The following is a 144,179-nucleotide window of genomic DNA, read 5'->3' as shown; positions in this document are numbered from 1 at the left end:
CCGAGAGTTTTGGGCGTGGGTTTTAACAACACAAGTCATCTCTGTATGGGGTGCTTGTATGTTGTATACTGCCCGTATGTTGGCCTGTATGCGTGCAACAAGTAGAAAATGTATCCATAAAATATAGTTTTGACGTTTACGTTTATAAGCCCCGTTTCACAGTCGCGATTTTGAAAGCGCAAGTGGGCCTCCTCAGTGAGGGGCTTCTTAATAACTAGAGACCTGAAAAATTCGCAGATTAATTTCGTGACATGCTACAATTCAAATAATTATACCGTAGTGCTGCTCCTGCCATTGGTTCCCGGTTAATCTGGAGTAATGAGGGCCAATTAGAGGCCCTCACTCGTGGAAGTGTCGAATCACAGGCTACCCGGTAGAGACGACTCACAAGTCAACAGCCAATGAACAGTTTGCATTTGCCCGAGTGTGTAGAGGATAGTGGAGTCTATCCTAGAGGTCATTGAACCCGCGAATTTTTCCGGTCTCTATTAATAACAGGTGGAAACGGGGTTTTTGACGGGAAAGACGGGGGGGGGGGGGGAGGGGGGGGGTTTCCGCCCATGAATTCTAAGCTGTGCTTCTGGGAAACCACGGAAAACCAAAACGCAGGAGAGGCCGAGAATGCGAGCCCATTGCGGCCCCCACGCTCCACGACCAAAGCGTCGGAGGCCCTCGGAGTCCCTGAGTGTCGATGACTGACGGACAGTCCTTCCGTGCAGGGGCGGGAATCTCGACGCTGCTGCAGCAGCGCCTCTGATTGGCCACGTGGCTGGCGAAATGTTAAAGTGTATTTTGGTGCCGGGGCCATTAGAGGAGTTCTGGGTCGGCAGAAATGCTAATTGATCCGTGACCCCCCCCCCTGCCCGTCCCGGCAGAGGAGGGGGGGAATTGCATGAAGTCGGGGGTAAGGGGGACGGCGTACCAGAAGCTAGGCGAAATGGGCTAAATATAGAAGGCTGTATTGATTCCCCCTTTGCCGTGTCCGTGGAGTGGGGTTGAATGAGGGAAGGGGGGAGGGCGGGAGCGACGTGGCCGCCACTAATAAAATATTAACCAAAACGGCGCGGCGGGTCAATGCGAACTCCCCTTCGGTCCGTCCCAACCTATGCCACAGCCCTCGTTTCGAGCTTCCTGCTGAATCGTTCGTGGCCGGTCTTGGATGACTCTTGGAGCTTCGTGGACACAGGATACCGCAGGAAACCCCCTGTGAATTTAAGAAAAAAATTGTGACTACAAACACAGAAAACAAAATCTCTCAAAGCATCCCACAGAGGAAACCAAACACATCACAATAAAAAATGCACTGGACCTGGCCCAAGTTGAAACAGTTGGAGTCGCGTTTGGGTGGTCAAGCTACCCTGATGTATCGTGTCCCAATGGTACACGTAACTCTCCCAAGGCAAATGCTTGCACTGGGAAAAAATCTTTCCTTTTGCAAAAGATCCTTTGGAAACCAGATTGTGTGTATTACTGCAAAAAGATATTGTAATTTTGTACAACACATGGCTAAAGCTATTTTTGCATACATGAAATACGTTTTTCGAGACCATACTGAGTACTTGTTACTAAAATTGGCGAATGATTTAATATTTTAATTGACGTTTCATTCAAGCATAATTTTTTTTCAACCATGAATAAGATAATCGAATGTTCAATAACTGGACTATATTTTGTTGTATCAAGCTTATTATGTGCGCAGTTAATATTGGAAAGTGATTAATATAAACGCTTTACAAATTACTTTAACTATTGGAGGTATGGAGGTACTGGGACAATACAAGGCAAAAATTCCCGGGTAAGAATCCGAACATAATATAAGTGCGAATACTACTTTTCAGTGATATATTTGTTTTCATTTAATTTAAAATTTACAAATCTGTAATTTAAGATAAATATTTATGTTTGATTTACAAAACAAAATTTATAGTGTAATGGTCTTGTTATAAACGAAACACAATTTATTTATATGAAAAAAATCGGAACGAAGAACAAACAGAAAAATAAATGAGAAAATATTTGGGTTCATGCAAACGCTTCTAAGAAACACATCCGGTAGTACACAGTGGTAAACAGAGAAAGACAAGCGCAGATTCTCGATGTCTCAACAAGAAATACACTAGGGATCATGAACTCTTATATGCTCACATTTAGGCCATTCCAGACAGATAGAAACAACACACTGCCTAACAGGTTGAAGATGTATTTTATGAAATCACGACGCACTAAGAAAGTAAAATTATAAACATAGGCATACTTTACTTCATTTGAATATATCTCGACTCTTTAATTTTTCCTTGGTTAATTAGAGTACGTTTATTGTAACAATAATATTTTACCAATTTATTAACGGCACTGGTAATATTTTCCATTTCTCCTAAGTGGTTGTAAAATTGTTTTCTGATTATGATGATCAGCACCATATAGTTCATAGATGGTATTTATAATGAACCACATTATAGTGCATTTATGAACAGAAAAAAAGATTTTAAAAACCCAGAGCTTGGGGCTATAGTGCATTTTTAATTGTTTCTAAATGTTTTTTCTTTTACATTCAAGAAGGTTATCAAATATGAATTATCTCGCCATAGTGTGATACAGGCGTGCAAATATGTGAGATAGGCTATGTTTAAGTATAACCGTGTGCGTTTGTTGACCGGAATGGTAGCAATAACTGGACTCCAAAAGGTCCAGATTAGCTGGACTGCATTATACATACCCATACGTTGTTTGGTATTCTTGAAAACATCTCGAAGGATAATCATTACTCGTTGCATAACGCCACAGTGTTGCTTGGTGTGGTTTCTCTTACACACTTCTCCCAATAAACTGGTTCTTACTGTCATCTTTCAAAGGCCCCTGCTTTTTTTGAGAATCGCTTCGGGCTACTGGGAACGTGTTATTTCTCAACACATTACCTTGAAAGTATAGCATTCCTCCATACATTACCTTGTAAGTAGCGATAAATTAAATGTTGGTAACATCATATATTCGTCGTTTTAAGTAAAAACGAAATGGAGATAAGGAGGGAATTTTCTAAGTTTTACTATTCGAGTTGAATTCAAAAATAAAATAAAAAAATGTCGTAGACAAAATATTATCAGTTTCAAAATGCAGAGGGAATGAAATATAGCTATTTCTTATTTTACAATAAGAATTAACTTACCTATGTTTCTCACGATGGTTTATAATCATTAGTTATTAAAAATTGTATAAGTATAGTTACTGTCTGCTTTAAAGTGAAATGCGTTGGTACATATAGGTAGTAAACTTCGAATAAACTTGACACATAAAGCATTAAACTTATGTTTTGAAACTTACCTAGATTCAAATACTGAATTACATTTGGATCTAAAATTAAAAATATTAAATTAATTATACTTTAAATCATATCAGAGAATTATTTCTTTCAAACAAAGTAATTACAAATAGTTATTTGTCTCATATTGTTTCCGTAGCATTTCGTCAAAGATAAAAAAATTATATTTCTGAGGAACTAAACATTAAAAAAGGCCTAACTAAGTATCATAAAAAACTGAACGTGGAAATAAATTAATTTTGTTATTCTTTGAAAAAAGCTCTAGGCATTTAATATATGTACTAATATTTAAATGCCAATCAGGCTAAATAATGATTTTGGAAGCTTAAACAATACGTTCAGGAAAAAATGAAAACTTAAGGAAGAAAAGGAAAAGAAAACACAAAGAGAACTCCTTCCTCTTCACTGTAGTGGTTGTAAAATAAACTCTAAAAATGGTCATATAAAATTAGATTTATTTTATATCATAGTTGACAATGAACGAAAACAAGTACCTAAATAAAGTGTATGTTTGAAGATTTGTATAGCATTGTAAATTCTCAGATGCTATATTTATAAATGTTTATACTAACGATGCGGAAGTTATTTGAGGACCTAATTAAATATTGTATTATTATCAAGCGGTTTATTTTGCTTTACATCAAAAACTTCTTGTCGAACAAAAATCTTAAAATACTGTTCCCTAGTATAATCAAAAAATATATACTTTTTATTACCATCCCAATTTTTCGTACGTAATACAGTGACGGAAAACGCTCTTCAAACAAGGCCAATCCTTTTTTCCCCTATTAGTTATCTTTCTACTGTAGTTTTATTCGCCGATCAGTGTTATCTCTATATTTACCCAACACCTGGGCTTCCAAGATTGGAAGCTGTAAAAAATTTCCTTTCGGCACAGCCTACAGGCGTAGGGAAAATTTAAAATTAGGCTACCTATTTCTTCTGGAAATGTTTTGGAAACTTCTATAAACTTCTGGAATATTTCAAGAACTTAATGTACATAACCTTCTATATCTTCTCCAATATTCCAAAATGTTCGGTGAAACATGTTCTCATACACCATGCAGCGAAAACATTTTGAATGTTTTTAACTCAATGCATCCCGCATTGGATAACTTAGAATAAATTTCATATTACGCCTACTAAGGTAGTTGTGCTATATGTTTTTGAATTTAAAGCAGTATTTTTCATCCCTTGCACTAATTGGTGGTAGTAGGTAAACAATCTTTTCTTTGGACCAAGGTTTGAGATTGTTTAAAATTAATTCGAACAATTTGATACAAAAGAAGTTAAGGATTTTTTGTTTAAATATCAACCCCTGTTTTTACGGTAATAGTTCGTTTTATTAAAAATTGATTCAGCCAAAGGTTTTAGTTGAAAAGAATTTGATAGTATATCTATTAATAAATATAATTTTTTTTCTTTCAAACCTTGATATTTCTGCCCCATGTAGTAATGGTTCTTTACATACAAATTTACTTTAAACAAAAGTTTTAGACAATATTTAGAAAGTATAACAAAAATAAGAATGGACTAGACAGTGTGCATGTAGGGAAGTTTCATTTATTTTCTTATTCCAACACCAAGTTTATTTTCAAACCTTGGCAGTAATGGTTTTTATTATCATAAATTGTTTCAAACAAAAGTTTTGGATAAAAATTATAAGATTTACAAACAATTTGAACGGATTTGATAGTGTGCCTACGCGGGAGTTACGTATTTTAGGTCCTTAGTGATTGGCCCAATCAAAAATGTATTGAGTAAAAAGATTTTGGTATTACTCCCACAAGTTATAATATGTTTAAACGAATGTAATATTTGTCTTACTATGGGAGTTATAGCGTTGTTGTGTTTTTAAAAAAAAAATTTTCCCTATTTCTACCCTTTGGATCGGATATTACACATTAACAAAATTCGACTGAGAGTTTCCATGTTTATATTATATGTATCAGGTCGGAAGTGATTTGTGAAAAATTACTGCAGTTATCGTGTCCATAAAAATGGGATACACATAATATATAAACTGTTGAGTTTTGGGGTCTATGGACCATGAAACGAAAAACTATATACAATTTTTCTGGAAGTCGCACCATTTTAACGGCTACAATAGGTAGTATTTCTTCGAAATATACCTAAAACCTGCACGATTTAAATTTTTACCTTGCCCTCTGGGATTGAAAAAATGTTTATAACTTCTTGTAATATAGCAGTAATATTCAATTATATGTCTCAATAAACCACACGTCTTATGATAGTGTAACTTTGACATAATAAACGACCAACCACGCAAAAAAAAAAGTTCTTTATTACCGGTGGTTACAGAATGAAACCAGTTCCTTTATACCGAAAGAAACTAGCGTCAAAGAAAGGTTGTAAGTTTATTGTATAGGATAATTCCAAATGAATTTTTGCCATTTACAGGGATTATTTATTACATAATTTGGAGCAAAATGTATGTCAAAAATTTGAGTCATGTTTCTAACACTTACGTAGTAATTCTGCACTCTGGAAATTCCCTACAATGAACAACCAGATCGTTATGAATGGGTGTGTATGAAGGACATTACCGAAGGACTGCACAAACGCGAATAATTGCATGCCGCTACAGTAATCAGAGTGTGCAGAGCTATACGTAGAGAAACACGAGCGGTACATGATCATGCGGCCAAGTGCGTGTAAGTAGTCGGAAGCATTTTTGAAGATCTTTTGTAACATTTTACACGCAATTGTATCACTCAATTGTGAACAGTGCGGTCAGATAATATATCACTATATCTTACTTTTATTATTATGATATTGGCCATTTCAATAATGTTTCATCAAATTATGTCCTGTAAACTGGACATTTTATTTGTAAATGGAACAGAAATAGTGGTGCAAAACTATATATATTTGTATATTTGTACATTAACACGAAAAAAAAAAAAAATAGTTCTGTTTTTGGATTCTTACCCAAGCAATTTTTTTTTCGCTTTGTGCTCTCACAGTACCTTCATTAGTTAAAGTTATTTTGGAAACCGTTTCCTGAATAGCTTGTCAGTATTAATTGCGCTCTATTAAGCAAGATACAACAAAATATAGTAAATTAGTTGAATATTCAATTATCTTTCGAATGGTTTGAAAAAATTATGCTTGAAACATAAAATAAATATAAAATAATGTACCTATTTTTCGCAAGAAATGATCAGTATTAACAAAATTACGATATATTTCTTGAAACTGGTTACCAAAGGACTATTTTGTAAAAAAAAAAAAAAATTGGTTGCCTGTAAAGTTGGTTTACGGACGATAGTTTAACGTGACGTCATAAAAAAACATTGATGAAATGATTGCATACTTTTATGAATAAAATTGAATCATTTTTATTGAATTATCACTATTTTGTATGGATACAGAGGAGTGAAATGAAATCTACAATTTAACTGATAAATTTACTTTTTTTGCACTCATTAATTCAAATATGTTTATTACTTTAACGAAGAGATTATTTTAACTATAACTTTTATACATATTTGCTATTTAACTTCTTCCAATCTGTGTTATTCTGTTAAGGATAGGACGATGATAGGAAAAGTAGGAAACGAATGTGAGTGTTTCAAGTTTAATGTGCCTCGAAAAAATCAAGATCGATGGTTGTTCCAATCGAGTGGAAGAGAGATAGATGCGGCGCAATCGTACAATGAGGCGTAACGGGATAATGTGCGTTACGGGACACTTTTTCGTGCGTGCAGCCGGAGTTCATCGATTTATTAGACGTTGTCACGTCAAAAAAAATAACCTTTTTTTTTCTGTGTAGTCGTTAGCCCGTCGAGGAGTGAGAACCTCCAGCCAGAACACCTCTCCCCTCGTCGCAGGCCGGGGAAGCTGCAATTAGCCGGCCTTCGTGACCAGGAAGTCGAGCCTACGGCGACAATGACTCTCCCCCCAAGGTGTCCGCAGAGAGAGATAGAGAGAGAGAGAGAGACGGGCCATTGTCCCGACGCGACGGCGAGCTGCAGCGACGACGGCCGAGCCCGTGTCAGCTGCCGGCAGGAACGACTTGATATCGTTACGCCAGCCCGACGCCGGTTATACCCTCTGGAGACGTCTCCCGTCGGGCGCTTACTTTCCCGTGACAGCGCGCTCTTCCCTCGCTGCCGAGGCCTGGCGGAGGAGGAGTAGAGGAAGGGGTGGGGAGGGGAGAGTCTTCAACACCCATGGGCGTCGCAACCGAGGGGGGGGGCACACGTCCCCCCCCCCAATAATATGTCTTCAATTTCGCCCCTCCAATAATATATTTAGTTTCGTAGTTATATTAAAAATATGATATCTGTGACATAACCTATATGTTGCGCATGGTGCATTTAGTCCAATCGTGGTAATATGAGCACTGTGTTTTTACAAATTTGTTCTCTGAAAATATTTTTTATAAAAAATAAATTATATATTGCAACCAACTATATTTAGAATATTTAGGAAAGAAAATGCCTAAAAACCACCTTTTTGCACCTTCAAACCCCAAATTTTCCCGGGGGAGGACCCCCGGACCACCCACTTTTTTCCCAGGGGATGGATATTCCTCAACAACTAAATCAATTGCAGTCCCCCCCCCAAAAAAATATATCCTTGCGACGCCCATGAGCACCCACCAGTGCAGTGTTGCTTGGCAACTGATCTCGGTAACGAGCGCATTCACGTGTTCTCGTGTTGCGAATACACTTTAAATTACGATATACTGGACACGTGACTTGACGTTGCGTTGTTTTAAAATAAACCCGAGAGCGATAATTATACGCGAATCACGCGTAGTTTCCGCACCCGCCGCCACTTCCGGAGCAGCTACGTCGACTATAGAATCCTTTCAATTTGCAGACTAAATTTTAAACTGTATAATGAAACGGCTTACATAAAAGCGGAAAAGACTTGAAAAAAGTACTCTACCCTTGCTTTTGGACCTGATTTTCGACAATGAATTATAATGAATTAAATTACAGACCATTTTGTAAAAAAAAAAAAATCACTAGACAGGTAACACTACAATGTTTCTCTTTATGTTTGTGAACTTCTATTCGCCTTATCTGCCATATATGGCAGCACCGTGGTTACACATTTCCGTTCCATGCGACTTCCCGTACACTCTCGAAATTACTCCCACCAAATGCCGTATACCGAGAGCTAAGACGTTACACATCAAAAATACACTTGTAGCTGCAATGAGAAAAAGAAAAATTCCATAGACAGTCCTGTAATAGACTCACAAGCGAACTGTTACAAAACTCAAGAACCAGCAACACGATCCCCATACGTAGCATTCTAAACCATAGGTGGAGGTAGCACCTCGATTATTTCGTGGATTCATTTCGCGCCAGGTTAGACTCAAATTGTGTTTACATAATCAAGCGCTTTTAGTGCTTATTGGTCGACAAACAGGTCTCATCCTTTGTGTGGGTCACACGTAACTGAGCAACAACTTCTCCTTGTTTGTTACTGGCTCAAGGTCGAGAGCGCTGCAGTCCAATCAACGTGAAGCAGTTGTACTTGTTTTTCAAGGCTACTTTTTCTTGCCAACGAACCCAAGAAATAATCGTGACTCTGGTTAATTTTTTTTTCTTTCGCCGGGGGTATGCGTTTATTTTTTGGGAAAATAATTTTTTATCTGTCTACAGTGAAAAATTCTTTGGTAAAAATATTAAAAAAAAAAAAAAAAAAACACTTCAACGAATTTGTTCTGTTTTGGCAGGAAAAAATAGTTGTTACATTACGCGGTTAAATTGAAACGAATCATAGATTTTCCCATAACGCAACATATATGTTCTAAATAGCACATTTACGAGTCATGTAAGGTTGTTTTTCTAAATAAGAGAAAACGTGATGCGTGTGATAAAAATAAATCGGATCCTTCTATTCACATAACGTCTACATTTATAAAATGCTTTCTTAACACTTCTCTGCGAGTACAGAATGTGCAAAAGCAAGCTAAAACGCAAGAAGTTAAAACATTGTTGATGATGGTGATGCCTTTTTGCGTCTTGTGTAATTTATAAACCTGTATTTAAAAAATTGTTAATTGAAAATTTTGGCGTTTTGTGCTTCTTGAGCTTTTGTGTTTCTTGCGTTGTTTATGAGCCCGGCCAGAGCCACATTCATTAAATTTAACAAGATTGTTTACTTTCACTCTCAATTCAAAATATATTGTAATTCGAATAGTATCATAGCTACATATGAGAGCATAAAATAAAGCCTAGGTAAGTTTGCAGTTCATATAATCATGCCTAAACGTTTGCCTCATACTGGGCCAATACAGGTAATGATCGTATGGGGTTAAGAATAAGATTTCCTACGACCTAAAATACTGTTACTCGTAGTTTATTTAAAAAAAACATAGGATACATTTATGCTATTAGGAATAAAACTACAAGGGAATAAGCTGGAAACAAAATTAAATGACTATGTACACTGCGTCAGTTAAGTCTTACAGCACTTTGGAAGTCGAGAAAAGGTATGTATGGATTTGTTTTCATTACTTTGTGATTAATTGTGCAATGTAACTTTAATACCTACATCGAAAACAAATTTCGCCTCACTCAATGTAGGTACTTACTCCCCCAAAGCTCAAAAATTAAATTAAAGGTAGAAAAATCTTACAATTGATTTGTTGAAACGTGAATTAAAACCTATTAATATATTTTTTTCTCTTAAAAACATAATTTGAGATATAACTGAAGATTAAATGGAAACATTTACCGTGCATGCACATAGCACGAAACTTCACCGTAAACGATAAATTTGTTGTCAGAAAATTTATAAATATAATCAGTGCATGCGTAGAATGCTAATGTGATATATACTCTGTACAAAAAATGTTGTACATTTACAAGGCAAATCATTGGAAACTCAGTGGCCATAGATATCAATTGTAAAACTGCAAGGCAGAGATTTGTAACACTGTAAATGATACAAGAACTGCCTTGCAGTTTTGCAAGTGTTTTCGTTCGCAAATGAGTTTCCAAGTACTATCTTTGTACAGGTCCGATTTTTTTACAGTGTACGTATGTGCTGGTCGTAACAGATTCGAGACAAGTTTTTAAGTGCACAAATTTTTTGTACCAAAAATAACTTAATATTCAGGTTCTTTCTACGATTTTAGCTTTCACTCTTATTACATGGCAAACATAATGTAGTGTAGTACGTAAGCCACGTTCGTCTGACGTAAAGCCTGGCTGGAGGTGGGTTATCATATTGTGTGGGAGATTGCCTGGAGGAGGCATCCAGAAATAACGAGAGAAGATCTATGTAGCCATTAGTTCCACGTTGCCAAAATAAATTACTACTTCTCTTCGTTGCTTGAAGCATCCCGGAAAAAAGAAAGGCAATCATGGCTTACATACGCATTCTCACGAACAATGAGAGTGATAAAGGAAGAGAACGTAGAAACTCTTGACCATTAGAAATAGGAAATTACGGATTACGCATGCGGAAAACTAGTTAACAAATTTAAAATTTCATAAACGAAGACTTTAATTTTCTGTCAAAAATCACCAGATTAATATAATATAACTTTCCATTTTGCTTATCTTAAATTTAACAAACTATCGAAACGCAAATTACAATTTTTTCAACTAATAAAAATAAGTAAATAATAAATATTAAATTTAGCACAGCGGAAATCTACATACACAAATGAAGAAAATAATAATGCTGCTGTGACTATTATGGCCATTATGTAAAAACAAATCGCATACACGTGATACTTACTCACACTACTTTATGGTGTGCACAAAAATTATATATATATATATATATATATATATATATGATGGTCACCTGAGTATAGTTCAATTTAAGGTAGCCATACTATGTGTCCACAGGTACCTTATTTAATGGTTTATTTTTCACGATGTATTTAACTATGCTGCAAACACACCAATTGCTTGCATTTATTAATAGCTGAATTTGTATAATCTACACATTACATACTTAAACAAATAAACATGATTATATAATTTTATATTTTAGAAATTCAAGCCTGAATGGTTCAGTGATGAAAGAAATCATTTAGAGACCTGGCAATTTATTGCAATTATTGCTTTCCTTAAATGTTGTTTGGAATTTATACATACTTTTCTTACAAAGTTACAATATTTGCGCAAGAAAAACCACGTAAATGAAGGACATTAACATTCAAATCTAAATGTCAAACAGGTTAAGTTGCATAACTGATTTTGATTAATCTCTGCGCAGTGACAATCGTTAAGTCGTGGCATTCGGAGTCGTCAAAGACGTATTTTTAACGATGCCTACAAGTAGGGCTCTAAGAAGCCACTCGCAGGTTTAGGTGAGTAAAACCCAAGCAAAAATTTGTCAGGTCAATCAAATGGAGAAAATACTTTCAATTGCATATGTCTCGATGGCACGTGCAGGCATAAGGTTTTACGAAATGATCTTGTGTCTACGACGTGACTTAATGTCACAATATTTTTTAGAAGAAGATTTGAAAAAAAAAAATTAAATTTTGAACACGTGTATTTAAAAAAAAAATTCCTATTAACACTAACACATTGACATATGGACCAATAGAAGAATTCGTAGTCAACGCGGCTACTCACTGTTGAATTTACAGGTTGTGTAAAAACCCACCTTACATAACTCGAAATAACATACTGATTTCCTTGATAATTTGCAAAATTATTTCCCAACTTGTGGGGTTGGTGTTCAGGGGGGGGGGGGGGGGTAATAATTCATTCCTTTCCCTCCCCCTTGTTACGGCCACTGGTCGTAGAGACCGGGGCTGTTAGGTTGCGATGACCGCAACTTCTGGTACGCACGACAGCTGAAGAGCGAAAAACCTTGTAGTTGGTGTAAGATGCTTCGAGGAGGCGAGGAGAAACTCGAGGAAGAGGAGAGGAGGGTGTGAAGAACAACAAGCCGGTGGTCCCCCGTCGACTTTGGGAGACCTTTTTTTTATTATTATCATTATTATTTATTTGTTTGTTTTGCCCGACGTTTATTGACACATCGCGCGACGGTCGAAACCCCCCCATGCAGGCGAGGACATTCTCCTCTCGTCTGGCGAGCAAAGTGTTTGTCTTTGGACGTCGTTGAGGATTTTGTGGAAAAGGGGGGGGGGGGGGGGGGGGGGGACGTACTTCGGCCCATGACGTGGGCTCATCGGATTGGTCCGTGTCCGTCCGAGGACGAGCTCTCTTCAGCTCTCGGCGAGGCCGTCTTCCCTCTGACGACGACCGTGGCCCACCAATCGCGAGAGGGCGTCTCCCATTGCCTCTCAGGATGCGTTTGATTCCGCGCTGAATGGCTGTGATCAATATGCAACTGAAAACACACACACACATATATATATATATATATATATATATTAAGTCTATTACAGTGGCAGATCTAGGATTTTGGTTTGGGAGGGGCTTGAACCAGCTGAGGCTAGGCTTTATCAAGGCAAACACTAAAACAATAGTGGACCCAGATGCTTTTGGAGGGGGCTTGATCCCCTTAGCCCCCCCCCCCTTCTGGATCCGCTACTGGTCTATTACCAAACACGGAGGATTCATAACAACCATTAATTTATCTTTCATCAATTTTACAATTTTTCTTTCCCACTCCTTAGCAAACTTTACTTGTATTTTTACACATAGTTTTTCAAAACGTAGGTCCTCCTTTCTGGGTCGTTGAAACAGAATTATATTTTTACGCAAATACACTAGAAGACGTAAGTAATTTGACATGTAACTGGAAGCAGTAAGTGTGTTTAGTTGTTATGTGTAGGGAGGGACTTGAAAAATTCTCAGTTTTCAATTACCTCTAGGATTGACTCCAAAATCATATACATACTCGGGAAAGTGCCATGTGCTCATTGACTACCCTCTTGTGAGACTTGTTATCCTAGTTGCTTGTGATTCTATAATTCTTTTTTATAAATGTTTTTCATTGGCTCGGAGCTCTTAAGGTATACTGTTGTCCAGCCACCGAAGCAGCAAATAGGTAAACGAGTTTGAATTCCAACCTGTCACAATGGGAACCAGCGAATTTTCCAGGTCTCTAGCAATGTGTCCTGAAATTTACAAATTAATAATTCGTAAACGTTAAAGAATATTTTTACTGCCGTGTATGTTTTTTTTTCCACTGTGCAAAATTAACACGAAGGGATTTTTAACGATATAATTTAATAATGGTGTTATCTAATCCAATGAATTATCGTCTCAGGCGTGACGGTCACGGTATACGCTGTGCGAAATCGATTACGCGCGTGGTAATTAAAAATAATCTTCATAATTATATCGGTGGCGGTGGCGGGCGGGAGATGGTATGCGCTATTACTTTCTCCACCAAGGCAGGAACCACGTTGAACTCGAGGGTTAGAAATGTACGGTAAGAGGGGAGGGGGAAGGGGAAGGCAGGCACGGCGACACGCGCGACCTTCGGCCTTAACCACTGCTCGTCTCCGGAGTTTCTTCTCCCCCTCACGCGATTGGTCACGTCCGGCGGCGCAGGCGATGCCTACGACAACGACGCCATTGGTGCTTCGGGTTGGGATTCGCTCTCGGCTTTCCACGAGAGAGAGAGAGAGAGAGAGAGAGATAACGCACGGAAGTACGCAGAGGACTTGGGTCTCAGCTGCAAAAATCATGTAAAAAAAATTTGTAATATGTATTTGAAGATCACATTTCTGCTTGTTTTCTGAGTGTTTTGTGCATTCAATTATGTGCCCATTTTTGAGGTTTTTCCATGACATAACTGTGTACACTGACAATGGCTTGTGCACAAAAAAGTGTAAAAATTAATCTTTCCCAATGTAAGAACCATTAAAAAAAATTGGTTGCCTGTAAAGTCAGTTTACGGACGATAGTTTAACGTGACAACGTCATAACAAAACATTGATGAAATGATTGATCCAGAAGAAAAGGAAATATCATATTCGGCCTGAGACTGAGCCGTAATAGGTTTTTGCAACCAAACCAGTTAGGCATTAAAAATATTATATTCTTTGAGGAAGAAATTTTTTTTTAATTTTTCTATATTTTGTATGATAAAATCTACCTCTGCATACTTTTATGATTAAATTTTAATCATTTTTATTGAATTATCACTATCTTGTATGGATACAAAGGAGTGAAATGAAATGTACGATTTAATTAATAAATTTACTTTTATTTACATTCATTAATTCAAATATATTTATTACTTTTGAAATGTTGCGTGCGCCATATTTATTTTTACAAGTACAAAAAATTTTTTTGCAGCTGCCGGGATTCGTACCGACAACCTTTTTATTGGGAGTTAGCGATGCTGACCGTACGGCCACAAGGCCATACTTACTATAATAGATTTAGATGTTATATATATATATATATATATATATATATATATATATATATATATATATATACATATTTATAAACATTTTGTTCACGGTAGGGGAATAATATTATTTCGCTTTTATAACACGATTTTATAAAAAAAATACGCATCCCAAATACACCAAACTTATTTATAATGTGTTACAATATTTTTTAAAATATTGTGCAAAAATCCCGGGTGTAATTTGAATTATTATGTGTAACTGTAAAACACCATTGTTGGTTCAAAACGTATTTGAATATTCAACATTACTTTTAAATAACTGTACCGATTGTGCTGAAAATCGGTGGAAGATCGTTAAATTATATAATATTAATAATTCAAATGACGAAAATATGATTGAAAAGTCAAATTGATGGTTGTTCCAATCGAGTGGAAGAGAGATGCCTTGCATACGTACAATGAGCAAACAGGACACATCCGTAGTGGGACATCCGTAGTGGGACATCCGTAGTGGGACATCCGTAGTGGGACACTTTTTCGTGCGTGCAGCCGGCGTTCATCGATTTATTAGACGTTGTCACGTCAAAAACTTGATGGTGATATATTTAGTTGAACAAAAAATTATGTTAATCATGAAAACATGCCTAACTCTTTAAAAACATCGAATATCATGTTGCAACTAAACATACTATGCAATGCTTACACGATGAAAACTTTGGGACTGTAACCGTGCCTCACACCATTGAATATATATTCAATGCTCACACAGAAAAAATTTTTTTCCTGTACTTTTACAAAAGATTCCTTATAAACCAGTTGACAATAATTAGTCTGTAAAGCTACAATAGAGATGTTGCTAATTTGTACAACACATTAGTAAGGTTATTTTTACATATACGAAATACGATGTATGCACACTGAATTTCACGAAAGTAAAATTTCACTTAGTTGCGCAACCAAGGTCAATGAAATTTGAAATTATTTTTAATGCAACATTTATTCGTCAGTTTGCACATAAATCTCAAGTACCAGATTTTTTTTTACAAATATGTTTTCAATTGGTGAGGTTTTTAATTATTTCTTAATTTGATGACGATGCCAAATTAAATCGTTATTTGAGACGTTCGTTAAACACTTTGGAAATTTTCCTCACTGGCACCTAACTAATTAATTTACGACTATGCAACTACTATGCTGTCTTAGCACGAAACGTTTTTTTTTTATATTCCAAAGCTACAAATAGGGCAATAGCACTCTCTGTTCTTTGTAGGACGACATTGTCGGGAAAAAAAAATATTTTAATTGGTGTGTGATAAATATGAACTAAAATTCACGAAACTTGCTTCACGAAATAAGTTTTGTTCAGGTGCGACCACACAGAAAGCTAGGCAATCTATTTTCACGATATTCGCTATGTTCGCTACGTATGCTACTTTCGCTGCGCCAGGTGGCGCGACAGATTAGTCTTGTTCACGATGTCGGTGATTCGAGTAATTGTTCCAACTTTTACGATTTCCTGCTGGCTCTCACAGTATGTTAACGTAAACAGAAATGTGTTCATAAAGTGAATCTATAAAGAAAAAATTAAGAATTTGTTCATTTGATGAAGCAGTTGCGTGTGAGGAAGAAGCCGAATTTATAGATTATTTCAGAATCAATACAACTCTGTTTGACAGCACTACCTTGGAATAAAATCCCAGGCACTTTCCTTCATATCCTGCCTTCTATATACTTCCATCGATTTATTCCACAAACGTGGATATTTTTGTACTTCTTCAATAAACTGTTTCGTCAACATGACATTTTAAAGCACAATAATGAGAGAATAAAAACTTCATCAAAAGAAAACGCAAAAATACAGTCAATTCTTTGCACAAAAATAATTATGGCTTTATTATCTTCGCATGCGCGGAGTCAGAGACGTTTAGAAAAACAACTGAGAACCGAACACCCGGCGACGTCGCCAGGATCGCCAACGTAGCGAACATAGCGAGGATAGCGAGCATAGCGAACATAGCGAGCGTAGCCAGTATAGCGAACATAGCGAAAATAGCGAGCATAGCGCACGATCTTCACGAATAACAACTTGCACAGAGGAGCCTATACCAAGTCGTAATATTGTCGTAGTGAGCGACGAAAGTGAAATAGGTCTCTATTTCCCCCCAATGTTTTTGCAATATCAATCAATGGCTCCGGACGATAACTGGACGTAAGTTCATCAGTTGTCCTCAACAAAATTATATATCCTGTTGACATTGATGGGATCGTGACAGATTTAACGTTTCCCTAAATGAATCGCATGCATTGGTTCTTAAATTGAAGACAGCTTCCAGAATGGAAAACACTGTTAAATAAAAAAAATAATGGGTGCGTGTACATAGGTAAGCGCGTTAGAAGTTATATTCACTTCTCGTAAAAAAAACTTTAATTTTGCATGCAAATAATTTTTAGAAATAATATAATAATATGAATTGATTAGTATTATATATACGGTTAGTAAAGTATAAATTAAACAAATTAAAAAAAACTTTATATTCAATATAAATATGAACAAGTGTGTCAAATTAATTATTTAATTTAGTAAATCAATCGAGATAAATTTTAATTAATAATGAAAAAAAATAAAGTCGATGAATTTTTCTTAATTTAATAATGTATAATTAATAATTTATAATGCAAATAAATTATACATACGTGAACATAACCTCGCAAAGACTACCATGAAAACGGCCAGGAGACTCCTAAACCTTTCACAAACACGCCCTGCCAGCGTTAATGGAAATAAAAACAGACTTGAAAATACAGTTCAAAAAATTCATAAACTCAATTTATATCATAATATTCGCAATCAAAATATATGATTTAAAAGTAGTATATATATATATATATATTTTATTTGTATGTAGCCTTTTTTCATACTGTCAGTTTTTGTTCTATGCTGCACGTGAATCGTAAATATTTATTTTCATAATTGGTTCTCTTTATAACTCACCTAAATAAGTATAACCTAACAGCACTTATATAAATACACTTGAAAATTCATTATTTTTTTGTAATCAATTTCTATCACTAATATTCCAAATTAATAATCTTTTTTTAATAATGTGAACCAGTATTCAATATGAATCATACATTAAAATATTTAAAAGCATATAGGTATATAATTTTTATTTGCATGTAACCATTTTATGTATGTACCTTAGACTTTTATTTATCCGGTACAAATTTCGTTGCATGGTGCGCGTGGATCGTACAATTTCATCTTTTTTTTTTTTTTTTTTTTCATAACGCGCCTATAGCAGTATAATTAAGAAAGTCAAGATTTTTCAGAAAAATACTCTTAAAATAAGCAATAACTACTAGTGACTTGGTAGACCCTAGAATATTTTAACAATCGGAAACAATATTTAAGAAAAAAAAAATGCGTGTCAAAATAACAAAAAAAAAAAGAATTAACAAAATTAGTATTAAAATAAGAAAATTTTCTTGTTTACATAAAAAACCACGATGACCTGGAATTTCTAAACAAAAAAAATAAAAAATAAAAATATTAAACATAATTTATTGTTATAGTAATAGAAAACCGAAAGTGAAAATTAATAACATTTTATTAATAATAATTTCGCCAGTGGGATACTGTCTTCAAATATGATGGTTCTTTAAAAAAAAAAAAAAAACTGGTTTGTAGCGCTCAATGTCTCGACGCGCGCGCGGGTTTACGGGCCGGCGGCTGACTTCACACGGTAATGCGAAACTTCCGGCTAGCGGATCTCGCAACGGTTTGTAAGCACACACTGGCTCGGCGAGGATCTTTGTTGTTGCCGCAGGAGCGCCTCTGGGAAGCACTCGCACCGCACCTAGCCCCCGGCTCTCACGGAACATTGCCGGCGTTTTGTGAAACACCAATCCCGCACTACTATTACTGTTCCTTCTCTTCCGATGCACGTTTCGTTATGCGCCCAGGCTTAGTGGCTGTTTGTCCGCGGGAGACCTTCCATCACTTCCGCGTTAACACACAGCGATAAAGAAAACTGGGTGAAGAAATAAAAATTCTCTACACTTTTTTTTTTTGGAAACCGAACAAAAAAATACACGCAAAATTTCAGATATTTGTAAATTTTCTACATTTACATATAACTACTGTATCATTACAAATTATAGTCCGCAGTAATAGCCGGACACTCCTGTTTTTTGTTGCCCTAGTACCTCCAATAGTTTCCAAAATAAGCATGTTTGTTAATTTTCGGTTATCTTTTCCATAGTTAAAAAATAATTATGCTTCAATGTAAAAAGCAATTAAATTACAAAATTATGCTGCAAAATTCCGTAATAAATATTCAGTATTATCCCGATGAACGTATTTCATACATGCCATGTGTCGTGCAAAGTTACAGTATCTTTCTTGTGGTGTTACAAAACCATTTCTTGGCAAACTGCTTTTCAGAGGAATTCTTTTGTGACAGCACAGGAAATGATTTTTCCTTGTGTATCCGCAGACCTGCAAGACACGATTATTTACTAGAATTCATAGCGTAGCATTATACACTTGAAGAGCGTAGCCATCTGTCCCAAGTTGATGATTGGAATAACGTGTGCTCTTGGCAGGCCCTTGACGACTTCGCGCCAGTCGCAAACAAGCAGGTGCATGGTTGCCCAATCACGTGTAACCCGCCAGAGTATGATATCGACCAATCACCGCTCTAAAAAGGCTTTATCACACGTGGGCGAGTTGAGTCCAGCCTGGAGTGAAATGAACCTGGCACGTAATCATGGCTCCACCTATTCCAAAACTTTTCAGTTGTCCGTTCGCTGCTTTTTTTTTTTTTTTTTTTTTTTCCTTTTCTTTCAGGACAACTTGTCAAGTTGAAAATAGTGATGTTACTGTGTTTAGATAAATTTTAACTATGTGGTTTGTGTCAAATATTTGCAGTTCATGCAAATAATAAGAGTAAACTTATTTTATCTACAATGTTTGGAATTAGGCAACTTATTTTAATTTATGTTATGAACACAAGGTACGTGAGTCGAGCTGTGGTTGTCTCTTTTTTATAATTTTTATTATAACATTTATATATAATTTTGTACTGCAATTTTTTAATTTTTTTGTATTAATAGTTATAAAATATGGTATCTAGTAAAACGTTAAAGATCATTACTTATATTTTCCAAACGTGTATAGTGAATGTATGTAATAATATTATATTATTTTTACAGTTAAGGTCTTTTTTAGTTAGGTTTGACAAAAACGTTTCATGTTCGTCCAATTCTCGACGGATAGGTATGTGGGAAATATTTTTGAACTGACTTGACATTTCTCCTCATTAAATTGGGTCACTTGTTATAATAGTTATTATTATTATTTTGTAAATCGTAACCAAACTAACTTTCCACATTTGATGGGACAGTACCGGAAAATTTTGCGATATTTCAGTCAGACGAACGTTGGGGGTAAAAAAAAAAACCTCGTGAAAGTCAGAACGGTGCCACACCAGAAGCAATATGCTATCAGCGGCGCGTAAGTTGGAGTAATTGAGCAGGAACTAAAACCTTAGGTCGAGGAAGTAATGTTCTTTCCGGCAAATTAGCCAGCTTGAGGTAATAACGCACCGAGAAAACTCGCCGCTGTTAACGTGTTCTCTCGGTGTTACGTCTGCTCCGGCGGCTGTTAATTAACACATCCTGCACGTGTGGGCGAATGTGCGTGCGCCGCGGAAGATTCATCACCCAGTCACGAACAAACGTTGATGCTACGTAAGAGATTTACGCACTTTTTTACAACAACAACAACATCAGCAGCAGCATACATGTATCTGAATACACCAGCTTTCTCTATGCCGCCGACACTGTGTCATTTGAAGTCGACATCAAACAGCTGAGAGAAAGAAGAGGATGTAAACTGTGCCATCGACTTAAGTAATCCTATGTAAACTTTTGTGGAATCCATCTTGGAGCAAAAAAAATAATGCCAATCTCGTCACTCGTGATGATTAGGGTTTAGAAAAATTTGCGGATTCATTTTGCTATAGGCTAAAATTGAAATATATACACGTACGTTTGAGCTGCTTTTGCTAATGACTCGCTGTTCATCTGGACGACTCTGAGCCAATGAGAAACCCCTTAACCAAAGAAGTATCGAATCACAGACAAAATCAGTTATGAAGACTCGCAAGTCTGCACCCAATGAACTGGCATTAGAACTGGCATTATTGTCTCGAAGTAGTATGTAAATGGGGCTCCGAGATCAGGGTTCAGGGTGTGGAGCCGGGAGCCGACTCCGCCATCTTGGTTTGTGACATCACGGCGGCAAAAATTCCTCAAAATTCCTCAAAAATGACTCAAAATGACTCAAAATTTCCCGTTTTCGAGGGAAAAATTCCCGTTTCGAGGAAAAATTAGGATTTCAAAAAACCACAAATGTCTTTTGCCTTAGAAATAACACCAATTCCTAAAATAGGCTTAAGCATCCTTAACTCAAGCCTCAGTTAAGCCATTTCTAGGAATAAGGATACCTTGACCTTTGACCTTGACCCCGACGGCCATCTTGGATCCACCATCTTAGATCCGCCATTGTGTTCTCGAACATTCCGTCGATGTGTTATCCGCCATTTTGAATTATGACGTCACCGTTGCAATTTTCGTTACGCTCGCCATCTTTAACTTTTTTATTATCCGATTTTAATGAAATTTTTTTTAAAAATTATAAAAAAAATCACTTAATAAAATTTTAATCAAAAATATCGAAAAAACATATATTTACGACACGGAGCTCGGAGTCCTCGGTTCGAACCCGGTGAGGGCAAAAAAAAATAAAAATGGTGACCGATCCTTCCCCTGTGGCGGGGTGCTGGCAGACTGACCCCCACCACTTATGTCAATGCACATATACCATCAGGTAGTATGACGTCATGTCCGCCATCTTGAAATTTGGACGCCATCTTGAAAATCTTTATTTATTATCCGATTTTAATGAAAAAAATTCCAAAATTCATCAAAAAATTAACGTATTTAAATTCTGTTTGATTATATCGATGTACGTCCTTGGTTCGATTCCCGACGAGAGTAAACAGTCGATCCTTCCTCCATGAAAGCTACCTAGACTGATCTATCACCACCAATACCAAGGTATATATCGTCAACTGGTATGACATCATGTCCGCCATCTTGTCTTCATCCACTGGAGACCACCATCTTGTTTTCGTGTGCTAGAGTGTGCCGATATCATGTAGTATAATTATCTGGTCACCACACCTTTGACCTTGACCTTGAACTTTGACCTTGACCTTGAAATTTGACCTTGAACTTTGACCTTGACCTTGAAATTTGACCTTGACCTTGAAATTTGACCTTGGCCTTGAAATTAACCTTGACCTTGAACTTTGACCTTGACCTTGAAATTTGACCTTGACATTGAAATTTGACCTTGACCTTGAACTTTGACCTTGACCTTGAACTTTGACCTTGACCTTGAAATTTGACCTTGACCTTGAAATTTGACCTTGACCTAGAAATTTGACCTTGACCTTGAAATTTGACTTCGACCTTGAAATTTTACTTTGTCCTTGAAATTTGACTTTGTCCTTGATGTCCATCACGGATCCGTCATTTTATGTTCAGTACATGCTACCAGGAGCGACCACCTGCTGGAGTACACCATCTTGTGCGTGTACTCGTATTACCATCATGCTAGTTTTATTCTAACATGCTACAGTGCAGTAATCATTTATAACTGAGGTACCCACCATCTTAAAATTTGACCGCCATCTTGAAATCATGTAATTATTTAGCTAGAAATGCGGGAAAAATTCCAATAGTCTCCGAAAAAATCATTTATTAATTTACAAATCGAATTGATGGATCCCTGTCCACGGTTAGATTCTTGACCAAAGACAGTTGTAACTAATTATTAAATAAATGTTAGGTTCTGTTTTCCAATACCTTTCGCGGAGTTTATTAATCATTCACTCTACGAAAATCAACTCAAGTCAATATACCGGACCAACGAATTAAATCAGTGCCGATTAGCCTATTATGAAAGTCTAATTTTTCAATAATCTGAATAACATATAAGCCGTTCATGTACAAAGCCACACATATAGATCAATTGCCTTCAGTCCATGAGACCGAGTCATGTCATTATCAGACGTATAGGCTAGTCATTTCAGGACCACATGACCTTCGTAATCCATCGTGACATTTTTATACATTCTAAAGGACCAAGTAACCTTGTAAAATATTTTAGTAACACCAAGAGGTGATAAACTAGTAAATATTCAATCACTACATTTTGTACTACGCGCAGTCAACAAAAAAGGAAGCACCAACAACGAAAGACAGCACCACCAACGAAAAGACAGCACATTTGGAAGCACCGACTACGAAAAGGCAGCACATTTGGAAATACCGACAACGAAAAGGCAGCACATTTGGAAGCACCGATAACGAAAAGGCAGCACATTTGGAAGCACCGACAACGAAAAGACAGCACATTTGGAAGCACCGACAACGAAAAGGCAGCACATTTGGAAGCACCGACTACGAAAAGGCAGCACATTTGGAAGCACCGACTACGAAAAGGCAGCACATTTGGAAGCACCGGCAACGAAAAGGCAGCACATTTGAAAGCACCGACAACGAAAAGGCAGCACATTTGGAAGCACCGACAACGAAAAGGCAGCACATTTGGAAGCACCGACAACGAAAAGGCAGCACATTTGGAAGCACCGACAACGAAAAGGCAGCACATTGGAAGCACCGACAACGAAAAGGCAGCACATTTGGAAGCGCCGACAACGAAAAGGCAGCACATTTGGAAGCACCGACTACGAAAAGGCAGCACATTTGGAAGCGCCGACTACGAAAAGGCCGCACATTTGGAAGCACCGACAACGAAAAGGCAGCACATTTGGAAGCACCGACTACGAAAAGGCAGCACATTTGGAAGCACCGACTACGAAAAGGCAGCACATTTGGAAGCACTGACAACGAAAAGGAAGCACATTTGGAAGCACCGACAACGAAAACGCAGCACATTGGAAGCACCGACAACGAAAAGGCAGCACATTTGAAAGCACCGCCAACGAAAAGGCAGCACATTTTGGATGCATCATCGAATAAGGAAGCACATTTGGAAGCTCCATCAACTAAAAAAAGCAAAAAGGAAGCACAAGTTACGAGATCTAAGTCTTAGTAAGAAATCATAATACAAGAAATAAAAACATTACATTCTTATAATTTAAATTATTTATTTTATTGCTTTACATTATACAAATGCAAGTAAAACAAGTCAATATTGTATGTAGCCAGCATTCCTCAGTTCCTTGAGTATGAAGGATATTTCTTTGATGCACGAATAGTTTCCTGCACAAAGCGAACCATGTAGAAGTCTTAGCCGGTCAACCAATATGTTTGGATCTTTCCATGATGTGTAATCATTCTCTTCTACCACCATCTTCCTTGCACCTTTATAATAAATATTATGATCTCTGGTGTCTTCCGTTTTACCACCAACCTCAGGGTAACTTTCATGTTTGAGACGGTGATCATCACAAGCTTGATCAGATTTATTTAATATATCACGTCGTTTCCATCGTTTCGGTCTCAGGACACCGCCACATTCTTCGATCTTGGCAGCTTTAGGTGCTTCATCATAGTCTATGTCTTTGTCAACAGCCTCAGAGTCACTGTAACAATCACCGTAGAAGGAATCGTCTTCACCCAATTTACCATAATAATTCGATGTTGATGATGTTGAAGTGTCTTCATCGTCTTCGTGCTTCCTTTTTAGGAGTCCATCATTTTTACAAAGTAGGAAAGATCTACTTGAATTCGGCTGGAATATATTCTCACTTTTCACGTTAAGGATTCTTCCATTGTCTTCATTCTTCCGTAAATCATCAACCTTCTTCAATTTAAGTTCTTTGTCGAGATCGGAAGAGCCAAGAAAATTATTGTCGTAATGCAGATCACTCTTCCTTAGGCTAGTAGATTCATCGTTGTCCTCTAGCTTGTACGCAGGCTTGGCGCTACAAGTTCTGCCATGTCTTTTTAGGCTCTCTCTCCGCGTAAACGACTTGCTACATCGAACACAACTTATCATATTGCGCAGTGGATTTTTAACACAGTCATTCTTCTCGTGTTGTCTTTTATTCTTTCTCAAGATAAACTCTTTACTGCAAAACTTACACCTATGTTCTTTCGATACAGCGTCAGATCCCAAATCGGAATTCATATTAGTTACTGAGACTAATGCCAGATACCAATTGAGTGTTTTAAATTATATTCAATACTTAAATAGAAATTTTTTCATATTTCATCAGCGAGAATTAATATATCTCATGCAAAAGTACTTTATGCATGTAGTTCTGCTTTTCAACAACAGATGTCGCCACATGTTGCTTGCAGGTAAATAATATTTAGTTATTTTATGCAGGATGCGGGATGCTCACTAACGATCGCAAAAGAAGGATGGCTTCGTTAGACTCCAAGGAAAAGGAAGTTCGTCTTGCATGTTGGTGCTCCACAGATGTCTCATGGCGTAATATTAATTTGACTGAGTAATGATATTTGTTAATTCCACCTGATAAAAATATTGCAAGTTTTGATTTAGTAGCAGAAATTATCGAATTAAATTTAACTCCAAATAAAATGACATGTCTCATTAGAACAAAAAAAAATTCCATGCAGAGAGCGGTTTCTCAGAATAGTCAGAAACACTTGAAGAAACCACAGGAATGATTGCAAGAACACGGGAAAAAACCATCAAAATATTGTCAAGAATAATCAGGAGCACACTGAGAAAACCACTATAATATTAACAATAATAATCGGAAGCACACGGAGAAAACCATCATAATATTAACCAGATTAATCGGAAGCACACAGAGAAAACCGCCACATGTTTTCTTTGATATCATAAAATTACAAGAAAAAATATTTAAAAATAAAAATAAATTAATAAAAAATTTAAAATTGCATAAATTTCTGGCTTGTACAAGAACTCTATCTTTGCTCAACAATGATAAGTTTACAAGCTAGCAGAAACTGTTTATGCATTTTTTTTTATTTTTTTTATTTTTTATTAATTTATTTTTATTTTTAAATATTTTTTCTTGTAATTTTATGATATCAAAGAAAACATGTGGCGGTTTTCTCTGTGTGCTTCCGATTAATCTGGTTAATATTATGATGGTTTTCTCCGTGTGCTTCCGATTATTATTGTTAATATTATAGAGGTTTTCTCAGTGTGCTCCTGATTATTCTTGACAATATTTTGATGGTTTTTTCCCGTGTTCTTGCAATCATTCCTGTGGTTTCTTCAAGTGTTTCTGACTATTCTGAGAAACCGCTCTCTGCATGGAATTTTTTTTGTTCTAATGAGACATGTCATTTTATTTGGAGTTACATTTAATTCGATAATTTCTGCTACTAAATCAAAACTTGCAATATTTTTATCAGGTGGAATTAACAAATATCATTACTCAGTCAAATTAATATTACGCCATGAGACATCTGTGGAGCACCAACATGCAAGACGAACTTCCTTTTCCTTGGAGTCTAACGAAGCCATCCTTCTTTTGCGATCGTTAGTGAGCATCCCGCATCCTGCATAAAATAACTAAATATTATTTACCTGCAAGCAACATGTGGCGACATCTGTTGTTGAAAAGCAGAACTACATGCATAAAGTACTTTTGCATGAGATATATTAATTCTCGCTGATGAAATATGAAAAAATTTCTATTTAAGTATTGAATATAATTTAAAACACTCAATTGGTATCTGGCATTAGTCTCAGTAACTAATATGAATTCCGATTTGGGATCTGACGCTGTATCGAAAGAACATAGGTGTAAGTTTTGCAGTAAAGAGTTTATCTTGAGAAAGAGTAAAAGACAACACGAGAAGAATGACTGTGTTAAAAATCCACTGCGCAATAGGATAAGTTGTGTTCGATGTGACAAGTCGTTTACGCGGAGAGAGAGCCTAAAAAGACATGGCAGAACTTGTAGCGCCAAGCCTGCGTACAAGCTAGAGGACAACGATGAATCTACTAGCCTAAGGAAGAGTGATCTGCATTACGACAATAATTTTCTTGGCTCTTCCGATCTCGACAAAGAACTTAAATTGAAGAAGGTTGATGATTTACGGAAGAATGAAGACAATGGAAGAATCCTTAACGTGAAAAGTGAGAATATATTCCAGCCGAATTCAAGTAGATCTTTCCTACTTTGTAAAAATGATGGACTCCTAAAAAGGAAGCACGAAGACGATGAAGACACTTCAACATCATCAACATCGAATTATTATGGTAAATTGGGTGAAGACGATTCCTTCTACGGTGATTGTTACAGTGACTCTGAGGCTGTTGACAAAGACATAGACTATGATGAAGCACCTAAAGCTGCCAAGATCGAAGAATGTGGCGGTGTCCTGAGACCGAAACGATGGAAACGACGTGATATATTAAATAAATCTGATCAAGCTTGTGATGATCACCGTCTCAAACATGAAAGTTACCCTGAGGTTGGTGGTAAAACGGAAGACACCAGAGATCATAATATTTATTATAAAGGTGCAAGGAAGATGGTGGTAGAAGAGAATGATTACACATCATGGAAAGATCCAAACATATTGGTTGACCGGCTAAGACTTCTACATGGTTCGCTTTGTGCAGGAAACTATTCGTGCATCAAAGAAATATCCTTCATACTCAAGGAACTGAGGAATGCTGGCTACATACAATATTGACTTGTTTTACTTGCATTTGTATGATGTAAAGCAATAAAATAAATAATTTAAATTATAAGAATGTAATGTTTTTATTTCTTGTATTATGATTTCTTACTAAGACTTAGATCTCGTAACTTGTGCTTCCTTTTTGCCTTTTTTAGTTGATGGAGCTTCCAAATGTGCTTCCTTATTCGATGATGCATCCAAAATGTGCTGCCTTTTCGTTGGCGGTGCTTTCAAATGTGCTGCCTTTTCGTTGTCGGTGCTTCCAATGTGCTGCCTTTTCGTTGTCGGTGCTTCCAAATGTGCTGCCTTTTCGTTGTCGGTGCTTCCAATGTGCTGCCTTTTCGTTGTCGGTGCTTCCAAATGTGCTGCCTTTTCGTTGTCGGTGCTTCCAAATGTGCTGCCTTTTCGTTGTCGGTGCTTCCAAAGTGCTGCCTTTTCGTTGTCGGTGCTTCCAAATGTGCTGCCTTTTCGTAGTCGGTGCTTCCAAATGTGCTGCCTTTTCGTAGTCGGTTCTTCCAAATGTGCTGCCTTTTCGTAGTCGGTGCTTCCAAATGTGCTGCCTTTTCGTTGTCGGTGCTTCCAAATGTGCTGTCTTTTCGTTGTCGGTGCTTCCAAATGTGCTGCCTTTTCGTTGTCGGTGCTTCCAAATGTGCTGCCTTTTCGTTGTCGGTGCTTCCAAATGTGCTGCCTTTTCGATGACGGTGCTTCCAAATGTGCTGCCTTTTCGTTGTCGGTGCTTCCAAATGTGCTGCCTTTTCGTAGTCGGTGCTTCCAAATGTGCTGTCTTTTCGTTGGTGGTGCTGTCTTTCGTTGTTGGTGCTTCCTTTTTTGTTGACTGCGCGTAGTACAAAATGTAGTGATTGAATATTTACTAGTTAATCACCTCTTGGTGTTACTAAAATATTTTACAAGGTTACTTGGTCCTTTAGAATGTATAAAAATGTCACGATGGATTACGAAGGTCATGTGGTCCTGAAATGACTAGCCTATACGTCTGATAATGACATGACTTGGTCTCATGGACTGAAGGCAATTGATCTATATGTGTGGCTTTGTACATGAACGGCTTATATGTTATTCAGATTATTGAAAAATTAGACTTTCATAATAGGCTAATCGGCACTGATTTAATTCGTTGGTCCGGTATATTGACTTGAGTTGATTTTCGTAGAGTGAATGATTAATAAACTCCGCGAAGGTAATGGAAAACAGAACCTAACATTTATTTAATAATTAGTTACAACTGTCTTTGGTCAAGAATCTAACCGTGGACAGGGATCCATCGATTCGATTTGTAAATTAATAAATGATTTTTTCGGAGACTATTGGAATTTTTCCCGCATTTCTAGCTAAATAATTACATGATTTCAAGATGGCGGTCAAATTTTAAGATGGTGGGTACCTCAGTTATAAATGATTACTGCACTGTAGCATGTTAGAATAAAACTAGCATGATGGTAATACGAGTACACGCACAAGATGGTGTACTCCAGCAGGTGGTCGCTCCTGGTAGCATGTACTGAACATAAAATGACGGATCCGTGATGGACATCAAGGACAAAGTCAAATTTCAAGGACAAAGTAAAATTTCAAGGTCAAAGTCAAATTTCAAGGTCAAGGTCAAATTTCTAGGTCAAGGTCAAATTTCAAGGTCAAGGTCAAATTTCAAGGTCAAGGTCAAAGTTCAAGGTCAAGGTCAAAGTTCAAGGTCAAGGTCAAATTTCAAGGTCAAGGTCAAAGTTCAAGGTCAAGGTCAAATTTCAAGGCCAAGGTCAAATTTCAAGGTCAAGGTCAAAGTTCAAGGTCAAATTTCAATGTCAAGGTCAAAGTTCAAGGTCAAGGTCAAAGGTGTGGTGACCAGATAATTATACTACATGATATCGGCACACTCTAGCACACGAAAACAAGATGGTGGTCTCCAGTGGATGAAGACAAGATGGCGGACATGATGTCATACCAGTTGACGATATATACCTTGGTATTGGTGGTGATAGATCAGTCTAGGTAGCTTTCATGGAGGAAGGATCGACTGTTTACTCTCGTCGGGAATCGAACCAAGGACGTACATCGATATAATCAAACAGAATTTAAATACGTTAATTTTTTGATGAATTTTGGAATTTTTTTCATTAAAATCGGATAATAAATAAAGATTTTCAAGATGGCGTCCAAATTTCAAGATGGCGGACATGACGTCATACTACCTGATGGTATATGTGCATTGACATAAGTGGTGGGGGTCAGTCTGCCAGCACCCCGCCACAGGGGAAGGATCGGTCACCATTTTTATTTTTTTTTGCCCTCACCGGGTTCGAACCGAGGACTCCGAGCTCCGTGTCGTAAATATATGTTTTTTCGATATTTTTGATTAAAATTTTATTAAGTGATTTTTTTTATAATTTTTAAAAAAATTTTCATTAAAATTGGATAATAAAAAAGTTAAAGATCGCGAGCGTAACGAAAATTGCAACGGTGACGTCATAATTCAAAATGGCGGATAACACATCGACGGAATGTTCGAGAACACAATGGCGGATCTAAGATGGTGGATCCAAGATGGCCGTCGGGGTCAAGGTCAAAGGTCAAGGTATCCTTATTCCTAGAAATGGCTTAACTGAGGCTTGAGTTAAGGATGCTTAAGCCTATTTTAGGAATTGGTGTTCTTTCTAAGGCAAAAGACATTTGTGGTTTTTTGAAATCCTAATTTTTCCTCGAAACGGGAATTTTTCCCTCGAAAACGGGAAATTTTGAGTCATTTTGAGTCATTTTTGAGGAATTTTGAGGAATTTTTGCCGCCGTGACGTCACAAACCAAGATGGCGGAGTCGGCTCTCGGCTCTACACCCTGAACCCTGATCTCGGAGCCCCATTTACATACTACTTCTCGAGTATGCAGAGGACTGTGTAAGCTGTCCTGAAGGTAATCTAAACCGCGAATTGTGCCTAGTGATCAGACACAGCATACAGTTATGGCGTCTCACCTATCGGCCACGTTAAGATTTAGTCTCACACGACCTGTTTCCAATGTGTAACATCTTAGCTCTCGGTATACAGTGAATGGAACGGAAGTCGCGTGGAACGGAAACGTCTTAACTCCGGTTCTGCCATCTGTGGTGGATGGCAAGAACAAAATTTCATGAAACCAAAGAGAAACTTTATAGTATTACCTGTTCAATGAATTTTAAAAATATGGGCAGTATTTTAATAAAATTCCTTGTCGAAAATCGGCCAGTACCCTGAGTTTAGATTTTTTTTCAAGGTAATTTTTTGTGCTTTTATCGGATTCGTTTTATTATATAACTTTCGCTCTGCATATCGAATGATTCAATAGTCGACATAGCTGCTCCGGCAACGAATTCTAGCGAAATAAATGTAGTTAAAAACACAACTGTCGTACATTTATCACGTTTGGCATTATTTTTTAAGAATTCTACGCTTTATTTCGTGACCGATTTTCGTATAGATAGCGTATTTACAACATGAGAACATACGAATTTCTCGTTACTGAGGTTTCATGTTACACATCTCTGGAGAGTATTGCAATTAATCTCATTTGAGTGCTTTTCGCGCAAAATCACGACGTTGGCTCCCTCACATTTCTTGTTGGGTGACACATTTTTTTCACCAGATACTTTTTAAACGCTATTTTTGAGCTGTAAAAGACACTCAAGTGATCATAATTAAGAACCCTTTAGTGAATTTTTACCGATATGAGATAATATGTGGACAATGCCTGTTGAAAAGTTTCAGACGAAACGTGGAATTCAAAATATTTATCGTATTAAAATTGCAGGAGATGCCCTCGGAATACAGAAGCGACAAGAAAAATAAAAAAATAAATCAAACTAGATGAATGATACCGATTCTTAAGCCTGTTTCAAACTTCTAACCAGGCAAGCAAGTTATAGAACCGAAAGGTAACATTCATACTCTGAATATTACGTCACGTTTATCGATCCTGTGGCTTATTTTAATCCCCATCCATCACCATAGGTAGACGACCATGGCGTAACCAAGGGATATTGGGCGAGATGATTCCGCCGTGGTACTTCCACAGTATAGCGGTATAGGGACAACACAAGACTGTGGAAGGACCAAAATATGTTTTATGAAAACAGGAAAGTGAATAATACGAAATGTATAAATACAAGATAGTGTGTGAATACAAGAAAGTGTATAATACAATATGGTGTATGAATACAAGATGGTCTATGAAAAAAGATGAAGGATGAAAACAATGTGATGGAAGGATTGCAAACAAGATGGCCGATTAAAAAATCCTGGCCGAATGGAAATAACACGCAGCATACTTTCACTCAAATTATAAAATCACCGACCGTACTGCGAACCCAACACGGGACCCTTGCCTCATTAGCCAGAAGTTTTAACTACTGAGAAGACAGGTCGGGCGGAAGTGTGTCTTTTAATTCTCCCTTCTGAAACATCACCCTGAAAGTAGATGTTTAGAATAGATTTCATTCAACATAAACTTAGACAAGTTTCCTTGAGCCAACGTGTAAGATCCGCTAATGTTGAAAAGCCACGAATGATACTAAGAAAGGATTGAACCTTTTTCTTAAGCTGTAATTGTTGATTGCACTCATATTTTCTTGGCCAAATATTTGCTCATTTACATGACCTGGGCCATTCTGTTGTAGCACATGTTGACATACGATTTTCTCTGCGCACAATTGCTGCGCGCGGAATCTGTTCTTACGTTGGAACTATACGGGTATCTTCCAAGCCATCGCTGTGCGGCTCCGTGTGACGTACACACATCGATGCTATCTCTTGGGCTTCAAGTACACCTCGTGTGAGACAGAGCCATGTCGTTGTTGATTAATAGTCTGCGCCGTGACATGCCATTCTAGACTCTTAAAGGACCGAGGTTCGTTCCATCGTTAGAAGAACATGACACATCTTGAAGTTCCAAACTCCTTCGACTACAATAGCTAGAGTTTTCTCGAGTCGGACGAAAAGTTAAACGTCTTATGACTTATTGCGGATAGCCCGTGCATTACAATTGCGCACAAATTAAATTATAATTGGCATTTTGCTTACACGTAAAAACATGCAAAATGAGTACCACACATATTAAAGTCGATTATTTTCACTCCAGGCTAGACTCAACTCGGCTGTACATAATAAATCCTTTATATAGTGCCCACTGGTCAATAACTAGGTCAAATCCTTCGCTAGGATACTCGAGATCGGGCGACCTCGGTACCTTATTTATAAGGACCCACAAATTTCGCGGATTATTTTGGTTTTAAGGTATAGATTGCAAATATTTATGCAGTTGCATTGTTTTATGATTGGATCACAGATATTTCAAATACATAATCGAAAGACTGTGAGCAACTGAAACACCAGCTAGCAATGGAGAGGCCGAATATTGACGTCCATAATACACAAAAAAAAATTTTTTTTCACAGTAAAGCAAGCAAATATGGGTAGATAATACACACACACGACTGTGAATTTCAGCCTATACTTATTTACAACACTCATGGTATAAATGGCATGTCAAGAACACTGTATTTAATCATTAAAGTAAAACCAGATTAATATTTGCTTCAAGTCTGATTTTTTGCTACCCAATCAATTTGCAATATCATATTCGTTCTAAACACACAACGTTTTGGAACTAGAAACTCCTTTAACTACAGCAGCCAGATTATGTTCGGGTGAGAAGAAAGATGTTTAGAACTAGATTTCATTCAACATAAACTTATTTATAAGGACCCACAAATTTCGCGGATTATTTTGGTTTTAAGGTATAGATTGCAAATATTTATGCAGTTGCATTGTTTTATGATTGGATCACAGATATTTCAAATACATAATCGAAAGACTGTGAGCAACTGAAACACCAGCTAGCAATGGAGAGGCCGAATATTGACGACCATAATACACAAAAAAAAATTTTTTTTTCACAGTAAAGCAAGCAAATATGGGTAGATAATACACACACACGACTGTGAATTTCAGCCTATACTTATTTACAACACTCATGGTATAAATGGCATGTCAAGAACACTGTATTTAATCATTAAAGTAAAACCAGATTAATATTTGCTTCAAGTCTGATTTTTTGCTACCCAATCAATTTGCAATATCATATTCGTTCTAAACACACAACGTTTTGGAACTAGAAACTCCTTTAACTACAGCAGCCAGATTATGTTCGGGTGAGAAGAAAGATGTTTAGAACTAGATTTCATTCAACATAAACTTAGACAAGTTTCCTTGAGCCAACGTGTAAGATCCGCTAATGTTGAAAAGCCACGAATGATACTAAGAAAGAATTGAACCTTTTTCTTAAGCTGTAATTGTTGATTGCACTCATATTTTCTTGGCCAAATATTTGCTCATTTACATGACCTGGGCCATTCTGTTGTAGCACATGTTGACATACGATTTTCTCTGCGCACAATTGCTGCGCGCGGAATCTGTTCTTACGTTGGAACCATACGGGTATCTTCCAAGCCATCGCTGTGCGGCTCCGTGTGACGTACACACATCGATGCTATCTTCTTGGGCGTCTTATGCCTTCATATTCATACTCCGTACATCATATTTATACACATATTTGCTGTTTTGTTTTGCATGTTGCAAGGACTACATAAATGCAAAAGCTCACGTGGGAATGACGTGCATATTTACGGACGCTTATTCCGGGTGGTATGTGAGAATGATGCGTGTGCATGTAAATGTAGTTAATTTATTTTAAACTAATTATTAGATTTTAACCAATTATTTTTATTAAATTTGACCTTGGCTGGGTTTTTGAACTCCGAACTCGATGACATAAGAAAATGTTTATTAAAATTTAAATAAGTTTTTCATGATAGTTACTTTTTGCTCTTTTCGGGTTCGAACTGGGGTATCCGAATTCGAAAATGGGGGTCAAGATGGCGGTCGGCTTGATATGTCCCCAAAGCTGAATATTGGTGGCGATATACGGAGAGTAAATCTAAGTTTCAGATTCAGTTTCAGATTCAGACTTCAGATTTGACGCACTTTTGCGATAAGGAACCTACACACACAAAAAAAAATCCTGGTCTATTGGCAGATAACTTACAAGAGCATGATTTGGCACCATTAGGATTGCATTTCTGATGTATTTTTGTGTTTCGCCTTAAACAGGATAAAGAAGCACGGAAAAGTAAGAACAGATTGTTTTATGTAGACTTAACCCACTTTTTTAGTTTAATTAGTATAATGAAATAATTTTTTCAAGCTAATGTTCAACTTGAGTACACTCAGTACCTGTAAAATTAATAAAATCATGGGATAAACGGGATTCTGTACTTTTGTTAAATTTACGCTGAGAATTTGTAATAGTTAAAAAAATCACGTTAACTTCCTTGCAATGTCTTCACCAGTCTCCCTGAATTGGTTTATTGTGTGTATTTGTCTGAAATAACAGTGCAGTCAATGGCACATAAATAAACAAAACTACGATTTATAGTATGCTGGAAATTCGTATGACAGTAAACTTGGCCAATTTTTTTTTAAAATTAATAATAATTTGTTGCAAGTCAAGAGCCTTTCGATCTAGTGCCTGATACCGGAGTTAAGGCATGTTCCCAGCGAGATACAATTTTCAAGTTTTCGTTCTAATGCCTGACGGTATAGTGGTTTGTCGGTTAAATGACTTTCGGCTAAACGATTTTCGGTCTAGTGCTTATCGGCCCACTACCGCATCCCCCCCCCCACCCTTTTCCTTTTCTGCGGGATCCATCCCAGAGGCTTATACTTTTTCTCTACTAAACTGTGATTTCGAAAGAAAGAAAAAAAGTGCACAAAACGCGAACGGGAACACAGGCACCACCAAGCTCTCCGCTTCGCCGTCGCAGTTAAATGTCAAACTTCGAGAGGAGGTTCTAAAGAAAGGAGTACGCGCGAACACGAAGAGCTTTAAATTCCGATTGACGCTGAAAAGGAGGGGGGGGGGGGTGTTGGGGGGGGTGACACGTCCCCTCCACCCACTAATTCCGAAGCGTTGGAAAGACTGAAAAAAGACCTTTCTCTTCCCCTCTGCTTGGCCCCGTCGCACGGCGAAAATAACCGCTGCTTAGCGAGGTCCTCGGGCGGGTGACGGCGAGCAGAGAAAGTGTCGTGCGCCCGGCCGCTAGGAGTCCCCGACAGACCGTCACCCGCGCGACCCGTGAGGCCTGTCTTTGTCCGCGCGTCCTGCTGTTCCCGCTGTCGTTTGTGCTCAGACTGCTTGCTTGATCAGACAACACTGTGACACAGTGTGCCGCAAACTGTACTGCCGTCACAGCTACTGGCGGGCCTCGTGGTCCGGATGCCAGAACCCAGCATCGAACCAAGGGCCCGCGAAGAGTTCCAGGCTGCGGAGTGCCGCCCGCCACCTCTTGTTGTGAAATAAGAGTTTATGTGCGGATGTCTGTCGAAAGGATGATACTGGGTTACTTATAAGGCGGTGTTAAAATTTGTTTCTCTAGCGGCATCGTGGTAGGGACTCGAACCCATATGCTGCGGGGGAAGGGGAGACGGCTGGCCACCTCTACCCTTCCTCGGGTACCTGGCTGGTCCTTCGGGCGCGGAGCTCGTGGAAAAACCGACCTGCTAGCCCGAGTGCTAGCCAGGAACTACCCGCTGTCGTCTGGCGACGGGACATTCCCGTTCAAGCTCTATCATTGACACTCGCGCGGGCCGTGGGCGGTCCGCGAGTTGACAGAGTGCCAGGTCCAGATGATGGGCTCTGGATCTATGCAGAACTGTAGGCTGGCTCGTGATCTACCCTGAAAGGGTGCAGATTTCTGAGAAGGGAGGAGGAGGGTGAGCCGGCCTTCGGCCCGGAATACAGTGGTGACAGGACACAGGATATAATTTTGCTCTAAACTTTCACAAAACATTCCTTTGGAAACCAGTCGTCAATAAACTGTTTGTAATACTACCAAGTTGTAATTTTGTACAAAACACGAAAATTTTTGCGTATATGGAATATGTTTTTTTTTCTCCAGATAATACTGAGCATTTATTACGATGATTGGCGCATAATTTAATATTTTAACTGCTGTTCATATTCAAGCGTATTTTTTTTAAGCTACGGAAAAAGGTTATCAAACATTAAACACCTTGACTTTATTTTGTTGTGCCATGCTTATTATGTCCGCAGTTAGTACTGGAAAGCTATTCAGGGAACGGTTTACAAATATTTTTTTAACTAGTGGAGATCCAACACAAAGCATAAATGCCCGGGTAAGAATCCAAAACCAGTATCACTGCGAACACTATTTTGTAGTGATACAGTTGTGTTCATGTAAATGTACAAATTAAAAATATATATGTAGTTTTAAATGACTATTTCACTTCCAGTTACACACACATATGTATTTATATATATAATATAGCTATATATAAACGAGCCTTGTCATCGGGTAATGAGTTATTTTACACGCTCTAATGGACTAGAAACTAACGATAAACACCAGAAAAAAGTTGACCTAATAAAATGTGACCAGGAAAGGAGGTGAAAACGCGATTACAAAAAATGTTTTGAGTCTTAACATGAAGTCAGAAAATAACTTGAATTTTCCGGTCTCAAATGATTTTTTTTAAACAGATATGTAGGGTCACGGTCATTTTGTGTTATTGCTTGTATACATAATTACTTTTTATCTAGAATAATTTCTACGAATGAGAATATGAGAATCGCATTTTGGATTTGCAGAAATTTTTTTTCACCAGATACTTCGGACACCGTATGTTTGCACATATGCACAATTAAAATTTTTGATTAACTTATTTCGTTTGTTATCACTGACTAAATATCAACTACTGAGTTTCCATATCTGGGAAATGCCTATAGATTTACTTGTACTGTCAAATTACTTGACCATTTCTTCATAAATCTCTCAAAAATTGTTCCATTCTCATTTCATCATCACCGATGCGACATGTAAACAACCTCCAAGATGATGCACCTTGGACAAAGGACTACAGAGAATGGATATGTAAAGACCACACAATGTCCTGGCATGACTCTCATACGTGGGGCCACGTTATTTCGCGTCCATTGTTTGATGACCAAGACACATCTTTCGGATGATTAAACGTGATCGGGAACCACTTCTCGTTGTTTGTAACTAGCTCAGGGCCGTGAAGGGCGTGTTAATAACACTGTAGTCCAATCATAAACTTGGAACATATGTGTTTCAAGTCTACTTTTATATCCATGAATACGCAAAATAATCGTGAAATTATATATACTGGTGTTAACGTTAATTTGACTGCAATAATATTTGTCTTCGCCAGCAGTGTTTTCAAGTGAAAACCTTTTAAAAAAGACTTCCATACTTAGGTCCCGCCAGAGTAAAACGTTTCATTACTAGAGCCATGACATTTTCGTGAAAAAATTTTCAAACCAGCTGTGTGTGAAAACTTTGTAGCATTCTCTGTGTTTAGTAGTTGGCTAGGTTTTATTCAGGTGCATGCCAGCACACCAATCACAGCCATCCAGTGCGTAAGCAAACGCGTCCTGAATGCCCCAACCAATTAGGGCAATGGCTTCTCTTGCAGACGCCTACATATTACAAGGTAAAAACCTTTAGACTGGTGGGCATACCTTACGGCTGTCTAATGAGCGATAAAATTATTTCAGAAAAATACATGCTCATATTCATGACACTAATATTCTCGAAAACTTCATGCGAAAAAAACCCGTGGCCCTACTCTGAAAGGATAGAAGCCTGTAAAAATCTTCTAATAAACACGTGGCCCAGTCATGTGCAACCAGAAAGCACCCTATCAGCAACTGCAGTCCTGTTATGCACTGTATATTCTACCCTTGTACTATAAAAAAAAGAGAATGTGACAGGTTTCCATCAGTGACCTTCTGGACAGACTCACAGTCTTTACTAGCGTACTCTGTCAGATGTCTTTAGTTCAATGGCTATAAAATTTGCTTCAACTGGGCCATCTATAATTCGGGACATCTTTAGTGACAGGTATATTTTTGACACAGTGGTCTATACATGAACGTGGCTTGGCGTATTAAGGGGAATTTAGGCCTCTCCATCTTGCAATTTCAAAGGTTTTTATACCACCTGCAATAAAGCTTCCGAGTAAAATATTTCTGTTTGACATGGCATAGGATATAGCTCTGGCTACTTGTTGAGTTTAAGTTAGCACTAGTAAACTGGTGTGATTATCACGACACTTGTAGTGAAATAGTAAGTTGATTTTTGCCCTTGGCGCTTACAGATAAGATCCTTTTAGTAAAGACGAAGTTGTTACAAGGTAAAGAAGGTCTGGAGAAAACGATTTATTCCTTGAAATGCAAAAAAAAAAAAAAAATGATAAATAGTTCAAAATTATCATTATAGCAAAAAAAGTGAAAAAAAAATTGGATGGCAGGGTCTGATCCTGCTTAACTTCGTGTTAGTTTGTCAAGTGCTATTAGCATCAGAGTTGAAATGTACTGACGTATGTATTTTGACCACAGGTCGCTATTGGGGAGCCCAGAAAGTGAAGGGGAAGGGGGGGGAGGGACAGTTCATCAGTGGAATCACGAGGACAAGGAAAACAACCCAACGAGGCTTACGTAAACGGAGAAATCCCCGTGCTTGTGAGATGTGCCTCTTGGGCCCGGGACGCCCCACTGCTGTCGCGCCTGTCGCGCCTGTCGCGCCTGTCGCGTGCAAACACTCGAGTCGCACCACAAGCGTCACTCCCGGCGACGCTGAAGAGGGGGGGGGGGAGGCTGGGGCGATATCCTCCCCCGGCGACAACCTTGTATCCACGGAGGCGGTCGCAACAGCTCTTGGAGCCATGGACTAATGGTCACAGAACCTACACTATCATATTTTGTTTTAGTAAATGGAACATAAATATTCATAAATAAATCACAGATAATTGTAAATTTATACATTTACATGAAAACAACAAACTGTATCACTACAAAATAGTGTTCGCAGTTATACTGGGTGTCGGATTCTCACCCATGCATTTGTGCTTTGTGCATAATAATAGGTACAAAATGTAGTCCAATTGGTGCATATTCGATTATATTTTTCATGGTTTGAACTGTTATGTCTGAATGAAACATCAACTAAATTATAAAATTAAACACCAATTTTCTTAAGAAATAGTATTATCTTAAAACGCATTTCATATATTCAATAATAACCATAGCCATTTGTTGTACAAAGATACAATTATTATTTTTTTTGTATTTTTCCAAAAATATTTCTTGGCAACTGGTTTCCAAAGGAATCTTTTGTGAAAGTAGAGTTTTTTTTCTGTGTGTCTCTATAAAAGTAAAAAAAATGCACTGCTGAAAACTTTTTTTCGCAACCTCAATTTATATTTTGGTCGATATTGATCACGCAAAATATTTAATGTTGATAAATAATTCAGTATTGTCCACAAAGTGGAATATTAGTAGGGTGTGTATTTTGCGCGAAAAAATTTAAACTAGCTGAGAGTTAAAAATACTGCAGCATCGTCTGTTATTTTTTTTTTGTGATTGGATTGAGTTCTTTCAGGTTCATGCTTACTGTTGGTTCATAAATCACAGCCTTCAGTGTGGACGCAAACGCGTCCTGAATGGACCGGTGCGGTTACACCTTACTGCAGCCTCACGAGCGTTCCGATTTGTTTCGTTAATGCAACAAATTATCGTCGATAGTAAATTATGATGCTGGTGGCCACAATATTTTTTGTAGAAATTATTTTGGCATAAGTCAAAACCTTTGGTTCCGACGCAATGTTTAAAAAAAAAAACATTTTGCAGTCAAAGGCGCACTAGTCGTTTAAGCAAAAACAAATATGCGAACATATACTTAGTGTTATAATATGCGTTTTGAAACGTTTCATGTTAATATTTTATTAATGTATTGGAAGTATAACTTATAACGTATGCGGAAGCTATAGTATTAACTGTTTAGCGTATTTATATAAAATTTCTTGTCAAAAATCGGTTTCAAACCCGGGGTTTCATCGGAGCCGTTTCTAATAGTTTGATTTTCGGTTGTTTCGTGCTTCTAATTGCTATCTGCGTTTGATGTTAGCAAGCAAAGTTTACGATTCAGGCAGCGAATTATAGCGGCAGGTGCAGAAAGTATGTTTGTTATTCGCATCCAGAAGTTATGGTATTTGAAAAGTGACTATTTTATTCATCAGTTTATTTATCACGCTCGGTATTAATTAAATAATTCTACTTTCGCAGTTCGTGTCCGAGTTACTTATTATAAGTTTATTTGCACAATGAACAACATTACAACACATGAATTTGCTCCTTAACTAGATTGGACGGTTACACATCACTGGCAAGTACTTAAAGACTCGCTAACATTGTTTTTCTAGTAGTTCTCACTCTACGAATAAACATTTAATAACACCCCCTCACCACGTAAGAATAATAGTGTTGTGGCACTATTTCTTGCATACTTGCTGAATTGCACGTCGCTAAAGGTTTTAATGTCCATTTAGTCGCAAAATATTCTGTTAAACTCACTCCAATTTGCGTTACTTCATGTTATGAGCTGTTCATTTCGCACGAACCTTCACGTTACCTGAGTAAGTGGATTACACTTAGTTGGCTTATTTTCTATTCAAGAGGCCTTTTTCTCGATAACAGCAAGAGATGTATTAAAGTAAAAAAAAAATTGTAAAAAAAATGTAATTTAGAACTCTAAAAGTTTTATCCGAATTATAATTCACCATCGGGTTTTCCGGAGTAATGCTAAATGTAGTTAATGTTCATAATCGGGTTGGTGCCACAAACTATTAAATCTTCATCCATTATCTTGAATCAATAGAACATATCTTAAAGGCTGTCATTTTTTCCCGGGTATTAAAAGTACGTTTTTTTGAAATTTTAATGCTATTTTTTTGAGATTTCTTTTTCGTAAAATTGTCAGAGACCACTAAATTTTTATATTAATATTCAGACGGTAGTGTGGCTATTATTAGTCTTTAAGTGGTATGGATATTTGATGGCATTTCTATTGGAATTAATTTCCTATTTAACAAAAGTTTACCCACCCATTTTGTGTTGGCGTACAACGCATGTGCAAGTTTCCGCGGCAATGGCAGAACGACATGAAGTAGGCAATACTTCCTACACGCTGAGGTAAGCAAAGAATTTTTGGTGGGTTTTCTCACACTGACTGATTGTCGGCAGGTAAAATAAATAGCACAGAAAATACGTTATTCTTGTAGCTCGTTTATTTAACGTACGTGAGGACACCCGTGGTTTTTATTCTGTTATTAATGTGGCGAGCCTTCAGGCTCATACGAACGGCAACGGCAACGAGGCTACAAAATTGTTGGGGGAGGGGGGAAGTTTTGTTAGTTACGTCATAAATTCTAATAAAAAGACCAAAAAATATCTAAACAATTGTATCTATATATCTAATTATATAACAATACAATGACGTATGTTACTTTCACGCAAAAATAAAAATCAACTCCAAATTATCGAATTTAAGTTTTGCAAGAACGTACTTTTAATACCTGAAAAGAAAATAGGAAAATAGCTGTTTCGAAATTAATCATCCGTTTCTCCCAAGTGAACTTCCAGATTCTCTTTGCTCCAGTGTTGCATGAAACACGCGTGACTTAGCGAACACCAACTGTGGGGACGTCTTGTAGTTGAAGCTGACGAGAGAAGTTCCCACTGTTACAAATTTTCATCTTAAATAAAAGAAGATAACTAGTTACAAATTATCCAGTGGCATTCACAAAGTTACCTACATCTTCATGAATGTTTGGAGGATGAGCTTACTTTAGTTATTACGCACTTACAAGAATATTCATTGCCTATTAACGAAACCTACCAAACATTCTTAAGTCCACTGCGAACAATGTAATTTCATTTCCACGTTTCTGTTTACAACGGAAAAAATAACTCACATGTCGAAATACGGCGTGGTTTCTTTAAAGACATAGCTATATGTAGCAACTTTGTTTTTTTAGGAGCATTCTTCGTGGAAAATTCCGTAAATTTACAGTAATTCCTTACAGTGTAGACAAATGTTGGTGGCTTTGACTGTGATTACCTCTGCCTGGGCGAATAATTTCCTAAATACAGGCGTCGTTTCACTGCCACTGACATTCTGCCTGTGTCGTGCGCCTAAATGGTTTAGGAAGGATTTTTTTGTGAATTTATTATTAATATCCAATAAATGAAATCGAATATTTATAGTATCGGAGGGAAAATAAACTATTTTAAATAGGAGGTTTGACAACCCTATTTTATTCGATGCAGTAATAATAAATTGTATTATTTTGGCGAATAAATCCGTAATGTTAGCACTAAACCTTGCATGGTAGTTAAATTCAAAATATTCGTTATTCTATACAACTATCATTCCTTAAATTAATTTTCAATGTGGCAATGTACTCTCGGTAACTAGGATATAATGCTAGTGCCTCATATGAACACTACCGCAAACATACTAAGAAATTAAATTAGAGATATTTTGGGTGATTTAATTAACAATTAGTATAAAAAATATATACTAAACTACTGTGGGAAATTTTGGTACCAAAGTATGGTATTTTTGAATAGTCAAAATCTTATTTATAATAATGAATGCTTTTTATTTAGCTAATTGCATATTTGTTACTCATGAAAAATTAAATTTTCTGTGTTTCTACAGCGAGATGAAGCACAAAATATCTTATCTAGTCATTGTTTAAAAATTCTTCATAATATATAATCTATAATCAGATTACAAATCACCAATCCTTAAGGGGACTGCCTACCTGAACATTCAGTGTTTTCATTTGGACAGAAATCAAGAAGTGCTATTGACAACACTATAATGCTGCTAATGTGCCTAGTGGCCTTAACGTATAATCAGTAAGCACTCAGCAGATTTTTTGTCATAATGCGTGTACTAATGAGGCTCTAAGTAGTAACCCTATAATTTTATCGTTGGAAAGTTTATAAAAATAGTAGTGCCTTAAGTGGTTTCGTAAACATCCAGTAACAAAGTTTTGAGATATATCAGTATGAAAATGTCAATTTGGCCGTGTTTCAAATATTTATCGAACACTTAAAGCGTTGCAAGTAAGCTACCTACCTAGTTAAATATATTCTTCTTTTTGAGCTAAAAATAATTGCGAACACGTTTATAAATTTCCTATAAAACATGTATTTCGAACACCATACTGCGCAGCGCAGATTCGCGCCAGGTAGTGTTAAATTCTTTTCAACGTCAAAATTGCCAAAGAGAACTAACTGGCTACGAAATTATCCAGGGACCTTCGTACATTTTTGATATATTCAGAAATGTGTGGTTAGTTGGTCCGCCTTATTTAAACATGAACTTTACAGGGTCATTTGTAGTGTTAAAAATAAATGTGAGCAAGTCTTTCAGAACTTTCTATTGATGTGTAACATCTATCCTCGGTAACGAGCAAATTTGTATGTTCTCGTGTTTTAATACGAAAATCGGTCACGATATTTAAAGTAAAATTCTTTAAAATAATGCCGAACGTGATAAACACAAGTAAATTCAACATGAAGCACATGCAGTTTCCACGCCCACCGCTAGAATTCGCTGCCGGAGCAGCTACGTTGATTATCGAATCATTCGATTTGTAGAGCGAAAATTTTAAATTATGTAAACAAAAGTCTCCAAAAAAAATCGAAAAAAAGACTTGGAAAAATACTAAGCCCCCGGCTTTGGACCTGATTTAGACAAGGAAGCTTTTATTGTTAAAATTTATTAAATAGTTGATACTATAAAGTTACCCTTTGCATTTGTGAAATTTGGTTCGCGCCATCCACCACGGATGGCAGTGTCGTGGTTGTTACACATTAATGTTCCTTGACTTCCGTCGCATTCACAGAATTACTCCCACCAAATGCCGTGTACCGAGGGTAAGATGTTACACATCAGAAAACCATGAAAAATATGTCAAGTTTACAAAAAAATACACTGTTTTTGAAGTGACAACGTATAATAAATCGCTGAACGCCGGATGCACGCACGAAAAAGTGTCCCGTTACGCACATTGTCCCGTTACACTGTGTCCCGGTACGCTCATTGTTCGCTTGCGCCGCATCTATCTCTCTTCCACTCGATTGGAACAACCATCGATTTGACTTTTTCGAGGCACATTAAACTATTAACACCCCCATTCGTTTCCTACTTTTCCTATCAGCGTCCTATCCGTAACAGAATAACACAGATTGGAAGAAGTTAAATAACAAACAATTATAAAAGTTATAGTTAAAATAATCTCTTCGTTAAATTAATAAACATATTTGAATTAATGAGTGCAAATAAAAGTAAATTTATCAATTAAATTGTAGATTTCATTTCACTCCTTCTTTGTATCATACAAAATAGTGATAATTCAATAAAAATGATACAATTTTATTCATGAAAGTATGCAATCATTTCATCAATGTTTTTTTATGACGTCACGTTAAACAATCGTCCGCAAACCGACTTTACAGACAACCAATTTTTTTTCTTCGAACTTGTCTGTTTACAATATTTATAACGGGGGAAAAAAAATATTTAGGAAAATGGGACTCTACGTAGTTTCTATTAAAATGTTTTTTGGAACAATGAAAAAAAAAGTTATTTCGTTATGTGTATTCTTCGTTGAAAAAAAAAATAAACGTTAGTAGACTCTGATGACGGTTCGTGAGGGCCCCTTGAAGCAGGTCACGTGTCCCCAGCGCTCCCACGCCTGACGCACCCTCGGCGAGCCCCGAAAACGCCTGCTTCCTGTTGCCCCACGACGACTCCCGGGGCGTCGCGGCGCGGCGCGCGTGCGAGGATCCCAGCGGCACGCGCGCCGCGGCGCCCCGTGACGTCACATTCCTCCCCACCCTTCACCACCCCTTGGTCGTTCACTTGCACTTTCTCCGTGTGCGCGCACTGCGAGCTGCCTCTCCCCCCACCCCCCTCTCTCTCTCACTATTACTGCTCGTCTATAAAACGGTGTGTGGCGTAGCGGCCCCCGCAGCGCAGCACGGCACACAGCCGCCACTCCGCCAGTCTTCGGAGCGACGGACTAGCGCCCCCCCGTCGACGCGAGGATGGGCGCAGCTACGGTGGTGAGTCAGTCCCTCGCGGCGTCTCTGCCAGAACCTGGCCGATCGAGCTCATCACACTTTCCTAAAAAAATTTTTTTTTTTTTTAGAAGAACGTTGCTCACAAAACATTCAAGAATGTCCGTTTGTTGGAAAGAAGAAGAAATATATATACATATATATATTTTTATGCGAGTCTTTCGGTACTCACCGGCGACGTGCAGCATCCAAATACTCGGTAACGAAGTAAAATTTCTCGCTCGTCCTCACGTAGCGGAATACGCTTACTTGTGAAGCGTAGCTCGCGAAAATTGAAATTCTTCAAAATAATGCCGAGCGTGATAAGTAGTTGTACGCAATTTGTGTTTTTTTTCAACTGCATTTCGCGATACACGGATAACGACGCATAGTTTGCATACCTGCCGCTAGAATTCGCTTGCCGGAGCAGCTACGTCGGACTAACGGATTATTCTATTTGCAGACTGAAAATTTTCATTTTATAATGAATCGACTCAGATGAAAGCGAAAAAAAATTACAAAACTACGGTTAGGAATTTTACATACTAAAATACTGTTCATATCAATGAAATTAAAAATATAAAAGGTTATACTATAATTATTTACTTCGTTTTTGTGAACTTTAGTCACCGCCACTGTGGTTATACATTTACGTTGCACGCGACTTCCGTTCCAATCACGAAACTACTCCAACCAAATGCTGTATACCGGGCGCTAAGTTGTTACAACAAAAAAATATTCGCCTTAATTAGTTGATGCAGGTATGTTCGGTTTGTCGACAGGAGCAAAACTCCGCTGTCGGTTATGCATTTGTCGTAGTTCGCCCTGGCCCTGGTCATTCAAAGGACGCAGTCTCGCGTGCGTGAAAGAGTTTACACGCTCGCGACCAGCCAATGAAACTCGAAGGCAAAAACACCGCCCTGTTATTGGCAAACACGTGGGTGTGGCGGCTGGGAAACAGTTTACCTTCCACCGCCGGCGTGAGTATTAAACCGTCTCTGTGACTGCCGTCTGCTTCGGCCGTCAAAAAAAGTGCTGGGCTTCGGTAAGAAAGAGAGACAAAAAACTTGTTCATCCGGAGGTTGAGGCCATGTCCATGTAAAAATAAGTGGCCGACGTTTCGGCACATGGCTTTTTGCAGCCATCCTAAAGAGCGAGTAACAACTGAAGGTCTGGTGTTCTTGCTCCAGAACCCTTTGGTCGTTACTTGTTCTTGAGGATGACTGCTAATACATGCCGAATTTTCGGAGACGTCTTTTTCATGGAAGTGGCCTCAACACAGAATTAAAGAAGTAATTCCTGAAAGGATGAAAAAAACTCAAGATTTCTGAACGCCTTTTAACTACAGAATGAATTTAATTTTGAGTTGGCGAAGGTTTTGGGGTCTAGGGATCGTGATACGAAAAACAAATGAATAAATTTTGTGCAAGTCACACCATGCTAGTAAATAACTTCGAAACCTACCTAAAATTGCGTTTGTTTTATGAATTTTTGTGTTTCGTCTATGTGGTGGCAACTCCTGTATTTTGAAAAAGCCTAATTTGTTCGTCTGTGTTGTCTTGGCTGTGTTGTCAGAACATTTGTTTCATCGTTTGGTTTGCATGTGCGTTGCTGTATTGTCGTTGTGGTTTCCATATTATCTGTTTTCAATCATTGTTGGATTACTGTGTTTGTCGCTGTATTATCCAAAGTTTTTGTTTGTACTCACTGTTTTTGTAGGAACTGTCTCGTCGTTGTCAGCCCACTGGGTCCAACTGTGCTGTAATAAATATTTTTTACTAATTTCTTCCACGGAATTTTCTGTATTTTCTATATATATTTTTTTGACATCGGTATATTTTGGCTTGTTTTCTGTGTGTTTTCATATTTATCATGTTGTACGTTATTTAGGTTCCTTATGAAATACAGTGTAACCAGTAATGGCGTTTGTAAAAAAAAGCATATTTGAATATTACAATTTAGTTGGCATTTCTTGAATTGTACCTCCTAGATGTGATTCCTGTTAAGGGTATATATACTAGTTTTTTTAATTTGCTAGTTTTTTTATCTGTGTTTCTATAATTATTAAGTATTATTGATCTTTAATTTACTTGGTTTTCATACGGGTGGCTGAGTGGGCCGCATCTTATATTACAATTCTGTGATATTACATTGATTTTTGTTTACTGGATTATTTTTATCATCCATATACATGATTTATTCTAAATACCCGTATATGATTATTTCTTCTTCCGTTGTCCTTTTCTTTGTTTACATATATCCTGAATAAATTCTTCAATCTGCATTTCCAGATCTCGTATCATCATCTTCTAAGACTAATTTCTTGCCTATCTTCTTAGCTTCTTTCCTTGCATCTTCCGCGTTTTGTCTGCAAGCACCCTCTGTTTTTCTTGACTTCTTTCAGGATTATTTTACTCTTCACGTCTTCGCGTCGAATCCCTGATCCATTCACCCACTAAACCCTCGTTCTTTGGCCTTGATTTTTCTTTACATTCAACTGTATTCCTCCCTTCCTCTTAACTTATTTCAGCATTGTTTTATATGCACTTCTTCGCGTCATATCCCTGATCCACTCATCCACTTAACCCCCTCATTCTTTGGCCTTGATTTTTCTTTACAGGCAACTGTTTTCCTCCCTTCTTCTTAACTTATTTCATGATTGTTTTATCTTCACTTCTTCGCGTCAAATCCCTGTTCCACTCACCCACTTAACCATCGTTCTTTGACCATGTTTTGTTTCAGGCTACTGTATTCCTTCCTTCTTCTTAACATATTTCAGGATTGTTTTATCTTCGCGTCAAAAACCCTGGTCCACTCACCCACTTAACCCTGGTTGTTTGTCCTTGTTGTTGTTCCAGGCTACTGTCTTCCTCCTGGCCGTGGGGTCGCCGATGGTCGCGTCCCGGGCCGGAGCGCCGTCGTACAGGCGGCAGATCCTCAGGCGAGAAGGTGAGTGCTCCGTGCTTCCTGTCCAGCGAAGGTCCTCCGGGCCAGTGATGAAACCCTCAACCAAAGAAATATCGAATCACGGGCAAACCAGTTGAGAGGACTGACAAGTCTGTAGCCCAATCAACTGGCATTATTTACGAGTTTAACAGAGGAATGCGTAGTCCATTCCCGAAGTTCATCGAAACTGAGAATTTACCAATTCACTACGTACGATCGTCAAAGGTTAGAAAAGCGAGCATCATTCCCGTCGCGTTGAAACGCGTCGCGCCCTTCGTGCGATTATGCTTCCAGGATTGTGGTAACTCGTATTTAGTGACTGAGAAAATATTCGCAAAAATTAATTTTCATGTGACGAACGTCAGCGATGAAACTGAGCAGAAAAAGTAAATTTTGGCAGTTGTGTGACAGAGATGCAGTTAGCAAGCTTCAGAACCTGAAAACACAAATATATATATGTTTAATTATGTAGCATTGTTAATAACAGTTAAAAGTCCTGGAGGAATAAATCATGAGATAACAGTGAGGCGGTATGTAAGTGCAACGCTCGCTGGCGTTTCTAGTGCGGCATCACATCTAAGCACAAGGCTGGGGACAGTCTTCTCGTCGTGCATAGAGAAACTATGATATTTCAACGGTAAAAACGTCATGCATGGCAAATAAATGAAGATAAATGTGCAATGCAAGTCCTTTTGAGTGCTTTCTAGAATCTGTACAGGTTGTTTAATGTCTAAAAAATTATCTGGAAACATGCGCGTTTTAGCCATTTTCACTATTCTTAAAAGGCAGTTTAAGAAGGAAATCCGGAAACAGAACTAAGTTACTCATCTGACATGAGCGTATTATTAAAAGCATTTCGTAAACGGACATCAATCACGTATCTTTTAACAGTTTTATAAAAGTGCGTGTTATTTACTGAAGTCTTGCACACCTTATGTGTGCCCGGGTAGGCGCGGGCCGTAACAGTTTATAGTGGTTTTTGGGTACCGAAATTTGGTTTGTGCAACCACATTTTATTCACAGGATAAATACTTTTAGACCAGCTGACTATTTTAATGTGATTGAGAACTTCAGACTCATGCATACCTTTAAAAATCGCAGGCTTTCGCGGCCATTGTCTGAAGTTGCTTGGCTTCTGGGTTGTAGCCGCGTCCAATATTCGCCTTGGACGTGGCTACAATCCAGAAGCCAAGCAACTTCATAGGTACCTTACCTGGAAGTGACCCATAATTGGCACGTCAACCAATTGCGTGCTACGAAGGGTGGTTAACTGGAGTTAGGGCTCGGCTTAACTTGCAGTGCTTAATTTCGAGCGAGTATTTCACATATTTTTGACGGTTATGAATATACCAAAAACGAGGCTTTAGAAGTTAAGTTGTTCGTATAACTCAGCAGTTGATAACCCAGAAAATAAACTTATAATGAATTCCCGCGATTTAATTAGTCAGACGAAGAGATTTTGACGGAATGTTTGTCTAGCATTTTTTATTACGAATAGCAGATAGCTTCAAGTATATATTTGAACTTAACATTTTTCTACAATCAACAGTATGAAAAGTATTTATTTATTATCATATATAAGACGTATGTCATTGTTAAAATATTTTAGTTTTCATCGTGTAATATGTGTATTAATAACACTAAATTACAATTATTATTGCAATAACTTAAAATGGCTTGTAATACCTAGCTTAAAACACACCAGTATAATTGCGTAAATAAGTATGTGAGCGAAGATGAAAGTTGTTATAAAATAAAGAATGAATCACATTTCTCGTGGCAACTAATATCATATTCTGTTGATCAAACATATTTCTTGTCTTCATGGGTAACTGAACCTATGACATTTTTTTTATAAATTATAGGGTTCTTTTTTAAAGAAGCCAATAGAAATTTTTTTTTTCTTAATTTCTCTTACATCACATTTTTATGGTCACAAATTAATTTGTGCTATAAATTGAGACATTAAACCAATAATACTTTATCTATACGACAATTTCTGTAGCTCTGCCGTAGATTAGATCCCAGAAACTTTCCATGATAACATTGACGAGCATTGTGTCAGTACCTAATTGATTTTTATCCTTTTGTATTCATGGAAATACCTTCGCTTTTAACATCCGTGCATAACCAAGGACTAAAATAAAAAAAAACATATCTTGGGTACACATATAAAATTTAAATAATTTGAACATTCTTCAAATCGGGGTTATTTGGTCCAGAAACTATCTCAATTTCTTGTATTGACTCTTAATACATTTCGTAACTGTATAACTGTGTATAGTTACTGCAGCTTAATTATTCATCGCAAATAGAATCAAACTGATTCACCAATCAGCGATAACAAGTTAGCAGAAATTTCTCAGTTACCCACCATCATTTCACTGTTCCGATAACGTTATTTAATATTTTGAGTGTTTCTTAAGATGTAATCCTGCTGCATCGAATCATCCTAAGCCCGTCATGTAACTTGTATAAATTTTGACATTTCTCAAAAGCGGCATCCATTTTCCAACTGTCACTTGAAAAGAATCACATTATGTTTGTTTAGGAAAACTGACAAGCACTGTTTACAGTACAACAGTGGCAGAAGAGAACTGTCAAATCTGAGACAAGTTACATGAGAGAGTTTTTGCGTGACTGCGCCTTCCGGGGTAGCTCTTTTGGCTGCAAGTGCTTTAGTTTTCATGCCTCATTTCTCTCTCTCTCCTTTATTATTATTTTCTTCACACTCTAACTTGGGCCCTATATGTAGGGAAAATAATTAGAGTGGACTAAAGAAGGGAAGTCAATATTTGGATAGGGGAAGAAGTATTTAATTAAGCATTGTTATTCAAGTAACGGTTGTTTTGGCTTCAGTAACACCGTTGTATTGCGGGATTGACGACGAAAGAAAATAAAAATTTGATTTAGTCTGCAACTTACTTAACTTTTTCTAATGTTAAAACATTAATGATTAAATACATTAAGTTATTTATCACACAGAGTATTTATTTTAAGGTTAATCATGGTGGTTCTACATTTCAGTATGCGTTTCTTTAGTGTTCAGGTGTAAGAGCAGAACTAGTCAATAAGTAGTGATAATGGAAATAATTTCATTTCGCGATTTTCTGTAATTAGTCCATTGATAGGTTTTTCAGCGCTAATTTAGAAACACTCTGCTAAATGTTATTTAATCATGACAAACTAAGCCAACAGCCAATGAAATAGTGATATTTTTAGTCCCTACCAGTTTGAAAGTAAATTGACAAATTGTATCGAAAACGTTTACCAAAATTTGCCGCAGTAAATTACCATCCATATCAATCTGTACGCTTCCTCAAACTCTGTCTTGCTTTCTTCCGTCCTCTCTCTCTGCTTTTATTTTCTTGCCACACTAGCTCGGGCCTACGTTCACAGCTCGCGGCGCTCGACGGGAAGAGTCGCGAGTCTTTTGTTCGCCGCGTAGGTTTTTTGGCGGAACAGTTGGTATCCCCGGAGCGGTCTTTTCACCGCGTCGCGTCTTGGAACTGACGACTTCTCCCATGGCTCGCGCGGGCCTGCAAGGTGGAAAGTGGTCGTTCGCACAAGGAAATACCGAGGAAGGTGAAAAGCGTGTGTGTTTATTTTTTTTTTCGTTGGCTTTCTCGCTGGCATTGTTTATATCATGTCGTCGTCCCGTTAATCTTAGTGGAAACTGATCTATTATCACTTGTTTTAATTGCGACATTCTTTCTTTTCTTGCGCGAGCTGTTTTAATATATATATATATATATATGTATTCGTAGAAAGCTTCAAATTTCTCCGTTGTTTGTTTTTTGAAATAAACGCAGTAGTTGAATAATACAGTAACAAAGAGACCTTAGGACTTATTTAGTGTGTAGTCTTTCCTTAGATTGTTTACAAATTAAAACTTACAAATCAAAACAAAACAAAATACCTTGGGTTCAATCTTGTGTTTTCTCTTATTGCCTCTATTAAGTATAATTAGTGATCAGCAAAATACACATAATTTTCTAGCTTTAGGCTGAGTCCATAAGTCTGCATAATCAAGGCGACGTCGTGAGTTTTCGGTGATAAGTTTTTCTACAACATATGAAGTGAGTTATTTTAAAGAAAGGGATAGAAACTTTTAACTTCTGCCTTGGTGTTTTAATTCATCCAGTGACCTTGGTCGAGACGTGTAGACCCGAATCTTGAGGTAGTCCACAAGAAAAAATCACAAACCGATAAATCAAATTCATAATTTGGATTATTGTTCCTTAAGAGGCAAGGTGTAATGGTTCAATTGGCCGTTGTTTCATGTGTTCTATTTTTTTTTTTTACCAAATGTTCCCGTTTTTCTGTGTCACTTTTTATATGAATTTAAATTTTAGTCTATCACGAAATGAATCCACGAATTTTTCCGGTTTCCTGCAGTAAAGAATCTTTAACAACCTGTATTGAAGTTAAAGTTTCTCGTATTTTTTTCAAGGTATTTTCATTGTCAAAGATTTGAGCGGTAAAATTCTTAGTAGAGGATATTTAACGTGTCATAAGGGGGGCCGCAAGTCAAACGCGCAAATTACACTCATTTCATTGAAGTCTAAATAGAATCCTCGGTGGCGGTGCGCGCCTAACAGGTTGTCTCGCTGGTACAGTCACCTCTATGATAGCCTCCACGGTCCTGCACTTACCCAGGTTGGTATTGCCTGCTTATTAGCTGCACAATGGCGAGATATAGGTGATTCCATACTTCTATGGCTCGGAGACCTCCTCATTCTAAGATAGAGGCCAATAGCAAAAAAACCAACTCTCTCCACTCATCGCAATAGCTTCAACCCATACTTTGTCGGTAGCCAGACGGTTCGGAGGCGACTAAACTATTCGAAGTCCCGATACCTCCAGCCATTCTACGTGTTATATTGCGATGTAATAACCCATGCAGCTTACTTCTACGAGGTATCCGAACAGGCAATGCAAGTGAGTTGTGAAAATTTTCGATTCGTATTTAATTCTTAAAAGACCTCTAACGTGAAGGTTGCAGACTGCGAGCTGCAGTACAGATTTATTAAAGGATTTTAGGAGGCGGGCCTACGTACAACGTAGTTTAACTGCTACTTCATCTCGTCTAACTGACATTGCAATTTTTATGGTTAGGGTCAGGTGTTTTTCACGAAAAATATATTCTAAATGCTCATTTCAGCACATTCTAGGGTGACCTTATGCATGATAAGTCACTGCCTTGTTTTGCTTGGCCATTTAGGATGCGTTTGTTTCTGCACAGATGGCTGTTATTTGCTGACGGTAAACATTTATCTGAAAGAAACTTAAGAAATCACGTAATACAGCCGATGTTGCGTTGTTGTAACACATATCTATTTTTGAAATATTTTGTCGAAAAATTCATAGCCACAAGACAAGCACTATTCTTCCAACGGAGTTACAAAAGCTCTTTCAATTAGAAACACCGAGAAATTTTAATGCTTGGTGCTTCAAAAAACACGCCATAATCCTGAAATCAAAATAACCTCGAGTATAGATACACTGCACTTCATGATCAAATTTTGCACAACGTAGCTTGGTGTACTGTCTGGTTCTGGTGTTATACTTTAAATATGCACAGGAATTCTTCCCTGCAATGAGCACATCATTTTGTCACTGGCGTTGTTACACATTAATTTACGTGGGTGATTCAGCTGTTCTCAAGTTATGGTGAGAACTCATTAAGCAGTTTTACATGATTGTGCACTGCACAATGCTACTAGCTGGGTCATCTCTTTAAACGCTTTATGGAAGATGAAAGTGCCTGTTTCACCATTGTTTTAAAGCATGGTTGTTCGTTGTAGGTTCGGAGGTCAAGGCCGGTCAATGACCAAAAAAGTTATGCCCATGTAACTTTATTCAAGTATAAAAGTCCTAGAAAAAATTATAAAACTCATACATAACGATAAACGTATATGTAGTTAAAGTACACTGCAGTGACGTAACTAGACTAGTTTCCACCTGGGGAAAGAACTCATCTTGCCCCACCCCTTCTTTTTTTCAAACCAATCAAACCAAAACCTTTCCCGAGAATAATTTATATCACCACCACCTATTTATTACCGTTTTTACAAATATTTTTACTCAACTTAGAGAATAAATATATATTTATTTGTAGTCATTTAATTATTAATACAGTGTAAGTTGGATAGTACGCGAAAAATCCAGTTGTTAAATATTGGTATCTTTCAAAACGAATAATTTAGTTCATTTGCTGTCTAGCATTTTTTTTGGTGTTCTATCACTACTATATTTAAGTAAATATCTATAGTGTAAATCACTCCGCCAGTTTAGCCTCCCCCCCCCCCCCCAAATGAGGTGTTCGGGGCACAAGCCCCGTCTGCCCCCCCTATTGTTACGTCCCTGAGTAGTATACGTAATGAAGATTACGGAACTTGAAAAGTATACAAGAAGAACTAAGCAGTTTCCGAATACACATCCTTGAAGGGCCCTTTAGCCTGATAAAAACTTGTAAAGTGCACCTTTAAAAGGATGCCAGCCATTTTTGTTTAACTTTCCGAATAGTTGAAAATATCGTTATAGAATCTTTGAAGCAGTCTATCTTTGAAATTATTCACTGGACGAAACTTTTGCGTTTTCATGCATCCTTAAAGCCTTAATGATGATATATTTGAGAGAAAAAAAATAGTGAAAGGCGCAGTTCGGTTCCGAGCTGTTGATTTTTCATGAAAACTTCGGGATGAAATCATATCAAGTGTTTCGTGTTTATATTTTATTTAATTATCAATTAATTCAAACAATGCTTACATGATCCGCTGACGTTTGGACTGTCGCTGGTCTCTGTATGCCCAATGAGCCAAATACGTAACTGCTTTACGGCGTTGTTAGTTTTTTTTATTTCCTTTTCGACTCTGCCGTAAATCTCGCATTCGCATGGTACTGGCCATTTTAGACTTTTTGTATTCCTTTTGACACGAGCTTTCCTCAATAATTCCGAGCATTTTTACGAGTCATATGAGACGACATTTTGAATTATTTTGTAATTTTCAATTTAATACCGATTTTTCACTTATATTCCGGCAATTTTTATTTTTATTTTCTGACTTTGGGTCCTAGCAGGGCCCCGCGAGCTATTCACCCGAATCAGTGTCCAGCTAAACACGCCTCAACGCTACACCAATTTATAACTTTACACTAACCTAATTCAATACAATCACGCGCATGCGCCTGCATTGGTACTATGACGTCACAGGCAGAACAAATACCTCGCGACGAACACGTGCATACATGATTAATCCGCTGTGGGCTCAGCATTGGTGACGCATTGTTAGTCTCATTGTTAGGTAGCCATTCAAATCCGAAGGTATTTTGTCACACAAACAGTTCAACCAACTATCACTGTAACGAGCGAATAGACGTTTTCACGTCAAAATGTGATAAAAATAAATTTGCTTAGCCAGCCAACTGCTGTCTACGCCATTAAAGTTCATCTTGTTTTGTCAATCAAATTGCTAGCTTAAGGTGATGAAATTTAATATGGTCTGAAATCGAGTGAAATAATTGCAAACGCAAACAAATGACAGCCGAAAAGTATTTGTTCGTGATTACACCAGGTTGCTGTTAGCTTCGAAAGAATTCGTATGTCCTTCCACGGCCAGTTTCTCACCGATTTTGCTTTGTAGTTGAAAGGATCCTTTGGTTAAGGGTGCATCGGTAACGGAAACAACATCCTCACTATTCGAGGACATCAAGTGTTTCACTAGAATATTAAATACCGAGCTGATGTGTGCAGACCAAGTTTGAACTCGGTGCAGATGAGCAGCTCGTATTTAGCGATCGCCAGATGTGTCTTCGATCAGTCGATAGCCCGCTCGTGTTTCTGTGTAGTCGAGTGTAGTCTAGTGTAGTTTAGTGCTATACTAAATTGACGTTGTGTACAGCTGCTCTATGTTCAGATGAAGATTTGCACAATATTTTTTTTTTTTTTTTTTTGCGGGGACACGTAAATAACTGGCTGTAACAAAAGGTTACAGGTACAAAAGTCTGTATTATATGGAGATGACTTTGTTTAAAGACACAAACCAGGGACGCAAATCTGTAGGATCAGGAAGGGGGATTGAGGCGACCCGAGAGTTTTGGGTGTAGGTTTAAACCAACACAAGTCATCCCTGGATGGGGAGCTTGTATGGTGTTTGCTGCCCATATGTCGGCCTGTATGCGTGCCATAAGCAGGAAACTTGAAAAATATACAGAAAATTTTCCATGAAACATAGTTTTGACTTTTACTTTTATCAGCCCCGTTTCACAGTCAAGATTTTGCAAGCGCAAGCGAGCATACTTATTGAGGGGCTTCTTAGATACGAAAGGGGGGGGAGGGGGAAGGGGAATGGCACGAACCATTATCAGGTGTGATAAAGCACCAGTACCGTAATTTTTTTTTGTGTGTGTTGCAATATGGCGATGGCGAGGTTAAGAAAAAAAAAAAGTAACTTCAACTATGACAGTGCCCGAACTCCCGTGGGCGCGACGTACTACCTCTTCAAAGCTCGCTGACTCCGCGAATGAAACCATTGCCCGTCTGCTCCACCCCCCTTCTCTTCTTTCGAGCGCGGTGTTCCCACGGACTCTTGTCCTTCACCTCCCCCTTTTCCCCCCTTCCTGGTCCAGGGACAACGGCAGGAACACTGTTGTCTCGTCGGCGGCGTGGGACACGCACGGCGCATGCGCTTTCACCGGGCGCGCTCTTGTAGTGTGCTCGTGCGGTGTGGTGTTGTGGAGAAGGGGGGAAGGGGGGGCTGGTTGTCTTATCTCCACCCGAGGCCTCTTCCTCCCTTCTAGGGATAACTTTCTCCGTCCCTCCCCCATGCAATTAAGCTACCCGGCCAATTTGGACTCCCCCCCTCCAGCGTAGCCAGGGTTCTTGCCTGCGCGCGTCTCCTCATACACACTCTCCTCTTCATCTCACGGTTACTCAATGGCAGTGGTCATTAGAAATTTAAGTAGGCTGTGATTTACCCTATTTGTATAAACTTTCCCGTTACTTCCAAAAAAAAAAAAAAAAAGAACCACCTCTTTCGCTGCGGCTGCTGGTTTGAAGCTAATTCGTAGGCACGCGGTTTCAAGTGAACTCTTAAGGCAGTCGCCACAATCCTCTGAACACTCCTCTGCAAACGGCACCTTGCTCTTGTAGACGTGTCGACCGGGATGCATGTGATACTGTGGTCAAGCCACCGAAGCTGAATAGAGGTAAACGAATTTTGACTCTCGCATATCTTGAAGTAAAACCGAGAAATTTTTTCCCCCTACAAATTCTTGTTTCGATATTTATTTTATAATGAGGTTGAACTCTCTGATGAATTTGCTTAACGTCAGTTGATAGCTAGTTTCGGTGTACCTATGTCGATGGACTAAGTTGAATAACAATTTTTTTAAATCTTAAATTGCACAATGCTTATGTGGCGAAGGCCGTGGATTCGAGCAGAAACCGTTGGCATAATTCAAATGTACTAGCACCGATTCGGTAGCCTAGTTTTTCGGGGACTATATTGCACTTAGAGGTCCCGTCGCATTAAGTTTCAGTGACGACTGATTGAACGACGTTGAACTCGGATCAAATACAAGAATAGTTAATTTCATCATTTAATTGGTTGGGGGAGGAAGTGCATTATTTTGTGGGATGTGGGATCTATAAGGGGCCCGCCTAGTCAGGGGCATCACCTCTGAACTGGCGTGCTATCTTCTCGTCGTTCATATAGAGGAATGTGAGATTTTAGAGGTAACCACAGCATGACATGGCAGAGAAATGAAGAAAAATGTGTAATGCAAGTCCATCGAGATCTTTAAAGAACCCTGCGACACAAACTCAAGGTCGTATCAGTGAGCTGACTATATGGGTTAAATAACGACAACGCACTTACGTCTCTAAAACTAATAGTTAGGGAATTATTTAGGAAACATTTACATTACAAATTTCTGTTCCGTTACCCGTATTATTATGTGTGATTTAAACCGTTTCATGCAAACAATTATAGAACCAGTAGTAAAAAAATATCAAACTAATGAAATTCCAGTTTTAAAATGTTTTCTTAATGCAAAAAAAATGGTACAAAAGTAAAAAGTACAATTTTTTTACTGCTCTTTAATTATTCTGTCCTCATTTGAGGACATTTTTCTTTACTGCCACAAACAACAAATATTATAACGTCCCGCATGAAGACAGTTTGTGTAAAAAAATAATAGCTCTACGAAAATACACTAGTATCGTTGATCGCTATAATGTTCCACGTTGTTATTATCGGAGTATCCGAAATGTCAGTAAAACTCAGAAGTAAAATTTATAATGTTAACAATGCGTTTAAAGTTTAGAACTATTTAACTACCCCCCCCCCCCCCAAAAAAAAAAGTGGTGTGGCTGTGTCATGGACACGGCCGTGTGTTGTACGTGAATACGCTTTTTGACGCGTATAGGCCGACATTATATATTTCTGATTATATATATTTTTTATTTTAACACCACGTATATTCACTGTAACTATTTTACACTAATGTTTTATATATGCTATCGATATATTTGGAAACTCAAACGAACGTCGTAGCTTCTCCGAGTCAAAAGTTAGGTATACTAAATGGAAATCTCGAAACGCAGCAAAATGACCTCAAAATGGCGGCGGCGCTTCCCCCCCCCCCCTCCACCGCGCGCGATGCGTTACAGTCCTCACTTAGCGTAACGAATTCTTTGATGCTGTAGCCATCCAGTGGTGTAATTAAAATTTTGGGATGGAGATGATAGATATTATGTAGTTGCAACGCGAAACTGTATCTCCCCGATTTTGCTATTACTCGTAATTTTGAATTGCGTCCACCGTATGGAAGCAATTTTAAAGACGTGTTCACGTCACAAAATAAAAGCTGTGACGGGGCTTCCGGCGGAGTGAAGACGCTACCGTGCGCGCATACCAATCAGGGAGTAGCGGAGAGAGAGCGGTGAGGATGGGTGGTGTTTGTTGGGGTGGGGGGGGGGGGGGGGTAGAATAGAATGTGTTAAACGCGACGCATGGTTCGTTATCGAGCGTTACCCAACGCTCTGGCGGGACGTAGGCCATCAGGAGTCGCGCCGCGTCGGGGCAGGCGACGCCGGTGGAAAGCGACCGCCTTGTCCCAGTGGCGCAACTGCGGGTCCTCACCTCGGACCAAGGGCATGCCTGGGGGGGGGGGGGGGAGACTAGCGGGACCGGACCAACCACCCCCCCCCCCCCCCAGGGCTAAAATTATTTTAATATTAAATTCATAAAATGAAAAAAATAAATACTTAGTATGATATTAAAAAAAAATTCAATGACACAAGCATAAATGTTTAATTAAACTTAGTTCACTTTCCATTTTTAGCGTAATTAAACTACTGTAAACGGATATATTATACGAAGCATCCCCTCCCGACAAACTGACTTTTATGAAGTTACGGTCAGTATTTTTAGATAGCCTAAATCAGCAATATTGAACACGTATTTTTTAAAAAAAATTTCCGGGGAAGGACCCCCGGACCCCCCGCCTAGCTGGGGGGTATTCCATACCCTCCAGACCCCCCGGAAAGTCCCTAGCCTTCTGCCTGACATCCCCCCCCCCAGAGCAAAATCCTGGGCACGCCACTGCCTGGGACCGCCGCAGGCCCGAGCAGGTCAGGGGTCGACTCGTCGGCGAGGCGGGATGAAGAGCGCGTGCATGGGGACAACTATGACTAGAGACCGGAAAAATTCGCAAATTCATTAGGTGATAGGCTAAAATACAAATAGCTATACCTGCGTGCTGCCTCTGCCATCGGCTCACAACTCACCTGGATGACTCTTGTGCCGATGAGAAACACCCGACCAAAAGCATTATCGAATCACAGGCTGCTGCTACGTTGGGACGTCTCACAAGACAGCAGCCAATGAGTGGGTGGCATTTGACCGGGTGTACGTTAGAACTATGGAGTTCATCCTATCGAGGTCATTGAACCCGCGGTTTTTTTCCTGTCCGTAACTATGAGACCCGAGTGGTCATCCGAACACATCAGATGGAGGAAAAATGAAGATAAAGGATTAACGCAAGGCCTTTTAAGTCTTTCAAGACTCTTTACCGGGCATTCCGTGCCTAAAAGGTAGTCTGGAAAAAAGAAACGCTTTTCAGCCATTTTTACATTCCTTACAATAACAGTTAAAAAAAAACCGAAACATCCACCCTCAGAGTATTATTAAATGCTTTTTTTTTCAGTGATAGTAAGTCTTTTCTCAGAAGTCAAAGATTTCTGTTTAAGAAAACACAGGCCGTTGTCAAGGGACCGTCTATCTGGGCGCACATACAGTGTGGAAAGCTTCAGAAAAAACAACGCGATTTGAAAACTGCTCAACATATCCTGGTGGGGCCTGTTTACGAAATGAATCCAGGCGTTTTCTGGAATGGTTTCCTAGTATACGACAAGGTCGATTTCTTTTCCATTCGGAAAATAGTTTTCTCGAATATAGGTTTAAAAATAAAAATAAAAATTATAGTAAACCTTTATTTTTAAGGCATCTCAAGCCGAATTCATACTATAAACGTATCCAAGCGAACATACTTATCTTATAACCCCCCCCCCCCAAAAATAAAAATATTAACTTCCACTGTAAAGCAATTTTTATTTTGAAGAAAACTTTACCAAAATAGTAACACAACTATTTGTAACTTTTTTCGTGGATTGGTTAGTTACCGTTGTGCTCCCTACCGCATAAAATATTACATATTATGAATATTATTATTTTTTCACTTAAAGTTTCAAGTCAGCGAAGATATATTTATTAAAATAAAGATTAAATTCTGTGAAAATCATTAACAACCTTTCAGAGTTTCACGTCATAAAATTATCATTGTGATGTTCTTGGATTATTCACTCACAAATTATATTTTTCGATACAAAGAAAAACCCCAAAAGAAACTCCAATAATCAATATATAACGCGAACCACTGACTTTATTATATCGTTATTATTATAGACCGGAAAAATTTGCGGGTTCGATGACCTGCAGGATGAACTCCACAGTTCTACGTACACTCGGTCAAATGCCACCCACTCATTGGCTGCTGTCTTGTGAGACTTTCCAGCGTAGCAGCCTGTGATTAGATTAAGCTTTGGTTCGGTGTTTCTCATTGGCCCAGAGTCATCCAGGTGAGTTGTGAATCAATAGCAGCCTATTTAGCCTATCGCCAAATGAATTCGCGAATTTTTCCGGTCTCTAGTTATTAGTAATAATTTTCCTCTCCACTGTCTTGAAAAAAATAAGTGCTTAAAATAAATACTATTTTCATTCATATGATGTAAGAACTTTTACCGCGGTGAACATAATATACTGTGAACGTTTTATTTTACATAAAAACTTTCTTTATGAATGTAATATACATTTTATTTTATTAACTATAAAAATTATTTTAATAATATTTCAAATTAATCAATTAATAAAATATTTCCTATATTTAGCTAATTGCATGTGTTTACATTAACTTTGTAAAGTAGTTTATCATGGGACAAAACATATCACAAATTTAACACTTATTAAGTAAGTTGGTTTATGCTTGTGACTACTCTTTACACAGACACACAAAATCCAAATAAACGATTTTAGATGAAGGTTTGTACGTTTTGTTTATCAAATATCACCTTTAAGGTAAAAAATATATACGTATTTTAACGGAGTAACATGGTAATCTCTTAGGAATGGACTAAAAAAATTAATTTATTAAATTATAAATACAACAAATTTGTGAACTTAGAGGTATTATATTAAATTATCTTCTAATAGTTATTTTTTACAGATCTTTGAAATTATAAAACAATTTATCATATCAATATATTTTTCTACCTCAGAAAAATTATTTCTTGTTCATTTTTTGTCACATTTTGTTTAAAAAACCAACATCTCTACCTGTGTAAAGTTTGTTTCTGTTTTGACTTATACTTATATCTCCAAACTATGTTTGCAAAAATAATGCCCATCAATAAAGTGCACGTATCTAAAGGCAGGTAATCAGAGCCTGTATTATTTCCCACACCTTACACAACTATGTTCTTTAGTTGCAAGCACATAAAATAACTAAAATCTAGTTCAACCATACATGACCAGTCTTTAAATTAAAATTAAACAAGAGTTCATAATGTTAATATTCATAAATCTTAGAGTTGGTCAAACAGTTATAGCAAAAATAAATGAACACGTCTATCATCATGACCTAGTACAAATATTTTAAGAAGCTAATTAACCATGCATCTAAGTATCCCGATGGTCAACACCATTCGCAATAATGATCTCGACCAGTGCAACAATCTTGATAACTTTAGACGTATTTGACAGTCGTTAACTGCCATTTTGAAGTATCTGAAAATCACGTATGCCTTTTATAAATATTTTTAAGTAGCTAAGTTGCAGCTCAAGTGAAGCTAACTTCAAGATAGGTATAAATAAGACAAAGTTTCTAGTGAACAGATGAAAATTTTTTTAAATACACATAAACAGAAAAAAAATTACTTTTTAAAAAAAGATCCCTTTAGAAACCAGTTACCATGAAATGGTTTGTAATAATACAATAAAAAATTATCGTAAATTTGTAAAATATTTTGGTATGGTTATTTTGGCGTACATGGAAACCATACTAAATATGTCTTAACGCGCTTATGGAAACTTCCCCATAATTTTAAAATTTCTAATGATGTTTTATTCAAACATAATTTTTTAAACCATGGAAAAAATAGGTTGTTAAACAATTGTACCTTATTTGGTTTTATTATGCTTATTAATATGCTCAGTAATTACTGGAAAACTATTGAGGAAAATACAAATTACTTTAATGTAGGTACTGGGACAACACGAGGCATAAAAGACAGGGTTAGAATCTGAATACTGTTGCTTTCATGTAATTAACAAATTAAAAAATATCTGTAATTCTAGTTTATTTCATTTAAATAAAAACTGTGTAGACTGTTTATTTATTTTAATTGAAACCACGCAGCTCCACTAGGAGGAGGTGGCAGCCTCTCGGGAAGCTACTCGGCGCCGCCGTCGTCTCCATCCTCCAGCTACTCAGCGCCGTCGTTCGGCGGCGGGGGCAGTGGCGGCTACCCGGCTCCCTCCGGCAGCTACGGCGCACCCCAGCCCCCGGCGCCTCCGCCCGACAGCTACGGCCCGCCGCCGTCCGGTCCGGTGACCAGCTACGGCGCGCCGAGCGGCGGCGCGTCGTCCAGCTACACGCCGCCCCGGCCGTTCGCACCGCCGCCGCCGCCTTCGTCCAGCTACGGAGCGCCCTCCGCAGCACCGGCGCCGCCGTCCTCCAGCTATGGGGCTCCGTCTGGAGGAGGTGGCGGAGGAGGCTATCCATCCCCGTCTGCACCATCGTCGAGCTATGGTGCACCATCCGGAGGAGGTGGAGGAAGCTATTCAGCACCTGCTGCACCGTCATCAAGTTATAGTGCCCCTTCTGGAGGCGGCGGTGGAGGCTATCCAGCAGCCGCTCCACCATCTTCTAGTTACGGAGCCCCATCTGGTGGAAGCGGGGGTGGAGGAGGTTATCCAGCACCAGCAGCACCATCGTCTAGCTATGGCGCTCCATCTGGAGGAGGAGGTGGTGGTAGCTATTCTGCACCAGCTGCACCATCGTCTAGTTACGGAGCCCCATCTGGTGGAGGTGGGGGTGGAGGAGGTTATCCAGCTCCATCGGTGCCATCGTCTAGCTATGGAGCACCGTCTAGTGGTGGAGGAGGTAGTGGTAGCTATTCTGCACCAGCTGCACCATCGTCTAGTTACGGAGCCCCATATGGAGGAGGCGGGGGTGGAGGAGGTTATCCAGCTCCATCTGTGCCATCGTCTAGCTATGGAGCACCGTCTAGTGGTGGAGGAGGTGGTGGTAGCTATTCTGCACCAGCTGCACCATCGTCTAGTTACGGAGCCCCATCTGGTGGAGGCGGAGGTGGTGGAGGTTATCCAGCTCCATCGGTGCCATCGTCTAGCTATGGAGCACCGTCTAGTGGTGGAGGAGGTGGTGGTAGCTATTCTGCACCAGATCCACCATCGTCTAGTTACGGAGCCCCATCTGGTGGAGGCGGAGGTGGTGGAGGTTATCCAGCTCCATCTGTGCCATCGTCTAGCTATGGAGCACCGTCTAGTGGTGGAGGAGGTGGTGGTGGTAGCTATTCTGCACCAGCTGCACCATCGTCTAGTTACGGAGCCCCATCTGGTGGAGGTGGGGGTGGAGGAGGTTATCCAGCTCCATCGGTGCCATCGTCTAGCTATGGAGCACCGTCTAGTGGTGGAGGAGGTGGTGGTAGCTATTCTGCACCAGCTCCACCATCGTCAAGTTACGGAGCCCCATCTGGTGGAGGCGGAGGTGGTGGAGGTTATCCAGCTCCATCTGTGCCATCGTCTAGCTATGGAGCACCGTCTAGTGGTGGAGGAGGTGGTGGTGGTAGCTATTCTGCACCAGCTGCACCATCGTCTAGTTACGGAGCCCCATCTGGTGGAGGTGGGGGTGGAGGAGGTTATCCATCTCCATCTGTGCCATCGTCTAGCTATGGAGCACCATCTAGTGGTGGAGGAGGTGGTGGTAGCTATTCTGCACCAGCTCCACCATCGTCTAGTTACGGAGCCCCATCTGGAGGAGGCGGAGGTGGTGGAGGTTATCCAGCTCCATCTGTGCCATCGTCTAGCTATGGAGCACCGTCTAGTGGTGGAGGAGGTGGTGGTGGTAGCTATTCTGCACCAGCTGCACCATCGTCTAGCTATGGAGCACCATCTGGAGGAGGAGGAGGTGGAGGAGGTTATCCAGCTCCATCTGTACCGTCGTCTAGCTATGGAGCACCGTCTAGTGGTGGAGGAGATGGTGGTAGCTATTCTGCACCAGCTCCACCATCCTCTAGTTACGGAGCCCCATCTGGTGGAGGTGGAGGTGGTGGAGGTTATCCAGCTCCATCTGTGCCATCATCTAGTTATGGAGCACCATCTGGAGGAGGTGGTGGTGGTAGCTATTCTGCACCAGCTGCACCATCGTCTAATTATGGAGCCCCATCTGATGGTGGCGGGGGTGGAGGAGGTTATCCATCTCCATCTGTGCCATCGTCTAGCTATGGAGCACCATCTGGTGGAGGAGGTGGTGGTGGTAGCTATTCTGCACCAGCTCCACCATCGTCTAGTTACGGTGCTCCATCTGGAGGAGGTGGTGGAAGCTACTCACCACCTCCTGCACCATCATCTAGTTACGGAGCCCCATCTGGAGGTGGTGGAGGTGGAGGAGGTTATCCAGCTCCAGCTGCACCATCGTCTAGTTACGGTGCACCATCTGGAGGAGGTGGTGGAGGAGGCTACCCAGCACCAGCCGCACCATCTTCCAGTTACGGAGCGCCATCTGGTGGAGGCGGAGGTGGAGGAGGTTATCCAGCTCCATCTGTGCCATCGTCTAGCTATGGAGCACCGTCTAGTGGTGGAGGAGGTGGAGGTTATTCAGCACCAGCCGCACCATCTTCGAGTTATGGAGCCCCATCTGGCGGCAGTGGAAGTTACTCAGCCCCGTCTGTCCCGTCATCTAGTTACGGTGCTCCAAGTGGCGGAGGAGGTGGTGGGTACTCTACTATCTCGTCGCGGTATAGTGCAGCAGGCCGGGGTGGCGGTGGTGGCTTTGGGGCTCTTTCTACCAAGTTCAGAGCGCCTCCTCGCAGGGGAGGTGGCTACTCGTTGGGTAGTTCTTTGAGCTCTAAGTATTCTGTACCAGCGACGATACCCCAGAAGTATTCAAGTAATGGCGGGTACGCTTATTAAATTTTTGTGCCAGCAGTTCATTATGTACCTACAACATTAAAAAAATTCTAAACTTAAATAGTCATGATATTGAACCATTTAATTGAGGAATAATGTGTGGACTGGTTTTTATTTTTATCAAAAGTGTTTAATAGTAGCAAAAACGTATATGATATTTACTGCATTGGCTACTTTTAAGTTACAAAAACATTATTTAAGTAACATATGAAAAATTATTGTCTTTATTTTATAAAACTATTAAATATATTATTTTAATATATATCTATAGTGATAAAGATAAATAATACAGTAAACTATTTATTTCAAATGGTACTTAGAATTTTTTACTTTCAAAATTTTTCATATTGTCTTATAAAACAACTTTACTTTGATTTTTATGACTACAATATTTAAATTTTCTTATGTATGTTTGCAATAAAATATTGGTTTTTTACATCTGTTAAAGTAAGCTATTACTGCAAGAATTTTTATACTGTCTTTAATTTTGAATTAAATTCATTATAAAATAAAATTAATTCCCCAGTTTGGTATTAAATAATAAATACTTATTTTTTAGTTTTTTCAATCCACATAACATTATTCCGTGACGTTATGTGTAAATCGTCCTGTATTGATGGAAATACTATAACTTTTATAACCTGCTACAAATAGTGTTATTTTAAGTTAAAACAAAATGAAGCAGAGTAACTTAATGTTTATATTAATCTTTTATACACAATTTAAATTGTTTTCTGGGACTATTGTTGCTATTCTTGATATTGAATTATGGATCAAAAGTTGATATTATCGTCTAGATGGTTTCTCTCGAAAAGAATAGCAAAATCCTCCTTTTTTACGCATATGTAAATTGAATACATCTGTGTTGGTAATAATGTGTCTGCAAAATTTATAGCGTGAAAGGGATGCCTAATGTAATATTGCTGCCCGTTTAATGTGCCAGTAAATTTTTAAGAGTTATTGTGTAATACCGAAAACATATTATGTAATTCAGAATCACACATAGTTTATAGATGTACACTATATTTACATTAAATTAATTTTTTTAATAATCTATGGTGAAATTATATTGCAATATAATTTTTAAATGATCAATAGTTACCACGTAATGTTTTTATAAAACATTATTTTTATAAAAGATTTTTAAAATGTTTTGTGTATTTAGTACGTATGTTAGAGTAGCATGTTTTCAATGACAATTTTTGTACTTGTGTTACATAGAATAAATTTCTTTAAAAACGATAATTTTATTCAATACTTTCTGTTTTGATTTTCTAAGATAATATATTCCTTTCACAATATAAACTATTCTATACACTCCTAAATTTATATGATTACATTTTTTACTGCTAGAGCAATAACCAAATTAAAAGTTTGATTTATAAACATGCTGCACGATTTAACGTACATTAAACACTTTGGTTGTCAAATTTTATATACAGTTTTGTGTAAACAATTTTTTATCAACATTTATATATTCTTGCAGGCAATGGACCGTTAATTTAACGTTTTTTCTACACGTTTATATTTTTTTAAATATATATTATGGGTGATTATTTTGAAAATTATATTGTGGATGAATTATGTTTCTAAGAAAAAATCTGCGTATTATGTTGAATCTCATCCGATTACGATAGTACATTGTACCGAAAACTTAATGTTATAATTATTTGTTTGTTTTATCTTTAAATATAAGTTCGTGTTCACACAAATTTTTCAATGAACGACAACGTTATTTTTACAATGAGAGAGAAGTAATTTTTAACGATATGAAAAAAATCATGAATATTTTTATTTATTGCATAAATTAATGTATTTAATTTTGTCTGAAATTGTGTTTCCTGAAGTTTTTTTCCCTATTCTTTCCTACGGATTGAAAAAGTTTGATAAGTATAAAAAAGAAATATTCTCTTTTAAGTTCGCCAGAGAGTGTACACAGAGCCAGTTCAGGGCTTAACCAGAAGAGTTGTTTGCTAGTAATTTTATCATTAAGGATGCGCGTACATTTTGGGTCATGAATTTAATATTTGCGTTAAACACGGTTTAACTGAATTATACACTTTTTTTCAATAATCAACTGTCAAACTTACATTTGTAACGTTTTTGCGCAGTACTAATTTGAAGATTTAAATAGGTATAATTCAAAACTGAAACTTCTAATGTTTGAAGGCAATGCTATTGACAATTTCATGATATGATTTTGATTTCGTCCAGAAAAAGTTAATCATTAAATTTTTTAAAACATTTGGTAGGATTTTGACTGCCAAGAAATATTAGACAGCTCTTAATGAAATTAATTAAAACCGTATAATGAGGTCGTCAGTAGCATTGCTTTCTACCTAAAAAAATTTAATTCTGTTATTAATTTAATTCAAGTTATATTTAAAAGTTTATAATGTAACTTTGGCAGCTAACTATGCAAAACCTTTCCATACTTTTTTATTTTGCGAAAGTTAAACAATTAAAAATGTCTACAAGTTTAAATGTGTTTAACATAAAAATATAAATTGTGACCTGAATCAGAATGCATCCCCTTTAAAGTATCAAACATACTGCTCATGCTCACTTCTATCATTGAATATATATAACTTATAGAAGTCGCGAGGGGATACGATTTATTCTGCCAGTTTTGGAATCAAAACTGAGGTAGTTGCAAGCTCCCCCGCCAGACAGCTCTGCTTTCGAAAAGAAGGCACTCGTGGTTAGTGTCTCCCACGCTAGAGCGCTATAGTATCGCTTGTCTCAAGGTCGCGCGCGTATTATCTCTCTCTTTCTCTCTCTCTCTCTCTCTCTCTCTCTCTCTCTCTCTCTCTCTATCTCTCTATCTTTTGTATTTTGTTTCCGTTGCTGTGTGGAGGGCCAGCGCATTGACAAGGCGGGAGGTTATGCTCGTCAAAACGATACGTAAATATATTGAACACAAATGTATTTTGTTTAAAGAACCGAAAGCAAAAAAAATATTCCTTGAAATATTACACAATTATTTAAAAAGAGCCGCATATATCAGTACTTCATTGGTGTTGGATTCCAGATGGTGTAATAAATATTGTATTTGAATAAAAATCGGTCCAATTGGAAATAAAATAAATATTTTATTCACCAAATTAATTAAAGTACCTCATAGAATCCACTTTAATATAATTCAACCAAATGTACGCAAAGAGGAAATTATAAAATACCAGACACTGTTATATAAATAGTTGATCAGTGTAAATCTGTGCACGAACTTAGTCATGCATTAATAAAAACTTTAGTAAGCTCTAACACAAGAAACTCGTTTTTATCGGGGAAAAATATTGTATGTCAAAGAAATAACTAAACAGTAAACATGTACATACATAATATTTATGTTCGCATACGTGCAGTGAATATTATTTTGCAGTGATAAATTAATATTTTATTAACATGGCTAGATCTAAAAAAAGTTTATACAAAATTTTAAAAATATTTACTACCTATACTTTTCAGAAGTAAAGTTGGTTTGTAAATTCTCCTTCAGGAGCATTATACAACACAGTGCATTAAATTGCGTTTCAAGTCAAATAAAAAAAAAATTAAAAATGGGTGGAAGTAAAATAAAAATACCACAAACAAATGATTATACGTACTATTTTATCATCTTTATAATTTACAAATAATGAGGGCCCAGTAACTTTGAGTTAAGTTGGTGTATAAAACTCTAGCGAAAAACAGTTCTCTGTATTCTAGAGTTGTTTGAAGAGTTTATTTACATGCACAAAAACTTTCAATGTAAAAAAAGCCACATAATTATCCTACCATAGTAGGTGACATTTTTGACAGTTCGTACAACGAAATTTGTGACTTTGACATATGAATTATATGAAGCATTAAGAATTTGTGAAGCAATAAACAAAACTAACACATATTCATGTAGTGCAAGACTAGCTAATCATGTATTAATAACTTTTGTTTATTTTACAGTAAAATATTCAGCGGCCAAAGACTTAATCCGTTGCAATAAATGTAATCTAAAGCCATCTTAAGTGAAACAAACTGTGGCTAAATGAGGCCCAGTAATTTTGAGCGAAATTGTAATCGTGCAAGTTCCCATGTACCACAGCTGTATTTACCTTATATTATATGTATATGCATAATAAATTTAAATATCACTTAACAACTTAAAAAAAACAAAAACAGAGTACAATATAAATTTCAAAGAATTATTTCATTCTAAATATCAGTATATAAAACTCTTCCATTGCGTATAAAAATTTTTACCTTTTACTTCCGTACATTCTTAACGATACGAAACATGCACAATGCCATCTAATGACATTTAACAAAACTATTGTGTTATTGTCCCTATTCGTTACGTATACGTTTTATACGTTAAGTAAAATATTTCATTGTCGAGCTTTAGCAAACGACTTACACACGTGCAATCACTGACCCGTATAGAGGAAAGTTTATAAATCAATGACTCGTTAGAAAATGTACGTGTTTGTTTCATCATCTGTGAAATATGTAAAAATATGATCGTGTAAAACGCAGAGGAATAATCAACTGTCATATGTCAGGACTGAGATTATTTGTCAGAAACGTTTGTTGAAAGCTTTCAAACTAGCAATAGTTCTAATGAAGGAATAAATAGCCCAGTCAAAATATGCTAACATTTCGCTTGTACTCGGATTAAATCCGATATTTTTGTTACACTTTGCACGTATTCAGTAGTGTCCAGGGGAATTAAAATCAAAAGTCATGATGAATAGGAAGTGAGGTAGTCAGAAACTAGAAAGGATTATAAAAAAAGGCATTTGTTTTTGATTTTTAAAACAATATCTCGTAAATGAGTAACCTTAAAAGAAAAAAGGTTTTAATAAAAAATGAAAGAGTATTAAAAATCCTATAAAAATTATTTTCACTTTTTCATTTTTCTAATATTGTTTGAGATAGTTTCACTTAAAAAATGAGTTTTTTTTATTTATCTCAAACCTTTTTCCTATAGCAACTGACCTATATATTTGTGAACCGTGCCTCTTGTATGCCAAATGCTGTCACTTGACTTTACAAGACATGTTTAAACTAGAGTCCATGATGACCCCAGAATTAAACATGTTTACATGTCAGGGTTACTTCTCAAAGAAAAGAACTGATAGCGTTTGGTCAGACAGACCACAGAACAGACTTAAATGCGTAACATGAAAATTGTTGGAAGCCTCACACGAGGACGAGGATTCACTGACAAGTTCTTGAGCGAGTGGACCTTGGGAATGACTGCATTTGCATCTGCTCATCATTGAAGAGTTATGCGCTACTCATTTTATATCTTTGAACAACTAGATTTCTGACAATATCGAAGAAGTAGGGATGCCACAGATTAATATAAGATCTCTGCTTAGCTAAATAATCACCCACCATTTCCTGGAACACAGCAAATCATCTATATAGCAACTGGACTAGTAGGGGATGCCACAGTTACCTTTTTCAATCTATAGTAATCGGCGAGCAATCAATACAGAGTAATGTTGGAAAAATTCTAATCAAGCATTGTCACGAAAAGATCAAGCTCTCCCTCGGGCGAATATTAGCTTCACTATTACATTCAATTGTAATAGCTCATTTATCATTTGTTAGTTTTCCAGAGGATAACGATAAGTGAAGAAAAATAGGATGACTTGATCATGTATATGCAGTATGAGTTGGCTCCATTTCATTTAGCTCTCTTTGACGAAGCTGGGATACGCAAAACCAAGAAAGCAACCCTGTACATGTTTTATGTGACGAGGGAGAATTTGGACTTGGAGAACCCTGACTTTGTTCTTAATGGTGGATTCTTACTACACAGTCATATAGCCGATAAGAGGTACTGATTCCTCTATTTGCCCAAAATATGTCAATTACATTATCATTTCCTATTTATCATGACTGTTGATGTGACGTTCCGTGCAGACCACTGAACAATTGAAACACAAAATCATAAACATCGGATTGAAATATACTTTGACTGGGCTAGAAGTCTATAACACCTCGTGTTTAAATGAGTACCTAATTTTTAGAATCTCAATATAAGTGTCTTCCAGGTGAATTTTTTTTCTGGATACATAATAAAATATTTTTGAATTTAAATTGTTCATAACTTAAGTAATAACGGTAGAATTCAAAGTATTTTAAACAGTTTTATCTACTTAAAAAAAGTACGGAGGTGGTTGTGTGGATCAATGTTTACCACGTTTTTGTTTTTATTTTTGTATAAAACAAAAGTTCGAACTTATGTTTTTCTTACACTAATCCACTTAAAAAGTATGTTCTCTGGTAAATAAACGCAAAATTTTTCACATGACGTTTTTTGACAGCGATCATTAAGCTACTAACATCTTAATATTGTAAAGTAATAAACAAAAAAATACTAATGCAGCTGCAGTCTATCTACTCACAAATAATTAATTGTTTAGTTATTTCTTAAGCACATTTTGCAATCTATCTTAAAATTTTGTTGAAACGCTTGCCAAACAAATGCATTTTATGACAGACGACGTGGGTAATACTTGGCTAAAACTTTGCGTTTATTAAAATTTACATCGAAAATTAACTAGCGTTCACTCGGTTTTAGTCAAAATGATGAAATTAAAAATATGTGGTTGCTGTAATATAATTAGTTTTTTAAAGTAATTAAAACGTGGCTATTTTAAATATAATAGAAAAGAATTCTTTACTAATTCATATTAAATAATTAGGACTTTCCTCGCATACTTGCGTCAACTTTTTTTTACACAGTATATAACTGATAAATAATGTAAAACAAAATTGGCAAGTTATAATTCACAACTTCCCTATCATTATTTTTAACTGGAAAACGGAACATTGATGTGCCTTGTGAACCGATCCTCGTATTCTGACAACCCGTGTACGCACATTTATTACCCTTCAGCATGTCTGAAATTATAAAATTATCAATGCGAAATAAAGTTAAAATAAGTAGGTATTTAACTTTTAAATTAAATCATATTTTAAACTCAACACGGACTGAAGGCCTGATACAAAGTTCTTAGGAGCTAATTTTCACTTTACTAGGGTACACAATCCCTCGATACAGTGATCCCAGTAACTGTCTTCTCCCGGGGTTTCGTGGCTCTCAAAGGCAGTGGTAAGGAATACTTATCGTCAAGGTCGCCGAACGGTGCTGATACCAGCTTCCCGTATTTGGGAGGGTGACTGGCTGGTTAACCTAGTACGCCCTAAGACCGCTAGGGGCGTGCGCTGTCGATACCCAGCGATTGAAGCGATCGCAGCGGCGGAGCTTGGAACTACAACAATTCTTCTGCGAAACCGGACAGAAAATTTAACCTGGGCTCGCGACTTCTATACATTATATATATTCAATGCTTCTATTGCATTCTACAAAAACTACTTTAATTTTTTTTTCCCAACGGGATCACATATTCAAACGAGATAACACCAGGGGAATTTTTTTAAACGCCGTATTTAAACATCTTCCGCGTTCGTACGCATCAGAATGAGCGTAGGCTACGTACAGCGGGGTGGCGTGACAGCAGCTGTGAGTTAGTTTCGCACGCACGTCAAATCAGTTTGCGCTTAAGCGATAAGTCCTGATGCTCTGGGACTGTGGCAATACGGAAAAGTACAGGCGAAACGTATGCGCGTTGAAAAAAAAAAAATGTTTTTTCGATGTCGGTTCCAAAAAGTAATAAGTGATTTTCAAAAATTTCTTATTAATTGAAAAAAAAATACAATTCAATGTTTTCTCCTTCAAATAATGATCACTGATAAGCTATGCAGTGGTTTCATGGTTTCAGCGATTTTGTTAACTTTACGTGGCAAAGACATTTCCTGCAAGTCTGCGGAGAGCGCTCGTCACAGCTTGTTGAATGTTGTCGATTGTCCCAAAATGAGTCCCCTTGATATGAAATTTCAGCTTTGGAAACCAAGAAGTATCTTCGGTAGCCAGGTGTGGACTGTAGGGTGGCTGGGGAAGTGTTGGTGAGTTTCTCTGAGCCAAAAAATGCGCGTGTGAACAGGGCAGTGTGGCGGGGCAGGTTGTCGCGGTGAGAGGATCCATGAAGAGGAGATCTCCGGCCTCGACCTCAAACTATCTTCCGCAGTCGCTCAAGGATTTCTCCGTCCAGGTTAATTGAGATTCACGCAAAACGCCGTTCGCGGGAACGCCGCACCTTGCCTTGTGACGACCAGGAAACCGATCACACACGCGTAGTCGAAACTCGCTCGACTGAAGCTCACGAAGCTACAGACGGGTGGCCGGAATCCAAACCCGAGGACCCTTCCCCCTCCACATCGCCCTGATGGGACCCGCCACAGCGCTTACTGGACGGTACTGAAATCACTCGCGTTACTCTCGGAACTCACCTCGTATCTGATTCAGGCCTAACTTCTACTTAAGAAAGTGAAAGAGGAATCGAAGACGCCATACTTATTTTAAATTTTTCAGATTATCAAATACCATAACAAAGTGTCTAGTGACAGTATTAATAAATTTTGAGTGATTACAAAAATAAATTAATTGAATACCGCTAAACGCCAGTGACTTCAGAGGGAAAACTATTTGTACTAGCCAGTCACCGTTAACTCAAGGAATTCTACTTAACTAACTATATACTATACTTTAACGAAGACAAGTTTTGGAAAATCAAAAGATAGACAATTGTTATGACTTTTAAAATTGTTGAAAACAGGTTGGCGAATATTTTCTTTCCCTCTAAACAACGAGGTCATCCATTGAAAAAAATTTTAAAGGAACAATAATTATTTATGTAAACTTGCAGATATTTTTAAATTTGTAAACTTACTCGGAAACAACCGCAATGTTTGCAGTAATATTCGGTTCGATTTCTTACCCGGATATTTATGCTTAGTTTTGTCCCAGTACCTCAGATGGTTAAAGTTATTTGTAAACCGTTTTCTGATTATGTTTCCAGTTTTTGAGCTGCGCACATAAAAAGCACAATAAAACAAAATAAAGTCAAATTATTGAATATTAGATTATATTTGCAGTGGTTTGAAAGAATATACTTGAATGAAACGTAAATTAAAATATAAATTATACGCAAATTGTTGTAAGAAATACTCAGTATTATCCCTAAAAACGTACTTTATAAATGCAAAAGTATTTTACAAAGTTACAATATATTTACTGTAGCATTACATACTCTTTCTTTGTAACTGGTTTCCAAAGGAATTTTTGACGTGATAACGTCTTATAAATCGATGAACGCCGGCTGCACGCACGAAAAATTGCCACGTTCCGCCTGAGCCGAGCGTGCAAGACCCGGCCAACCACCGTACGAGAAAATCTTCTATAATATCAAACAGGTTATGGTGGTTTTTTATACTAATTGCTCGTGATTATATTTAAACATTTTATTAAAATTAAATTTGCAAAAACTAAATAATATTTGAAAATTAAAAAGTGTTCAATTTTTCATCAGTGTTTTCTTATGACGTTATCACGTAAAATTATCGTACGTTAACCGACTTTACAGACAACCCCCTTTTTTTAAAAAAAATAATCCTTAATTTCTTTTGTGTAAACGACAGTAAAAAATCGAAAATATTGCGGAAGAACCGGCTTGTAAGGCGGGGAACCATCGTAGCATTTTCGTGGTATGACATCGAGGCACCGTGAGTTTTCTAAATCAGGATGTTGAAACCTAGGATTCAAACCCACATTCTCCGGGTTGCGAGTTAAGTGTTTTACTCGAACTGTATGAGAAAAAAGAGTTTCGTTATCACTTTACTTAGCTAGATTTAAAACAATATATATAGTTGCTTACGTTTATACTGTGTTGAGTTTCAATATCACCGTAGGTACTGTGCCAAAATAATTTTTTTTTTTTTTGGAAATATTAATCGAAATAGGTACGTATTTCGTCGTGAATTCAAATATTTCAACAAAACTTTTAGTTTTGGTTCTTTGAAATCTTAAAGGACATGAATAAAACAAACACTAATTTCAACAACAGTAAATATCTAATTTCTGTTTAAGTAAACACAATACAGTTTTTACATATATTACTACACCACACTTCAAAATCACGTGTTATTTAGTTTTTATTACCAGTCTGCATTGTATGCTTTATGAGCTATACTTGATATGTTTACACGTGCAAACTCTTACTACTTACGTAATGCAATTATGCTCCTCAGATGCAACAACTTAAAAAATCTTTAACTGAAGTTATGCACAAACAGCCTAATGATTATACATTTTTATTAACTTAAGCAGCTATCAAATATGCTGTTACAAAAATTATTTGCGAGTATTTTATTCTGAAGATTGTGGTCTTTAACGTCATGACTTAATAAATTCATTATAGATGGCGATCATCAAAAGGTTGCCTTTAAGAATCTGCGCCGCAGTTCCTACTTCATATTTGGATAGCTAAATTATGTTAGATCTCTTATTGGCCGAATGAGAAACGCATTACTTTAAGAAAATCTAAAATTAATAAGTTTTGTCTTATTTTAACAAAATACATTGTACACTAAGAATAATTTTATAGAAGTCAAACCATAACATTTAACTTTTAAAAATAACATCTCTCTTTTAACGCGTGTATTATGAGTATTTTATCAGATTATATTTTTGTATTAATAAAACCAATCCAAGGCTTTAAATTTTCTTTTGTTTTCTGAAAATTCGATTTATGTTAATGCGAGTTAAAATAGCCATTATAATATATTTCTGAAATACGAATATATTTAATCATTAATAATTTTTTCTTTATGTTATTTTTTAGGTATATCACATTTATAAAATAGTTTAAATACAGAAATGATACACTCACATAAAATAAAATAATCTCGAAGTTACTGTGTGCTGAAAAATAATTTTAGCTTAAAAATTATTTTTTTTTTAGAAATATTTTTGTTATTGTAATGAAGAAACTGATTATAATATAATTTTATTAACAAAGACTCGTTTCTTTGGTGCAATTCCTCTGAGGACCATTGAATGCAGTTTGAACTAATTTTTTCACAATGCATCAAAAACAACTTTGAATACGTTCTGAAGAAAATTAACATTATATATGTCATGAATATTTGAATTCATTAAATACACACTTATTAAACCATTACAAAATTTTACAATAATGCCACACAGTACTGAATATGATAAAAAAATAACACTGAAGGTGAAAGGTAAAAACTGTCGCACAGAATTTTTGTGATACCAACATCAATATGACACTATAAAAAGTAAAATTCAATCTTTAATATTTCGTACTGTTAATAATACAAATAAATAATATTTTTAGTAGGTATTGTTATATACACACTATTACAATAGTATAATAATGTATTGTTTAAGGCATAATATTTGTAGTTACATACGTGCCAGATTCTTATGTGACGATACAGAGATTCAAAATTATTTTCATATGGTATTAAGTTCTAAGAAAATTCTTACGTAATGTTTTAGAAATAAAATATTTTAATTGCTTTATGTTGGTCACATAATTAATCTTTGAATTAAACATTAACTTTACCTCACAGTAACAAACATACTTGTTGGTCACACAATTACTCTTTAAATTAAACATTAACTTTACCATACAGTAGCAAACATACTTATGCCAGCTAGATACTAGTAGACGAAGTATGTTAATCACACAGAAAATCAGTATCTTAACATTTCTAAACAGCTTATCAACACCAAAAATCAACATTCATAAATATCCACAAAAGTATAACACTTTTTTTACCATCGTATTACCATGCGTAACTCTATCGAATGATATGGTTTATAAGACACAACATTAAGATTTTACAACTTTGATATGTTATTTTCAGGAGGCTTTAGAACATGATATGTAATGGCTTAGTGTTTCATAATATACTTTCCCCTTGGATAGCTCAGATCAATTGAAATTAAATAAAAATATAAACAAAAAACTTACATTACACTCATTTTACGGGTTATTTAAAACTAACATTTAGTTCATACAAAGACAATAAACGTAATTCTTTCAAACGCTATTTAATCACATAAAAAAAATATTAAAAATCACACCAATTTATTGTGTTTTTTAATATTGGTAAAAATTATATAATTATTCGTTATATTTGGTTCTAACTGCATATTATAAATATGTGATACGAAGCATTAATTAAATTAAGTTCGTAATATTAGTTCCAACCTACAAGCCACGCACGACATGGATAATGATATTTGACCTAGCTGTTGTACAGTTACAGTCAAAATAATACTACATTAAAAATATTAAATTAATAAACTGTTCAGTAGTTTATCTGACCGATTAAAAACAATCTAAATCAAAGTATAAAGTATTTTTTAAAAACCTATATCTACACGCCATACGATTTTCTGAGTGTGCTGCAATTATTCTTACTATGGTAATCATGTGTTACGTTTCAAAATCTGACATTGAATAAATCGGTTATCGAAAGTAATGTTTGTAGGTATCGCAAAAAAAATTCTTCAATTACCATTCACAGAATTCAAATCTCAGCCTTTTCATTATACGACTTTAACACATGCATCATATAAAATTCATTTTTTTTTACATTTATCTAAACAATTTAAGCAATAACCCTACGTAAAAGTCGCCGAGAAAGCAAAGTACAAAAGACAAAAGTCAAACGTTTCGCTCCATAAACACCTGATTAATTACCTTTCACCTAATTTAGTATTGCTCTTTCACCTTCTAACGTTTCTATAAACAAGGCAAACTTCGCTTTACAATAGTGATATGTACACACATTTGAAACAACAAAGCGTGTTCTCAAATCTACAAGGTACAAGAACTTCAAGTTACATTTATAAACATCTTACATCAGGCCATCTATATATTTTAGCAGGTTTGGAAAACATTTATGAAATACTCATTTAAATGCCAGATACTTTGTACAACTTCTTAGTGAATGAAAACTTGCATAAGTTGTATAGCCAACGTTATAAAAACAAAACATTGCACACAAAATAAAGCAAACCCTTAGTTATTTAAATTAAGGTAATCGATACGTGATCAACGTATTAGAAGCACGTATTGACAAATTTATTTAGTATTTACTTAAACTTTAATTATTCTCTAACTCATCCAGACATAAATTACCGTTTTAAAATTACTAATTTACAATGCTTACGTAAAAAAAATACTTGTTTCGCTAAACCACCTCATAGCATCTAACCCTCAAATAAAGAAAAAAAAAGATGTCATTCTATTTCTTGCAGTTCAACCGAGGAGTAAGTAAAAGGATTATTGGTAAGCTACGGAAGGAGTTAGCCTAACAGCGGAGCGACAGTTTCCTATGTTGATATTCTATGTTTTACCATCCTACGCAACACAATACACGCGCGCACATTTCCATGCCCATATGTCCCGCACAGAATCCTATTGACGCGACTTTTGATTGATAGTGGATTTATTTGTTTGGTGCAATTTTTATAAAAAGCAAACCAAAAAAAAATAACAAAAAAATCATTTAAGTAATCATGCAAGCTATAGGATGAGGAAAAACCATTTTATTGTGACAATCATTAAAATTAATTTTAATTTAAACTGTTGCACCTAATACGTGAAAACGTTTTTTGCTCGTTATTGGCCTATCTCTTAATTCTAGGTGATTTTTAATAACTTCTGAATTTTTTTTGGCAAGTTAAAACGTTCGTAAATCACTTCACCTCAAAATGTTTTAGCATTTCCTGGTCAGCAGCTAATCAGGTGAAGTGGTAGATGTTGCGCGCGCAAGAGAGCATGGAAATAGGCGAGAATGTAAACAGTTCAAGTTGGACTGCAGCAACATTTGTGTGTTACATCCCTATGATAACTATAGCTTAATGCAGGGCGTAGCTCCTTGTTAGTAAGTAGCCGCGCGCGGATCCTAACTTCACGTGCGATCATCAATGCGAATCATGTCCAAACACACGGTTCATGACTCTTCATGGATCATATTTCCACACGGTTGATAGCTCCGAATTAACCGCAGCTCTGAAACGGGACATGGTTCGTAGCTCCACATGAACCACAACTCCAATTCATAGCTCCATGTAAGTCATAGATCCACACCGTCGTAGCTCAATATGGTACAGAAATCATAACGGGTTAGATCTTTGTGTGTATCACAACTCTGCATGCATCATGTTTCCACATTGGTAATATCTTATTTATACATGAAACCACATATCTAATTTGGCCCTAGACCCTCATGGTCACAGCTCCACGTGAGTTATAGATCCACGTGGGTCGGGATCATTGTGCAGATCATAACTCCACGTGGGCGACGGCTCCAGCCGGGCGGGTTCGCAGCTCCGCATCCAGGTTACAGCGCGGTGTTGCCGATCTTGGCGCTGCCGCCTCCCGAGTCCGGCACCGCCGAGCCGCCCCCGCCGCCGCCGCCCCCGCCGCCGCCCCCGCCCCCGCCGTCCCCGGCGACGTCGCGCCGCCGCAGCTTCTGCACCTCGGCCAGGTCGATGTCGTCGTCGGGCTCGAGCGCCGGGTTGACGCGGCCGTTCATCTCGTCCTTGCCCACCAAGGTGGCGGCGCCGTACGTCCTCATGGCGCTCGGCTGCATCGCCGTCAGCTGCTCCGCGGGCTCGCCCACGCGCACCTCGTCCTCGGGGATGTTCACGACGCACTGGAAGATGTCGTAGCCCGGCGCCAGCTTGCCCGTGTTGAACAGCCAGCTGCAGCGACACACACACACGCACGCACGTGAGAGCCGCGCGACTTCCTGGGTCCTTCGCCGCGCGCGGAACCAGCGATCACCGAGAGAAAGGTCTGTTTGTCTCAACAACATTTTTGTTTATACATGGCGAAATAAATATATTTCGTTAATTCAAACAAATATTTTGTAGTAGGAAAGATTCCGTTGACCCAACAAAATGATTTTGTCAACTCAAATGTATATTCTGGTTTGGTGTAACAAATCATTTTTGTTACTTACCGAGTTTGGTTAAGCTAACAAAATATTTTGTTCCACCAAGTAAATATTTTTTGTTTCGCCATATATAATCAAATATTTGTTTGATTCGAACAAAGCTTTTTTTCTCTGTGGAAGTATCTCTGAGCGGCCCGCTTTGATAATCTTAAACATATATATTTACATCGCGTGCACTGACGTTTATTACAATACGTTTCTTTTTTGCTTGTTTTCATATGTGGAGTAATTTTTCAGCAGACACAGTCAATGAAGCCATGCTATTCTCACAGAACAATTAAAAATATTTAATATAATTTTGTACCTAACGTATCTTTTCATGATTATTATTCTTAATTTTTGATTTTATGAATTTAATTTATTTATAAATAGTGTTTTTTTTATGCGAGTTATATTTAGTTTCTTCATCACATGTCATATATTGCATGAAACTGGTTACTCAACAGCATAAGATATTTGAAATTAATTAAAAAAGTATCCCGGATTAGTTTTGATAATATATGTATCATGGGATGGTTTAAAAAATTAAAAGATGGAAGCTTACATAGGCGAAAGTCGGGTTTTTGAAATAGGCCTACAATACGCAAGGATCGCAACAACGAAACACGCAATTAACGCAAGAAAATCTCTGTCGTTTAGGCCTGTTCCACGATGACGCGGAAACGGAAACGGATTCGGAAGATGTTATGGTTTCTATTTTTACGGTAGCTCTTATCGTTTCAGAGATATACGTAAAAAAAACAAACAGAAATTGGTGACCTTTGACCTCGAATAAACAAAAACGCACAAGCGGGATCCAATGGAACTTTTGACACATCAATCGTAATAATGAATTCAAAACCTGTGCAAAAATACAGCCTTTTGGGAATCAATGCAAACTCAGCATCTTTTTTCGTCTATTTTGTCTGGACTAATATCCCTCTATCACTTCCACAATGCACAGAAACGTAACAAATGGTAACGAATGATATTGAATTACACAATTAATAAATATTTATATAATTTAAAAATTATTGAGCTCCACAAAGCATTAGTAGAAAATGTACTTCAAAAATAAACTTTTAACATAGGTATTTAAAGAAAATTAAAATGGTTACCACTGCGACCAAATACTTGGCTTCTATTGGTCGCACAGAGCAACGTGAACGGAAGAGCTCAGAACGACCGAGATAATCTGTACGGGTCGGCGTCCACACGCGTGCCATTGTACATGCTCCGGTTGTGAGATCCGTCTTCATTTACGTCATCCGTCTCCGTTTCCGTGGCATTGTAAAACAGGCCCTTATAAAGCATACACGTCACAAGACATAAACTCTACAGCTTGAAATTTTAAAACAGTACGAAACAAATTTCTTCCTCTTTCTTATTTTGATAATTCATGTTCATAAAAAAAAACGTATGAAACCCTCCATAGTTTGATTTAAAAGTGTTATTTTATTTCACCGTGCAGAAGTTTAATATGTGCGAATGCTATGTTTATCGGTAGTAAAAAACAACTTGGTCCCTCTATGCACTCAACATTTAGGTCTTTAAAGTTTTCGGCACACTTACCTTGAAATATGGAAAGCGGCAAAGCAATACAAAATGCACACTCGCAAGAAGTTGAAACTTGGCCGTTGCTTGTGTTGAGTTTTTGCGTCTTGCTTGGTTTATAAACAGGTATTTGAAAAAAGTCCTATCTGAACCTTTTGCGTCTTTCATGTAATGCATTCTTGTGCAGTTTATAAACTTTGCCAAAATATTGATACAAGATGCGCAATACACCTTTTTTGAATACCTTCCGGAACAATTTATCATGGCAGACTGTAATTTGTGCGTCATTGAGGTTATACAAACTCGTGTCATTTTTATATCCTTGTTTCAATACAGTAAGGGTTTGATATTTCAATTAAAGTGCATTTAAATATGTTCTGTAGGAAATTACTTCATTACAATTTAAAAAGTAAAGAAAAAACTTTATCATATATTTAGAGTATAATATGCGGTCTGTGTCATATATCTAGGGGAGGATATAAAACATGCTTAGAGCCCTCCTACCTAAACTTATTTTGGATAGACATAAGAAAGCGCTAAGAGTGACTCCGGAATATGCATCACCTACTTCAGTCGCGTCTGAGCGCAAGGCAGCGAGCGATCCTATATTCATCTCAAAATTTTGCTTCTTTTTTTTTTTTTTTTTTTTTTGGCTGGGTGGCAATCAACATTTCGCTATCAGGGATCGAAATTATTATTAGATTTATTCCAAACAGGAGCCCATTTTTTACTCTTATATCACCTCGTTGGGTTTTCTGGTTGCTGGGCTTATTAATACATCTTCTAATCGTTCATTGATGAGGAGGATTGTAAGAAGTACGTATATATTGAGAGCTCGCATGTTATTGACTACAGTATCAGTCAGTCAAACACTACTACTTATTGCCTTCTACTATCTTATTCTCGAAACCCAAGATGGTTTACTTATTTTAAAAAGTTTTTCTTCTTCTTTCTGGTGGAAGCTTCGTCAATGTATTGGAGTTAATTGTTTCTACTTTAAGTCAACAGAGTTAATTAATACTGACAGCTCAAACTTCGAGGTGGCCTAGCTAGTTAATTTTTCTTCGTCATAAACTGGTTAGATTGGCTGTTAGCCATTGGCTCTCTTCCGTAGTTTGTTATAAGAAGTGTTTTTGAATGGCTCCTGTGTTGTACGACCAAAGTACTGAGATATAATTGGCCCATGTGTGCTGCAACAATGCAAGCCCGTACATGAAGTAGTTATGTGCACTTGTTCTTAACCTTGAGCCTTCCCTAGTGGTTTAAGTAGTTTGTAGTAGTTTTTTGTTATCTTGATCGTCGTTAGCAATATCGTGTCAGCACTAAAAGCTTCGTTTTAACCACTTTGTACACTTGCTGTTGGAACAGGTGAGAAATTAGCACAGCGCGAAAACATTAATTCCAAACATGACTGCCAACAGGTACTTTTAAATTTTCAGTTTAAAGCATGAATATTACATTGAAATATTCTGAAATCAGAATATGCCACATCTGATAAGGTAAAGGGAAAATATTACTTTAGAAGGTAGTCATATTCAGTTTCATGCCCGCAGAAATACGACGAGGAATCTGACTCCAGACCTCGAACACACAATACAAGATCCGGACAGGGGGTAGTCTCGGGGATTATTTAAAGAAATGACAATCATACCTGGTGAGCCAGGAGATAAACACGAGCGTGATGAGCGACATGAGCATGGCCATGGTGCGGAATGGGAAAAGCTGCCTCTCGCCGTCCCATCCCGGGTAGTGGATGGCGGCCGGCAGGCCGAGCAGGGCCTCGCCGCCAGACAGGCGAACAAAGAAGGCGACGATGTAGGCGGCCAGGCTGCCATACGTGTTGCAGTGGTGCTTGAAGTGCACCACCATGAGCAGCTGCGGGAACAGGATCACGTAGACCAAGTCCGAGCACATCGACCTGTGAACAAGACGTTGACACCACCTATCATTACTTGGTTCTTTGCAAACCCGCAGTAGGGTTATCATTATAGCTGTTATGATGATGATGTTCTCAGTCCTGAGGCTGGTTTGGCTCTCCAGACACGGGAGAATAAATTTTGAATAGGGTAGACTTGGTATGGTCCAAGCATATCGACCTGAGAACAAGACGTGGACACCACCTATCATTACTTGGTTCTTTGCAAACCCGCAGTATGGTTATCATTATCGCTGGTATGATGATGTTCTCAGTCCTGAGTCTGGCTTGGATCTCCAGATATAGGGGGAAGAAATGTTGACTAGGGTAAACTTGGTATGGTCCAAGCATATCGACCTGAGAACCACACTTTGACAGCAAATTATCACTTGGGCCTTTGCACAGTCACAGTAATCATTATCACTGAAACAAAGATGATGACATTCTCAGTTCAGACATTGGGGCGGAAATTTTGACCAGATTAACACTTGACACTGTCCAAGTTCAACGACCTATGAACCACATGTTGACACCACAAATCATCACTGGACCAGTTGCACTATCGCAGTAAGGGTATCATTAAGTTCTCAGTCCTGAAACTGAATTGAAACATGTTGCCCAGAGTTGATTTGGCAAGGTCCGAGTACAATGACCTATAAACTGCACATCACTATCCGTTTCTCTCTTGGAAATTTTCTCAGGTACATAAGGTTATCATGATCATGATCATGATCATGATAAGGATGAAGTTCTCACTCCTGAGGCTAGTTTGGAAATTTATACATGGGGGCAGTATTGGTAGCCATATCATATTAGGCAGGGTCCAAGGCTCTTCGATATTTAAACTGTACATCACTCCTTGTTTATCACCTGGCCATTTGCACTGCCACATATGATTTGGATCGTCAGACATCAGCGCTGGAATGTTGACCACCTTGCTCTTCTTTACTTACAAACCAATTTAATCCATACATAAAACTTAACTGCAATGTTCACTTCAGCAAAATACCAACCAGCAAGATTGTAATATTTCAGTATTTGTTCTTTGTGCCATATTGCATACAGGTAATGGCCATTTTCAGGACCCACAATCTCTACTAACTTGTAAAATAAACTCTATAATACTCTTGACAGACTATATAAAAAATATCATGACCTCTTTTCTAAGTTTTTATCAGTTGTTGTTACACTGTCGGTGATGTAACCCCTAAGGTATTAGTAGTTCACAAAGATGCAGATATTTATTTTTTATACACATGAGATTTTTCTCGCGTTGAATGTAGATTTTTATTATTCATAGAAGAAACTTATTTTGAAAAGTGAACGTATTTTAGATCGCTTAGCTGTTATTATACTTGGAAAAATAATTAATTGTTCAATAGTTCAACACTATGTCCATCAATTACAAGCAAGTTTTACACAACTTTTTGAAGCAGTGATTCTTTGATAACGATTTACATACGTAACCACATTAGCAGTTCGGAAATTGACTATTTGAGTTGTGGTTGCAACAGCGAAACTATTTTATATTCACAAAGTGTATTACCTAACATGTGACTGCCATTGTGATTCTCAACGTTTTCAGTATCACTCTATCGCCAATATTTAATTAACATATAACAATTAGGGAGTAAAAGAAAAAAGGTAACGTGGAAATTAATTACACCTGCCTAATCAAAAGTAATGTCTTACTTAACATTAGTACTTAACCACTAAATACTCTCTTTGAAATATTGGGGGTCTGATATAATTACTCGTTACAAAATATTTGGTATAATGCTCAACAGAAACCCTTATTACTCAATGGATCGTTCGTACGTCATATTTTTTTTAATTAATGAAGAATATAAGTTTTTTACATAAGAAGATCACATTTCAAGGGCTGTCAAAACAAAATTGCTGGATCGTAGTTAACTTCTAAGCTTTAAGGGAGAAATCTGGTCTGGGTGTATGCATGTTAAAATCACGATAAAACATTTTACGAAACATTGTCCATGTTGAAAAACACAGATAAATGTTACTCATTTTTCTTATAAACCAGACTATTTATATACATGAGATAATATTCTGCTTCTACAGACTGACTTGAACTCCCTCTGAAATAGTATGGTAACCGTATCAGTCGTTTCCCCGGTAACTTAATCTGAATAACAAGAAATCGATAGTTTGAAAACATTGAAATGTCTCGACTTTCTATACATGCAGATGATCTATGATCACTTACCAAAGCCCATATATAGATGGAATAGTGAGAGCCATCACTGTAGATAGGACACCGACGATGAGAATAGACACTCTCATGACCCAAATCACTTCCATCTCTGATGCCTGCAAACACATGATATAAGATGTTAAAACACTACACCGTGAAAGTTTCAAACATGTTTCCCAACTTTATTACACTACGTAAGGTTTGGAGATCGCATTGTTTTGGTTATATTTTTTCCCCTGTCCATAACCGACGCATTGCAACTTCTTGCACATCCCAATCCTTCCCACTGGCAGAGCTACGAAAATTCACTAGGTGATATATGTTTTTTTATTTAAATTTTTGTTATTATTCTAAGCTTGAATTTTTAACGGTAGCTTATAAAATCAGCTATGCAAGCCAAGTGGTCACACAGAGTCATTTTCCAAAGGCAGTTTTCACATACTACCTTATTACCGATTAGTAGAATATTATTTTTTGTTCCTATTCCTTAGGGGCATGTCACCCCTTGATTCAATGAGGAAGGTAATTCAAATCTAAGAGGGTGTACAGTTCAGAGCCTGTGTCATGTGACGTTTCTGTAATTTGACAGTTCTCTAAATTGGCGCCAATGGTCTATGTAGGTTTCCTTCTGAAAACAACTATTTCACAATCAACTTTCGTTGTATTACGCGTACATATTACACGTCAAAATACCCGCGAGGGCCGGTATGCAATGCCCAGACCCACCGTCCCAGCGAGGGAAATGGGAACGGCTCTTCAACGCGGCTCCGAGATGTTTTGGAAGAGGCTACGGCGATGGGCTGAGGGAACCCATCCCAGCATCCGCGACACCAAAGCTGCCTACCCCTTAGCAGCAGCAGCAACTTACTGGCAAGCTCCTCCAGCGAACACTCATCGCTCTCATCACAGGCCTCTCACATCTCTGGAACTCCTCAGAGCACCCAGAGATCCCGTGATCCGGCCGAGGACCTATCCAAACCTCTACTGGGTCTCTACTATCCAGGCCAGTGCCGGAGAAGGTACGCTGATCCCCCGTCCGCCCTTTTCGGGGCTTGTTCGTAGACAACCTCGCATGGTTGCCGAGCGTTCGTAAACCATCACCATGTGCCATTTGACGGTGAGATTTGGGAAATGGTTGCCACTGGTACAACTTCGAACCAATGTCTAATCTAAGGAGGACCACGTGACCCGGTCTCACCCGCTGGCGGAAGATGAGCTTGTAGACGTTGCGCGCGAACATGGAGCTGGCCGACAGCACGCTGGAGTCGGCCGACGACATGACGGCCGCGGAGACGGCGCCCAGCCCGAAGAAGGACACGAAGTCCGGCGTGAGGTACTGCAGCACCATGGGCAGGATCATGCTGGTCTCCTGCTCCGTCAGCGGGTACGGGCCCTTGTAGTCCGTCTCGTTCCACGCTGCACGTCAACCAAGACTGAGCAACTTACAAGCACGACTTGGAAACACACAAGCAGGGGCGCAACAACAGGTGGGGGGGGGGGCCGCAAGGGTATTTTGTCCCCCCCCCCCCCTTCTGAAACCTTGAAGTGGGGGCAAACGGGGGCAAAGAAAGTGCTGTGTAATCAATTTTTAGATAATAAAACTGCTTAAATAGCACCATTTTCCACCTTGAAATACAAATTTTCCCGGGGGAGGACACCCGCACCCCCCGCTTCAATAGCGGGTATCTATGATTCTTTATAAAAAGGTATATTGCACCCCCCTTCCCTTTGGAAATTTAGTTGTTGCGCCCCTGCACACAAGGTAGTATTTTCTAAGCTATGCCTGTTCTGAGTTTAGTGTTTCTGAATTATGACGATTCCAAGATACGTGTTTCAATGTTGTGTGTCTAAGTTAGGTGTTTCCAACTTATGCCAGTTCAAAGTTGTGTGTTTCTATGTTATGATAGTTCTAAGTTAATATTTTCTAAGTTAATGATGTTTTTTAAGTTGCGTGGTTCAACATTGTGTGTTTTTTAAGTATAGTGTTTCTAAATTATGATAGTTCTGATTTGTGTGTTCTTAAGTTGGTTGCTTTAACGTTGTGTGTTTCTAATTTACATGTTTTTTTAAGTTATGACAGTTTTAAGTTGTGTTTTTTCTGAGGAGATTCTTGTAATGGGAAGATTGAATTAAGACGTTCCTATGATATACGCTATTACTGGTTATGAACAAAATATATTAAATTATTATTTGTAATAAATTGCTTATGTCAATGTTTACAACATAGTACAGTTCTGGTGCCAAATAGTAAGACAATGAAATCTTCATGCGCAGAAGATAAGAATTTGTCTATATAATTTATTTAGTCTATGTATCAACCAGCCTGCAGAGTTATTACCACGTACACTAATCATCATCGTCGTCATCATAATTATTTTCTAAATAATCATAAAAATGACTATAATAATAACCATCATCATAATTATAAACATCGAAATCATTATCACCATATTCATTATTAATATAGTTATTAATACAAAAACCATCATCACCAAAATGATAAAATATCAATATTATCTTCAATTTAATAATTATCGCCATTATCATCACCATTCTTATCATAAAAATAGTCTTTATCATAAGGGTCTCCACACAAAAACCTGTTGAACATTTTTCCTGGCTTTTCCACAACATCCCAAGACGAAACTTACAAGTTTCCCTAACAAAATTATTAAAATAATTACATATTTTTCAAATAGATGGTAGAAGTAAAAATTATTACAAACGCCACCATCTCTATAGCTGTACTAGTTCAAACAGAACCTTGCATACACAATTTTTCAGTGCGTGTGACTATGCATCAAAAACCACACCAGAAAAAACAAAATGTGTTCAAAGTCTGGGTAAATGATACACCACGGCATGCCATTTTTCCTTGAAATACTATCACTGAGAAATTTTTAATGACCTTTCCGGGTTTTGAAGTTAGTTTCCCTGGCCAATTTCAATCTTCCCTGACTTTTCCTTTAACTCACTAGAATGTGGACACCCTTAGTATCATCTTTGAATATATATACTGTACAGAAGTCGTTAGTGGATAGGATTTACTCTACGTTTTTCAGGAGTGTATGATGAGCAGCTTGGGAACTTCACCGCTGCAGGGCGCTGCCGTAACGCCCTGTATCGTCTTAGGTTGTTATTTACACGTCAGAGCGCAGCACTGTCGCTCGCTGTCATTCCCCCGCACCCCCCACCCAACATTCACTGCAGCTCAAGGTCATTCAACGGGAGTTTGTGCGTCACAAAACTGTAGGGTTGAGAGGTGGGGTAGAGGGTGGGTGGAGGACAACGCATGTTTGAGGGAGGATGGGGGAAGGGGTGTTTGAAGAGTTCGACACTTGTCCGCTAGGGACCACCACAAGTCGATGCCCTAGAGATGGTGGCGATTGCGGCGGCGAATTAACCAACTACCTCAAACCGTATTAGAAATTTTAACCGGGGGCTGGCGACTTCTATGCAGTATATATATTCAAAGGTATCATCGTCACCGTGTTCACTTCGAGCACGCCCTTCATCGCGGCAGCATGCATGCGGGCGTAGAGACGGACTTACGCGTGGCCTTGGCTATGGCGCCGATGAGCACCGGCGGGATGGCCATGAGGATGCAGCCCACCGCCGCCACGTAGGACAGGATCTGCGCCCTGCCGGCCGTCTTGCTGGACAGCACGCGCTGGAAGTACACCTGCAACACGGCGAGTACACTACTGCTGGAAGGACACTTCCGAAACACACATATTTTAAATAGATAATCAGTTACCGCTGATGGATTGTTTAAAAAATATATATATTTAAGTATTTGTAACGAATTAAAACTCTCATTATGCATCTGGTATTAGTCGTAGAAGCTGATATGTATTCTGGGTCGTTGCCAGCAATGTTATCGAAAGGACACAGGTGTATAATATATTGCGACAAGGGTTCACCTTGAGAAAAAAAATGCGAAGCGAAATGAGAGAGCAGAGTGTACTCTGCCAACAGAACTTGTCCATTGTTTGCTGCAAACCATTTAAATTAATAATTTTATAAGATATCAGAAAATAAGTTAGTAAAAGATAATAAAAGTTAAGAAGATAATAAAGATAAGATAACAAAATTAAAAATCAAACTATATTTTAAGATAATAAAGATAATAAAAATAGTTAATAATATAGAGATAATAAAAAGATAAGATATATAACATAAGATAAAACATAAAAAAGTAAGTTAAGTTAGTAAAAATAATAAGATAATAAAAAGATAATAAGATAAGACGATAGAAAAAATATTTTTGAAGACTATTAAATGTTTAATGATCACTTGCTTGGCTATATACCATTCACTATAAGATTTAAAGTGATGCTAATAATTATTATGTTTGAAACATCTTCGTTTCACATGGCAAGCATCCGTAGCCTAGTGTTTAGCGTTATTTAATCAGTTCAACTAACTAGGTCCATCAACATGTAGTTAAAAGGTTAAAGCCAATAAAATAAATAATGTACTTTTTTTTTATGAAATAGGGACATGGATGCAAGTCAAACGTCGACAAAATTTTATTTCGTTATCCGGTGGAATGCTACGCGTGGATATAATAAATACGTCTTCAAAAACTGTTCACTTAAACAATGAAAGCACTAAAATGTTTGGATGGATTCTTTCTGTGGGCGCAAGTTATCGACCGACTGATTATAAGAACAGATAAAAAATTTCCCCATTACGTCGAGACTGTTTTTTTGTCGTGCGGAAGGTTATGACATGTACAGGATGTAACGCAACTTAATTCACATACTTTAGGAGGGGATTAGTTGTTGTAAGGTACGTATTGAAATTAAGCGACATTTTCTGCTACCTCTATCCGTTAAAGAGAAGGCCCTCACAAGTAGGCAACCGGTGTAGCGTGGTGTGATGAGGATAGTTCATGCACAATGCATCACACATCACTTCACTATCGACCTGAGCTTGCTATGGTACAAGCAACCTGGGATGTATAGGTATTACCAATACATTTAAGACTTTTAGTAGATCTAAGGAAGCAATGATTTGGTTCTAAACATCTGATAGAAATTACCTCCTAAATTGTTCCGTAATAGAAGTGGATGAAATCTATAAAAGACAGTTTTAGAGTTTGGAACAATTTTATATTTTGATGATTTTTAAAATGTTTTTTTTCTAATATCATTGTTAGTGCATATATATTGTCAGTATGACATATCTGTAATAAAAAAATACCCATTACAAAATTGCGACTTTATTTAAAATTAATATCGTAACGATAAAATAAATCTACAGAAACAAATATCAGTTACGAGAAAATTTATCACTTTTATTTTACTTTTTTAATATAAAATTAGCGAAATAGGTATTAAATTTCGCATAATACTAAGGGGGAAAAACCCACACCATTTATAAATAGTTGTAGGAGATGAGTTATTGAAAACCAGATTTTAAAATAATGACTACTGTTCAATCTGAAATCACTCTATTGGGGAAAACACTATTAAAAATATTTTTTTATTAGAAGATAAGAACCAAAAAATTGTCTTAAATATCTTAAATATACGAAAAGCGTTAAACTTTAAACTTTTGGTGGAACATTTACACGTAACTGTGGGGCCCAAGTTACACGACAGCAAGCCCCGCTAGACTTAACGGCTCCGTAGCGCAATGATGAGGACGCGACTGCCGGCTGCCTACTGCTCATTGTGGATAGGTCGTCGTTCATCAACTAGACTGAGGAGGTACGTCTTGCACGTGAAGCTGTGATACCACGTTGCACGTATGCGACTGCTAAATGCAGTGGCGCACGCTATGTTCTGTTCTGCGCCTGGCACTGCGCTGAACGTAGCCCGGTCGACAATCACGCTACACCGGTTGCCTAACTACGAGGAAACCGCCTTCTGGGGTCTATGTACTTCCTTGAAGGATCGAGGTAGGAAAAGATTTCAGTAGTCTTTTTTGAAGTATCTTATCGTGGTGATTGCCCTCGTAAAGAATGTAACATAAGTCTCTTTAAGCTCTGTATACATCTATTCCGTAATCGTTGTTTCATATTTGTGTGAATTTTGGTATTGTTTACATTACCGTTTTTAATAAAATCTTTCGTAACTGGTTTCTTGTGTTTGTGTGATTTAATGTAAAATTTAGAGAACAGAAATTGTATATTTTCTTCCTTTATTATCAGTTAGATAATGATTAGTTAGTAAACAAGCACGTTAAACTTCTTAAAATAGTAGGCTTTTGAAAATTTTTGTAAAATTCCAATTCAAACAAATTATATTTGTTACCGAAATTTGGCTTGGTAAAATATGATTTATACTTAACGCAGACTGTAAAAAGTTAAATGCGGTACTGTTTTCTTGTGGATTTTAAAGGACCACAACCGTTGAGTGTTCAGATCACTTACCTCGCCCCAAAAGTATTTAGATGTGAAACTCGGATCTTTCGCACGGGGGGAAACGCAGCGGATGTTGTCGTGAGCTGGTGAGTTTTCTCGAGATACACCTCCCATCCCACGAAAAGAACATTCATTTCGTCACTACTTCCGTCTTAAAGTTTCATCCATTTTATGTAAGTAATAACCTCGATTAAGAAATAGAGATAGTATCCGTAAGACGATATCTTGGTTACACAAATCTTTAGACATTTGCAATTTACTTTCGTTTAATTTACGAAATTGGTTTGGCAAGGTTAGCGCATAATATTATATGGTTTAAGTGTTATTCTTGAAGTTATTAGTGACTGATAACTATAAATTTTCTCTGTGAAGTCGTTGGCGATTTAGTATTGATTTCATTTCTTGGGAATGACTACAAATGTAATAATATCTCGATAGAGACTACGTTATGGTGTTGGAGAAAACTCTAAATATGTTATATCGGCTTTAACAAAGGCAAATTTATAATTCTAAAAACCAAAATGAAATTTTTTGTTTTTTAAAAAATTGACACCTATATAGCGTTTTTAGTTTACTTTCTCTCCCCAATTAAATAATTGTTATTTCTCACTTAGTAGTTCAACGAACCTGCCACGGAATGCCGCCGAACACCAGCAGAAGTCCGTAGTCGATGTAGTAGGCGATCTCCTTCTTCTCCACCGAGCCGATCCAGTCCACCACCTCCGGCGACAACGAGCCCACCTTCTCGTTGTACATGGCGAATGGGATGCACATCCACTGCAAAACGCGGGGCCGAGGATGACGTCAGCGGCGCCGTGATCGATGGCTCGACTCCTCAAATAGAAGCTTGACGGTTCGTCCTTTCGGGTGCAGCGCCTCGCTAATCGGCCGTGGCTGCCATTGGCGCTCGACAGACTGCATGCAACACAAGGTGTGTAGCCGCTCCGGAGGTTTCTGCCCCGTCATTGGCAGCCGTCAGGAGTGGGGCTGACTCCATCGGGGGTATCGGGAATGGCTCCATTGGAGAAGGTGATTGCTCTTTTGAAGTGTCGGAACTGTTGCCAGTTATATTAACCGAGACATGACCCAAACAAGGCCCACCGAAAGGGTGCTTAGATGCGGATACATAGCCTCTCTGCACTCATGGCAATCCTCTGCCTCCTCGTGGCACCGATTTGTGGTCGCAAGACCACCTCAGGTAACATTAATTACCTCGCTGAGATGAGAAATGGTGAATGTGCTGAATCTGCGGACAACAGCAGATGCGAATGAACGCTTTCTTAGGGGGTTCGACTGCTGAGACCTGGTGGTGTGGTCCAAAAAGGCCAGTCTATTCGGAGAGACATTGCCTAATGGAATCGCGTCTGTCTGCCGTCGTAGGTTTGGGGTACAACCGGGCCTTGTGGCTGTAAATCCGTAGAAGAGCGCGCGGATCGGTGGAGACACCCGTGGAAAGGGGCGCCAATCACTCGTTTCCCTCCTGAGGCTATCCAGTGGCCTGAACTTGAAACGGTTAGTCGTAGATGACCAGTCCCGACCGGGTTGGGTAGTTGTAAATCTCTAGAGGTAATAGGGAGATCGGCAGAGAGACTGAGGTATGCTCTCCACGAGGTCCTCTCGTGGCTGACCAACACGGAAGACATCACCACAGAAATTGTTAGTAGTACGGGCTGGTCCCTCTTCATGGAAAAGGATCCCCGTTTATGCTTTCTCTACGGCCCTGGACCACGATTGGTGCCAGCTTAGTACTTGACAGTGGTGCCCTTATCGCTTAGGGCAAGCTTGGAGTGGGGTTCCCTAGCCCCGCGAAAAGCTGACGCAGTGAGCGGCGAAACAGCTCCGGTTACTAGCCTGGACAGATAGGAGAGGTTGGATAGGCTTCAACCGAACCACGGGTATTCTGGGTGATTTGAGGAGTCCCAGAATTATGTGAGGGATCAGCATGCGGCGCCAGTAGTGCTGATAAGATCAATGAGCTTAGTACACAGCCAACTGTCTGGTTAGCCGATTTCCGATTGCTTGTACGGCGTGATCCTTTACTCACGCCCACCCCGGGGTTTGCAAGAGCGCCGGTTTGTCAAATTAATCTTCCCTAGTATTTATGGTATAAATTATACCTCAACTAAGTACCTCAAAATATAGGACACAAAAAACCCAGGAGGGCTAACGGTAAGAGGGGTAACAAGAGACTCTTTCTGTCATTGGCAGCCGTCGGAAAGGGAAGTCGTTGCCTTATTTGGCTGGGTCGGCTGGGACTCGTGAATGGGCTGTGACTGTTATGCCGACGGTGTGCATATAACCGAAAGGTATTCAACCAATAACGGAACACAGCATATGTTATGGTGTTTTAACGCACATACTTAGAGACCGGAAAGTTTCGTGGATTCATTTAGCGATAGACTAAAATTTAAATTTATATGAATTTAAGCTTGTTTTGCTATTGACTCACTCTGGGCCAGTGAGAAACCCCTCAACCAAAGAAGTATCGAATCACAGACAAACCAGTCCTGATGACTAAAAAGTCTGCAGCCAGTGAACTGGCATTTTCTTTTAGAATATACAGAGAATTATGTAGTCTATCCTGAATGCCATCAAAACTGTGAATTTTTCCACACATATTATCTAAATATTTTCGTAAAAAAGTGGCCTTAGTCATGGCTTGTGGATGGGATGAATTAAGTTTGGCCCATTTGATTAAGAAGGAGACCTAAAACACAACTCTAGGAAATTAGAGTAGTAATTGGCCATGAACTTAGTAACACAAACCTTCCCAGAATTTTCCTGAAGTAATAGCCAAACCATTGATGTAATATCATCCAAGGTAGTCGGATAAATAATCGATCATGACATCAAGGTAAGGAAATATCTCAGCATTTGCCCAAAAGTATTTTGGGAGGCCACGGAAAATGGAAATATGAAGGGCAATTTTAATCTCAAAGTCGCGATACCATGTTTAGTCACAGAAACTATGAAGTACGATTTCACTGCTCCTTTGGTGCATGCCAGACATTAACTGTCGTGTAAATACTTACCAAGTAGTAGTATACATATAACACAAACAATAGTTATAACAAATTTCTTAATTTCTTTGATTTGATAATTGATTAATATTTTAGTACTATTCTGTTCGTCAGTGAATATATTAAGGTGAGCCAATTTCCGTAGCAACTTTAGTATGCAATGTTTGTGTTTTTTTTTACTTTTTACTGCTAATTCCAATTTTTTCCCACAACGGAAACAAAATACTGTAAATTCCTCGCCAAGAACACAGAAAAGAACTGGCACTCTTAATATTCATAGCACTATTTATTTTAATCACGCATATGAAAGTGTAAAAACCAAAATAATGTGATGTGATAGGTAGACTTTTAAAGCCTAATTACGGATATTATATAAGGCAACCCGGAAACAAAGATGACAAAAAATGAATTCTAAATTACAACTGGAGTTCTGAGCCATATATGATTTGGAGCAAGAAGCGAACATTACTTTTAACGTAATACTTTATAAAATAAACAGTGGTTTCAGTCTTGACAGTATGTCAAATCAGTGATTAATTAAATCGTGAGGGAGACGACGTGAGTAAAATTGGAAAACATAAGCTAAATGTACATACATTTAGAGAAAATTATTGTAGACATGAAGAGATAATGGAAGTAACCACTCACTGATTTTAACGGTATAAAAAAGAAACAGAAACTTCATACAATACAAAAAAATACTTGCCAAATTCAAAAAACCTATGAAAACAGGAACGTTGTATTAGTATGCAACAAAAATAATATTCTAAGGTTGTTGCGAACAAATTTTGTTTTGTTCATCAGCTGCTAGCCCAAGCACACTTCGTGCTTAATAAATTGATAGAATAGAATATTGCAAATGTCGTTTTATTATTTTATGACAGACTAGATTGAAAAGTTGTTTGTTTTGAAGGACTCTTTCGTTATATCACTACTATTGTATACGGTGATAATGACTAGAAGCCAAGGACAACCTTCTAAAATAAAGTCTGACCGTATCAAGAACGACTAGAAAAAAAACACGTGAGCGAATCTTTCAGTATTCGCCAGAGATGTGTAATCTAAATTCGGTAACGAGAAAATTCGTGAGTTCTCATGTGGCAAATATACTTATAATACGAAACTCATACCCGAAATTTAACGTAGAATTATTTATTAAATATAATGGCAAGTATTATAAATATACGCAAATTGTGTTGTCAAATACATTTCTGAACACGAATCAAGCGAAGTTTCCGCACCCGCCGCTATAATTCGTTGCCGGATCAGCTACTTCGACTATTAAATCTTTTTAATAACTATTTAGTGAAACGGCTGTGATAAAAGCGAAAAAGACTAAAAAAAAAAAAAACATATTAAATCCCGGTTTTTCGACCTGATTTCGACTAGTTTTTTTTAATACTGTCCATTATCTTAACATTGTTATCAATTAGTTAAGACTATAAAGTTTCCTTTTGGCTTTGTGAACTTTGGTTCTCGCCAACCGCCACAGATGGCAGCACCGAGGTTACACAGTTCCGTTTCATGCAACTTCCGTTCCATTTACGAAAATACTCCTACCAAATGCTGTATACCGAGAGTCAAAATGTTACTCTTCAAAAGTTTGAATGTGTCTGCAGCGAATGAACACATCGACAATAGGTATTACGCACGTTTTCGTGGATTATAACCTGGCACAAAAAACAACGTGATTTGTGCAGGTCTCTATATACTGGCGATCACTATGCGTTGATTCAGGAAGTCCGCGGGAGATGGCAGAGATGGGACTACGCACGCTTGAACGCGGGAGTCGAGGCAGAGAACACGCCGGGAACAAAGGCAAAGTGTCTCACCAGGCCGATGAAGATGCAGAACAGCTGTATGACGTCAGTGTAGGCGACGCTGTAGAGGCCTCCGAACAGCGTGTAGAACACGGCGATGCACGAGCTCAGTATGACGCTCGTCCTGTGGTCCATGTCGATGATGACGCTAAGCGTCGCTCCTGAAGCAGAGAAACGTAGTTTCAGTTAACTCCGGGTAAAAATACTAACATTGCGGCGTCATAATGTTAACAAGTTGGCAGCGCGTCATAGTTATTCCGTTTCCTCATTAAGAAAAAAAAGTGTTATTCATGAAAATGATACCGGATACCATTTCGATCATGGTAGACTGTTTTGTCTTCAACCGTTTTCGGTTACAACTGGTCCTGAGTATGTAGTTTGCCTGTTACTGTAAATTAAAAATATATACATATTTAACTTACCAGGACAATGAGTGTGGTGCCGGTGCCCACCATCTTGGATTGTTACATCACATGTGGCCAACTTGGGTGACCTTGACCTGTCACCTTGACCTTGCCCCTGGCTACAATCTTGGATGACCTTTACCCCATATGCCATCTTGGATGACCTTGACCATGACCGCCATATTTGAATCCGTCATTTTTTTATTATGATGTCATGTCCGCCATCTTGGATTCCACTATTTTCAATTGTATCACGTCTTTGATATTGAAAATTTGTAATCATCCAAATTTATAAAAAAAAAATACTTCATTACTATTTTAATGAAAAAATGCACTTACCATGACGATGGGAAAATTATAGTGACCCCCCACCACTAATGCCAAGAAATATATATATTATGCCAACCACTATGACATCATGGTAGTAATCTTGGATCTGCCATTTTGTTTTCATCTGCTAGAGTGTTCTGCCATCATATATTATTTTTACCCGCTAAAGTGCAGTAGTGTCAATCATCAGACCGTCAGCTGTCATAGCATCTGTCGGCCATCTTGTCAGCCATATTACGAATTGTGAATTATGACAAAAAATGGGAAATAATTCGAAAAAAATAATTTAAAAAAAATACATATTAATAGATAGAATAATCCGATCGATTCTTGTTCTCAGTTCGGTAATTGGTCGATAAAAATAGTAATTATTGATTAAAAATACCTATTTAAGTAAATATCACATCGGTTTAACATTTTATCATAAAATTCAAAGTCCCAGGATCAAGAAACAAAACAAATTATAAAACTTTTCTTACTAGATAAATTCAACACTGCTATAAGTACAAACAAACGAATTGTTAAAATCTTTAGAAATTCTCTATTTCTTTAGTATTTATGGAATGTAAAACAAGTCCTTTATATTTCTTAGCGTGTATTTTCAGTTCATCAGGTCGAACAATTGTTACATCAAAGTTTTTACACAGAGGAAAATTTCCTGTTTCATTTAAATTACAGTGGTATATTTCATGGTGCTTTGAACTGGACATGTTTAAAAATGTCTTGCCACAGAAGATAGATACAGCTTGATCCTGATGAATGTGCAACCAGTCCTTTGCAAATCAAAACGTGCCTTTACAAGTTATCGTAGTGGCGTCATAATCTAAAATGGCGGATGCTAAGGTGGCAGAATTAAAAATGGCGTTATGCAAGATGAGGGATGGGGTCAAAGTATTATAAGATGTTCGTCAGGGTCAAGGTCAAAGATCAAGGGCATCCATTATAGCCGCTGTGACGTCGCAATCCAAGATGGCAGACTCCAGTACCGACACCACACTCCTACTCTTGGCGCAGGACAGTCATTTACATACTACTGTCGTCCTGTAGTACATAATTTTATAGACATTCGTCAGAGAGGAATACACGTCTAATTAAATTAGTGGTATAAATGTACAAGGTAACTTTAAATATACACCGGAAGGCACCATCTTGGTATTTAATTGGTAAATTTGTTAACGTTTGACTTCCAAAATCTCACTCAGTTAAAGTATAGTCAAAAATTTAATCTAAGTTTTGTAGTTGAACGTGACAAGCTGCTACAAATAGTTTATCATGTAAAATAATTGGCGTTTAGTAATTTTTTTGTGTGGGGGGGGGGGAGAGTAAATCTCTACAGTGATATTAATACGTTCAATAATCAGTCTGTTATGGATAGAGACCTGAAAAATTCGCGGTTTCGATGGCCTTCAGGATAGACAGCACATACCCCTATGTACACTCGGGCCAAAAAAAAACGCAAGTTCATTGGCTGCCGACTTGTAAGTCGTCTCAGCTGGTTCGTCTGCGATTCGATCTTTCTTTTGGTTGAGGTTGGTTTATAACTTGGTTGAGATTCGTCCAGATGAACGGTAAGCCAATAGCAAAATTATCCAATAGGTATATGTGTGTTTGAGTTCTAGCCTATCACCGAATGAATCCGCGAATTTTGCAGGTCTCTAGTTGTGGATAATTTTTAAAAAATTTAAAGATAAAAAAAAAATTGTTTTAAAAGCGGTTGAAGCCAGTATGGTGTTCTGTTAGGTTTAAACGTGACCCGGCCGGTGTTGATGCTCGCGCGCGCACTGACCCAGAGCGGCGAGGATGCCGGCCGCCCAGAACACCTCCCCGCACAGCGCCGGCAGGAACAGCAGTCCTCCCATGCGGCCGCCGAACGTGTCCTGCAGCGGGTCCAGCATCGTCACGTAGCCCTGCTTCCGCATTTTGTTGGCGAAGAAGATCCCGCCTGGACGCATTGTCGGCGGAACGAGAGAACAGGGAGAACAACAAAAACAAAAAAAAAATAATCGGTTGTCTTGCAAAGTCGGTTTACGGGCGATAGTTCAACGTGACATCGTCATAACAAAACATTGATGAAATGATTGCATGCTTCCATGAATAAAATTGAATCATTTTTATTGAATTATCACGATTTTGTATGGATGCAAAGAAGGAATGAAATGAAATCTACAATTTAATTGATAATTTTACTTTCATTTGCACTCATTAATTCAAATATGTTTATTACTTTAACGAAGATATTATTTTAACTATAACTTTTATACATGTTTGCTATTTAATTGCTTCCAATCTGTGTTATTCTGTTTAGGATAGGACGATGATGATAGGAAAAGTAGGAAACGAATGGGAGTGTTTCAAGTTTAATGTGCCTCGAAAAAGTCAAATCGCTGGTTGTTCCAATCGAGTGGAAGAGAGATAGATGCAGCGCAAGCGTACGATGAGCGTAACGGGACACAGCGTAACGTGACAATGTGTGTAACGGGACACTTTTTCGTGCGTGCAGCTGGCGTTCATCGCTTTATTAGACGTTGTTACGTCAAAAAACACAAAACACTTATCCACATGACGTGGTTACGCACCCTTTTTTTTACAGATACGTTCTTCGGATGATTCTAGCAATACCTTAGGCCCCTAGAGAGGTGGAGTTGAGGACATGCGCGACGATAGATGAAAAATAAACTACTTTTCCCGTCACGACGCGCAGACAAAATTATTTTTTTGGGATCCTGATTTGTCAGTCCGTCGATTTGCAAATAATTTTTGACCCATCCAAGAGGTAAATTTATTTTGGAGTTTTAAATTGTATATATACTGCACAAAAAGTCTTTAATTTAAACAGAACATTCTAAAAATAAATCATATGGAAAGGCGATCATTCAAATTCACATAATCGTGGACCTAGGCGATATATTTAATATCTGTTTGTATTGATTTTGGCCATATACAGTATGCAGAGCTAAAAAAAAATAAATATCCCAATTTCAAAACTACTAAAGATATCTGTTTGGTGTCTTGTTGAAAAAAAAAGAGCTTAAGAATAGCGGATTAGTAGTCTTGCATTACCCTTTTATCTTCATTTCTCTGCCATACAATGATATGGTTACAACTCAAATATTACTCCTATGTTCGAGGTGACAGCGCGCCAGTTTATAGCCTTGTGTTTAGAGTCGATGCCGCGCTAGAAGCACCAGTGAGCTGACACGTGTTCGTCTATTTATCGCTGTTTTTTTTTTTTCAAAGTTGATGTTTATCTGTATTTACCGTTATTGTTTCATCTGTTTTCGTCTGTAATGTAATTTTTTTATTTTGAACAATTTTGATTTGCCTTCCACATTACGATTTTCTTAAGAGAATTTGGTTCCATAGAAATAATAATTTCTTCATACCTGTATATTCATGTTTTATTTATAAAAATAAATCCAAAAACTCAAATAAATACAAACGGATATTTAATATATCACTAAGGTCCACGATTACGTGAATTTGATTGATAGCCTTTCCATATTATTTATATTTATTTTTGTTCTTTTTGAATTGAAGACATTTGTGGAATACAATTTAAAACTTCAGATAAATTTGCATCTTGGATAGATTAAAGATTAATTGCAGTCGACGGACCGACAAATCGGGATCTCAAAATCATTTTGTCTGCTTGTCGTGACGAAAATGTCGTTTATTTTTTCATCTACCGTCGTGCATATCCACAACACCACCTCTCTAGGGGGCCAAAGGCGGAACCTTACGATGTAATATTCATAAGCCGTGGTCTTTCATAAGCGGTGCGGTTGTGAAGTGTTGACGTCACATGGAGCTATAAAACCCCGCACGTTAGCTAAATTATGTAACATTTTTTTTAATAATGGTGGGCGCAACAACAGGGGGGGGCAAGGGTATTTCCCCCCCCCCTCTGAAACCTTGAAGTGGGGGCAAACGGGGGCAAAGGAAGTGCTGTGTAATCAATTTTTAGATAATGAAACTGCTTAAATAGCACCATTTTCCACCTTGAAATACAGATTTTCCCGGGGGAGGACCCCCGGACCCCCCGCTTCAATAGGGGGGATCGATGATTCTTTATAAAAAGGTATATTGCCCTTCCTTTGGAAATTTAGTTGTTGCGCCCCTGCTCCTATGTAAGCTCACATCCCTTGACATTTCACAGCTGGTTGCCATGAACATTTTGTATTATCAAGAATTTGGGCTGTGTACGTTTCCGCTCATTTAGTTTTGAGTTTTAATGACGCGAATTTTTAAATCAATGCGGGTGTTGACTAGCATAGTGCCGGTAAAACCAAAATTAATTCTGGGAATGGATGAATGTATGAATCAATCAATCAATCATGGTTTTGACGTGTCGTTTAAATCCAAGCCATTAGAGATGGATGAAATGTAGAAGCTTCGGAATGCAATGGTGTACCACTTGTAAAATATCCATCTTCTAACCTGCTGGGAATCAAACCCTCGTCGCCTTCTTAGGATATGAGTGACCTGACCAATAACAGCCTTGGCCTTTCAAATTTTCAAGGACCATTCCAGAGTAGCAACGTAACGTCTGGTTATATTACCGTAGAAGACGACTGCTTCTTTGAAGTAGTAATTTAAGAGCGTATGTACCGTTATAGGTCATTCTTTTATTTTTACGTTTAACGCGGTTAAACTTGGAGACTATTTGAGTTTTCGAACTTCAACAAAATGTGTGTGTATAGGTATATATATAGCACATATTTGCATAATTAGCTTCAAAAGTTGAATTTCTAACATTTTTGTACTATATAGACAAGGAGAACCAAATTGAATAAATAACTGAAAATGTTTGGGTTTAAAGGCAATTCTGGTGGATACTGCGTCATATGGTTTAAATTTCTTTCATAAAAATTTATTTTTTATTTTAAGGTTTATAAAATCATAAAAATTCCGAGGATTTAAAAGACTAACCAATATGAAATAATTTTTTTTTTCTCAAATAAATTAAACATATCAGGTAGTATCATGTAAAATTTACTTTAAATCTAAAAAAAATCCAGTTTTTTATTCCATTTCATCCTTCTTATCCTTACTGAACAAAAACGTTAGAAATGCAACTTTCCCAACTATTAATGCAAAACGTATGAGATATATTTTAAATTTGTAAAAGTACAGCCACTCAAATAATCGGCAAGGTTGAATTGTGTTGAATGTAAAACTTTAAAATAGTGAAATGTATCTGTACAAACAACCTCTCCAGAAATCTCAAAGAATTTCAATAATATGAAAGTTTTAAAACTCCGACAACGTCTAAATTTTCTGTCCATGCAAAAGTTTGTTGTAACCGTAAAACATTTATTTCTTAGGTATTTTTCAGCACGAATGATAGAACAGAAATTATTCAACGGAACCAACCGGTGCAGTGGTGTTACACTGGACTAGCAATCCAGAATAACAGGTGTCTAACTTTGGGTTAGCCTTTCTAAACTAGGTTGTTTTTTTTTTCGTGGAATCCTTATGTCACATAACGCAAGTTCTGGGGCTATTATCTTACGAGAAGGCATTTAATATCTTTTTTATTTTAGCCGTTTCTTTGCGTCACGAGTATCGTCGCGTTGAAGATTGTTAATACCAAAAACGCAATTTTTTAATGTCACCACATAACATTTTTTTCCTAGTACACACACAGCAATTGAGTTAGGAATTGTCAGGAGATGGTACGCTGCGAAGTAGTTGAAGACACTTTTTAATCTCAACATCGTCAAACTTTTCCGCCCAAAACATTGCGGAAATGATGCTTGACCACGCCTGTTTATGGTTAGTAGAATTAGAATCTTCAAAGTTAAAAGCAGTTATTTTCATAAAAAAAGGGGGTCACTTAAAACTGTTTCCACGCTGCGAACACTACACTTAAGCCAATGTTTTGGTCGTATAACCTACATGGCGCAACAATTAGGGGGAGAAAATAAAAATGGCTTCACACACCATATAATCATACAGACCTGAACGAACACCCCCTGAACACAATTATTTTTTTTTCTTACCAGTGTCAGCAAAACTTTGATGTCACTAATAAATTGATTTTATTGAGTCTAAAAAAAATATTTTGATGTCTCCACAAAATATTTTTTAAGGTTTATACTGTCGAAATATTTGTGGGGACCACAAATAAATAATCTTCACATTAAGTACGGGAATCTTCAGTGGTGGACTGTAAATGCTGTTTTTTTAGACTCAAAGACACTTAAGGATCTACTTTACCCCAACATATAGAATTTTTTTAAAATTCTCAAAAATTATTTAAGTAGTCAGGTCCCACTAAAAGTTTAAGACAATCAGTGGATTGAAGATGATTATTGTTTGATTTTAAAATTCTGGTATAATTTACTTATTAATTATAAACGCTCTTCAAATTCTCAATTATACAATATTAAGTAATTATTTGTAAAACAACACAGCATTTAGAGTTCTAAAAAAAAATTACAACAATAGGCAGTTATATAATTTCCATTTCTGAATTTATTTATTGTTTGGATATTTGTACATTTTGACGACTTTTTGTATAGTAAGATCATCCTCCTTGCATGAATACGGTGATTTGTTTTAAAACTCGTTATTAGTAAAGAAAGTTACATTTAAAAAAGTTCAAAGAAAAATTTCTTATCGCCTTAATTTTAATTGGAAAAATTGCTAGCTAGGCATCAAAAACATTTTAAAATACCGGTTTAGAAGCAATTTCCACTAGCAATTTAAATACAAATATTATTTAATACATCTTCTAATGGGTTTAACCTTTTGGTGGGACTTGTTTTTCAATAATAGGGCAATGGAAGATACGACGCACGCACTACCCAGATGTGGAAACTAAGAAGTAAAATAACCTTCTAATCATTGATCATGATTTTCATTAATAAGGGCAATGTTTAGGCTATGAATATTTCCCCAGAATTTTTTTAATAGCAAAATAACACTGAAGTGTGTACGGTGAAAAAATCAACAAAACAAAACACGTTGAGCGTATGTTTCAGTGCTCGCTAGAGATGTGTAACATGTAACCTCGGTAAAGAGCTAATTCATGTATCGTGTTACAAATACACATTCATAATACCAAACTGGGATACCAAATTTAATGTAGAATTATTTAAAATAATGCCGAGCGATGATAAATGTACGTAAACTGTTTTTTTTCCAACTCTATTTATTGAGACGAATCACACACGTAGTTTCCGCACCTGCAGTTAGAATTCGCTGCTGGTGCAGCTAAGTCAGCTATTGAATAGTTTGATTAGCAAACCGAAATTTAAATTATTTAATGAAACGGCTCCGATAAAGGCGAAAAAAAGAGTTTTTAAAAAATACAAAATCTCGGCTTTGGACCTGATTTTGGACCAGGAATTTTATTAAAATACTGGCCCACTTTTTAAAACTTACTAAACAGTGAACACTATGAAGTTTCACTTTTGTATCCGCCACAGATTGCAGCAACGTGGTTGTTACACAGGTCCGTTCCTAGACTTCAGGTTCCATTCACGAAAATGACTCCCAGTAAATGGCGTATACCGAGAGTTGAGATGTTACACATCAAAAAGAATAATTTTCTAAACACAGGTATTCGCAGGAATGGGCACAGAGCAAAAAAAATTGTTGTCTGTAAAGTCGGTTTACGGACGATAGTTTAATGTGACGTCATAACAAAACATTGATGAAATGATTGCATACTTTTATGAATAAAATAGAATCATATTTATTGAACTATCACTATTTTGTATGGATACAAAGAAGGAGTAAAATTAAATCTACAAATTGAATTGATAAATTTACTTTTATTTGCACTCATTAATTCAAATATTTTTATTACTTTAACGAAGAGATCATTTTAACTATAACTTTTATACATGTTTGCTATTTAATCGGTGTTATTCTGTTAAGGATAGGACGATGATAGGAAAAGTAGGAAACGAATGGGAGTGTTTCAAGTTTAATGTGCCTCGAAAAAGTCAAATCGATGGTCGTTCCAATCGAGTGGAAGAGAGATAGATGCGGCGCAAGCGTACAATGAGCGTAACGGAGACAATGTGCGTAACGGGACACTTTTTAGTGCGTGCAGCCGGCGTTCATCGATTTATTAGACGTTGTCACGTCCAAAAGAACAAATGCTGGAAATGAGACAATGCAATAAGGAGGATACGGAATGCAAGAGGGACACGTGGAGCTGTGTTCCTCGAACTCACCGAACACCAGGCTGAGGGCGTATCCGAACGGCGCCTGGCACCACACGAGGCCCGACGTGTATATGGCCTCCGCCGTGCCGTTGATGTAACCTCCGCCCACCCAGGTCGCTGCAAGCACGAGCACCACGGGCTATCACATCCGGGACTACAGGCAGGGATGGGAAACACGTAAATGTATCGATCTTTCGATACGCACTTCAATTATATCGATACCGACAGAACATCGCCACTGAAAATATCAATATTTTTGATCGACATGCAAACTTTTACCCATGCTCTACTTATTACTAAAGTATCATTTAAGTGTAGGTTGTATAGAGTTCTTGATAAATCTATGCTAATATAAAAGAATTACCTAATACAAGTGTAGATTTTTTCTAGCGAAAAAGTAAATACACCTATTTTATTATTATTATATTCTACTATAGAATCTACTTTGACGTCACCGGCCACTCCCTTTTCTCAACAGTCGACCTGACACTGCATTGCAATGCTTCAACGTACCAACGTATGAAATTCCCTTCTGTGAACTCCAATATTTGTCTTCTTCCCCTCTGAAATAATAAGTATTGTTCTTTCCTTCGGTTCATCATTTTATTATATTTCCCTCCAAAATTTATTTACAGATAATTTTAATTAATGTATTTTTTTACTTGGGAAACATTATTCTATTCAAATTCGATATCATCTGAACAAATTAACTAAAATATCGATATTTACGTTGTATAGATATCTAATTGCCATCCCTAACTACAATTTGATTCAAAACTCGTAGTACGTACGCTAGGGTTTGATAGAACACCATTCAACGTCGGATGCATGCTCTGGACTCAACCGGCGAAGCGCTGGAGGACTGCTTTCCAGTAGAAGACATAAACGCGTAGTTCACAGCAACGGTCGTCATTTGTGCTGTGGATCTCCAGCGAGAGATGCATAGTGTACGTACACGAATCAAGAGAATGCCGACATGGGCTCGCGGGCGGCAATGGAAGAAAGGACACAGAGATCGTATACCGTTTTCCAGCGAGACGCGCGCCAGATGCGACAACCTGTAAGTGGCTACGACGGAGTTCCAGGCGTGCAAGGTGTGTGTCCTGTCATTCCGTCTCTTTTTCGTCTTGTTTGTCATCATTTCATACAACAGCGCTCTACCAGTTGAGTTGCGAGCGTGTATTGTGCGGTGACACGTGTTTGTCTGCTTGCGATTATCACTCCCTAACGTTAAGTACAACGAGCTTTGAAAAATCTTTGTATTTTGTAGTGGTTAAAAAGCTGAGCCTATAGATAGCTCCACCTCTTCACATGAGGGTTTCAATTAATTATATCACTTTCAATTTATCCCACTGAATTTTAGTGGCTATGATGCTTTTTTTCCCTTCCACTAGCTTACAATTTTTTTAATGTCATGCTGGAAAATGAAAGTAATAAAGAAATATATTAAATTTAACCATTTTAATGATATTCTGCAAAAACACGCGCTTTACTTGTTTGGTAACATTAGGTTTACAATCCTGCTCGTTGGCGTTGTAGAAAAGTAATAAGAAGATACGGCAGTGACATACCTACCAGTAAGAGTAAGACACTAGCGACGTACTTACTAGTCATAGTAATGAAACCAGGGCAGGTAAGTACATACCATTCATTATACAAAAATGACACGGTGGTGACGTCATTGTAAACAGGCAAATTGAGAACACGGCGGTGACAGGAAGAACACACGGTAATGAAGTACGTACCAGTCATAGTGAGAACGATACGGAAAACACTACCTACTCGTGTTAGTAATGCACTGTAGTGTCACACTTACTTGTCATAGTGAAGAAAACATGATAGTGACGTACTTACCAGTCATAGTGAAGATGCCCACAAAGAGACCAATGTTCCTTCCGGCCAGCATGACTTCCTCCTCCGAGTCATTTCCGGCTTCCTTCTTCCGCCCAGCCCAAATGCCAACACCGAGGATGAGAACATAGAAGAGGATTATGGAAACAACACCTGCTATGTTAATCATCTTGACGTGCTACGGAGAACTAACACCTGCAACAAAAAACAATGGAATCAAAGGTTAATGTTTCCAAAAGTATATGCAAAATATTAGCACTTTAAAGTTAATGTTTCCAAGAATTGACGTAGCTTTCTGTTTTCTGGATAGAGGCAGAACCAATTGCGAGGAAGAGTTATTTTTTGGGAGTAAAGCTACCTTTGTACATCTGATTACAGTTTACGCTGTATTATTATTTTTCCTACTGGGATAATTGACAAACGCATTCGTTTAATTTTAAACTGAACCCTCTTTCTTTTTTATCCTCCATTTAAATTCTGGAAGCAGCACTGGTCCTAGCCACGTTGAACGCGTATAACAGTTGAACATAAATATTTTAGATTGATAGTTAAATAGGAGATTCGATTAAGAATCTAGTGAAACTGTTCTAGGTTTAATATGAATTAAAATTCCTACAGTTTATTTTAGTTGCTGAACTGTCTTTGAATGTCTTTTCACTGATCTTTCTACATGAAGTTTGGTTGACTGGATATTACTGTTTAAGTTAATTTATTTTGACTTAATTAAATAATTGCTTCAATTAAAAACATTCTGTTAATTACTGAAGCTTATTTTTCAAGGTTGCATTCAAATAGAAATAATGTTTAATTGTGCAACTGTGCGTGCTTACTCTGATAATTATAGTGAAGTTTTCAGTAACAGCCAAGGTTATAAAATAAACTATTTCAGTGAATCAATTACGTATATAATTTATTGATATAGTCTATAAGTATAGCTATACCACAGACAAGCACAATTAGTTTTTATATATTCATATGAGTTATTAAGCTTTTATTTTATAGAAAATAACCAGAAAAATAAAAAAAGTCCTTAGTTATCAAAAAAACTATAATATCCAATCATTTACATGTATTATTTTATAAATGATTGTTTAGGTAAGTTTGAATAGGCGTAATTGTTTGATGTTTGTAATGGCCAGCTGATTAGAAGGGGAAATTTCACAAAAATTATGTCGTGTAAAACTGCATTCATATCATGTTTAGTTTAATAACTATTCACGAGTAAAAATAATTAAATGTAACGCTTGTTATAACTCCAATTGAACAACGCAAGACCAAAATTGGTATCGGGACAAAACTGCACATATTTTTACATTTAAAAAAAATTCCCTTTCGGCTCAATATACTTGTGTAAGTAGATTAGGAAGAAAACAATTTTCTGCACATATTTTGGGAACTTCTATAAATTTCTGGAACATTTTAATAGCTTTATATACATGGCAAATTTATGTTCTCCAATATTACAATGAGTAATTAAATATTTGCTCATTTTCCACGCAGCGAAATATAACGAATATTTTAACTCAAGGCATCCATCATTAAAAAGCTTAGAACAAATTTCATATTACATGCCAACTAATGAAATTATTTATTTGTTGACCTTGAAACACTATTTTTAATCCCGTGCATTAATAACGTAGTAGTGTAAAAATTTGCTTAGCACCTCCGTTTAAGACAATATTAATATAATTTAAAATAAATTCGAAAGAATTTGATATTACGAATGTTTTAAATTTTTTAAAATTTCAACCCATGATTTTACGGTACTAATTCGTTTCATCAAACTTTGCCTCAGCCAAAGTTTTATATTAAGTTTAGGATTCATACAATATATTAAACTGATTGTATTGTATATATTTTTACAAAAGTAATGATTTTTTTTTTTACTTTGAAAAGTCAGTTTTCTTGTAAGGGGTTTGTTTGATAAGAAAAGGAATACACACAGTTATAAACACAGAAATAATTATTTAACTTGAAAAAATTGTTTATAATTTAGTCTTGCCCGAACAATATGTCTATTTCGGATGAAGATTCTCATAAAAATAAGTGAAGTTCGTTTACTGCGCGGTATTTATAAGTATTTATACTTTTAGATCTCAGGATGAAAAATAATTTACCTTGGCTATTACATACACTAGAATCCTAGTTGCTGTTCTATGATAATAGTAAATTATAGTTGGAGTGATCTTAAAAGTTTTTGCTTTATAGTGATTTAAAAGTTAAGCGGTTACGTTCAATTGTTTTGGTAGAAGCGAAAGAAAACTACCTTTGACATATCCAGCAACTACACAATGCTCGTTGCTGTTTGTTTCTGGAAAACCTATTATCAAGCTGTGAACATCTGTGAACACTAAAAATAATACCATTTATGACTGTCAAAATTTTTTTTTGTTCATTAAAATTTGTGTCTAATAGAGTTTAATTTTGCTAATTTTTGTAATTTATAAATATAAAACACTTAATTAGTTAAATTTATAAAGATTTAATTTTTTGTTTTAAAATGCAGAATGAAATATATCCATGTTGTGTTGAAATTTATGTCACTATATATGTACATAAAAGAATAATTCTTTTCGGTCACGGTACAATCAGTTTCCTTTCGAGAACTGAAATGTAAAGGTGTTAAAATAAATTACGAATGTTGAAGATATGTTCCGTATTTCCACGGTAATATCAATTATATTTGTTTATAATAAAGTTAAATAAATAGGAAATTTTCCATATTTGTATGTTAGATCCTCATACAGTTGTATAGGATAATATATTTATTTGCAGGTTTAAGAATATTACAGAAATAGAGTGAATAAAAATAAAATGTTGCCTAGTATGGAAGATAAAACATGCAGTCAGGTTAGATAAAAATTTATTTCAACAATAGTTTTAGACAATATTTAGAAAGTTAAACAAAAATAAGAATGGATTCGATAGTTTACATAGTAGGGTAGTTTTATTTATTTTCTTATTCCTTACCCAGGTTTTTTCAACCCCTTGCAAGAATGGTTTCTGTTATCAAAAATTGTTTTCATAAAAAAAATTGTTTTGGGGTAAAGTGCATACCCCTAACTAATTTAACGTGACTGACTTCCGTCGCGGCGATATTCTGCTCCAGCGACTTTGATTCCTGTGATGTAGACTACCGAGTTGCGAATGAAGCCTGAAGTATAGGCCACCCGTCGTACGGTAGCAAAAGAAGTGTCGCAGTGTAAAACACTGGTTGTCTGTAAAGTCGGTTTACGGACAATAGTTTAACGTGACAACGTCATAACAAAACATTGATGAAATGATTGCATACTTTTATGAATAAAATTGAATCATTTTTTATTGAATTATCACTATTTTGTATGGATACAAAGAAGGAGTGAAATTAAATCTACAATTTAATTGATAAATTTACTTTTATTTGCACTCCTTAATTCAAATATGTTTATTACTTTAACGAAGAGATTATTTTAACTATAACTTGTATACATGTTTGCTATTTAACTTCTTCCAATCTTTGTTATTCTGTTAAGGATGGACGATGATAGGAAAAGTATGAAACGAATGGGAGTTTTTCAAGTTTAATGTGCCTCGAAAAAGTCAAATCAATGGTTGTTCCAATCGAGTGGAAGAGAGATAGATGCGGCGCAAGCGTACAATGAGCATAACGGGACACAGCGTAACGGGACAATGTACGTAACGGGACACTTTTTCGTGCGTGCAGCCGGCGTTCATCGATTTATTAGACGTTGTCACGTCAAAAATTATAAGATTTACGAACACATCGAACGAATTCGATGGTGTGCCTAAGAACAGTATTTTTTTTGTCCTCCAACCAATGTTTTTCCACCCCTTGCAGCTCTGGTCGGTCGTACTAAAAATGTTTTTAGACAAACTTGTTTGGTATTACTCCTATGAGTTATAATATGTTCAAACGGATGTGATATTCATCATATTATTGGAGTTATAGCGATTTTTATTTTTTTCAAAAAAAACTTTCCCATTCCAACCATTTGGTTGGATATTGTTCATTAACGAACTCTACCTAGAATTTTCCAATTTTATATTTTATGTATCAGTTTGGAAGTGATTTGTGAAAATTTACGGCAGTTATCATGTCCACAAAAATTTGGATTTGACGATGGTTTTTGGGGTCTGTGGATCATTAAACGAAAAACTATATAAAACTTTTCCTGAAGTCGCACCATGATAACGTGTACAATAGGTAGTATTTCTTTGAAATCTACCTAACAAAGCACAACAAACAACTATGCATTATCAAGAATACTAACCCAGAACCCCTCGTGCTGTAATTAGTGCTATATTCGTCGGTAAAATGTAAAGTTTATGTTATTTGGAATCCTATTATAACAGCGGAAAAAAATTATTTTGATAAACTGTAGGAATACAAATTTTAAATACAACCAGAGTTGTAGGAAGGAGTACTATTTATGTGTCTCCCATGCAAATTTTCAGTATAAAAGTAATAAACGATTATTTTGTAAAACATTACCAATAAAAAGTAATCTTCAAACAAGATTTTTGTGACATGAAACTAAGACGCATGAACGTAAAAATTTCACCCCTTTATTACTGTTGTGGCAAGCCAAATTGTTAATAGTTTTTAATGTGAAATTATATCGATTAAAAACTAAATAATCGTCGTTAGTAGTATAGGATAGCCGGAACTGGGACTGGGTTCTGGGTGAGGAGCCTGAGGAGACGGTCCGCCATCTTGGATTGTGACGTCACGGCGGCCATCTTGGAGGAGTGTAACGGGACATAGCGTAACGGGACAAGTTTGACCTTGACCTTTGACCCTCAAAATTCGCCAAAATTGGGCAAAAATTGCCCAAAATTCCTCAAAATTCGTCAAAATTTACATTTCTGTGAAAAAAATTCCGCCAAAAGATCTCAAAAAATTCCACAATCCAAAAATTAGAATTTCGAAAAATCCTCAAAAGTTGTTTTGCCCTAGAAAGAACCCAAATTCCTAAAAGCGGCTTAAAACTCCTAAGAGCTAGCCGCTCTAAGCCGCCGAGGTCATGACCTTGAAAACTAGGATGCCATGACAGCCATATTGGATGATGACGTCACCGTTGCAATTTACGTTACGGTCGCCATCTTTAAAATCTTTATTTATTATCCGATTTTAATGAAATTTTTTTTAAAATTTATAAAAAAATTCAATTAATAAAAAATATTTAAAAATCATACATTAACGACACGGAGCTCGGAGTCCTCAGTTCGAACCCGACGAGCGCAAAAAAAAAATAAAAATGGCGACCGATCCTTCCCCCGTGGTGACTTTTGGCAGACTAACTCCCACCACTTTTCTTAAAGCATATATATCGTCACCTAGTATGATGTCATGTCCGCCATCTTGTCTTCGTTGCTGGAGACCACCATCTTGTTTTCGTCGGCGAGAGTGCGCTGACGCTATGTTAGTTTAGTTCTTATCCGCTAGAGTGCAGTAATCATTTATTACTGTGACACCTGCCATCTTGAAATTTGCCCGCCATCTTGGAAATCCGTAATTATTTAGCTAGGAATTCGGGAAAAGTTCCAAAATTCATTAAATAAATCACTCATTAATTTACATATTGATTCGATCGATTCCCGTCCACGGATCGATAACCGAAAGATGCAATAATGTTTAATTTTATGTAAAAAATAATAATTGCAATAAACCATGTTCTAAATTCATTAAATAAATTTGTAATCCATATAATGATTGAATAGATCGACTTAGGTCCTTGGTTCGATCCTTGGCCGATACCAAACAACTTTAATACTTTAAATAAGTACCACAATAGTGTCAGGTTTGAGAAAAAAAAACACCGAAAGTTCCTTTAAAAAAACTTTTATTACATACATACTACACTACTACAAGTACAAAAAAAAATACACAGACAAATTACTAAAGTTATGTGGATTTCTCGATTCAACAGTCTTCTTGTTGTATGGTACTACAAATGTGTATTACATAATCCCGTAATTTCAAGTTTTTGATCTTCTCACAGTACGTGCAGTCGGGTGATGGAACACCGCTGGATGCTCCTTCCTTCATCAATGCCACTGGAACTGTTGACAACCATTGTAACACTGCTGACATGTTAACTTCTGAAGCCTTTGAGGTCTTCTCTGCGGAAGATGTTGCACGCGTCGAAATCTCCTGCTGTGCTGAGAGAGTAGGTGTAGCTGTAGACGTCGTTGTCATCGTGCTCTGCACTGATGATGGTAGACCTTCGATCCAGGTTGGTATATATAGTGGTAATGATGCCATCGAGTTCTCAAGAATAGCTAGATACCGGCCTATTATGTTATACAAGTCTAACTATCCTATCCGTTCATTACCGCAGCCAGAGACGGACTGAAGTCCATATCACCAGGGTCTCACTTTTATAGACTCATCAGTCGGTACAACACATGAGTCAAAACAAGAACCATGTTCATTATACTCACACTTAACTTTCTCGGAGCATTTTTTATAATGAAGATGTAAGCTATCAAGACGTGAAATTAGTTTTTTGCACTTATTGCACTGAAATTGTATTCTTTAAACATTATTAGAACAACTGCTTCTTTCATGTCTGCGAGCATTTGAGGTGATAGTAAATGATGCGTCACAGTATTTGCACTGACGCAATGTATGCTCTTCATTAGTTGAAGAATCCATTGCTGACGATGAAACTTCGGATGATGGTGGTATCACATCTGTTGAAATCTCCTCCAATGTTGACACCGTCGTTGCCAACGGGATCTGCACCTTCTCCATCGTAGCTGTCGTCAAGGTCCCCGTAGACGATGGTACAACCTCCGAGTTCGACGTTAAAGACGGTAAAGATGCCATCGAGGTCTCAAGAACAGCTAATTGACACGACTTATGCACCAGAAGAAACAAACTAGGTGATCCTTACACCGCCGACGTCAGTAACAAACTGAGCGTCCTGCTGTCTAGGACTCGCTTATATACATGCACCGTATGGAATAATACGTTAATCAAATCAAGAACCATTTACAATAATACTAGAGTCAAATCTACAAATTAAAAAACAGGATCATTTGATCGAAAAAAAATTCGATCTCTCCAATATACGCCAGGCTCCAAGAGCTACAATTCACGTCATCAGATCCATCTACATTTTGCTCCTATGCATCAATTGACCATTAGCTGCAAGTGATCCAACAGCTCCATCAACTTCAACACGTAATGTACGCAATGTACGCGCAATACATGCAATTTACACGTAATAAATGTAATGATTACACAGTACACACAGGAAACGGAACGTACACACAGTACACACACACACAGGAAACGGAACGTACACACAGTACACACAGGAAACGGAATGTACACACAGTACACACAGAAAACGGAACGGACACACAGTACACACAGAAAACGGAACATACACACAGTACACACAGGAAACCAAACGGACACACAGTACACACAGGAAACGGAACGTACACACAGTACACACAGGAAACTAAACGTACACACAGTACACACAGGAAACGGAACGTACACACAGTACACACATGAAACGGAACGTACACACAGTACACACAGGAAACTGAACGTACACTGTACACACAGAAAACGGTAAGTACACACAGTACACACAGAAACGGAACGTACACACAGTACACACAGGAAACGGAACGTACACACAGTACACACAGGAAACGTAATGATCGCACACATACAGTAGCGGAAACACACAGAGGCTTAGTTGGAAATCAGAATACAAGAAATAAAAACATTAAATTTTTTACTTTCAATATTTTATTACTTCTCAACATTACACAAATACAAGTAAAAGAAGCCATTATTGTATGTAGCCAGCTTTCCTCAGTTCTTTGAGTATGAAGGATATTTCTTTGATGCACGGATAGTTTCCTGCACAAAGCGAGCCATGTAGAAGTCTTAGCCGGTCAACCAATATGTTTGGATCTTTCCATGATGTGTAATCAATCTTTTCTACCACCATCTTACTTGCTTGTTTATTATAAATACTTTTAATATCACAATCGTCCCAGTGATCATAATAAGCATTATCAGATTTATTTATTATAACACGACGTTTCCATCGTTTCGGTCTCAGGACATCGCCACATTCTTCGATCTTGTCAGCTCTAGGTGCTTCATCACAGTCTATGCCTTTGTCAACAGCCTCAGAGTCACTGTAACAATCACTGTAGAAGACATCCTCTTCACCCAGATTACCGTATGAATTCGCTATCGATGATGTCGAAGTGTCTTCATAGTCTTCATGCTTCCTTTTTAGGAGTCCATAATTTTTACAAAGAATGGGGGATCTACTGAATATAGGCTTGAATGTATTCTCACTTTTCACGGTGTTGATACTTCCATTAGTTTCAGTCTTCCCGAAGCCATTAGCATCCTTCAATTTATGTTCTTCCTCACGATCGGGTGAGCTAATACCATCACGCTCAGGACAAGGAAAATTATTGTCATAATGCAGATCACTCTTCTTTAAATCCCCGGGTGATATTTTAAAATATAACTTCTCCCTACAACCAACGAAAGAAATTATTTAAATGAGTACCAGCGAGCAGTGCCATAGAGAACTTAACAAATAAGAATATGTGAAATTGTTACAGTAATGAGTGGACGAACCTAACGTGCTATAATATGTCAGGAAGGACATTTTTAAATTGTTTTTCTGTGCTAGATTTGTTGTTAAAAAGATAGTATGACATGTGTTAATCATATCGGGCCGGCCCTCCTTTTAATAACTTGTTAATACCTTTCTTTGTGAAACTAAAACAAATGGCAAACAGAATTAATTTAATACTTTTTAAATAAACCAGGAATCCTATAGACCAATCTACTTATGTAGTTATTTTTTTATTCCTATTAACCTATATCTATTTATACGATCCACTAGCTACCAAGTTGCTTGTGTGCAGGGAGTATCAAATTTTCTTGTTCACCAGTTCGTGCCATTTCTGGTAATACTTGTCTTTTTCTTTATATTTTGTGCTCAGCGGTTTCCTAGGTTTTTTTTAAAAAATTAAAATAATATAATTTTGGGGCACGAGGGGCGTTACACTTATTACGGCCATAACGTAGAATCGTCATAACTTGGAAACATGCCACTCAGAACAAGCATAACTTAGAAAATTCTATCTTGTGTGTTTCTGAGGACTAAGGAAAGTGTTTGTAAAGATGTTGTTTCTGAGATCTAACTGCAACACTCCGTGCTCCTCAGTGGCCTGGACAGCTCGTCCTCGCTGCAAGTGGTCTCCCTGCTGAAGACGCTGGCCAGGGGAGGTCGCACCATCGTGTGCACCATCCACCAGCCGTGCTCCAAGGCGCTCGGCATGTTCGACCACGTGTACGTCATCGCCGAGGGCCGCTGCGTCTACCAGGGCTCCAGCGACAACATCGTGCCGTACCTCGGCTCGCTGGGGCTGGACTGCCCGCGGTACCACAACCCGGCCGACTTCGGTGAGTCGCGCGGAAAAACACTCTCTATACTTTGGAAACCAGGTGCCAAGAATTAGTTTTTAATACTACGAAAAATATTTTGTAAATTTTTACAACATATGGATATGGTTATTTTTGCATATATGATAATTTCTTACGAAAATTACCCCATGATTTTATTTCTTTAATTGATTTATCAGTCAAGCATTATTTTGTTAAACCGTGGAAAAAATAATGGAATTTTCAATAATTGGGCTTTATTTTGTTTTATTATGCTTATTAATGTGCACAGTTAAAACTGGAAAGTTATTCAGGGAACGGTTTACAAATAACTTCAACTATTGAAGGTTCTGGGACAACACAAAGCATAAATGCCCGGGTGAGAATCCGATCACAGTATTGCTGCGAACGCTATTTTGTAAGGTTGTTTCACGTAAATGTACAGAATTACAAATATCTGTAATTTTACATTAAATATTCATTTTCCGTTAAAAATAAATAAATTACAGTATATGGAAGAATTGTCAACTACTTCTGAGAACTTAGGTTGGAAAGGATAGCCGGATTTCGGGCCCTTTGTCTTGGCTTCTGGGGTGTAGCAGCGTCGAAGGCGAAGATGCGCCAACTTTTCGGTCGACCTTGCCGTCGCCATCTACAGGATTGCTGCGGTGAAATATTCGGCTTCAACGCGGCTAGAGCCCAGAAGCCAAGACAAAGGGCCCGAAATCCGGCTATCCTTTCCAACCTAAGTTCTCAGAAGTAGTTGACAATTCTTCCATATACTGTAATTTATTTATTTTTAACGGAAAATGAATATTTAATGTAAAATTACAGATATTTGTAATTCTGTACATTTACGTGAAACAACCTTACAAAATAGCGTTCGCAGCAATACTGTGATCGGATTCTCACCCGGGCATTTATGCTTTGTGTTGTCCCAGAACCTTCAATAGTTGAAGTTATTTGTAAACCGTTCCCTGAATAACTTTCCAGTTTTAACTGTGCACATTAATAAGCATAATAAAACAAAATAAAGCCCAATTATTGAAAATTCCATTATTTTTTCCACGGTTTAACAAAATAATGCTTGACTGATAAATCAATTAAAGAAATAAAATCATGCGGTAATTTTCGTAAGAAATTATCATATATGCAAAAATAACCATATCCATATGTTGTAAAAATTTACAAAATATTTTTCGTAGTATTAAAAACTAATTCTTGGCACCTGGTTTCCAAAGTATAGAGAGTGTTTTTCCGCGCGACTCACCGAAGTCGGCCGGGTTGTGGTACCGCGGGCAGTCCAGCCCCAGCGAGCCGAGGTACGGCACGATGTTGTCGCTGGAGCCCTGGTAGACGCAGCGGCCCTCGGCGATGACGTACACGTGGTCGAACATGCCGAGCGCCTTGGAGCACGGCTGGTGGATGGTGCACACGATGGTGCGACCTCCCCTGGCCAGCGTCTTCAGCAGGGAGACCACTTGCAGCGAGGACGAGCTGTCCAGGCCACTGAGGAGCACGGAGTGTTGCAGTTAGATCTCAGAAACAACATCTTTACAAACACTTTCCTTAGTCCTCAGAAACACACAAGATAGAATTTTCTAAGTTATGCTTGTTCTGAGTGGCATGTTTCCAAGTTATGACGATTCTACGTTATGGCCGTAATAAGTGTAACGCCCCTCGTGCCCCTAAATTATATTATTTTAATTTAATAAAAAAAACCTAGGAAACCGCTGAGCACAAAATATAAAGAAAAAGACAAGTATTACCAGAAATGGCACGAACTGGTGAACAAGAAAATTTGATACTCCCTGCACACAAGCAACTTGGTAGCTAGTGGATCGTATAAATAGATATAGGTTAATAGGAATAAAAAAATAACTACATAAGTAGATTGGTCTATAGGATTCCTGGTTTATTTAAAAAGTATTAAATTAATTCTGTTTGCCATTTGTTTTAGTTTCACAAAGAAAGGTATTAACAAGTTATTAAAAGGAGGGCCGGCCCGATATGATAAACACATGTCATACTATCTTTTTAACAACAAATCTAGCACAGAAAAACAATTTAAAAATGTCCTTCCTGACATATTATAGCACGTTAGGTTCGTCCACTCATTACTGTAACAATTTCACATATTCTTATTTGTTAAGTTCTCTATGGCACTGCTCGCTGGTACTCATTTAAATAATTTCTTTCGTTGGTTGTAGGGAGAAGTTATATTTTAAAATATCACCCGGGGATTTAAAGAAGAGTGATCTGCATTATGACAATAATTTTCCTTGTCCTGAGCGTGATGGTATTAGCTCACCCGATCGTGAGGAAGAACATAAATTGAAGGATGCTAATGGCTTCGGGAAGACTGAAACTAATGGAAGTATCAACACCGTGAAAAGTGAGAATACATTCAAGCCTATATTCAGTAGATCCCCCATTCTTTGTAAAAATGATGGACTCCTAAAAAGGAAGCATGGAGACTATGAAGACACTTCGACATCATCGATAGCGAATTCATACGGTAATCTGGGTGAAGAGGATGTCTTCTACAGTAATTGTTACAGTGACTCTGAGGCTGTTGACAAAGGCATAGACTGTGATGAAGCACCTAGAGCTGACAAGATCGAAGAATGTGGCGATGTCCTGAGACCGAAACGATGGAAACGTCGTGTTATAATAAATAAATCTGATAATGCTTATTATGATCACTGGGACGATTGTGATATTAAAAGTATTTATAATAAACAAGCAAGTAAGATGGTGGTAGAAAAGATTGATTACACATCATGGAAAGATCCAAACATATTGGTTGACCGGCTAAGACTTCTACATGGCTCGCTTTGTGCAGGAAACTATCCGTGCATCAAAGAAATATCCTTCATACTCAAAGAACTGAGGAAAGCTGGCTACATACAATAATGGCTTCTTTTACTTGTATTTGTGTAATGTTGAGAAGTAATAAAATATTGAAAGTAAAAAATTTAATGTTTTTATTTCTTGTATTCTGATTTCCAACTAAGCCTCTGTGTGTTTCCGCTACTGTATGTGTGCGATCATTACGTTTCCTGTGTGTACTGTGTGTACGTTCCGTTTCCTGTGTGTACTGTGTGTACGTTCCGTTTCTTTGTGTACTGTGTGTACGTACCGTTTTCTGTGTGTACAGTGTACGTTCAGTTTCCTGTGTGTACTGTGTGTACGTTCCGTTTCATGTATGTACTGTGTGTACGTTCCGTTTCCTGTGTGTACTGTGTGTATGTTCCGTTTCCTGTGTGTACTGTGTGTACGTTCCGTTTCCTGTGTGTACTGTGTGTACTGTGTGTATGTTCCGTTTCCTGTGTGTACTGTGTGTACGTTCCGTTTCCTGTGTGTACTGTGTGTACGTTTAGTTTCCTGTGTGTACTGTGTGTACGTTCCGTTTCCTGTGTGTACTGTGTGTCCGTTTAGTTTCCTGTGTGTACTGTGTGTATGTTCCGTTTTCTGTGTGTACTGTGTGTCCGTTCCGTTTTCTGTGTGTACTGTGTGTACATTCCGTTTCCTGTGTGTACTGTGTGTACGTTCCGTTTCCTGTGTGTGTGTGTACTGTGTGTACGTTCCGTTTCCTGTGTGTACTGTGTAATCATTACATTTATTGCGTGTAAATTGCATGTATTGCGCGTACATTGCGTACATTACGTGTTGAAGCTGATGGAGCTGTTGGATCACTTGCAGCTAATGGTCAATTGATGCATAGGAGCAAAATGTAGATGGATCTGATGACGTGAATTGTAGCTCTTGGAGCCTGGCGTATATTGGAGAGATCGAATTTTTTTTCGATCAAATGATCCTGTTTTTTAATTTGTAGATTTGACTCTAGTATTATTGTAAATGGTTCTTGATTTGATTAACGTATTATTCCATACGGTGCATGTATATAAGCGAGTCCTAGACAGCAGGACGCTCAGTTTGTTACTGACGTCGGCGGTGTAAGGATCACCTAGTTTGTTTCTTCTGGTGCATAAGTCGTGTCAATTAGCTGTTCTTGAGACCTCGATGGCATCTTTACCGTCTTTAACGTCGAACTCGGAGGTTGTACCATCGTCTACGGGGACCTTGACGACAGCTACGATGGAGAAGGTGCAGATCCCGTTGGCAACGACGGTGTCAACATTGGAGGAGATTTCAACAGATGTGATACCACCATCATCCGAAGTTTCATCGTCAGCAATGGATTCTTCAACTAATGAAGAGCATACATTGCGTCAGTGCAAATACTGTGACGCATCATTTACTATCACCTCAAATGCTCGCAGACATGAAAGAAGCAGTTGTTCTAATAATGTTTAAAGAATACAATTTCAGTGCAATAAGTGCAAAAAACTAATTTCACGTCTTGATAGCTTACATCTTCATTATAAAAAATGCTCCGAGAAAGTTAAGTGTGAGTATAATGAACATCGTTCTTGTTTTGACTCATGTGTTGTACCGACTGATGAGTCTATAAAAGTGAGACCCTGGTGATATGGACTTCAGTCCGTCTCTGGCTGCGGTAATGAACGGATCGGATAGTTAGACTTGTATAACATAATAGACCGGTATCTAGCTATTCTTGAGAACTCGATGGCATCATTACCACTATATATACCAACCTGGATCGAAGGTCTACCATCATCAGTGCAGAGTACGATGACAACGACGTCTACAGCTACACCTACTCTCTCAGCACAGCAGGAGATTTCGACGCGTGCAACATCTTCCGCAGAGAAGACCTCAAAGGCTTCAGAAGTTAACATGTCAGCAGTGTTACAATGGTTGTCAACAGTTCCAGTGGCATTGATGAAGGAAGGAGCATCCAGCGGTGTTCCATCACCCGACTGCACGTACTGTGAGAAGATCAAAAACTTGAAATTACGGGATTATGTAATACACATTTGTAGTACCATACAACAAGAAGACTGTTGAATCGAGAAATCCACATAACTTTAGTAATTTGTCTGTGTATTTTTTTTTGTACTTGTAGTAGTGTAGTATGTATGTAATAAAAGTTTTTTTAAAGGAACTTTCGGTGTTTTTTTTTCTCAAACCTGACACTATTGTGGTACTTTTTTAAAGTATTAAAGTTGTTTGGTATCGGCCAAGGATCGAACCAAGGACCTACGTCGATCTAATCAATCATTATATGGATTACAAATTTATTTAATGAATTTAGAACATGGTTTATTGCAATTATTATTTTTTACATAAAATTAAACATTATTGCATCTTTCGGTTATCGATCCGTGGACGGGAATCGATCGAATCAATATGTAAATTAATGAGTGATTTATTTAATGAATTTTGGAACTTTTCCCGAATTCCTAGCTAAATAATTACGGATTTCCAAGATGGCGGGCAAATTTCAAGATGGCAGGTGTCACAGTAATAAATGATTACTGCACTCTAGCGGATAAGAACTAAACTAACATAGCGTCAGCGCACTCTCGCCGACGAAAACAAGATGGTGGTCTCCAGCAACGAAGACAAGATGGCGGACATGACGTCATACTAGGTGACGATATATATGCTTTAAGAAAAGTGGTGGGAGTTAGTCTGCCAAAAGTCACCACGGGGGAAGGATCGGTCGCCATTTTTATTTTTTTTTTTTGCGCTCGTCGGGTTCGAACTGAGGACTCCGAGCTCCGTGTCGTTAATGTATGATTTTTAAATATTTTTTATTAATTGAATTTTTTTATAAATTTTAAAAAAAATTTCATTAAAATCGGATAATAAATAAAGATTTTAAAGATGGCGACCGTAACGTAAATTGCAACGGTGACGTCATAATCCAATATGGCTGTCATGGCATCCTAGTTTTCAAGGTCATGACCTCGGCGGCTTAGAGCGGCTAGCTCTTAGGAGTTTTAAGCCGCTTTTAGGAATTTGGGTTCTTTCTAGGGCAAAACAACTTTTGAGGATTTTTCGAAATTCTAATTTTTGGATTGTGGAATTTTTTGAGATCTTTTGGCGGAATTTCTTTCACAGAAATGTAAATTTTGACGAATTTTGAGGAATTTTGGGCAATTTTTGCCCAATTTTGGCGAATTTTGAGGGTCAAAGGTCAAGGTCAAACTTGTCCCGTTACGCTATGTCCCGTTACACTCCTCCAAGATGGCCGCCGTGACGTCACAATCCAAGATGGCGGACCGTCTCCTCAGGCTCCTCACCCAGAACCCAGTCCCAGTTCCGGCTATCCTATACTACTGTCGTTGGTTTTAAATATAGAGACTAAGTAAATAAATGTAACAAATATGTACTTTCCTTCTAAAAATGAAGTTTCGCTGTGAATTTTAGGTTCACCAAAGCTATTTCTGACCCTCCATTGCCTGGTAATCGTCACGCCATTATGCCAAAAGAGCAACAAAATGATAGCATCGCACTTCGTGCTTATCCACATCTTTCCTCCTGGCCAGGTTCATGGGTCAAGGAACAGTTCGGTAGCGTGTGAGATAACACAGTTGAGTGAAGGCAGGTAGTCGTTAAGCTTACTGATTATAGAAGCAACACGTTATGTTAATGGGATTTGTATAACACGGTTGAAATAACAGTATAAAACTGACTGCATGTTTTATCTTTCCCTACTAGGCAACATTTTATTTTTATTCACTCTATTTTTGTAATATTCTTAAACCTACAAATAAATTTATTATCCTATACAATTGTATGAGGATCTAACATACAAATATGTATTACTTCTTATTTATTTAACTTTATTATAAACAAATATGATTAATATTACCGTGAAATTACGGAACATATCTTCAACATTCGTAATTTATTTTAACACCAATACATTTCAGTTCTCGAAAAGAAACTTTTTGTACCGTGGTCTAAAAGAATTATTCTTGTATGTACATTATATAGTGACATAAATTTCAACACAACGTGGATATAGTTATTTCTGCATTTTAAAACAAAAAAATAAATTTTATAAAGTTAACATTTTCTTTGAAAAGTCAGTTTTCTTGTGAGAGGTTTGTTTGATAAGAAAAGGAATACCCACAGTTATAAACATAGAAATAATTATTTAACTTGATAAAATTGTTTATACTTTACTCTTGCCCGAACAATATAAGTCTATTGCGGATGAAGATTCTCATAAAAATAAGTGAAGTTCGTTTACTGCGCGGTATTTATAAGTATTTATACTTTTAGATCTCAGGATGAAAAAAAAAACCTTGGCTACTACAAAAATGTATTACTAACTAGAATCCTAGTTGCTATTCTATGATAAAAGTAAATTCTAGTTGGAGTGATCTTAAAAGTTTCTGCTTCATAGTGATTTAAAAGCTAAGCGGTTACGTTCAATTGTTTTGGTAGAAGAGAAATAAAACTACCTTTGACATATCCAGCAACTACACAATACTCGTTGCTGTTTGTTTCTGGAAAACCTTTTATCAAGCTGTGAACAGCTGTAAACATTAAAAACAATACCACTTTTGACTGTAAAAAGTTTTTTTGTTCATTAAAATTTGTGTCTAATAGAATTGAATTTTGCTGATTTTTGTAATTTATGAATACAAAACACTTAATTACACGTTGACCTATCACAATAATCAGGTGTCTAAAAATACCCGATGAATAAATTTCAGAATAATAAAGATATCTCACAACTGTTTTTATCACAGAATAATTTTAATTACAAAATAATAATTTTAAAAAATGAATAAGCATGTGCAGGAACGTTACAATTTTTAGGTCTAAAACCTGTTTCGAGATAATTTCGTCATAACTAAAGTGGACATTCTCCGAATACTTATATTTAATGTGCAACTATAATCTGAAGTGAGGCGTCAACAAACAAAATCAAATTTACCAAAAGGCTGCTAAAAATAAATTTTTTGTGACTTCCATTAACGTTTCTGTTTATTTAAAGACTATTTAATGACGTTCGTGACCAGTTCTTCTGTTTCATGGCTATCGTGACCTGTTGACACCTTAATAATGTAAAATGTTACCGTAATAAATTTATTTAATGGTATATTAATAAAAAACTCTTCAATATTTGAATTTAAATAATGGTAAATTTGTATTATATTTCTCTCTCTAGGAAGATTTTCTAAGTTTTCCAATATAAATCGAAAACAGCTTGTAATCTACAATGAAATTACATTTAAGTTAGACAGTCTGTTTCATAATATAATAATGTTTTTATAATAAACATAAAAAATCTTGGCTTTTATGGTTAAATATGCAAAAGCCAATCACCGATATATGTGTTACATAATAATTTTGTATTTTTTATTCTGATTTGGACAAAGATATAAATTAATTAACAATTATATTACTGTACAGGTTTTCATATTATGCAAAAATGTTTAATAGGATGAAACCTATTATTTAAGTAATAATAAAACACCCATATTTGATGTGGGACTAGAACCCATGATTCCAAGACTGGAATGTCAGCTATTCTGACGACTATCTATCCTGATTTCTGTTTTCCATGTCTCCCGAAATCGCCCCAGAAACATTATATGATGGCTCCCTACCATAGATTATGGATGGTTCTTGAATGATTCCCTTTCATTGGATTTTGCGGGTTTCCGATTATATAAGTCAAGCTTTCTGCGACACGTTAAGACCAAGAGAAAATAAATACTTACCTAGTAAAATACAGACGAGTAGTCACGTGATAGTAGATGCTAATGTTTTGACGGATCGCTGATATGTAGACTTGTAGACTTGACTCTTTCCCACTATACTGTATTCCTTTTTATATCTACTTTGTACTAAAAATATTTTCTTTCTTCTATTTTTAACAAACTAACACTTCTCGAATAAAATCTTTCACTGGCTAAAAATAACTATCACAAAAATATTTATTTTTATTAATATACTTTCCTCTTTACTACTCTCAATAAATAATTAATTCGTTGCAAAACTGTAAGTAGATATATTATATTGCAAACGCTCTTTTGGTTTTGAAATATTATATTTGAAATTAATCACAGACGTTAATTCTCGTGTTGAGTCTGAAAGTATTTTGTATTTGTGTGCCTGGTTATGAATGTGCTTTGTTTGACAAGAGTTCTATTTTTTAAATAAAAAACAATGTTAATTTTTTTTAATTCTGTGCTTAAATCAGTCCTGATGGGCTGTCCAATTTTTTATCCTATGGAAGATATACGTTAAAGTTATGAAGTCTGATGGCATTTAATGCTTATTAAAATAAATGTCTAGAGGCAGTGGGTCTAATATGTAACTGAGGCGTCAGTGCTATTCAGTACGGGGGTAGCTATTTGCGTGTCTTGTGTGTGAGTTTCACTCAGTCGGTCGCCTGTCTCGAAGCCATGAGCGTGGTCGTTTCTCGAAGGGCGTTCAGACGCATGCTTCAGGGCCCCGCGAGGGCTTGCAACAGTCGCCCCAGCGGAGGGAGGTCTTTTGAGAGGGGCTGTTTCGAGTTCTAAACGCTAGGCCGCACATTGACGCTCGACATTCGTCACTTCCTCGTCGCCCCGCCGGCCGCTGGAGCGAAGGCGGTCTTCTGTCCGCCGCGGTGGTCAACCCTGCAAGCACAAGAGGGAAAAGAATAAGGTCATGCTGCTACACGCTAGCGATTGTTCCCCTAGAGATTGGCGGCCGTCTGCAAGAGAAACCAATTGCTTCCGCACGAGATGGCTAGGATTGGTGTGCTTGCTGTAGACACGTAACTGAAATAAACCCAGCACATTGTGATAAAGCCTGCCACTCGCCACTCTCTTTAATCTAACCCTCCTGGTTGATTTTAGAAGCCTAGCCTCAGCAACCCTTCAAGAAAGACCGTAGACCCTAAATAAGGGAGGGGGGAAACATACATCGATTCATTTTTCTTCTCGGTTGCATACGTGCAATCACTTATAATAATGTCGTGACTGTGAATTTTAAACTTGTCTTCAACAAAAGTCACGTGATGGCTTATTTAAAAAAAAAACCCTATAAGGGTGAGAGTTTTTAGAAGATGCCTAGTAATTCACCAGAAATTATAGTATTAAATAGTCTCTATTAAATTGCACATGCAATGGGTAATGCACAACGTGCTGTGACTCCATTAAAAAGTACCGTTTGTGCATTTTGCACAAGATTTCGCTAAGCGTACATTACAATCTAGTTGTACAACACGTTGTATATCCATAACGTTCCGTCCTACATAATAAAAACATTTTTTTAAAAAACGCTTTTTTTTTAGATAATATATCTTTAGGCGTGTTATGAAAAAATTATGAGAGTTAATTTTTTCGATGCTAGCGCACCATGCAATGAAATTTTCACAGGATAAAAAAAAGGCTACACACAAATAAATAATATATATATGTGCTTTTTTATACTTTACTGATTGATATTAAATACTCGCCCATGTTATTAAAACATGTATTTATTATGAATATTAGTGATATAAATTGTGTTTATAAACTTTTTAAAGTGCATTATCAAGTGTATTTATAAATTGAGGTTATGTTCCCTTGTGTATAACGATGTTAGGTTGCTTTTAAGCTTCTATCGTCGCTGGCAGAGAGTGGCTGTTGGAAGATTTACAAGTCTCCTGGCCTTTTTCTTACGAGTTTTTGTGAGGTTATGTTTTTATATGTATATTTTATTTGCATCATATATTTAAAATATTATATTATTAAATAATAAATAATTTAAATAAATAAATTTGAATATACAATCAGCAGAGTTAATGATTTACACCAATATTTTAAATTTAAACAATTATTTTACTAATTAAAATAATTATTTTTTAAATGTTTATATTAATATTGAATGCTTTGTATTCATTAAAAAATATATTTTTTAAATTTATTCCTATATACGTATTTATAATGTTACTCCAATCAATTTTATTATTTTATTTATATTAATAATATGCATGCAAAATTAAAGTTTATTTTTAAAACGCCAAGTAAATTTAACTTCTAAAGCGCGTACAAACACCCATTTTTTTTAAATTATGAGCAGCAGTGTCCGAAAAAATTTGAGGAAAACAGATTTTTGCCACTTTACAAGTATTAAGGCACCTCCCTACCCCTTGAAGGGGTACCTGGAGGCACCGCTTCATAAATCATTTAGGAGGGTTTCGATTACGAAGTGTACCAAGTGGTTCGCTTTATCACAATGTGCAAGGTTCGTGCCTTAAATCCCTGCATTAAAAATGGAACATTGACTGAACGAATTGAAGTTTTTTTTTGAGGGGTAGAGGGGAGTATTCTGAGAAATATCTTCCGCTAGCTTTCCATTCACGGCAGACCCTCTGGGGCTTGAACTCGCATCGGTCTGGTGGAAAGCAAGTGAGCTGACCACTTTTTTTTATAAGAGATGGGTGGCACACTGGCCAGTCTTGACAGTCACCAGTGTACCAATCATCTCGCTCCCCCTCCCCCCTTAATGTTGTATTTTTATGTCAACCCGAGTCATTGTGAAATTGTAGTTGTGGTTGTTGGTGTATTAAGACAACACAAATTACATCCATGTCATACCCGGGATTCGAACCCAGAACCACGGCACCGAAGCCGAGCGCGTTGCCGACTGCGCTACGGAGGCCGAACACTCAACCACCGTTGCCGCCATGTGAAGCACTGAACGAAACTACAAGCTGCTCTCGCAAATATGTACAAGCAGCACGACGGAAACAATGCCACAGCAACAAAAAAAAATGTGTTTGCATACCGAATTGTTAAAATGACATAGCCTACACATTCGAGTTGAGTGTTGGCTAAAAAAAATTTTTTTTTGCGCAGACTATTGAATATAAATACATAAACATACATCGTATTATTTTTAAACGCCATATAATAACTCTGCAAAACGAATTAAAAATAATAGTGATTGCTATCATTTAAACATACCACGATTTTACATGGAAGGAAGAAAATTTTAGCGGCCGTTGCTGTTTAAAAGGCTATTATTGAGCTTGTTTTATATTTTAAAGAGAACAGCTGATAATATTAACTTATAAAATTACTTATGCCAGTACGTTTATTTCACAAATATACGTAATCTCCCCTTAAAATAAAGTTTTTCAGTCGATAAGTTTTGATAGTAGCATAGTGGGTATAGAGATAAATTATGTTGATGTTGGTAGCTTTCAAAGAAATACTGCCTATTGTAGCCGTTACCATGGAGCGACTTTCTGAAAATGTTTATATAGTTATTCCTTTCATGGTCCATAGACCCCAAAACTATCGTCAACTCAAACGTTTATTTATATATCTATATATATAACTTTATTGTGGACTCTATAACTGTCGCAATTTTTCACGAATCACTTCCAAACTGATACGTTAAAATATAGTAGTAGAAATTCTCGGTCGAATTCTTTAATGGGCAATATTAGAACAAAGGGGTAGAAATGGGGAAAGTTTTTTTGAAACACATAAAAATCACTATAACTCCCACAATATGGAAAATATCGCATCCGCTACGTATTATGACTCGTAGGAAAATACCAAAAAGGTTTGTCTAAAAACATTTTTGGTACGATCAACCATAACTGCAAGGGGTTTAAAAAACATGGGTTGGAGGACAAAAAAATCATAACTCCCTACATAAGAACAACGAATTCGTGAAAATTTGTTATTAATCTTATAATTTTTATCCAAAACTTTTGTCTGAAACAATTTTTGATTAGACAAATCATTCCTGCAAGGGATTGAAAAAATAAGGGGTAGAATTTAAAAAAATCTGTCTGCTCTTTTATTGTTTGCCTTTAACTGCGTATCTCTAATTTCCTGAAAAATATTGTTTGATTTTTAATGTATGTTCAGCAAATAAATAATGTGATTTCAGAGAATAATTATTTTGAATGAAGGCAAAAGAATATTATTGTAAAATTAAATGTATGGCAGATTCAATGGCTGTAAATTTATTCGCCGGCATATGAATTCATGAATACAATGAAATAATAAAATCCAAAACATCTTGAAGTTGAAACTTACATGAAGAAAGAAATATTTGTAAATTAAAGGTACATTATTAAAATTCTTTAGTAAAACTATAAGAATCTGCGGGGAAAAATTTATTTGCATATGCAAAACTATTTCAGTACTTGAGATAAAATGTTCATACTGTGTTCTCAATTTAAAAAAAAAAAAACAGCAAATAGGTATATTATGAATTTTGTGACGGCCTTAGCAATGATTTTTTAACTAACAAAATGTAGTTTGAAGTGATGAAAACATAACTTGAATAATCGTTTCCCAATAATGTCACAGATAAATCAATTTGGCTAAAAAAAAAAAAAAAAAAAAAAAAAAACAAATTCATGTACGGTTATTTATTAGAGCTTATTACGTTGATGTTTACCAGCTTGGCTGATGGGACTACATTTCTTACTCATCATTAATAATTATTTCCTTTTTTATTACTGAATCGTTTGTTTGGTTTTCAGCATTTACAATATAAATGTTAGAGTCATCCTCTTTAGTTTAATTTCCAATTGTAGTATTTGTAACATGCTACGTATGTTATATCATGGCATACTTCTATTACAGTTTTTCAGAAATTATTTTAGTCTCGTTACTTTAACCGTTGTTGTCACAAGTCCCGAACGACTATAGAACTGTAGCTGAACACAGAGTGATCTGTACTGTTGAAGTTAATGTCTGCTAGCGTGTGAACCTTTTCGTACGAAATTGTTTGTATGACCTTGGAAGTAAATTTGAAACATTATTCATTTGGTGTATGCAGGGTTGGCATTTTAAGTATAAGCGCTGAAATTACATTCAAAATGAGATTATTTTACTTTTTTCAATAAAAGAACCTAAATGTTGGTGATAAGTGACAATGAATATAATATTTCCTGTTAATAATTATATCTGCCAGAAATTAGTATTAAATATATATATTATTCGTATTTTTTTAGAGATTCAACACTGCATTATATACCCCATAAAAATTTGTTCTTAATTAGTTTAGCTAGTTTATTTATCAAATATATTCACATTAATTCCTAAAAAAAAAAGCGATATTTCAACGTTACAAGAAAGTTATAGAGGCATTTTTCTTGATCTTTTAAAAGAACTTTAAAAATAAATATTTTATAAAAACAGTTTGGTGCTTAAATGAATACTTATGTACCAGGACAAATATCAGCCACATGTCTGTTCAGGTAGCCAAAAGTTATGATCCTTGATTTTATTTTGCATTTTGAAAGTTTAATTTTTTAACTAATCCGGAGAAATACGAGTCCAGCGTACGTTCTTCATACCAGTTTATAATGTGCTAACTAATAATATTAGCTACTTCACTTCAAAAAATCAAATAATGTTATACAAAATCCAATGATATTATTGGGATATAGTTCATTTACGTTATATCATTCATTTAAAGTTCTGAAAAAAAATCAAATGAAATGCAATGAGATCAAGTGCCATGAAATAAATAATGTGCAATCCTATTGATTTAGGATATATTCTAAATCAAAAGGTGTTTTTTTTCCTTCGTAAATATGTAATTTCAAACTCTCATGAAACATTTTGTTAAGGTATTAATTGTAGGAAATAAATTTATTAATTACTTTAGTATTTTTTTCAGTATGTTGTATTAAAAAGAAAAATTGATAAAATAAAATGCGCGCGTTACTTAGGATGGCGCAGCATTTTTTTTAATGATAACAAAAAAGGTTTCATTTAAATAACCACAAAACATAGCTTAAGAGGTATTAGCATACCCGCATCGCAGACAGACATACAATAAAAAAAATTTAAAGAGAACTTCTAAATTGAGAAAAACGATTACATTCAAAACTTCAATGCAAGTGGATATAGGCAAGATATCTCGAATACCTACTACAGGAAACAGTTTTGGACACTCGGATGCTAAATAAAAAATACCAAAAAAATTGAGGTAATGTTAGGCATGTTAAATGCTTTATGGTGAATTCCAGCCACCTTGCATAACATCGCTGCCAAACAAACAAAAACACACTGTGCATTGCAAAGAACATTAACGTATAAGAAGTTTACAATTTTTCAATACAAAAAAAAATAACATTGAAAAAATTGTCATGAACACAGACCTGCAATGACTTTTCCGTGTTGGTTTTCACCTGATAAAGCCACGTAAGCAATGCACGGTGTGTTTTAACCGACAGGTAGGTGGGCAAGAGGCCGCTAGAAGGGCGCGCGCACTTGCCTGCGTGTTGGAGTCGTCTTCTCGGTGGCCCGAGGTACAGGATGCCCCCTCGTCACGGCAGGACATCCTCCCTTCTCTCTTTCTCGCTCTCTCACTCTCCTCCCTCCCCGCGCCCCGCCGAGGAACAAAGGCCCTCACGCACGCACGCACGCACGCGACACGCGAGGCGAGCTCTGGCCCGAACCTGCGACGACGCCTCCGGGACGCCTGGGTGAAGCCAGCGGCTCTCCGACGGACGTCGCTCGAATCACACACCCCCTCCCCCTCCTTCAGGCCTAGCCTAGACGCCTCTCCCACCACTGACTTTCCCCTCTCGAGCCCCGTTTCCATACCTGGGGCCGTATTGATCGCTCAGGGGAGCGCGTGACGTCAGACGCTCGCCATTGGCGCACCCTCCCCTCCAAGGATCCTTCGCACCCCTCCCCTCCGACGCCCGGGGGTTCCAAAAGGGGTGAGTGCTACGGCCGCGCGTTCGGTGCACCCCCGCGCTGCTTTGAACGCATCACCGCATGGTTTCCGTTCCGTTTTTCACAAACCAACCCCCCCCCCCCCCCCCCCCTCTTCCTACACCACACTCGCTAGCAATGCTACTATTGGCCTGTGCCCTCGTATGTTATTATACACTCACATTTCAGAAACTCCTTAAATGAATTAATTTTTCCCCCATTATTCTATCGCCACAAATTCATATTTTCGTAGGCTTTGGACATCTGCGTTGTGAGAGAAATTATGTCACTTTTGACTAAAATCTTACAGTGACACTGGTGTTGACGAAAAGTAAACGAATTAATATGACAGTATGTTACAAAGTTACACGTTATTAGAACCCTAAATTGTGTAATTTAATTCATTCTAGGTCTGTTGGTCCAATTATGTTTTTAATTATTGGCATTTAAGATTACATTAGAAGATCATCTAACATGTTAACTTGAAAATTCGGCACTATGAACATCATTTGTTAGTAATTTACCTACTAGCGTTTCTTCAACGCATAAATCATGTTCTATTGGAGGCAGGAGGAATTAAAATGTATCATAATTTTCTTTACCTTGCAGTGTGGTTAAACCAGTGGCCGTTGTTCACGTGAAAGACGTGAGCTTTGCCGACTACGCCATGCATACACGTATTGGTAACTATTTTTTTTTCCCCAACCAGACAGTGTATTCAAAGTCGATAAACGAAACCTTAAATAATTCAGTTTATTTTTTATTTATTTTTTTTGCGCCGCATTTTGGAGCGCAATAGCGCCCTGGCGGAGGGTAACGGAACGACCCTCATGCCGCGCGGTGCGCACCGTGCGGGCAGCAGATCGCGGCCTCCCACGCAGGATCGGGGACACCGGGCCGGTTCTTTGAGGCCGAAGGCGAGACCGCAACCTGCCACCTGGCGTTCCCGCACTTCAGCACTTTCCAGTGACGTAAGCCGCAGTTATAAGAGTTCCCGGCCACCCCCCTCTTTTCCCAAGCGCTCTTGTTTCGAACACCTGTGACGCGTCTCTCCATGAATGGACGCCCTCGTCAACAAACAAACGAATGGTTATCTAACTTGGACGAAGGGTGGAGTCTGGTCATAGCTGGAACAATTCATTCCTTCCGGAATGTCAGTTCGTTGGTTTTTGGCACTATTTGGTGTCAAATTATAGTTTCTGAAACATGTTAACTTATTTTAAAGTGAAACCTAACTAAAACAAAACTACAAGCAAGATAAGTCGAGATTAAATCGTAACGAAAAACTAAAAAGAAACTCTAAGGAGTGGAGCAATCGATGCAGTAGTGTGGGGGGAGGGTATTAATGAATATAATTTTTGAGCCAGATGACTATAAAAACTCTTTTAACCGGTCTTTGTTTGTCATATTTATGAACCTCCAGATGAACTTCCATCGTGTACATATTTTTGCTATCAATTCTAGTCTTTTAACACAGATGATGGCAGCAGTAGTGGTCGATGACATGCATGCGTTGTTATATCATACTTTTATAATTCCGCACGTGTGTACTTGAGCACCTGCTTAATTTTATGTTCGCGCACTCGTATTCTTGTTCAATAGCATAATTCCGCACTAGCATTCTTGCACATATTTTTATACACTCGCATACTTTTACAATCGCAGGTAGGCCCTACATGGACACTCGTACACGTGTTTAAAATATTTGTTGCACCCTACAAAATCACACTTCCTTAAACCATTTTTTTTTTTAGATTGCTAAAAAATCTTGTGTCTTTGTTATGTTAAATGTTTTTTTTCTCCCATCTAAATTTGAGTATTCACGTCACGGCTCTCAAGTGTTATGTCATCGGTACTTTCGCAGGAGTTGTTGTAAGAATATGTGGAAATATGGTTCAGAAACTCATACGAAATCGTCATCTGACTTGGAGAAGACACATGAACACAGAATTAAGAAGTTTGGGGTTAGAGTGGGGGTGGAGGGAAAACCATATTTTCTGATTTCGTGATTTATTTGGACTCAGGAAAGTGTTTAACGGTACCGCACAGTCAGAGAGGAAGATGTGCTGAAAAAATCAAAAGGCTAAAAATCCATTAATTTTTGAGTTATTATGTTTTAAACCTATTTTCGCATATTTTTTTTTAATCTGGTGGATTTCCCGGTGTTAATTTTTGGTGATTGGAAATGAATACTTTATTTATTTTTTTCCTTTTGAGTTGAGCAATTATGGCGTGTTTAGTTGTCATAATGAGCCATTGCGACATTGTAACGGGCAATGGCATACCAATGTCCCCTGTCAATCACGTAATAATATCGGTAGCAGGCACATCATTTTGTAGCCCTCAGAATATGCCAATGATATAATGCATTAACCAATAAGTCTTTTTGTCGATTATATTAATCTACCTTTATCTTTAGTAGACTGATAATTAATATATATATACCTATAATTTATGTAATTTAGTTTTGTCTTTAGGCTATAAACATGTATATAAACTGAAGTAATGAAAACGTCACGCATCAGTTTGTTACAAATAGCAAATATTCAGTGTAAAAATACACACAGTCGTGAAACCAAAACAATAATCCACATGATAATTACCATGTCATATATAAATTGTGCAATACTTAGGATGTTGATATCGACAGCAATAAATAAATAGAGTTGTACGAGAAAGACACCCAATACCACACTTTCTTACAGTTACAACGGTTCTTTAATTAATGCAAAAGAGATTCATTGACACTTGATCAACATGCTTTGGCATCTATCCAGTACACTTGTATATACAAATACACAGTGCAGAACCAACTAATTACCCATATTATGTGGTAATATATTTTTTTTTAATTTGCCAGTCTTCTGCAGTATGTTCTAGATAATATTTTAATCAGCAGAAAAGATGAGTGATACTACCATTCTAATAAATTATATGAAAGCTGTATCTCTTCGTGTGAAAAGGTTTTTTTTTAAAATCAGCCATGAATTTTAAAAGCAGTCTTCAAACATAACTTTAAAAGAAGAATTCATTTTAAACTATGTTCTGCCACACTGAAAACAATTTTTTTTACCATTAAAAATGTATTTTGTGGCAAAAAAAGTAAAAGTGTTCAACAAAACCAGTCATCAATGACAACAAAATCGTTGTAGAATGTTTTTTATTGTGTCAACTAAAAAAAAATTGGTAAGGTCTGACAGAAACATTTTGTGGTGGCTATAAACATTTTTTTTAAATTGTGAAAAATAAAATTACAACCATAATAACACAATTTCTATTAATAACATTTTAAAAACAATCTGTGAAGTTATATTTATTATCACAGTCTTTTCGGTACACAATCAGCCTAGAAAGCTCGCGAGCGAACTAAAAAGTTCAATGAGTTGGTGTATGTACCCCATCGCAGATTCGCACCATTGAGATGCAATCTTCGCCATGTCAACTCTTGACGTCAAAATGAGAACGATCCCCCGACACCCTTTTTTTTTCTACCATCGATGAAAAATAATTTTAGGTTTTAATAAAGTTGTTGATGTGCTGCTACCATGCTCTGTTGGGGAAATATTCATTCCACGATGGCAAGTTTCGGGATTCTTCCTGGCGAGTTCTTTTCAAGCTATTGGACAAATTTAAAGCATGTGTATTATCTTTGAAAGATTTGTGCAATGGGAGTGAATGACTTGATGTAAGCTTTAGGACATACGCCATTGCTAAAGCACATGTATGTCTGTAGAAGAAAACTACAAAAAACACAAAAGACAAAAACACAAATTAAGCAAAAAAATTGCTGTTGTCAACAGGATATCAACACCACATAATATTCCAAAACAGGAATATGGTCACAAACAACGAAAATCAAAGCAAATGGACTAACAGAACGAAAAAAACACCCACAAATGATGACAGCACAAACATATTGAACCCACAACAGTTGAAACGAGACAAAAACATGTGAGCGTTTATACAGCCACGATTTGTTTCGCTGTCCAACTGCTAACCACTTGACTTCAGCTTCAGAACAGGCTCAGGTGACGTCTCGAGTACGCAGTCATCAGGCATGCAGCCCAGCGAGTGAATGTTAATGCCGCTCGAAACAGAGCGCGCGGGCGGAAGCGCTGTGATTGGCCCACGCTGGAGCGGCGCGAACGGAGGAGAGGAAACTAACTGTTCGGTGGTGGGAGGGTATTTTTTTTCCCCCTGAAACTTCTCTCCCTTCCCCAACGATTTCTTCCTTCTTCTTCTGTCAAGCTCTTGAGCGTGGGTGTCGAGCGTAGGTTAGGAAGAGGAGGAGGGGGAGGAGGAAACGAAGGTGATGGTTAGAGGAGAAGGAGGAGACATCTGTCGGCGCGTGGGAGAACTCAGTGGGTTCCTCGTTAAGATAAATAATTGATGATCATCTACTCAACGCATATATGTACGTGAATTTGTAAAATTGCAAAATACCATCGCCCTGCAGCGATAACTCAAATTTGAAAATAATTTAATTAGGAGCCCCGTCCACCTGGGCGCCCACACGTTGTGCAGAGGTTCCAGAAGAAACCACGGGATTCTAAACCTGCTCAAGATGTTAGAGTGGTGCCTGTTAAAGAAAAGCGGATGAGTAGTTCTCTTTTCGAACTTATGTTTTACAAGTGTGAACATGGCTAAAACGCGTGTTCACAGATTATATATATATAAGGCATGGAACACCCGGTAAAGATTCTCGAAGGCACTCAAAGGAACTTGCAATGCATCTTTATCTTCAGTTCTACACCATATAATGTTGTGGTTACCACTAAAATCTCATGGTTGGCTTATGAATGACTATAGAATACTGCGCGCCAGTCCACAGCCATGCGCTTAGAGGCGATACCGGTCTCGAAGAACCAGCGAGTTTCGCACTTATCGTCCCGCCTCACTAGCACAAATACACCCCTGGAAAGGCGGGCCTATTAAGACGTGATATACACTCATAATGCACTGTTAAAAAATTCTTACCTTCATTTCAAGAAGAACGCTGGTAACAAATTATACAGGGATCTAAAGTTTGCTTACCTTAAACACGAATCCACGAGCATAACATTTGGATTCAAGCAAAAAAAAATTAAAAAAAAACTTTTTAAGACTACTGCAAAAACACAATTGTTTTTTTTCACGAGCGTGTTCACCCTTTTTGTTCCGATAAACAAACTTGGATGTCAAAACACGGCGTAGTTTCTACAAAGTTACAGTTATCTGACTTTACCAACAATCCTTCGTTCGTGTGAGGCGAATTCTACATTGAAACGTCCGTATATTTACCGTAATTTCTAACAGTGCAACCACTGCTTTGCAGCTAGCTAGCACCAGCCACGTTGCAGCGTAATGTGAACACTCAGAAGATAGCCGGCGAGTGATTGGCCAGCGCTGTTCCAAGTAGCGCATTTTCAACTTTTACCAAACACCAACGAACAAGAGATGGTCACGTGACCAGCAGATAGGCCTAACTGCTGGCAGTGACCCACCCACAACGCAGGAAGATAATGATTTCTTTGGAAATCAGCGAACTGTGCGGTATTTATCGGCAACCTAACAACCTAAAAATAGTTAACGTTTCAAAAGAAATTGTTGGCTACATTGAATTTTTTGGTCGTTCCGTTGCTGGTAATATTCATTGTAAATGTTTCAGATTATCTATTTTCCAATAAGGAACAACTAAAATACTATGTATAAAAGATTTATATTTTGTTTCAAAACTTCAAAAAATGCAAATCTGCAAAGTATGAGCGTTGAAAAACATTACTTCAGATTCAATTTAAAAAAATATAATAATAATACACATGTGAACATGACAGAGATTCTTGTTTCATTGTTCCCAAGATAATGATACATTGTTAAAAAAAAATTAAAAAATATAATATTTTGCAATTTTACTCTACGCCACTCCGTTAGGAACCCATTCTATAAATTCTGATCTAAGAATTTATGTTAAATGACTTTTATATTTAAGTTAATAAAATATTAAAATATTAATATTTTGATGTTGGCATTTTTCAACCGCTCAGTTTTATTAATGGCCATGTTCCGCCTGTTCAGTTGCGCCGCCTGGACCCACCAGCCAGTCTGGGCCCTCAGCAGCGCACAAGCGGCCGACAGTGATTTTTTCTGTTTCTTGCGTCAACATTCCACTTGGTCTTCTTTCGCAGGCTGTTGCTCTAAGCGTCCGTAAAAAAAAAGTATATTTACTTTCCATGCGTACAACGTTAGTCTGCTGTGTGTATTTTTGTACCAGTAGATACGATATCATAGTGGTCGAATCTTGTGCACACAATCTATGTTCCATGTTACTGTAATTTTCTTCTTCCAATTTTGAACCCAGCCCTGTGATTTCGGTGTCGTCATAGACATACGTATGTGCGTAGATATGCATGCTAGGTATTATCGACCAATAAAGTGTATCGAATGATGAACTAATGATGATGACTGATCATTATTGCAAGGCACGTAATTTTATTTTGCGATGACATAGAAAATGTTTCCTGGAGATCAATATATATGTTGTTGTTTTTTTAATGTATATGGCAAGTGTGAGTGCTTGCGGGACACTACGTCAAGTGAATAGTTTAAAATGTACGACATGGACTCAAGCTTTCAAGATGATGGACGAATGTTTTATTTTTTCTGGGACCTTTCAGATATGAATTAAAAAAAAAACATTCGATACAAGTTTGAAACTCCAGTCGTTGTCCTAAAAAAGGCATTTTCTGTAGTGTGAACCCCTTACCAGCCTAATGTACCGAGGCTTTACGTGGTATGGTATCTCCTACAGGACGGCACTTCTCAAGAAAGTCAACTCACTAATAATATTTTAATAATATACTAGCTGCAGTACCCGGCGCTGCCAGACTTTACACATCAGGCCACGTCTGTAGGACATACGCTTGATAGACGGGGAATTTTTAATCTTTAACGACCCTGAAACCCGCCTTGGTAGCTGATTAAGATTTGAAAATGAGTAAAGAATTAAAATGTAATAGCCGTGTCCAGGAGACGCAGAAGACATCAACAATTCAATACCCGTTTCCATGGAGACAAAGAAAGTACAAAAAATGCAATAAAGATGTATGTAGGAAAATTTAGATTTTTAACGCCCCCGCAACCCTTCTTGGGAGCTAATTTTTGTAAAATATTTTCTTAGCAGATGTCTATGTAGCAAAAGGAATACACATGCCACATTTCCAGCTAGTAGGTCTTTTATTCCTGATAATTCGTGATGAGAGACTAATTGAGTGGTATTTCGCTTCATACAAACTTTGAAAGCCCTTTTCACTCCTTTTGGAGTGGCATTTAAAGAAAAAATCCTCCTTAGTGCAATTTTAGGGTGCTCAAGTAATATTCCCTCCAAAATTGAAAGTTTTATGTCCACCGGTTTAGGCTGTGCTTCGTCTGTCATTTTCGCTCTGCAAATGGAATTATTCGATAGTCGAAATAGCTGCTCCGGCAACGAATTCTAGTGGCGAGCGCGGAAACTTCCTTTTTTTCGCTTCCAGAAATTCAGTTGAAAACACTATTTGGGTATATTTTTCACGCTCAGCATTCTTTTAAAGAATTCTACGTTAATTGTAGTGTCAGAGTTTCGTATTATAAGCGTATTTGCGCGACACGAAATCACATGATTTTGCTCTTTACAGAGGTTACAGGTTACATATTACTGGCGAGTACTGAAAAACTAGCTCACTTTTTTATTTCACTTATTTAGTAAAACATATAATCGATCCTACATCGAGCGTGGAGTGCCACTTAATAATCCAAAAGAAGCTGTACAGCCAATGTGAGCTTCGAATCCCACGGAGTTTTGAAAGTGGGTGCACAAGAAGAGGACCATGGAAGAGGGCGGGCAAAGTTAATTTCAAGGTCCACTCGAAATTTTCAGTCACGCGACCTGATTTTGTCGACAGCTGTACTTATTTTCATCGTCTAGCAGCAAGCGTTGGTAACAAACTTAAAGCAGCCAACAGATGAAGAAAAATGCGTTATTTGGTTTCAATAGTTTTAAACCTTACATTTTTTTTTTTTCAAAAACTGTTGGTGCATTGTGTAGCTACATTTTAATATAATACCTAAAGGAAATAGTAACCGGCTTTTATATTTTTTTTTTTTTGTAAATTGTTGGCGATTAGTATTGAGATAACTTTTGGGAATGACTACAACTGTTAAAACTGTCAATATACACTAATTTATGGACTTCATCAATCTTTTAATGTGTGATATATACCTCAACGAGGACCGATTTATAATACTGAACGATAAAAAAATTTTACAGAATAATAAATTTTTTAATTATCTTGGTGGGTTTCGATTGTATGTCTTTCCAAAGCTCTACGTTCTTGAGCCCCAAAGAGTCTCGCCTATTCCATAGAGGGTCTGACCAACATGGACACCTACCTAGGAGCTCTGTGGTATGTATGGCCTCGCTAAGCTACACGCCGCATGTACGTGGCCTTTCCTGCGGGAGTTGAAAGGTTAAAAGGTGAAAAATGACGAAATGTTCAAAACTTCCATTTTACGCTTCCCGTTACTGCACTTGATACCCCATTCGCTGAAGGGCTTTTTTTTCTCCACAACACAAAATACCTGGTCCTACATTGCCTATACAAAGCGAGTCAGGATTCTACCGATAAACTTTAGCTACAGGTTCATCACGAGAAAAACAATAGTTGAAAACTTGCGCCTCTGAAATTGGGGCTGAACAAATGGTTTGTTGCTAATAACAGGTAAAATATTTGAAATGGAACTCTTAGTGATTTGAAGATGTTTTATTGAACAAAGTACGACTACCGCAAAATGTGTCGCTGCAGGGAAATAATTTAATTTGAACAATTGGTGGGTGACAACAAGTAAAATATATTTGGGATATATGGGTGTTCACCGCATAATTAATTATATAATATATGTTGAACCTGCAGCATTTTTTCGGTTAAATTAAGACTCATCTGTAAACTTTCCTGGCTTAAACACATATGTTCACTGCCAAGTACCATGATGTTTTACATTAGACAACTCTCCAAACATGTGTGTGCAGTACATTCATGAAGGGACCCCGCCTAACTGGGCACACATACAATGTGCAGTGCTTCAGAAGAAACTACACAATTTGAAAATTGCTCAACAGAGCGGGGTCTGTAAACAAAAATCATTGAGGTTGAATGTGTATTTTTTCCCCCCGGATTTAGTATTCAAACGACATCTTCAGAAGAGTGAAAACTGCTAAAAAAAATTGTTTTCAGACTAATTTAAGGCAAGAAAAACTTTTTAAAGATTCTTGACAGCACTCAAGAGTCTTGCATTACACATTTCTCGTCATTAATCCGCCAAATAATGTTACGATAAAATCTAATATCTGATATTTTTCCCTATCCACGACGAGAAGACTGCGCTTCAGTTCAAATCATTGCAATTAGAGGCGATATCGCGCTAGCGGCACCTGCGAGCGTCGCACTTATCATCCAACCTCACTGACATACATTCACCCTTAACTAGGCGGGTGTCTTAATAGTATCGTAACTGCAACATTTCCAACGTGTTTCCTGCTTGAAAATACATTGGTGGTCAAACCACGGAGCATTGGGAGAATGACAAGACGAGGAAAATGGGAGTACCTCGAGAAAACCCACAGGCTCAGGGTCACATCCGCCACATTTCCCACTTTTCGGTAATCGAACCCGGTCAGTATTGGTTAGGGGGTTAGTGCTTTGACCACTTGACTTCATATTGGAGTGAAAACTTAACATAAAAAATGCCTCGTTCAACTCAGTTTCAGAAACAAATCACCTGGATGAAGTTACGAGGTTATTATCGTGCTAGTAACAACGCGGGAAGACAAACTGCCGCTACCTATCCGAGAAGTTGGTGTTTAAGTAGAATTCGTTCGTAGAATCGGAAGTTAAATATACATGGGAATGACCTTGATGTTCGTTCTAACAATCGATCGTGAACCCTTCGCTCCATGTATGACATTTGCCTGAATGTTTTCTATTTTCACCCACGTTTCGTCTAAATTCGTGCTCGTGTAACTTTTTTTTTATTATTTTTTTATAGCACTGACATGTCGTCGACGAAGAGCTCACTATAGCCGGAAACACTCAACGAAACAGTTTCAGGGATGATGGAGAAGGAATCAGCCATGGCCAGTGGTGGGTAAATGTCCCAGCATGTGCCTGGAGTGGTTCGAGGGAAAACCACAGGAAAACCGAAGTCAGGAAAAGCTGGAGCGCTATGGAACTCGGGTCCTTGGAATGCGAGTCCAGTAAGTACCATAACCACTACGCCAATTCAGTCGTGTAACTCGCAAGCAGATGACAGACTTTTTTTTGAAGCCATATTTTCTAAAAAAGACTCTTTTTCTGTTCAAACTTTTTTCAGACTGTGTCTATGTGTGTTTCGGCACCAACTAGACACTTGCTGAAGATATTTCGATTATGAATTTGATTGATCTGCCGAATTAGATGTTTAGATTATAATTATGTGGCTTTCAATGAAATTTAAAATAGTATTTTTAAATATGTT

At 37.4% G+C, this 144,179-nt stretch overlaps 1 protein-coding gene across 1 annotated transcript; it reads right to left on the bottom strand.

Moving 5' to 3' along the window:
• Window positions 1–80,391: 80,391 nt before the first annotated feature.
• LOC134528221 (high-affinity choline transporter 1) lies at window positions 80,392–126,871 on the bottom strand. Its single transcript, XM_063361643.1, has 11 exons — window positions 126,705–126,871; window positions 108,651–108,842; window positions 106,806–106,913; window positions 100,403–100,558; window positions 97,895–98,043; window positions 93,670–93,819; window positions 90,222–90,351; window positions 87,868–88,085; window positions 86,682–86,785; window positions 84,194–84,460; window positions 80,392–80,755 (listed from the first exon to the last, which is right to left on the bottom strand). Exons 2-11 carry the CDS (start codon window positions 108,814–108,816, stop codon window positions 80,392–80,394), a joined length of 1,812 nt encoding a protein of 603 aa, XP_063217713.1. The 5' UTR covers window positions 108,817–108,842; window positions 126,705–126,871.
• Window positions 126,872–144,179: the final 17,308 nt, after the last annotated feature.

The sequence above is a fragment of the Bacillus rossius genome, chromosome 1, assembly GCF_032445375.1.
Source record: "Bacillus rossius redtenbacheri isolate Brsri chromosome 1, Brsri_v3, whole genome shotgun sequence".
In the NCBI taxonomy this organism is placed as follows: domain Eukaryota; kingdom Metazoa; phylum Arthropoda; class Insecta; order Phasmatodea; family Bacillidae; genus Bacillus; species Bacillus rossius.
This window is presented reverse-complemented; position numbering and strand designations above follow the sequence as displayed.

What these genes read in the sequence shown, in the direction of transcription:
- LOC134528221 (XM_063361643.1), bottom strand. Translation starts at nt 108,816, where the DNA reads ATGATTAACATAGCAGGTGTTGTTTCCATAATCCTCTTCTATGTTCTC. An exon ending in TCGGCGGCATTCCGTGGCAG is followed by an intron (nt 90,352 to 93,669) that starts GTTCGTTGAACT and finishes GCCGTGTTGCAG; the next exon opens with GTGTACTTCCAGCGCGTGCT. An exon ending in CGCCATAGCCAAGGCCACGC is followed by an intron (nt 88,086 to 90,221) that starts GTAAGTCCGTCT and finishes GTTGACGTGCAG; the next exon opens with CGTGGAACGAGACGGACTAC.